Below are 144,179 nucleotides of genomic sequence, written 5' to 3' on the forward strand. Positions count from 1 at the left end.
GAACGTCCAACATCTACCAGCCTTCCATTTTCTGAAGTTGCTCGGTCTCATGGCATCCTGCATTTTCGTGGTGCCAGAGGCCCATCTCAGCATGAGATCCTTTCAGTGGGCGCTCAAATCCCAATGATCACAATTCTCACGCAGGATGATGGGCCTTCTTCAGATCCTGAACAAGGACGCACAGGTTCTCCTGTGGTGGGCTTGCAAAGAGAATGTGCTGAAGAGAGAGCCTTTTTGGCAACCATGGCCTGAGATTACAGTAGCTATGGATGCATCCCTCACAAGTTGGGGGGCTCATGTGAACAATCCGACAATCAGTGGTCGTTGGCCTCCATCGGAGTCCAAACCACACATCAACCTTTTGGAGCTGAGGGCAATCAGACACTGATGGCCTTTCTGCCCTCTGCGTGGGGGAGGATTGTCCTGGTAATGATGGACAACTCAGTGGCCATGTATTACCTCAACAACAGAGGAGATGTAGTGTCACTACCACTGTCCAGAGAGGCAATGCAGCTCTGGTTTTGGGCACTGCAAGAATGAATCTCTCTAACAGCCGTTCACCTAGCCAGAGAGAACACGGTAGGGGATGCTCTGAGCAGGCAGAGCACAGTTTCCCACTAGTGGGAGTTAGCTCAGGAAGTCCTTCCAGAGATCTCTGCCCTCTGGGGAACCCCTCAAGTGGATCTATTTGTGTCCAGTGTCAACAGGAAATGTGACCTGTTTTGCTCCAGGGAATTTACTCAGAGAGAAGCTTTGGGGATGCCTTTGTGGTGGAATGGAAATCTCCATTTCTGTACGCGTTCCCCCGGTCCCTGTCATTCCTCATGTCATCAGGAGGTTGAGGAAGTTCAGGAAAATCATGATCCTGATTTCTCCAGATTGGGCCAGGAGGACGTGTTACCCAGGCTTTCTAGACATGTCCCTCTGCTCTCCGATTTGTCTTCCTCAAAGAGCAGTCCTGCTCACTCAGGAGGTAGGTCACATTCTTAACCCAGAACCTTCATGCCTGGTTTCTGAGAGGTTAAGATACAGAGATTGAGACCTCCCGGAAGATGTAATAAAGGGGTTGCTTTCGGCCAGAAGGACAGCAACTAAAGCTCTGTACTGCTGCCGCTGAAACATGTTTTTCAGCTGGTGCAGAGATAAAGACATTTAACCTTTTTCTTGTGATACACCTTCGGTGTTATCCTTTTTACTGTATTTAGCCCATCAAGGGCTGCAGGTTTCTACTGCAAGGCATGTCTGGCGGCGTTACCCATCTTTAAGCGCTTGCTGGAACAGGGTACATATTTTAAAGTTCCTATTGTCATTCAGTTCTTGAAGGGACTAACAAACATGTTCCCTCCTGTTCCATTTATTGTCCCAGGCTGGAATCTTAATCTGGTTTTAAAATTCCTGATGGGAGCTCCTTTTGAACCTCTCGATACATGTCCTTTTAGGATATTGACTCTTAAGACTCTTTTTGACAACAATCACTTCAGCCCGCAGAGTAAGCGAGCTTCAGGCCTTATCTAGCAAACCTCCTTTTATGACCACCTACAAGGAAAAGGTGGTGTTGAGGATTCGCCCCTTTTTTCTGCCTAAGGTGGTTTCTGAATTTCACCTGGTGCTTATTATCCACCTTCACACCCTTCTAAGGAATAGAGGCTACAGCGCTTGTATCCCAAAAGGGCATTTGCATTTCTACATCAACAGGTTTGCTACCATCAGACAGGATGGCCAGCTCTTTGCCGGGTGTACTGGTCACAGGATAGGAAAGGCTGTTCCCAAACAGATCATATCCGATTGGATTATCTTATCATATGTATCACTGAATGCTCCAATTTAGTGGGCAAGGACATCCCTACTGGTTTGAGGGCGGATTCCACGAGAGGAGTGGCTGCTTCTTCGGCTCTTCAAAGGGGCAGTACCAGTGCGGGACATTTATAGTGCTGCAACTTGGTTTTCACTTCCTTCCTTTACCAAGCATTACTACCTAGATTCAGTAGCGGGTCAGAAGGCAAAGTTTAGGAAGGCTGTCCTACACAGCATAAATCAAAACAAATTCTCCTTTCCCACCTCCATTTTACATACTGCTATGGAAGTCTGTAGAGGAGCAGCCAAATGCCTCTGCAGGATGCCCCGCCCCCCTACTGCTTGTATGCTGGAAGCCTGAAATTGTGCCATGTTTGACACCAGCAGTTGTAACTATTCTGCGGAAAATCTTTGAGAAAATGTATCCACTAAGAAAACTGCATCAAAAGGATCCCAGAAGGGATGATAATCTCTTGGAGGAGATCCCATAAGGAATATCAAAATAAGAGAAAGAGAAGTTGGTGATGTCACAAGAAGAAAGCGTGACACACTGAGAAGAGTGGCTGACAAAGAGAGTGTATGGATTTTATAGAAAATGATGACAGAGTAAAGAATCGAGTACACTTTCATATACACGAAATGAAGATTTCACGTGTGAAGAGCACTGAAGAAAATTCAAGCCGTTTTATAACTGTACAGATGCAGCAATGCAAGTAGACTTAGTAATCATAGAAGCTAGCTATAAGTAGTAAATAGACTGCAGGCGGTGCCACCATCAAATAGAAGCTGGACATCGATGTCACAATTCTAAGAAGTTCAAGTCCATGAAGAAGGCAGAAGCTGTGTTGCAGCAGACAAGTAGCTGAGACCGTGGAGGGATCGAGAGAGGCTGTCTGGCCAAGTGTCAAGACTGGGAGATGCCAAAGACTGGTTATCTATCCATGAAGAACAGTGAGCATGAGACGTTGAATCATTTGTTGTTAAGGTGCAAAGAAGGTTATTATTTCAAGCCAATTAATTGCTGCAAAAGAGGCCAAATTGCAGTCTCCTGTCACGTGAGCCGAGGATGGAAATAGAATTTGGGCATGCAGTCCAGAACCAAGATAGCGTGTGCTCACACTCCCTTATAGTCCCAGAGACAAGAATACATTGCAAGGCCAAGTTCAAATACAATCTTTATAGCAGAAGGCATGGGTGATGAAAGATGGTGGGCTAATTGAGTGGGAAGGTACAGTCAAGTCCACCACCTGACACCTCGGGTATGAGCTTATGTGCTGCTAGAGAATCGAATGTTCCAGAAGGGCACGAGTATGCCAGCCAATTGTAGAAGGCCATATAATGAAGGGCCTTATAGTTTGATAGCCAATGGTGTGCAGTGTAGCTAATAACTGATTAAGCTGACTTGCAGTAGGGGTAGGAATGAGTTGTCCACCTGACTGTATAGACCCAATCACTATTCTATCCCTTATATAGAAAGTATACTTAGATGTTCCCCTTGACACAACCACAATCCCCCATAGGTTTTCGCTTATTTGCCGCTTAGTATGAAGTCATGTATGACAAATTTTCATTATAAAAGTGTTATTTTTTATTAAATGCTTTGAGAGATATGATGTGCGATGTCCGTTGATGTCCTTTGTAACTCCCTGTTTTAGACAATTGATAATAAAACAGTACTAAACTTTGCCATCTTCTTGAGTAGGTTTGATTATTTGGTGTAAAGAGTTACTCTGCATCCAACCTACTGCATGACGTGTTACCTATTTAAGGGCCATAAGCTCAAGTCTATCAAAGATGAGGAATACTTTGAGGGATACAATCCATTAGAAGAATAAATTACTTACCCCCGGTAATGTTCTCTCTGATGAATGTTCCACCCATGTATTTGTAGAGGAGCAGCTATGTGCCTCTGCAGGAGATCCTGCCCACCTACCTCCCGTGTATTGGAGACATGAAATTGTGCCATGCATAATACCCGCCATAACACCAATACCGCAGAGAGTATTTGAAAGAAGATACCCATTGAGACATCCCTACCAAATGTACCTTCGATGTGATGATACCTAACAGGAGGAAAAACCTGAAGGATTGTGAAAAGAAGCTAGCCAATGAATTAATGACATCATATGAAGTGCGGATGATGTCCCAAGATGCTAGCTAAAGATGATGTATAGATCATGAACAACCTAATGTCAAGGTAAATAATTGAGTGAGTTTTCCCGTTATAGAAAAGGAATATTACATGTGCAGGAAGTACTACAGAAAACCAACCGTTCAATAAAATGTACAGTTGCTGAAACGCAAGGTAGATTAAGTCATCATAGAAGCTGGCTATGAGTAGTGAATAGAAAGCAGGCTAAGCCGCCATTGTATGGAAACTGGACATTGGTATCACACATTTAGTCGGCCAGAAACCAGGAAGCTGGAATAGAAAACTGTGTTGCAGCAAGAATAATTGGCTTGTGAAGGTGAAGGGCAAGGTTCAAGAAGCAAGCTCAGCTATATGTTCCAAAGGAGAAATAGTATGCAGAGGATGAACCTTTTTGCATTAAGCTGCAAGGTAGAACACAAAGGATACCAAACTTTAATTCACTTATTGCATTTAGAAGCTGCAAAATGTACCAAATCATGGTCTCCCGTCACATGAGTCAAGGGTGGAAATAGGCCTTGAACTTGAAGTCCCAGAAATGATAGCGAGTGCCCTTATTCCCGGGCATTCCCAAAGACAAGGATATTCTGCAAGGCTAAGTAAAAGACAATGTCTTGGCAGAAGGCATGGGTGATGAGAGATGTTGGGCTAATTGGGTGGTGAGGTAGCTTCATGACCTACCTCCCTGTACCTGGGTCTTGGCTTACGTGCTGCTAAGTGAACCGAATGTTCCAGACATGGCACAAGCGTGCCAACCAATTATATTAGTCTGTATAACAAAGGACCTTATAGTTTGAAGACCAATGAGAAACTGTGTATCTAATGTTTCCAAAATGACATTTTTTTAGAGATAGGCATAAGTTGTCCATCTCATAACGGGCAGCCAATAACAATCCTAGCTCCTAAAGAAGAGTATACTTAGAAGTTTCCCTTAACCAATCCCAGCGCTCAATAGGTTTTTCATTATTGCCACGTAGTATGATGTCACTCTGATGCATTATTGTTATAAAAAAGTATGTTAATTGCAGAGATCATTGAGAGACTGAGCGTATGTCTGTTGCAGCCTCCCTGTTTTAGATAATTGTTAATAAAATAGTACTTTGCCATCTTCCTGAGTTGGTTCCATTATCTGGATTCAGAATTGCTCTAGTGTGACCCCATCCATTAAATATGCACGTTCCTAAAGGGCGATGAGCTCATACTCCTCATCGCCCTCACAACCTATCTATCCTTGAGCGAATTTAACATTTATTTGCAAACTTCCTCTCTTTCAACGTTTTGGTTGCTGATAACTTTTGATACGGCTGTGCATAGAGAGGGAGGAAAACAGAACTGAGGCAATGGGTGTGGTACGTGCTACTTATACCAGTGACGACATCATAGTCGGGAGCTCGAGGGAAGTCACAGAGAGACATCAAGTCAACGATGCACTGTGCCGTCTGCTGAGAAAGGTTTTCGAAGCTGCAAGCAGGATATTAGAGAATATCAAAGAGGAGGAATGCGTGGGAGGAGAATCCATCAGAAAGAACATAAGAACATTACCAGGGCTAAGTAATGTGTTCTTTTCTTCCTTTCAGTCATTAAGTCCAAGCTACAATGGCCCTGCTGATTTCCAAATGCGAAATTGCACAGAGTATTTATCTGGCCCTAAGTGCTTACCTTATAACATATAGCTACATCATTCACAAAACTCTTACATTTGAAGCATAGGGAGCATATTTCACCACCCTGCACTCAGTTCATTGGTTGCTTGTCCAGCGTAGGATTTAATTCCAAGCCCTGTGTTAGCGTAAGCAGGGTCATGACCCCACCTTCACTAATGGATGTAGGCCCATCCCTATGAAAGGGGCTGTTTTTAGTCTTTAGTCCAATTTTTGCTGCTCGTCACAGAAATATCTTTCCCTAGTCAATATGCCTACCTGTGCTTCTATATGGCTTGAAGATGAATCACTGCTTTTATTGAAATTATAATGCTAACATACAGAATGCCGAACACCTTCAGTGCCCTATGGCGCCTCCCCCTTGAGTGACCCTGATATCAGCGATGCTGCTTTTTGAACCCCAGTGGGGGTCAATGTACTTGGTATGCAGTTTAGAGAAAACATGTCTATAGCATTAGGCTGCTCGCTCCTTGTCACACATATGGTTGTCTCATCTTCAACAATATGTAAAAACATCCTACGACCATTAATACAGAGTTTGGCTCTTTGTTGCGCCAAGTTCGGCCCAATAGAGACTGTACTGGGAAAGAACATGGGTTGCAGTGACTAGGTTGCCACCGACACATAGTATAGTTAAAATAGTCCAAGATGTCCGCCATGGTCGTTGGAGCCTGGAAAGAGGAGCTCTTGAAGCCATGCCCCTTGATTGTGTAGTCTTGGAGCTACAGGTGTTGTGCTCGGCTGGCTGATATCGATTGTCAGCAAGCTGCAACAAGACCACATGCAAGTCGTATGGTGCTGAACAGATGCAGGTAAGCTTTGGGTGACCACCGGTTGCATCAGCGTTATGGCGGCAATGTGCCCGAGCATATATTCCTTGCCATAACTGACCGAGGTTATAATGTGGGTTTCGGGCTAATGGATATCCAGCCCATGAGTATACTCTCTCTTTACAGACACAGGGAATCCACCATCCTCATACACGATGAAGCAAAGATTGATTCTGCTTGCCGAAAACTGCCAGCCACCCGCCTCGGAATACTTATGATCAGAAGGTCGAGGTATGTGCATTCTCCTGTATTATAAATGTTACATTTTTCCTCAAAATTGACACATGATGTTGTAGTACCTCCAGAGTTGCTGGACAACGAGATGATGTGATGACTAGGTCGTAGTACACATAACAAAGGGGAGGCTTCACATTCCACTTCCCACTCCCCATCATTGCCAACAAATTAATATGTCAATCGCAGTGTTGTGCGAATAAGACACAAATATTAGGTTCTATGAAAACAATCACAACTGCATCTTTGTTTACATGCCTTTGGTGACTATGCACAACAGCAGGGGTTGACAGATTGTTTTCCCCTTTTGTCTCCCTACAGGGGAGGGAGGTGGTCGCCTCTTCCGCAAGTGAGGACTGCTTACAGAGTTAGACCGCATTTTAAATAGATTGGTCCTGAAGAAGATGACATCAGTTCCAACAGTCATCGAAACCAGTTGATCTTTTCCGAACATGATATCCATCATGATCATGAGGATATCTGAAAAATTGTGTTAGGAGACATCCATTATTTAGAGGCTCACTCTGTGTGAGCGTTTTTTTATGCTATCCCACATGTTTGGTGTTTTAGGATCCAGGAGTGACTATTGATGTTCCTTGTGCTTGCCTTGCTGCCCAGTTGATTAATAAAGTTTGATGAAATTCCCCTCGGCAGCATGCATCTCATGAACAGACATCAGACAGGGTCAACTAAGTAGGCTTGTCTCTGATCACCCCTTGTTTGTGAATTTTTTATTTTGTACAGCTCATCGAGTCTGCTAACTGGTGACGAGTGGCAGCCTTCTCTCTCTATCCCTATTAGATAGGCGGTGCACCACCGGCCATCTAGGGAGAGGCATCTCTGACAAGGCCAGGGTGTGCGTTCTTTATCTGCTGTTTTTTTATCTGACTCATCTTCTTAGCTGCTAATTTATTATTTGTAGCACCGCCTCCAGATTATTTCCTCCACTCGCCCTGTTTGAGTGTGATAGGCGACAAATGAGTTGGGTATGGGTTTCTCTGCCTCTGGGGTTCATTTGACATGGGGTCTGATGGCATTTAAATATGCTTTCTTTGGAGGGAGAGTGGAGGATATTATAAAACAGCTGAATGGTCGCAGGCTTCAAAATTAATAGCATCATAAACCTATCCAACATGCTTCAAATAATGCATTGCAAGAGCTTTAAACTTGTGCAATATGAAGCCTCTCTGGACTTGCCATAGAAGGCCTCATCTCCTTCAGATGCAAGGAGCTGGCTGATCCTTCTGCAGTCTCCACCTCTCCTGTTCCCTCCCAGGCCCACTGTACAGCCATGGCTTCTCACTTCACTATTAAAACGCAGGCCATCCTGTCCTCGCTCTCCACTTCCTCTCCCTCTACTGCTCTCGCCCCCCCTACGGCCGCCTCTCACTCTCCTCCTCCTTTCTCCTCTTTCTCTCTGATAACACCTGATGATGTTTCTAGATATGTCGATCAATGAAAGTGTTATCCAAACAGGTTCTCCCCTGCTCCTCCAGAACCATCAAGGACCACATTAGCACCCTCACTCCACCCTTGGCCGATTTCTGCAATCACTCTTTTGTCACTGGCGCTTTCCCCTCTTGCCTCAAGCACTCCCTTGTGCACCCCTTCCTTAAAATGCCTTCTGCCAATCCTACCTGTCTGGCTAACTATCACCAAATCTCTACCACTCCTTTCGTAGGGAAATTTCTGGAAAAGCTGGCTATTTCCCAGCTTACTCTCCACACTGGAACTGTTGGTTGTCTCCATGACCACCAGTCTGGCTTCAGAGGAGTCAGCAGCCTGAAAACTGCTCTCCTGAACACCACCGAAGATCTGCTCTCCACTCTCGACACCGCTTCTGTCCTCAGCCTCCTTGACCTTTCCACTGCTTTTGACACAGTCAATCACACCATCCTGATCAACTGACTCTGAAAACCTGGGCATCACAGATCAGGCCCTGGAGTGGTTGACCTCTTTCCTCCTGGACTGAACCTCCCAGGTCCAACGTGGGTCCTTTCCACCACCTCTCTCTCCAGATGTGGTGTTCCCCAGGGCTCCAACCACTCCCCATGGCTCTTCAATCTCTATGTGGCCCCTCTGGCCCACCTAATCTCCACCTTCTGTTCTAACTGTCAGTGTTATGCAGATGACACGCAGCTCACTTTCCGGCTCCTACAGCCTCCTCTCCTTGCTCGCACATTCCAGACTGTCTATCTGAAAATCCAGATTGGTGCACCCTCAACGGTCTCTGCCTTAATGCCACTAAGACAGACATCCTTCTCATCAGGATCTCTGCTCCCGCTTTCCCTCTCTCATTCTGGCCGCCCTCCATGGGCCCTCTTTCTTCGCCTTCCTGTGAGGCAAAAAAACCTCACATCACAGACCTTTCCAAGAAGGCCAACTACAAGCTGCATCTCCTCAGAGGTTCTCTTTCTTTTCTCAATTTCCCCCAGAAGCTCATTGTCTCCAGAGCCCAGGTTCTCTCTAGATTGGACTACTGTAACAGCCCCTTTCTCAATCAGCCTTCCTCTACTCGCCGCCCTCTGCAGCTAATCCAGAATAGGACTGCAAGAATTATCCTTGTCCTCAAGCCCAGGGACCTTATCTCTCCAGCCTTGAAATCTCTCCACTGGCTCCCGGTGGCTACAGGATCAAGTTCAAGACCCTCTGCATTGTAGACAAGGCTTTCTGGGGCCAGAGACCGCAGTACATTTAACACTCTCTTCCTAAATACCTTCCTTCTCAAGCCCTTCACTCTGCTGCCTCCAACTCTCTGAGAGGCAGATGCTTCTCCAGACAGGGATTAGGGGGTGGATCACTTTCCTCTGAAAGTGCCTCCCTCTGGAGCAGCCTCCCTGCCCCTCACAAACTTGAGCCGGACCACCAGAAGTTCCGGAAGCAGCTCAAAACCTTCCTTTTCTCCTCTGCTTTCTCTCCCTCCCTGCCCTGCTGACCTACCTGTCTGCTGCACCGACTGGTTACTGGGTTACCCTAAAAGACTCACTGGGTACCTGGCTCCTCTTGACCGGTCTCCCCCGCACTGCCTCCGGGCCTGGCACACACTAGGGGCTGTCACTGTAACCTCTACAGTACACTGCCTCCTTGAATTTACCCAGGGCTGAGCTGTCCTGGAGGCACTTTCTCAGAGCAATGCTGCCATGATTGTACTCTCCCCTCCCTCCTTGCACTTCTCTGTCCCCTTCCCCTGCACTTTGCATAACAGCACTTGCACGATCTGTATGACACAAGGCCGAGTAAGATTGTTTGTCTTGTCCATCCTCCGTACCCTTGCTTGTCTTGTCGCGCCTAGAAACACGTGTGTACAGGCGCGTTTTATGACTTATCATATCATATCATGGGAGGAGGCTTAAATTATTTTAAAGACACGGATGCAAGCATTATGCATCCTAATCACCCTTGTCTTGTTTGTTTTGTAGTGCTTGTCTGGGGATCGGAGGTACAGAATCCAGATTGTGACAGAATGACTACTGCTCCCAAGAGGACAGGCATGATTAGTGGCTAAACCGTCTGAGACCCACACTACTAATAAATGAGCAGTGACTTCAATCATAAAGGTGGAGTGTGCACAGTCCGAAAGATGTACCTCTATTTATAGCATCGGCTGAGGCAGGTTATATATATATATATATATATATATATATATATATATATATATATTATTTCTTTTAATTAAAATTATATAGTTTCATTACAAAACTTTTCATTTGTGCTTCATCATACATTAATTACATTGATAGAACGAACTGTCATTTATACATTTATCCTAGATTCTTTAAAAAACAAAAAAAGAGATAAATAAAACAGAGGAAATGGGGCATTTCAAATCCGGTGACCACTCATAATCCAGGAGCACTTCCAACAGTATTTATATTCATATAGGCAGATGGCTAAAGATTTGGCAAGCCTGGCAGTTTATTGATTTCCAGTTATATTGTTCCAAAAATTAATAATGGTAATTATCAGATTTTTGTTTATTCCTGCCAAAAGCTGGGCCCATCGATCATGTGGTTCTCTGGAAAGCCCCAGATTTGTGATCCTTTCTCTAAAAAGATTTCTTGTTTCTATTAGATTTGAACATTCCATAACAATATTGAATAATGTTTCAACTGTGTCTTCTTGTTCGCAGAAGTGACAAAATTCCATGGTTTTGGGCAATTGTCTTGCGTTTGTAAGGACTTCAGGCTTGGGTAAAAGGTTGAGACGAAATCTGAGAAAGCGATCTCTGATGTTTCAATCTTGAAACAGAGATAAGTATGCCGGGAGTTGATTGATTGGTCTGATGTCTAATTCACAACTGATATTCAATTTATACTTGTTCTTGAGGGTGAGTGTGTTTATCCAATCATTCTGCAGCAATCTTTTTTTGCTGTTTGTGGACGATTGACAAGGGTCTCCAGAGTTATATCATTGTCTCTCATAATTTGCTCTATAGCAACTTTCCACAAATTAAGCACTGTTTCTGCTGTCGACCTCTCTCTGTTCCGAAGGATGTCAAGAGCTGGGATTTCTTCGGTATTGGCAATTTTCCTATACAAATCAATTTTTTTCCAGATGACTATGGATTTCAGAGATTGAGTAACTCATGCCGGATTCTTACGAGGGGGAATGAGTTAGGCAGCCTTAGAATTTTCCTCCAGAATATCCCTTATCGATAATAATCAGTGTTTCGCTCCCATAAGTGAGGATGGTACTCACCTTTTGCCGGTAAAAGGTTAAGATGGGTTTCATGGAGTATTTCCCATATTTGAAGTGAATTATAGATCTATGCCGGGCTAGGGACGCTGTCTTGGTTTGTAGCTGTGTCATCCAATCTTTCTCAATCTCAGAGTGGTTTAGGAGGATTCCCAGATAGTTGAATGTTTTTTGCCATTGTAGTTTTATGTTGTTCATGTGAAATGATGTATTTTTTAATTTGTTTTGTCTAATGGTTGTCAAAGACATGATTTTAGTTATGTTAACGTTAATTTCTAGATCATTATGTTTCATGTATTTCTCCATCTGGATAAGGTTCTTTGTAAGCCAGTGGGAGTTTGGTGCAGAATCACAATGTCATCTGTATAGAGTAAGTATGGAACAGGAATAGCATTGAGTTTTGGTGGATTAGCTGTTAGGAAACGATGATCTTCTGGAATATCTGAAGTGTATAATTTGAAGTGTTGCTGCTAAGGGGCAGCCCTGCTTCAGCCCGTTGGTGGAGGCAATCGACAAGGAGAGTGTACCATCATGAGAGAGCCTGATTCTGATGGTTGTGTTGCTGTAAAGTTGTTTTAGGGGCTCATGGATATCTGAAGGGCAATTCCATGCTCTCATGTTTTGCCATTGTTTTTGTCTATTTACCAAGTCAAAGGCTGAATGCAGGTCGATAAATGCAGCATAAATGGGACGTTTCTTGAGAAGAGCTTCATGTTTGAGAATATTTAGTATAAACAGGTTGACGTTGGTTGCTGTGTTTTTAGTGAAGCCGGTATATCGAATGTCGAATCGCCTATCATCTTTGATCTATTTGATGAGGTATTTTAAGAGTAAGGTAGCAAATGTTTTACCAATTGAATCCAGTAATGCGATCGGGCGATAATTCAAAGGAATGGTTCAGTCGCCTTTTTTATGTTTGGGTATCAAAGTGGCTGTCCTCCATGACTTGGGAATTTGTTTGCACTCTTCTATGTTGGCAAATAGGTGTGAACATAGAGTATCCCATTCAACGGGATTCCGTTTGATTATGGCATTACACTGGCCGTCAGGCCCAGGGGCTCTTGAAGCATTTAATTGCCTTATTAAAGGCAGAATGGAGTCTTGGTCCCATTTAACTGGCCATTTGGTTTCAGGTTTAGGTGGAGACTGAGACTTGATAGTAGTTGATTTTCTTGTATATATGGCTGCAAAGTGGGTAAACCAGGTCTTCCGGAATAACCTGAGTCATTTTTTGTTGTTGCACCTTCTGCGAATTTAGCAGATTCCATAAATCTCTTGTGTTATGTGATTTCAGCATGTTTAGGACAGATTCAGCATCCTTTTGGAGGAGCAATGCTTTGGCATTCTTAACCCAGTTTCTGTAACTTTGTTTAGCCTTTTTAATCAGTTTTGGGCCGTTGGGTAATTTCGCTTTTTTAAGGCGGGTAAATTCTTTCCATGTTTCTCCTTTTTTCTCAATCAAGGGGAGATTATAGGCATGAGATTATATTTTTAGGGAGGGTTGTGAACTGATAACGGCAGCAACCCAAACACTTCAAGTACAATGCTCCAAAATAAAAGAATGTCCAATCAAGGCTCCATAAATATATAGACATTTAATTAAACAATAGAATGCAATCAAACTAATTAGAAAACTCTAGAAAAACCCACCCTGTAACACTGGCGTAAAAGGGGCCCCTGCAGCCCCCGTGGTGTGGGGGGCCCTGCTAGCACATGTCCTGGGACGGGGCCCCCTGGAGAAAAAAATAAATAAAAATATTTAAAAAAATAAAAATAAAAAGATTTTCTTTTCTTTTTCAATTTACTCTGCATTCATAAAGAAATGATTTCTGTAATAGAAATCATTTCTTTATGAAGGCATTGTCTGCAAAAAGAAACGTTCTTTTTGAAGTCTGAGGGCTCTGCCCCCCCATGGCATGGAAGACCCTAGGCTGGAGGCCTCCATTTCATGGGGTGGGCGGAGCCCTATGACTTAAAAAAGAAATAGTTTATTTTTTAACTCAATCTGCCTTCCCAAAGAAATTATTGCCGTTATGGTTCGGTCCTTAACGGAAATAATTTCTTTATGAAGTCAGAGTGACTTCAAAAAGAAACAATGGGCCTCATTACGGGTTTGCCGGTAACCGTGCCTGTGCTATCGCTAGGTTGCCGCCAGACCCCTAATGATTTACCGGTGCCTGACTTCCCGGGAATACGGGGGGATTACAAGCCTGGCAGTCCGGGAAGTCAGGCGCCGGCAAATGGTAAGTCCCCATTTCCATTGCACTCTATGGGAATGGGGTCCACAGAAGCACCAGCACCGTTAATAATGGTGCCGGTGCTTCTGTGAAAACTCTGCAGATGGGTGCCGTTCTATCCGGGCAGGTCTGGTCTGACCTGCTGGGCGGGATGGCAACCGCCTGCAGCGCTGTAATATGCCGGTCCGGAAACAACGGTGCCGGTAGGCTTACTGGGACCATTGTTTCCAGACCGGCATAGTTGTAATGAGGCCCAATTTTTGGGCAAGTATTAGGGCTCCCCTCAACCCCATGTGTGTGTACGTGTGTGTGGTGAAAGGGTGCACACTTTAATGTACGGGTGGCTGCCTGGGTGTGCCTGTATGGTAAAAGGTTGCACACTTAAATGTATAGGTGGCTGCCTGTGTGAGCATATGGTGAAAGGGTGCACACATAAATGTATGGGTGGGTGCCTGCTAGTGTGTGCCTCTATGGTGAAAGGGTGCACACTTAAATGTACAGGTGGCTGCCTGGGTGTGCCTGTATGGTGAAAGGGTGCACACTTAAATGTATGGATGGCTGCTTGGGTGTCCCTGTATGGTGAAAGAATGCACACTTAAATGTATGGATGGCTGGGTGTGCGTGTGTGTATATGGTGAATGGTGTGTGTGCTTGCATTCAGGGGCGCAACAAATCTACATTTCGGGGGGCTAACCCTTCAAATGATGGGGAGGCGCTAACTTCATGGGTGGTGAGGGAGTCGCACACATGTTTGTTTGGGGCATTTCATTTCTTTACGCATTTTAATGAGACTATTCTAGTGCAGCTTCAATGTTACAAGCAGTTAACTCTCTATTTAAGGTTGAAAGCACCCATGTATGGACTGCTGTGAGAATGAGTGGTCCCCTGCTGCCTCTCTACCCTTCCAATCACTCCCCTGGCATGCAAGTATTAAACCCACATCACAATTTCAATTGCCTAAAAAATGTGGCATTTGAATGCAGGTACTAACAGTGAAATGCTTTATATTAGTAATTGCTGGGCTCTTGTTAACAGCAAAACCCAGGTGCCATTTAACATCTGTGTCTTGTTCTGTCTGGCAACTGCCGTGAAGGTCGTCCAGGTTGAGTCAACATGGCCCAAAATTTCAGGGGGATGGGGGAGGGAGTGCTGAATCCAAGTCAACCCAACGGTGTTGCACCAATACTTGTGTTTAATGCCTTGATTACTCATTACTCCTAGCCCTATTCTTCCTTGTCCCAGTGTGTATGAGACAGTACTTGTGTATGAGGTAGAGTGCCTTATACACAAGTACTGGGATGGGGTAGAGGTAAATGGAGGCAATGCCTGACTTAGCTAACTGTAATCATCATTACTCCTAGTCCCACTTTTCCTCATCCCAGTACTTACCTATGTGGCAAAGAGCCTCATACGTAAGCTCTGGGACAAGGAAGAGGGACGTGGAGGTAATTCTGGGCCCAGGAGCTGAGTTTGGAGGTTGGGGTAGGGTTGACAGAGAGAGAGGATGTGTTGTGGGGCAGGATTGTGCAACAATTATAAAGCCTGTCCACGTCCAACCTAAGCAGGCATGATATGTGATATTAGTGATTTCTCAGTTTGGTATGAATTTTTTTTTAACTGGGCATTTCTGATAAAGCAGTCCTGCTAAGTGAATTACCTGGCTAGACTGCCATTTGGGTGCTGCCAGTCTAGCCGCTTCTTACTGCGACTTTGTATATTTTTCTGGACATCTGTGATCAAATGATATGATATAAGTCATTTATAACGCGCCTGTACACAAGTGTTTCTAGGCGCAACAAGACAAGGGCGGGAAAATAAAGGGAGGACAAGACAAACAATCTTACTAGGCCTTGTGTCATTCTGATCATGCAAGTGCAAGAACAAGAAGTGCAAGGGGAATGCGAGGGGGGAAGTGCAAGGGAGAGGAGAGGGGAAAACAGGGCAACAATGCTCTGAGTAAGTGCAGCCAGGGCAGCGCGGCTCTGGGTAGTGCAAGGAGAACAAGGGACTCTAGGGTTACAGTTACAGCCCCTAAGTGCGTGGTAGGCCCAGAGGCAGTGCAAGGGTGACTGATCAAGAAAGAGTCTGGACTCAGTGAGACTCTGAGGGTAGCCAAGCAACCAGTCGTTACAGCAGATAGGTAGGTCAGGTAGGCCAGCAGGGGAGTGAGAGAGAGAAAGCAGAAGAGAAGAGGAAAGGTTTGAGCTGCTTCCGGAACTTCAGGTGGTTCGGCTCAAGTTTGAGAGGGGCAGGGAGGCTATTCCAGAGGGAGGTGCCTGCAGAGGAGAGAGATCTACCACCCACTCTCTGCCTGGAAAAGGGTTTAACCCTTACAGAGTTGTAGGTAGCAGGGGAAAGGGCTTGATAAGGAAGATATTTTGGAAGAGAGCATTGGATGTAGTGTGGGCCCCAGGTCCAGAAAGCCTTGTGGACAATGCAAAGGGTCTTGAACTTGATCCTTGCAGCAACTGGGAGCCAGTGGAGAGATTTCAGGGCTGGAGAGATACGATCCCTGGGCTTAAGGCCAAGGATACGTCTCACAGTCCTGTTCTGGATTAGTTGCAGAGGGTGGAGAGTAGAGGAAGGCATATTGATAAAGAGGCTGTTGCAGTAGTCCAGCCTAGAGAGAACCAAGGCTCTGGAGACAGTGAGCTTCTGGGGGAAAGTGAGAAAGAGAATATTACCTTTGAGGAGGAGCAGCTAGTAGTGGGACTTCCTGGCGACTTCGGAGATGTGAGGAGAGAAAGAGAGAGTGGAGTCAAAGATGACACCAAGGTTGTTTGCCTTACAGATGTCGAAGGAAGATGGCCCAAGGCGGGCGGCCAGAGTGAGGGAGGGAAATCAGGGGCAGGAGTCCAAATGAGAAGGATCTCCATTTTACTGACATTAAGGCAGAGATTGTTGGAGGCGCACCAATCCTGAATCGCGGATAGACAGTCAGGAATGAGCGAGAGAGGAGAGCAGTCTGAGGTGAGCCTGAAGGAAAGCAGAGTGTAATCCGCATAACACTGAAAGTTAGAGGCGAAGGTAGAGATCAGGTGGGCCAAAGGGGCCAAGTAAAGGTTGAAAAACCAGAGTGAGAGGATGGAGCAGAGAGAAAAGGACCAAGTTGGACCTGGGAGGGGCTGTCCAAGAGGAAGGAGGTCAGCCACTCAAGGGCCTGATCCGTGATGCCCAGGTTCTCATGGAGTCGATTCATCAGGATTGATCAGGATGGCATGGTTGACCATGTCGAAAGCAGAGGAAAGATCAAGGAGGATGTTCAGGAGAGCAGTTTCCATGACCCTGGCAGCTCTGAAGCCAGACTGAAGGTCATGGATCCCAACCAACAGATTCTGTGTGGAGAGTAAGCTGGGAGATGGCCAGCTTTTCCAACAGTTTGCCCAGGAAAGGGGTCATGGAGATTGGGTGATAGTTTGCAGGGCAGATAGGATCAGCAGACAGCTTATTGAGGAGTGGATGCATAAGGGAGTGCTTAAAGGGAGAGGGGAACATGCCAGTGGTGAAAGTGTGATTACAGAAATCGGCCAAGGCTGGAGCGAGGGTGTGTGCATTAAAACACATATTTATATCGTTCTGCTAGTGCAGTGTGCGGAATATCCCTTCAGCAGCACGTTTGTGGGTATTGCGCAAGCGTGATAATCTATGCCAGCCCAGAGGGTGGCGCAACCAGTGATTTGTTGCTGAGTTGGGGGGGCCCCCTCAGCATGGCTCGCAGGGGGGCCCCCACATTTTGTGTTACGCCACTGCCCTCTAAACTAATACACAGAGAATGCAGACTTTTGAGGAAGGGCAGCCTGGGTAAATGAGCAGGGGTTTCAAAGCAATCAGATTGTCCAACAATGTCAATGTTCAACGTTCTTGGAATAAAATGGTAGAGAAGGGGAGATTAAAAGTCACTTTGGTCCCAAAAATGGTCCAGGAGGACAGGGCCATATAACGATTTGGAAGGTATCCCTACTGGGATACCACCCAACTTTATTTGTGTTAGTGCCCACCCATCCAGCGGTATTACCACCGAAACAAGGGTTGGACGCTAAACGTTACTGGACCCAATGGGGAATTTTCTGTGCAATTACCGTGCGGTAATACCACCAGCGGTAATTTCACTGACACATGATAGTTTGACGTGCTTCCTCTAATGTTGTATGAAGACGTGCAGGGCCGAGCAGACAGGAGACGGGTAAGTGCTGTCAGGGGACAGTGTGTGGGATGGGAGGGGGCAGGGTGTGTGAAAGGTGATAGCAGAGCGGGAAAGCGGGTCAGGGGGGAACCCCCAAAGGTAGAGAGGAGGAGGGGGAGTAGGAGAGAGCAGCCTTGCAGAGGGTGGTTTTCGGCAGACGGCCCTCTACAACATTGCTGTTTTGTGAGCACCCTTTACTCATAAATCTCATCACAATGCCTAGATTACACAATTATTTGAACTTAGATCAGAAAACAGAGAGTTAAAATGCTGTCTCTGCCTGCAGAGACTTGGTGTTCCAGAAGCTTCCAGGGATGCACTTTGAACCTGTTCTGTGCCACTGCAGAGCTGGCGCCGCAGATGTCAGGAGACTGGTTTCAGAACAGCACATGTGCACACAATCATTTTGACATTTGAGCATTTATGAAAATGCGGTCTGTTTATCAGACCTCCCTTTCAGAAACTGAATTACCTGCATCAATTTATGTTAACAAAAATAAAAAGCCAAGGCTTTCACGCGCTCGTCAGATGGCATTCTGTCACACAAATGAACATCTTTTCAAAGCAGCGTATCTTGTCTTCCAGTTTGTTAGCAGGCTGCATTGCCTGTCTGGTATGCACTTCGCATGTTATTGCTAATGGTTTGAGGGTGCTGCAAGCTTAATGAGGCCTACTGTATAAGGGGACTTATCTTTCTGTGGTGAACAGTAAGAAGACAAAGTAACATATGTGTAGTGATGGGGCCACACCCATTGGTAATGGTGGGATCAAGACACTACTTGGGTTAACATTTATTTTAGGATGTTGACGGCACCTCAATCAAGATGGATGCGAAATCCCAGGCACTATTATTTGATGGTTGCCAGAAATGTCTGCTGGCCTCTGACTAGGTGCAGCCAAGATTTCTTCTCCCCTCTTTGGGGCTGTGCTTACCAGCGTTTGTATTTGCCCAGGCACACCCTTTCCCTCGCCCGCCGCTGCCGCCCTCATTCCTCAACGCATGCTGAAGCGGGCGAGAATGCCCTTTGGCTCCCTCCTGCACCCCGGTCCCTGGCTTCCGTCTGTGGATGGCCAAGTTCATAAAGTTGCACGCGGCTTCCTTTCCTTAGAAATCCCTCGGCGCTGTTTGGTCCCCATAGCAACGCTGAGCCGCGTGGATGCCGCATGTTCTGGTTTGCTTTTTTGTGCCATAAAGTTGGTGTACTGCTTTCTGGATATGTCTGCCACTCGCCAAAGCTTAAAGCCTTATCACCATTGGGAGGGGGGGGGGGTAAACACCAGCCAATAGATGACCCACAGCCCGCCACAATGGCCCTTGCGAAGTCTGCTTTTCCAAGGACCTCATGTCCAGTTTTCTCGCACCTGCCGTCACTAATCTAAGTGAAAACCTGCTTTTCTTTAGAATCCTACATAAATGAGAAATTGTAAAGAAACTCCAACCATCATATTACTTATGCTGTTGAAGACTCGCTTGGGAAAGGGTGCCCCTGTCGCCTGGAACAGCTGTGGCGCTTACTCGCCATTCCCTTTTGCCCCTGCTTTTCTGGTAATTACATGTATAACAGACATATTGACAGGGATGGCTGAAGATTGTCGGCACTTGGGGGGTGGGTCCATGTCAAAATGTTTGTGCCCCCTGCTTCCTATAACTAGGACATCCAGTATGAGGAACCTCTGGGTGCATAGATTATAATAGATAAAGGAATTCAGGGAAGAGGTTAATGGCTACATATCATGTATTTCTCTGTGTTAGCTAGCTGAGCAATCTCATTTATTTTGTATTTATTTATTTAAAGGCAGGCTCGGACTGGTCTATAGGGCAATATGCCCATGGGCGAACCAAAAAAGCAAAATGCTGGTGTGGGCCAGTTTTTTTTGGTCAAAGTGGGCCACTTTTTTTGGCCAATGTGGCCCAGTTTGATGGGTTACTTCACTATGCGGCTCGTTGTTTTGACCAGTGTTGCTAAATAATATTCTTTAAAATGCACAATTTGCATCACATTTTATTAAAAATCTCCCCCTTGGGTACTATTCTAACAGTGTCACAAAACGAATGAATAGCCATTTGCAACTGAGGGCCACTTTTTTTATTGGTGCCCAGTACAAATTTATGTCCGACCCTGTTTACAGGAGGAGCAATGCTCTTTTGATCACAAAATAATGTACAATACTTAAGAATTCAGATTAGACGGGAAGCAGTGACCTTCTTAAAATGGGGGAGTTTGAGGGACATTTTGACCAGTTTGTGGAGGGATGTGAACGGCGTAGTCACAGAGGACAATACATAAGTGGACATATATAGATTAAGGACAACCAACATTGGCCATTTTTAAATGCAGGTAGGCAGTACAGCCAGCTGTGCTCGGGATGTGACCATGATGGATGAAGTGCTAGAGTGGAGGCAGAGAAAGTGTGGGACAGAGGTAGGTTAGAAGCGAGAGAAACATGTTAGTTAGCAGGCAGATGAGAGGTAGGTTAAGAGGGTGACTCAGAGGCAAGGAGGTAAGCTTTTAGTTTGGTTTTGAACAAATCCGTGCAGACTGTTCCTCGGATGTCTGGGGGGAAGAGAATTTCATGCAAGTGGAGCAAGAAGAGAGAAAGAGCGGAAGCGAGAGGAAGCACATGGAGGGCGAGGAGCTACGAGGGTAGTCGAGGAGACAGAGCAGAGATTACGATAAGGCTTGTAGAGTTAGATAGACGAGGATAGATACAGTGGTGCCTTAGCGTGGATAGATTTGTGAACCAGGAGAAGAAATATAAATCTGACTATGTTTTGCATCATCAGACATCCATCCTTGTACGATATGAGGAAGTAGGTGTGAAGTGAGGGAGTTAAAAGAGAGTTCTGGAAGTGAAGTTAATAATATTGTCGAGAGGACAGAACGAATAGTTGGGTAGACTCAGGGTTTTAAGTGGGCTGTAGCCTGCCGGGGCTGGGCTCCGGCAGGCTCCGAAATTTCGTTTTGAGGCGGGGCCCTGCCAGGGCCCACTAATCTCCCCTTGAAGCCCCGGCCAGTACACAAAAAGGCTTTTTTTTTTACAGCCTGAAGCTCTCGCTCGTGTGTGAGTGCTTCAGGCTTCAGAAAAAATGCCTTTCAGCCATAATGGTGGCGCCGCACCTATGAGGCATCCCTTTAAGCAAGAGATGCCCGTGGGCCGGCGCCACCATTATGGAGAAAACATGAGACCGCTGGAAGCAGAGGCCTTGCTCTCTAAATACTGAAGCTCCCGCGGATTTGCAGGAGTTTCAGTCTTTAGGAAAAAGGCCTCTGCTTCCAGCGTCCTCACCCTTTCAGCCTCAATGGTGATGCTGTACCTCCCAAGCTGGCGAGGGGCAGCGCCTCCATTAAGGCTGAATAGGTGAGGCGCTATCCCCTGCCAGGCAAGCCTATAGTAAATAAATGCCGAGATCAGCACCCTCTCCCCAAAGGGGAGAGGGTGCTGATCTCTACAAAAGGCTGCCTGGCAGGGGTGCCAATAGCCAATTGAGCCGAGGCTCATCAAGGGGGCGTGGCCTAATGGGCCATCGGGACCCCTGCCGTTAGGCCACACCCAATTGATGAGCACCGGCTCATTTTGTAGTGCCACTTAAGGCACTGGGTAGACCATAATGCTGTTACAATAGCCCAGTTTAGAGAAGACAAGAGTGGTTAAGAGATGGTTGGTGGTGTTGAAAGGAAGTAGGTGCCTGATTTTCCTAATATTTAGGAGGTTGAGGGGAGCTGCTGTTCCAGTTTTGGAGAAGAAATTAGAGAAAGTGTGAGAAGGTTCATAGATGGCACTGAGGTTTCTAGAGTAGGGGAGAGTGCCAGGTAGGAACTGGATTGGCAGAGGAAAAGATGCGAGAGAGCTTAATATCAGAGAGTGCAAAGCCATCCAAAGTTTATTGCAGAGAGACAGTTGGAAATGTTGATAGATCAGATGAGAGTTTAGGAAAAGAGAAGAAGATTTGGGTGTCGTCCGCAAAGAGTTGGTACGAGAACTCAAAGGAAGAGATAAGTGCCCAAGAGCAGAGGTGTAGAGTGTAAAGTATTTCTTTTCAAATCCTTCACTTACCCTGACGCAATATCCTTCTTAATCATTTACAGACCTCCCGGCCCCCTCTCTTCCTTCAATGAAGACCTAGACCATCTTCTCGCTCTCATTTCTCCCTCCCCTACTCCTCTCTCCATCCTCAGCGATTGTCATCTCCCTCTCTCCACCTCATCGCATTCTTCCCCTCTTCTCTCTTTACTTGATTCCTACCTCCTCTCTCCCCTTCCTACCCCCCCCACCCACTCCTCTGGTTCCACTCTCGGTCTCATCTTTCTCTCATCTCACTCTTCCTCCCCGTTTCGTCCCTTCCCAACTATCTCTCCGTCCACGCCTTACTCTCCTTCTCCCTTACTCCTCCCCCCTCCTCATCGTCCCCCCTCTCCCTCATCCCCACTTCTTTCGTCGTGATCTGCGCACTTCAACCCTTCTCTCTTCCTCGACTCCTGTTCTTCCTCCCTTCCCCCTCTCCCTGACTTCTCACCCCTCTCGCCCGATGACGCCCTTTCCTCACTCTCTGCCTCCATATCCTCCAGTCTTGACCTACTCTATCCTCTTACTTCCTTCTCACCCTCTCACAAACCTTCCCAACCTTGGCTCTCCTCTCACCTTCTGTCCATCCGTTGCCTCCTCCGTCGCCTCGAACGACGCTGGCTCAAATCCTCTTCTCTGACAAACCAATCCTCTTACTACTCATATCACTCTCTCTATGACTCCTGCCTCAAATCTGCCAAGCGCTCCTACTACTCTAACCTTCTCCACTCACAAGCTTCTCACCCCCGCCGTATCCTCCAAACCCTCTCTCGCCTTCTTTGCCCTCCCACTTCTGACCCTTCCATGAACTCTCTCCTCTCTCCCTCTGATTTCACCAACTTTTTCTCATCCAAAATTCTCTTTCTTTGCCAAAACATCCTCTCCTCTCCTTCTTTCTCCCCTCCTCCTCTTCCACCACTGCTAACATGTCCACCTTCTTTCCTATCACCCCAGCCTGTGTCTCCCATCTGCTGTCCAAAATTCATACTACCGCTGCCCCCTCTGATCCCATCCCAACCTCCCTCATCCCCAAAGTCTACCCTCTCCTCATCCCCTACCTAACCACTTTCTTTAACACCTGTCTCTCCTCTGCCACCTTTCCTTCAGCTTTCAAACACACCACCATCATCCCTATCCTGAAGAAACCTTCTGCTAGACCTCTTCTTACCTCCAACTTCAGACCAATATCCCTTCTCCCCTTCATCTCAAAGCTCCTCAAGCGCTTAGCCTACTCTCAACTCTCTGCTTTCACCTCCTCTCACTCCCTCCTCCCCTCCTCTTAGTCTGGTTTCCGCCCTAAACACTCCACTGAGACTGCTCTCACTTATGCACTTAACTCTCTCCTCACCACTCGCCACACTAAGCAATCCTCAATTCTCATCCTCCTTGACCTTTCTGCAGCCTTTGACACCGTAGATCACCCCTTACTTCTTAGCACTCTGTCCTCCTTTGGCTTCAAAGGCTCTGTCCTCTCCTGGATCTCCTCTTAACTCTCCAACCAATCCTTTACTGTCTCCTGGGGTGGCCGCACCTCCTCCAACTTCCCCCGGAACTATGACGTTCCCCAGGGATCTGTACTCAGACCTTTCCTCTTCTCTCTCTATACCGCCCTTCTCGCTCCCACCATCTCTTCTTTCGGCATCTCCCACAACTTCTACGTGGATGATACCCAACTCTTTCTCTCCTTTTCCTCCTCCTCTGACCTCCTCCACACTCTCTCTTCCTGCCTTACGGCCATAAAAAACTGGTTGTCATCACACTTTCTTCCCTCAATACTGACAGGACTGAAGTTCTTTTCTTCCCTCCTAACACTCTCTCACCTTCCTGTTCTCCTTTCATCCACTTCCCCCTTCCAATCTCCCAGTCTCGACCAATGCCCGCAACCTTGGCCTCCATATTGACTCCTCTCTCTCCTTCTCCACCCACATCTCTCTAACCTTTCATGCCTATCGGCACCACCTCTTCAACATCTGCAAGATCCGCCCCTCCCTCACCTTTCACGCTTCTAATCTCCTCCTTTATCACCTCCCGTCTCTTCTACTGCTCCTCTCTTCTCTTTGGACACCCTATCTCTCACCTCACTCCCCTAAAATCCATCTACCACTCCTCTATCCATACTCTATGGGGGTCATTACGAGGTAGGCGGTAAGGGGTTAACGGCGCCGGTAAAGGTGCCGGAGCCGTCAACCTCTTACTGCCTCATTACGAGTTCTGCTCGCGGGCCCCGCTAAGGACGCCTGGTAAAACCAGGCGTCCCTACAGGCGTCCTTAGCGGGTACCGCGAGCAGACCAGGGTGCTAACAACGGGCCCGTTGTTAGCCCCCACCCCATTCCCATTGAGCCCTATGGGGGCTCAAATCGGAATGGGGATGGGTTCCTTGAATGAGGATTTACTGGGCCCTCCACGGTTGGAATGGGCCAGTAATTCCTCATTCAAGGAACCCGGACCCGATACCCGGTAAGGGGGTAGTCATGCCGCTAATAGCGGCATGGTTACCTCCTCCCTCGTAATGACCCCCTATGTCTTCTAGGCCCCCAAGACTCTATTTCTACCTCACTCTTTCAACTCGGCTGGCTCCCATTCCTCTCACAATTGAAATTTCAATTCCTCTGCCTTGTCTACAAATCTCTCCATGACCTTGCCCCCCTATCTTTCCTCCCTCCTCTCATTCTACTCTCCCTGCCGCTCTCTCCACTCAGCTGACCTATACCTTCTCACTGTACCAGCAGCCCCTTGTGCCTACTCACGCTTCCGCTCCTTCCAACTCTTGGCCCCCCTCCACTGGAACTCCCTACCTCTCACTATCCGCTCCACCCCCACCTACCCATCTTTCAGCTCCTCCCGGAAAGCCCTTCATCTCCACTCCCCCCTAACTCTCCTTCCCTACCTCTCCCCCTCTTAACCCCTGCCCCCCTTCCCTTCCCTCCTTCCCCCTCCTCCCGATGACCTCATATTGGATGCTGTAACCACCTTAGGGTGTTAAAATCACCTGTGCACTCCCCCCCCTACTTTTGAGTAAATTGTTCTATATACTGTACCACTGGTTTGTTTCAGGTTTGTATATATGCTTCTTTCATTATGTACCTGTTGTTATTCTGTAAAGCACTTTGGAGTAAAGCGCTATATAAACTCAATAAACATAAACATAAAGAGGAGCGGACACAAGACAGAGCCTTGTGGAACGGCAACAGTTAGAGGAGTGAGTTGAGAGGTCTTGTTGCTCCAGAAGACAGATAATTGGTGAGGCGCAAGGTAGGAATCCCTCCAGGTAGGGGCTCAATTGCTAATCCCAAGAAGAAAGAGAGTATTAAGAAGAGCAGAGTGATCAACGGTGTCAAAGGAGGCGGACAGGTCAAAGAAAATTGGGATAGAGTATAGGTTGGAGTGCCTAGCAGAGCCAATTTCGTTTGACACATTCATGAGAGCAGTTTGTGGGCAGTGACAGGAGTAGAAACCTTCTTGTAGAGTGTCTCAGAGGTTGTGGATATCTACGAAATTGAAAAGACGGTTGAACACAACCCTTTCGAGCACTTTATAGTAGTGCAGAAGGAGAGAAACAGGGCAAAAGTTAGCCGGCAGGTTCGGCTCAGCACCTTGCTTTTTTAGGAGATGGGTGACTGTGGCTGTTTGAAAAGAGAGAGAAAGCAAGCAGAGTCGAAGGACAGGTTGAAGAGTTCAGTGAGGTGAGAGGCCACTAAAGGGGCAATAGGCAGGACTAGCTGAGGAGCGAGAGGGTCTGATGGGGCACAAGAGGGGTTACCCTTCATCAGTAGAGAGGGCACTTTGTCAGTATTAATGTGACTAAAGTGGCAGATAGAGGCAGAGGATGGTGGTAGAGTAGGCAGAGTGTAGAATGTAAGAGGAGGGAGAGTGAGGAAGGTCATGAAAGTGGCTGTGAGAGTGGAGTTGATAGTCATAGACTTAGGAGGAGTGAGGAGTGAGTTTAGGGTGTACTCTAGATGGCGAGTGAGAGTGGAGTCAGTGGAGTGAGAGTCAATGGGAGCTAGGTAGAATTACCTTTTCACTCTATCAAGAGTGGACTTGAGAGTGTTCAGGGTAGAGAGGTAGAGTTTCAGGTCCTCATGAGAGTGGGTACACCTCCATTTGCGCAGCAGCTTACACATATCTGTATGGAGAAAGCGATTGAATGGGGAGACCCATGGTTGAGGATGCTGAGACATAGGGGGGAAAGTAAGCAGTGGGAAGTGAGAGGAGAATGAGTCGTATAGTTGGGATTGGAAGCTGCAGAAGGCAGTGTTGGTGGAAGAGGCATTGGGAGTGAAGGAGGAGAGTGAGAACTGTAGGTCAGAAAGAAAGATGGAATGACAGAAGGATTACATTTCCTTTTAGTAATAGGTGAATTAAGTGGTGAGGAAAGGTCAGAGGGTGGAAAGGAGATGGTGGTGGAAACAACTGAGTGATCAGATATGGATGGTTTGACAGTAGTATTAGTGGCTGAGAGAGAGGTGGAGATGAATAATAGATCCATAGATGTACCCCCTGTGTGGGTAGGTAGGTTATGGATAAAGTGGAGAGTGTGGTCACTAAGAAAAGACTGAAGTTCAGAATTCTGAGAAGTGGTTGGAGAGCAAAGGTTAAAGTAACCTAAGAGAATGAGGTGATGTTTAGTTGAAAGAGAATCGAGGAGTTGCCCAATATCATCAAATAATTGTCCAGTGGCACAAGGAGCACGATAGATGGAGATGATGTGAACAGAGTGAGGCAGAGCAATAGTGGAGATGGTGAATTCAAAAGAGGTAGGAGAGGACGTGGCATTGGAGATTTGTGAGGCATTGAGACGGGAAGAGATTAGGTGTCCGACGCCTCCACCTCTGCCAGTCAGTCGAGGAGTTGAATGAAGGATAGTGATTGCAAGGGGTGAGGAGTTTGGTGTCAGGACAGCAGGGTCCCCTGCAGTGGCGTAACACAAGCTCTGGGGGCCCCCCTGCAAGCCATGCTGAGGGCCCCCCCCCAACTCGGCAACAAATCACGAGTCGCGCCACACTCTGGCCCGCCCTAGATTACCACGCTTGCGCAATACGCACAAACGTGTTGCTGAAGGGGTATGCCACACACTGCACTAGGAGAAAGATATAAATATGTGTTTTAATGCAATATACAGCATACTTTCTGAGAAAAATTGATTAAAAAGCCAGTGTTTGCTATTGTTGTGTAGGGTAATAGCAATCCAAAACATGCAAGTCACCAACAGTGTACATGAACATTAATGCTTTGATATTAAAAATGCCATGCCACAATAAAAACATGTCCAACTGGCTGCACAATGTAGACCAGTGTAGACACATAATAACATTACAGTAACATTTAGACATACCTAGACTGGTTGCACAAAAATGCCAGTCGAAGCAATAAGACTCATCAAGAACACAGCACACATTCAAGCCTGCGTCTCTACGGCCTCTAACAACACAGCCAAACTCTTTAAAATCTGTAAAGAACTGGCCAATCCTGTTGCGGTTTCTACCTCTCCTGTTCCCTCAACAGGCCCTCTGTACGGCTTTGGCCTCTCGCTTCTCCGCTAAAGCTCAGGACATCCTGTCCACCATCTCCTCTTCCTCTCCCTCTTCCTCTCTCTGCCCCCTTTGGCCATCTCTCCCTCTCCTCCTCCTTTCTCCTCTTTCTCTCTACACCTGACAAGGTTTCTAGACAAGTCCCATCCATGAAAGTGTCATCGAAACAGGTGCTCGCCTGCTCCTCCAGAACCATCAAGGACCACATTGACACGATCCAGCCTTGTCCGATTTCTGTAATCATTCTTTTGGCACTGGAACTTCCCCTCTCCCAAATTCTTGGAAAAGCTGGCCAACTGCCAGCTTACACTCCACACTGAATCTGTTGGTTGTCTCCATGACCATCAGTCTGGCTTAAGAGCTGCCAGAGGCACGGAAACTGCTCTCCTGAACACCTGTGAAGATCTGATCTCTAACCTTGATTCCAGCATTCCTTCTGTCCTCATCATCCTGAAACTTTCCTCTGCTTTCGACACGGTCAACCATGCCATCCTGATCAATTGACTTCGTGAGAACCTGGGTATCATGGTTCAGGCCCTGGAGTGGCTGACCTCCTTCCTCTTGGACCGCCCCTTCCAGGTCCAACTTTGTCCCGTTCACTCCGCCACCTCTCTCTACCTGTGGCGTTCTCCAGGGCTCTATCCTCTCACCCTGGTTTTTCAACCTCTACTTGGCTCCTTTGACCCACCTGATCTCGACCTTCTCCTCTAACTTACAGTGTTGTGCAGATGACACTCCGCTTTCCTTCAGGCTCCCCTCAGCCTACTCTCCTCTCTCGCTCATTACTGGTGTCATCTTCAACTTCACTCTCTCTTTCTCTCCTCACATCTCGGACATCACCAAGAAATCCCACTACCAGCTGCACCTCCTCAAAGGGACTCTTCCATTTCTCACTTTCCCCCAGAAGCTCACTGTCTCCAGGGCTCTGGTTCTCTCTAGGCTGGACTACTGCAACAGCCACTTTCTCAATCTGCCTTCCTCTACTCTGCACCCTCTGCAACTAATCCAGAACAGGACTGCGAGACTAGAAATCTCTCCACTGGCTCTCGGTGGCTGCAAGGATCAAGTTCAAGACCCGTTTCATTGTCCACAGGCTTTCTGGGGCTGGTATCTGCACTACATCCAACGCTATCTTCCAAAATACCTTCCTTCTCTAGCCCTAAGGGTTAGATACTTCTCTAGGCAGAGAGTGGGGGAGTAGATTCTTCTCCCCTGCAGGCGCCTCCCTCTGAAATGGCCTCCTAGACCCTCCCAAACTTGAGCCAGACCACCTGAAGTTCCGGAAGCAGCTCAAAACATTCCTCTTCTCCTCTGCTTTCTGTCTCTCCCTCCCCTGCTGACCTACCTGTCCGCTGTAGCAACTGGTTGCTTGGCTACCCTCTGTCTCATTGAGTCCAGGTTCTTTCTTGATCAGTCGCCCTTGCACTGCCTCCAGGCCTACCACGCAGTTAGGGGCTGTAACTGTAACCCTAGAGTCCCTTGTTCTCCTTGCACTACCCAGAGCCGCGCTGCCCTGGCAGCACTTACTCAGTGCATTGCTGCCCTGTTTTCCCCTCCCCTCTCCCTTGCACTCCCCCTCCCTTTCCCCTTGCACTTCTCGTTCTCGATCTGAATGACACAAGGCTTAGTAAGATCATTTGTCTTGTCCTCCCGCAGTTTTCCTTCTCTTGTCTTGTCGTGACTAAAAACACTTGTGTACAGGTGCGTTATATATGACTTATCATATCATAACATATAATTTTATCACAGATGCCCAGAACAATATACAGTGCCACAGTAAGAAACTGCTAGACTGGCAGAACCCAAATGCCAGTCTAGCCAGGTAATTACACCTAGCAGGACTGCTTTATCAGAAATGCCCAGTTAAAAAAGTCATACCAAACTTAGGAATGACTAGACTGGCTGCACCAAAATGCCTCTCTAGCCACTAATACCACATATCATGCCTGCTTAGCATGGACATGGACCATTTTTTTTTATTGTTTGTGGTTTTACAACCTTTACAAATATTCTTTTAAGTCGTACACAAAAGCCAATATATCATATAATATAAAAATTCAAGAACACAGAACTATAAGTTAAACATCAATGCCGCGAGAACAAAAGACATATATTTAACAATCTTTACAAAAACAATGTGTCATCAATATGGCACCCTTAAAATTCCATCAATACAAACATTTCAAACGTATAAAATCGACATAACATTTCATATTTCATTAAGTCAAATAGCTTTACTAAAAACCAATAAGAATAGACAAAAGGATCAGAATGGTACTTCTTCTTACCGAATTTGATATAGAACAATTCTAAGAATACCAAACCGGACAGATGCTAGCATACCGGTTAAATTGATCACAACACTCATTTATAAAGCGATATCTTACTCTAAACATGGACAGTCTTCATCAGATAAAATTAGTAACTTTTCGGACAATTTTCGTTCAAGAATTAGTAAAAAATGTGTTAAACAGAGGATAAGGCTTTGATTCATTCCCACCATACATCTTTGCCAAAGAGACTCTCTGCTTATACTAGATTCCGTATAGAGCTGTTCACCAAATATATGTATCCTGGTGGGTTCAAAATGAGAGCAGTAGACTGTAAGATGTTTAAGCGTTTCAATGGTCATGTTACAGAATATACATTGACCATTATTTGATTTGTTGTTATACTGCTTCCATGACATCAGTTTCTCATTAGTAGGTAACTGGTTCAAACGAAATCTCAAATAAGTCTTCCTCGCCTGATCACAAGGAAAGATGACCTGGTACTTAGGTCGATAGCCCCACTGCATCGTAAATTTAGCATATTCGTGAAAAGATTGATACTCATTAATTTTCTCAATCAACAGGCACCAATGATATCTGCAATATTTAAGTTTGCAAGAAGGCAAGCCCAGTACCAAATCATCTTGAGTGATCATGGCGCCAGATAGCAGCTCTTCCATCTTGTTCCTAAACCTTAAAAAGGGAGGATATCCTTTCTCAATCATAATTGCAAGTTCTTCATATAAGGAATCCTTAGGGGGAGCCAACATTTTCCTATAGTGTATAAGTAGTCGCCAATGCCACTTCACCGATAACGGCAATAAGCCCAGTTCATGACAGACAATGACATTCGGGGTGGAATATGCCAGGCCCAGTACACTTTTCAACATTTTACCCTGGATCACATCAAGAATTTGTTCCACTTCATATAGACATATGTCTAGGGCATACAATAGAGTTGGTTCAATCTTTTGTAAGTAAAATTTCATTATAGGGATCATTGAATATTTTCCCAGTCGATGATAAATCATTTTCATCTGCACCGTCAACGTTTTCGCTTTGTTAGACAAAAACGTCTTCCACCCCTCACTGGAATATGAGCTTGCTAAATGGTAACCTAAATAACGGATAGCAGAAGACCTAGGAATAGCAATACCATTCAGACACCATGAGAATTTAATAGATTTTGTCCGACCTTCAATGAACGTAACTATGAACGAATTTTTAGGGTTAATTTCAAGATTGTGATTACTGGCAAAAGAATGAAACAAGGCCTGTTTAGTCTGTAGTCCAAAAGGGGTCCTATCAAAAAATAATAGATCGTCGGCAAAGCTCAACCAATTGAGCACAATTGCGCCCAATTTGACAGGAAAAATGATGGCATCCTTCCATTGCTCGTCCAAGTCTAATAGATATAAATTAAATAGGACCGCAGCAAGATTGCAGCCCTGTTTTAAACCGATTTCAATGGGAATAATATCGGTAAATGCCCCATTTTTAGTCAAACGAATTTGATAGGTGGTTTGTTTATGAAGGGCAGCAATGATTGAAGCGAGCTGAACCGGAAAGCCGTATTTAAGCAATTTTGTCCATAGTAATTCTCTGATTACTGAATCGAATGCAGCAGTAAGATCCAGGGCCGCCATATATACCGGCCCTGCCTTAGACGATCTGGACTGCTGGTGTACATGGGCGATAGTAGTTGCATTGAGTTGGCAGCCCATATAACGGCGAAATCCAATCTGATATTTCGATAAGAGCTTGGACTTTTTAATATGCTGGTTGATATGCTGGAGTACCATACTAGTAAAATTTTTCGCTGAAGCGTCCATCAGCGATATCGGCCTATAGTTCGCCGGTTCATTCATTGGTCCCTTTTTATAAATTGGGATGATATTAGCCGTGCACCAGGAATTAGGAATATAGCCCAGGGAATAAATGGCGTCAAATTTTATTTTGAGGATTCCTGCCCACAGTTCTGGGTTGAGTTTAATCAGGCAAGGAGGAATGCCATCGGGCACCAGCGCTCGAGACCCTTTAGATTTCCTAATAACCGTTTGTGTATCTTCAATCGTCCAAGGACAACCACACACGGTAGGTCTAAATATTAAACTGTCCCCATACACACCACAAGCGATTGGCTTGGCAAGTTTATCTTTAATATGCACCGTCCATGCAGCCGCAGAGATTGACGATTCTCCGACCGACTCAGCGTTACCAAGCAAAGTACGCATAGTGGCCCACACCTGTCTGGTTTTATTCTTTAGTAGTAGAGCAATTAAATGCTGATTATCCCTATTAAGTAGCTCATGCCTCATCAATTTTAATTGTCTTTTATATGACATAGTAATGTGAGCTTTACTCTCATGAAATTCAATAATAGAAAGATTGAGAAAGCCAAGTTGTCTAAGCGATTGGCGTTTCTCTTTCCTTAGTTCAACAACTTTCATATTGAACTGATGTCGATGCGAGATCGTATGAATCGTGGGCTTAGATTTCATCATAATTGTCATATGTAGTGCAACTCTTATGGAGTTCTGAATCTCAGCCATAACACATGAGATTTCACTAGATATATAACTCATAATAATCGAGGAATCATTTTGAATCTTAGTGCTAACTTCGTTACACCTTCTGGAGGTCCACTTAACCGATGCTCCAACTCAATCAAATTCAATATCAGCTAACATAGGAACGAACCCAAAATTAGTAATATTCAATCTAAGCTTGGACATGGACCATTACACAACCCTACACCCCCCACACACATCTCTTCTCCCTGCCATCCACTACCCCAACCTCCATAATCAGCTCATTGGCCCAGAATTACCTACACGTCCCTCTTCCTTGTCCCAGTGCTTACTTATGAGGCTCCTTGCCTCACTGGTACGTACTGGAGGAAGAGTGGGACTAGGAGTAATGAAGATTACAGGTAGCTAAGTCAGGCATTACCTTCATGTACCTCTACCTTATTCCAGTACTTGTGTATGAGGCATAGTGCCTCATACACAAGTACCTCATACACAAGTACTGGGATGAGGAAGAATAGGGTTAGGTGTAAAGAAGATTACCAATAATTAATCAAGGCATTAAACACAAGTAGTGGTGCAACACCATTGAGCTGACTGGGCTTCAGCACTCCCCCCTCACGCCCCCACTGAAATTGTGGGCTATGTTGACTTGACCTGGCTGACCTTCAGAGCAGTTGCCGGACAGAAAAGGACACAGATGTTAAACAGCACCTGGGTTTTGCCATTAACAAGGGCCCAGCCCAGCAATTACTAATGTACATCATTTCACTGTTATTACCTGCATTCAAATTCCACATTTTTTAAGCTATTGAAATTGTGATGTGGGTTTAGTACTTGCATGCCAGGGGAGTGATTGGAAGGGTAGAGCGGAAACAGGAGACCAGTCATTCTCACAGCAGCCCATAAGTGGCTGCTTTCATACCTGTGGGAGAGAGTTAACTGCTTGTAACATTGAAGCTGCACTAGAATAGTCTCATTAAAATGCGTAAAGAAGTTAGATGCCCCCACACAAATAAGTTTGCTCCTCCCCACCACACGTGAAGTTAGCACCTCTCCCAACATTGAAAAGTTAGCCCCCCTGAAATGTAGGTTTTGTTGTGCCCCTGAACACAAGCACACACACCATTAACCATATATACACACGCCCACCCAGCCATCCATATATTTAAGTGTGCACCCTTTCACCATACAGGCACACCCAGGCAGCCACCCGTACATTTAAGTGTGCAACCTTTCACCACACAGGCACACACACCCAGGCACCTACCCATACATTTAAGTGTCCACCCTTTCACCATACACTCACACAGGCTGTCACCTATAGATTTAAATGTGGACATTTTCACCATACAGGCACACACAGGCAGCCACCCAAACATTTAAGTGTGCATACTTTCACCGTACACGCACACCCAGCCACCCATACATTTGTGTGCACCCTTTCACCATACCCTCACACAGACAGTCACCTATACACTTAAGTGTGGATATTTTCACCATACAGGCACACCCAGGCAGCCACCCATACATTTCAGTGTGCATCCTTTCACCATACACTCACACACGCACACATCATGGGTTGAGGGGAGCCATATTAGGACCCTGGCGGCGATGGTATGAATGGTGCCGGTAAGGCACTGGCACCGTTCATACCGTCCCGCCGCATTACGCGTTCTGCTCGCGGGTTCCTGACAGCTCGCCAGGTTTTACCTGGCGGGCTGTGCGGCACCGGCAAGCATAACTTGTAATTGCGCCGGCACCGTTATCAACGGTGCCGGCGCAACCATGCTCCCCACCCCCATTCTGCCCTATTGGGCAGAATGTGGATCAGGAGCCCGACAATACCGCCACCCGCGAATGGGCAATTACCGGCCCATTCATCTTGTAATGGGCCGGTTATTGCCCAATCACGGGAGGTGGTGCCGGTAGTGAGCATGGCGGTAGCCGTGCCTGCCATACAGGCACGGCTACCGCCATGCTCGTAATGAGGCCCATTTCTTTTTGAAGTCACTCCTATACCCTATACAGGGTGTTCTCCACATGCTCTAAGGCGAGCCCCTACCCCAACTACAATGCCTTGAGAAAGACTTCGGTTGAAACGCGCGTCGGCTGTTCTTTTGTTTTATGGTTCACCTACCTGGTACATTGTACCCCAAATGTTATGTTGCACTCTCAACAATAAATATCAATGCACAACCAATACTGAGGACTGAAATGTGTCACAAGTGATAATACTGGAGTACCAATCCTCCTGCCAGCGCCACCAACAAACAAGGTTTTTGTCAACCCACCCACTTGAATGAAGGATAGTTTGGAGTTATGTAAGGCCACCAAAGTGGCAGTGTCAGATGGAGGAATCCAAGTTTAAGTGATAGAAAGAAGGTCCTGGGGGAGGAGAGCTGGAGTGAAAGTAGTCAGTGATAAAGGAAGTGTTGTTGCATAGAGATTGAGCGTTCCAGAGTGCGGTGTTCATTACAGGATAGGCAGCCAGCATTGGAGCTGAAACACGAAATGTCACAAGATAAACTGTTAAGATCTTTGTCAGCAAGATGCGAATGTAATCGAAACCTGAGTAAAATGCAGTGCATTTTTTAGAACACTGCGAAAGGCCGAAGAGAAGTAATGGCCTGAGGGCGCCAGCAAATGCACCCTTTAAAATGGTTGCTGCAAAGGGCACATTTAATGTGTTGAATTAAAACAGTGTTTTGCTTTGTGATAAGACTGCCAACAGCGTGGCAGCTGTTCGCCTCCCCCACCCTCTTCTTAAGCTCAAGACACATTTCAAATGGAAAAATGGAAAGGTCCTGGTGCCGGCCCTGCTGATGGCCAAGAGTTCACACAAGGCCGTATAGTGGTATGGTCAGATTATTCTATTATTTTCCTGATTTGTTCTAAATAATGAAGCATCGACGAAGCACGACCTGTTCCAGACAAATAAGAGTACTAACTTCACTTCAGAAGCTCTAATGCAGTGGAGCAAATGGCGCAGCGCCTTTCGGAGACAAGAGAAACGAAAAGAACAGCGCTTCAAAGGACAGCGTGTACAGACGCAGCCGAACTTGGGCAGCTCATCACTGGATGAGCCGTGGAACAGGACACACACATTGGCAGTGAGTCAGCTCATGAGATAAGCTTCTGCTTCAGCCTGAGATCATCCCAGTCGGCGACGGTTGGTGGTGCTACCGGCAACGGGGTATCACGCGGGCTCAGGCAGCCAAACAAATCTTCCAGACTTGTCACGCAGGCTGGGCTGCATACCGGACCACGGGAGCCCCCGTGCCCAACGGTGTTAGGTAAACATTTAAATTAGCTCCTGCTTCTAATTTGCTTAGCATTAGAGCAACTTTATAATTAGAGGGCGCTCCTGACCGGCAAGCAAAACAAAGCGCGCGTTTTTCAAGCAGATCGTCTCAGTCTGCGCAGCCCAAGGGTGGTCCTTTGGCGGGGGCTTTGATCCTGCCAGCTCGATTCCTGTGAGGAGTTTGGAAACGTCGACATCAGGCTATGTTTGGCGCTTTTCATATTAGGTTATGCTGAAATTAGAAAACACTGCAGAGGGTCCGGATGTGACCTCACTGACATCTGCGTGAAGGTCTCAAACGACCTCGGCTGAGATCCAGGCTTTGCGTAAGGTGTGAAGCCTCCATTTTAGCATCCTTTTCCTAATGCGATCCAGGCTTACCTCACAGCACACTTCTGGGTCATGGCAGTGCAGCGCGCGCTGAACATGGGCTGCATTGCCGGGAAAACTAGGCAATATTAAACAGCCTTGTACTTTATCAGACTAAAACCTGCTATGTCCCATTTGAAAATAGACCAGTTAATACTTCTCCGTTTGCAGAATACAAATTACACCCCTCCACCACCCTCTAGATTTCTGTGGGCTTTCCGCTGACAGATAACCAAAACAAAATGGCCACCTGAAATCTGAAGTACAGCAAAAGCTTTTTTTATAGGGATCTCTATGTACCTAGTTGCTCGCATAAGGTTACCAGATGACCCCATGTTATCCTGGACACCATGTCCCAGTCTTGGGCTTTCGTTCCTCAACCAACTGCATTCTAGGAGTTAACATCTTGGGTCACTTCAATTGAAGATAATAGATTTAAGGAAAACTAAAGTAAAAGCAAAGACCCGGACAGGGATAGTGAGTCATTGTGACCTGAAATCAACTTTTCAGGCAGCTTTCCCGCGTGCATAAGGTGGCCTGGTGACATATGCTCCTGGGAAACCTTCATTGAGAGGTGTGACACTGGGAAGACAGGATATTAACAAGCTAATTTTGCAGCAACGTTTTCTATGATATAGCCTAGCTGCCACCTGGTACCATGTTATTGCATGTCATTGGGCAAGACCACGAGTTGGGCAGGGTCCCGATAATAAATACACCGGGATACCGCCCAACGCTTTAAGCATCACCGCGTGCAGGATCCTGAGTTACTATGGTGCTATTAATCCCCATTTATTTGGAGTCCATGGGACTCTGTGGTGCTTAGCAGTAATAGCGTTGGCGGTAATGGTGCCGAAAATGGGCGGATCCATGAGTTTGAGAATTTGTACCAACATTTCTTTGGGTGGTTTATTTGCTCTTTATTTAAAAAAAGGAATAACATATGCATTTACCGTGATATTAATAACTCCAAAAACATCTTTATTTCACTATTCTTTTTATTAGCAGCTGTCTCCTAAAAAATGTCAAGCATATCAGAATGTAGGAAACCAATCAGACATGGAATGTGAAGCCTGACACTGCATGCTATCCACCAGTGCTCAGTAATCTGGTGCAGAGCATAAAACAGTTGCAGCACTTGCATGTTGTCGAGGGGATCAAAGGAAGTTCACCTGAAAAAGCCAGATTGCCAGAGCTATCAGGCAGTCTCAGTGGCTGATAGTACAGATATCCTCATTGCTGTAGTGTTTGCACTTAACTACACCGCTGACATGGCAGACATACATAAAGGACAGTTTTTCATCAAATATTAGCAACTTCCCAGGATGCCTCTGTAAAAGCATTTGCATTGCAGCATTTATTTGACCTACTTTTTAGGATAGCAGGCAGCTTCCTGTGGAAAAATAATGTTAATAATTTGTGTGTATTACTTCAAAATGCCTATCAACGTTACTCTTTTTCCCAATGTAACTTGGGCACCGTACATTAAAGAGGCACATTTTCTTTTTACGCTGGAAGGAAACACATTGGTTTCCCGCTCCGGATGGAAATGTGCATCTTTTGCCTTTTGGTTAGATTGTGCGTCTGCATCTGCATCCAGGATTTCAACACAGGTAGTTAATTTGTTTCTTTTGGGGCTGCATGTACCAAAACAATCACAGGAGTATTGAAATCAGTGTGCTATACAGTTTTAAAAGAAATCAGCACATACTATGTTCTGCTTTGTCAAAAAATAAAATCCACTGCCTGTTTAGCATATACCCAATTTATACAAATTGCTCACATGCCAGGTCACAGAATTCGGTCAACAAAAAGTAAGCAAAGCCTACATTTTTGACTACCCTTAAAAGTTTTCATATCAAAATAATTGGTAAGATTGAAAAAATGAACATGTGGAAACCATGTGATCAAGTTATATGCAAAGAAAAGTGTAAATCACAAGGCTAACCTAGCATTCACTTTTATAGAGATGACTTGAAACGGGCATGAATCATATAACAATCCAACCATACAATATACAAATCCTTATATGAACATTTTGAGCAAAGAGAGTATGGTTGTAGCCAGGGTGACTTATTCATAATCGGTGGTGACCTGCCAAGCATCTGCCCTTTATGAAGAAGGCAGTATCACAGAGAACAGCTCCCAGGATCACTGCTTCTCCTTCCAGGAATAATGCAAGTTGTTCTGGTGCATGAGCACTGGGCCATGCCTGGTTTGCACGTACAGCTCTCTCAGACATATTAGAATTTTCCATGTGTTAGAGAATTACTTTTAAATTGTATGGTGTTTTGCCCAATTTTCTGCAAAAAAACGCCCAAAAACCTCAACTTTTCAACCCAGTATTGACCAGAGGATGGTCCTAGGCTGGAAATCTCAAAGTTCTTGGGCAGCTTAGGAGCATAGGGATCAATGGGAAAATCTTTTCCTATGGTGTTCTAAATACCTAGACAGCCTCCAGCTGAGTTCTAAAAGCAACTACATAGAGACTTAAGGAAGGCAAAGATCTCCTGGCAGACAGCCAAACTCTACTTGGGGGTCAGATGCCTGGGGAAACCAGCCCTTCCTAGAGCACTACCCAGAGTAGTCCAATGGCCAACAATATGCCCTCAAAGTGGTTGGAAGTCTAGAAATCCTGAGGGAATTGCTACCTGGGTAGAGCAGTCCCTTCCTGGAAGACCCTGCCATTCAGATTCTAGGCATTAGGTTTCAGGGTGCAAAGAATCTGGAACAAGAGAGGCAGCCAAGAGATAGGTGATGAAAACAGATGGGCCACCATCTCTGGCGAGTGTTCGAACCTGAGACACATTAATGAAACACGGAATTGATTTCTTTTTTTTTTTATTCATGGATTGGTTTATTACAAACCTTTCATAAAATTAAAATTACATCCATCCAATTCATTACAAAATAACTCCTTTTACTATTTAAAAGATTAGGACAACCTCCATACATTTCAAAGCCGCAAACATCATCGATGGATTTTCCCCAATTAAAAACACATCCCACCATTCATCCGTTGTCAATGTTTTAAACCGGGTACCAAAATCAGACAAATATTTCACGCAATGGGGTCAGCCTTGTACATTCTACCAACAAATGCTTTAATTATTCAATTACATCTTTCACCTTACAATACCTACGCATCGGGCCCATTTCATCACCTTGTCTTCTATTGTTGAGCACCTCTTTTGATGGCAAAATGTTCAGCCTCAATCTCATGAATAGGTCACGATATTTGGGACTTGGCAATTTCGAGATGCAGACTGGAACTTGATAAATGACTCTAGTTTCCAATTCCAATTTGAGGACAGTTTTATATGAGAGTCTTTTGGCCTGTGCCCATATCCAGTCTAGCCTCATAATCTGGATCTTTACCTTTCCTGGGTTTACCAACAAGATGTCACATGTTAGATCCAAGCTACTAAGCCCCTCTAGACAATCTTGTTTCCATTTATCAACAAGGCCATCTCTACTCCTGGTACCTCTGTTCTTCAAAATCTCCCAGGGCGGAATGATCTCCATCTCTGTGCAATTCATTTCCCAAATGGAAAGATCTATATCTGGTGGAAACCAATACAGCGATTTAATAGCTGCACTCCAGATATCCACTCCCTAGAATGCAATCGGGCTCGGGAAATAGCCTTTAACGGTACTGCCATCACCCTGCTGATCCTGGGTGATCACTGGGTTTTGCTCTTTGCACACATGACCCCTTGCTGTAGTTCCATGTACGGGGGCCATCACCACTTGAAAGCACCATTGAGAGACATTAGATACTCAGGAAAGAAACACGAGCTGAGAGGCTGCAGCCTTCTTAGTTGTCTAAAAAGCAGAACGTTAAGGGAAGCCAGCGGAGTGCAACAGAGATCAATGCGCACACACAATAATAGGATCCCACTATCCTTGCATGGTAGCAAAATACCCAAAGAGATATCCTCAACAGTGAACGCAAGGGCAGCACCACTTACAGGGGTGGAAAAAGCCAACTACAAAAATACCCACAATACAGTCTAGCAGCTGCTGGGGACACGTGGGTGCTAATAGAGATACAGAGAGCAAACATTCTATTATCCACTACAATACAGAGCCAATGCCAATACAACACGAATCAACAGAATGAATCAAGTTGCCAGATTGCTTAAGCCGCAATAGCCACGTCTGAAGTGAGGCAGGGTTTTTATAAGCTTGTCTTCGTGGCACACCAATACCCGCCAGTTAAACCTCTGGGCTTTTTTTATTTGCAGTCCTATTTCCCTTGCCCTGCTGGATCATTATTCATCATGCCAGAATATCTGCAAATGGTGTGTGTGCATGTTGTAGAGTAGTGATGGCACCCTGGGAGTCAGTGCGGCGCGTCACAAGCACAAACCCCAGTTCGAAACAGGGCATTTGATCTGCTTGATAGGACCATGCGCTGCCACAGCAGATCAGCAACAGAATCCACTTGGAAAGCGTCCTGTCTTTGCAGCTGTGATGTATAATATTTGCATTTTGGCTTGTTTACTAAAACACAAAGGCGCTCGTTTAAATTAGCATGTAAAAAAGGTCTGGAGCGCAAATTACTGGAAAAGACAGGGACTCTGCCTTCAAATTCCTTTCCATACCATTTTGATGTAATGGGCCTCATTATAAGTTTGCCGGTCTGGTAACAACGGCACCAGTAAGCTACCGGTACCATTGTGACCAGACCGGCAAACTATGAATTCTGCTCGCAGGTGCCTTCCCGCCCCCCAGGTCTGACCTGGCGGGCACACCGGTACCCGAGAGCAGAGCATGTCGGATGCACCGGCACCATTCACGAATGGTGCCAGTGCATCTCACCTCCCCATTCCCATTGAGCCCTATGGGGCTCAAATGGAAATGCAGAGCATTTTTTCCAGCACCCACGATTGGGCAATTACCGGGTCTGGCAAGGCCATAATGACCTGGTAATAGCCCATTCGTGGGCACCGGAAAAAAAATTATACTGGCGTCAGCTGTGCCAGTTTTACCAGCATGGCTACCACCAGTATCGTAATGAGGCCCAATGTCCGCAGTTTAGGGATAGAGCGTAAAGTGTGCTTCGCCCCTGAACTGCACTACGTGCTGAAATTATGACTGCAGATCTGCCCACCCTCAGTCTTCCTGCAGACGGAGTAGCTTGAATCCCTATGGATTCGCCAGCCTTTTACACCTGTAAAAAGCAGGTGGAATCCACATGGCTTCATTGTAGTGTCAGTGGTACTAGCATACTTGATCGAAAAACATTTGACCTTTTCGATTTGACCACATTTTTTGATCGTTTTTTCGGTCAAATCAAATTAAATAAATATAATGGGAGGGGTAAGGGAATAGGTTAAGGTGGGGAAAGGGGGGTTTGCGGGGGTCTCCCCCCGCATTTTTGACCAACAAAATGACCCAAAAAAATTAGGTTGAATTGTAAAAGGTCCGATATTTTTGACCAAGTAGACCTAAACAGTGCCAGCTGCCATACACGGCTATGGCGGCAAGCATTGTTGAGTGTTTTCTGCAATGGGTATAAAAAACATGGCAACCTGGCCTGCAGCCCGCTGGATTCCTTTGCCTTTTTAGCACCCAGAGAGGACACAGGCATGAGGAGTCCTACCTTCAGCAGTCCTATCACAATGCCCGTTAAGATCTTCACAGCTTTCAAGACCTTCGAGAAAACCCCGTCCAGGGGTTTGCTTACATAGGAGCCATGGTACAAAACCCACTTTCATTTAAAAGTGCCAATAGTTTCTTCCAGCTGCCCTGTCTATAAAACATGGTTGTTTATGACCTAGAAAATTAAGGAGAAGGACTTTACCCTCTAGGTTTTTGGGCGTTGTTTCAATGTGCCCAGGTTCACAATGACAACTAGCACAAACAGCTGCTGAGCCAAAGACTGCGCTCATATTCTTAAATATTTGGTATGAAAGGACATGCCGAGGTGCTCTGAGACGACTGTGTTGCGAATAGAGGGGAAATTGAAAAGTTTGCTTATTCTTCAAATGTGACAAATTTGCATTTGTGACATAAAACCCCTCCACCCGAATGTTATTATTAAAGGGGTTCCATTTGTAAAAACTGTTGGAATAATTATTTCCATTGCACAAGAGTCCATTTTGGAGTCCATTCACTTATTTTGATATGATATGATATGATATGGCATTTATAATGCGCCTATACACAAGTGTTTCAAGGCGCGACGAGGCAAGCGGGGGGAAACAAAAGGGGGACAGACAACGAGCCTACTAGGCAGGTGTCATTCAGATCGCGCAAGTGCATGGGGAAGGGGGGAAAGGAAAAGTGCGAGGGGGAAGGGAGAGGGAAAAGTGCAGTACATGGGAAAGTGGAATAAATAAGATAAATAACGGCCAGCTGGTGGCAAGTGCAAGGAAGTGCAGGCATAAGTGCTGGTAGGGGGACTGAAAGGGTACAGAAAACAGTCCCCGGTGCAGGGGTTCCCAGGGGGCAGTCCAGGTGGGCAATTCACACCCTTTATCTCCAGTTTGGCTGCCTGAAGGCCCCTCAGGTCTTTTCTTTAGGTACACCAGCGTTCATGTTGTTTGTTTTGAAACAGAAAGTTCCTCCGTCCTGTAAATTCACCTAGCATAAAGCACTGTACAAGCAACAGCGTTTGCCATAGCCTCATGATAACCTGATAGAAGGATGGTAGACTGTCACTGCTTACAGAAGGACAGATATCTGTCCCTTCTCTCCTTACCTTCACTGTTTGTCACTCATCCACCTCAGCCTTTCCCACAGTCCAATGACCAGAGCCTGCTTAGGCAGGCCAGGCTATATTTTCTCACTATAGATCACTATGTATCACCATACTTTGAGAGCCTACCCACAAGTAGGCATCACCCTGTCTCACTGTGAACTAAAATAAGCTTGAACATGACATTACATGGAACTGTTAATAATAACCTTTTTGACGTCAGGGTGCCAGGCTTTTTCTATGTCACCATACTAGTTTGACCATTCCATTTCTTTATCTTCTGTTACCAACAACATTCACCATTATACAAAATCTCTCCTTGAATAACCGGGTCTTGGCTCAGACATGGCATTCACAGAATTAGGAGTCTGGAGTTTGACCTGAAGTGCACTGTGTAGTGATGCCCGGGCAAAAAAGCCAACATACTTCTAGAGTTGCCCAAACACACTCGCAAGCCCCTCATGCATCCAACATTATACATTGCATTCTAACTTACAAATCTTCACATCTGCTTTGGAAAAACAACCTCATTTTCATAACCCTTCAGGGATTCACAGGAATCCACACTCCACCTTCTATCTTTTCTGCTCCTCGTTTCATTGTGAAGAATCCCCTGCATGGCTGCAGCCTCACTCTGATATTGAAGACCTGGGACCACGTCAAAACCTGGAGAGTTGTGACAGTTGGTAGGGATTGGGGGGACAGGGAGAATTTCATTTTGGACTGTGTGAGAAAAGTTTGGGCGTTGTGGGAGACAGCCAAGTAGACCTCTGTATGAAATGAGAAGGGATTCTGGCCACTTCCCCAACCAATGTCGACAGACATCCGACACGCACCTTGCCCTGCCCTCAATGGGCACATTTCCCAGCAGGCCACTGAGCGTAGCACCTGAGCATGTTAGAGTGAGGTTTGAGGCATCTCTCAAGACTGCTAATCAACATACTAAGGAAGGTGAAATGGGTGACAGTGGTCCTCAAATTATTAAGCCGCACTTCAACTGAACCTTAAATTATTTCCTCGCATAAGGCTTGGCAATTAATCGAAATGCCTGAGTTTCCACACCCCTCTTTCCTTCATCTGCCACCTCCTCTCTAAGAACTACTACCTCAGGGCTCTAGAGATATTCTGGAATACGATTCCCACAATTCCTCACCATTGACTTGCTGGCTAGGCCTGTGCTACCACCTTAGACTACACATACAAATGGCCAGCATAAGCCTAGCCGCTAGCATATCAAAACTGAGAAACGAGTAAGCCCTCCTCTTTAACCCTGTTGCATTCTCCCACATCAGCCACTAATCAGACACAAAGTGCTGCAGTCTATAAGATCTTGTGCACTTACCTATGGATAACATCCTCCCATAGAAAGCACATTGGCACTCAGGAACCAGGTACTTCCGACCCATCAACCCCACAGATTTCACATCGGCTTCCCCGCTGTCCCACTAATGAATCCCTGCTCCCTTTTTCTAACAGAGTCAAGTGCAGCGAGGCCACCAATAGTTGCAGACAGTATACAAGACGACATATCCACCTCCTCGCTTTTTCAGGACTATGGTCCACCTAGCAGAACTGACATGCACCCAGGCTAGCACAACACATTCTTCTGCCACTGTATACTTTCCTTCATATGTTTGTAGCATCTATTTCCTGCTTTGGCACCCTCTTATCTTCTCCATTTCTTTCCTCTTGCAATATGGATAGCTCTGGCGAGGGTACAGTTTGTCACTCCAAGTAGAAACCTAGGTGCTATATTGGTAATTCAATGCAGTATAAAAACATGTTTAACATAGCATGCTCAATAATTGTCTGTTCTTGAGTGGGTATTTTGGTGGGGTTTCATTTGGCTAGAAACAGGGCACATGTCCTAAGAAAATAAGTTGGGGACAAATTAGCACACAAAATTTGAAACAGTGGGGCGCAATTAGACCAAAACCTTGGGTGGAGGGGGGGCTATACTTCACATCGTGGAGGAGGTGCTACCTTCAGAGATTTTGTATTGGTGGGGAAAACGTACTTGCTTGGATCACCCTTCAATTAATGTTTCTGGGCGTGAGTGTCAAAATAGAGGCAAATGTTGCAAAGTAAATCACATTGGGGCAGTGACTTCAGCCAAAACATGATAGGATATAAAGATTAAATGACAATTTTTATTTTGTTCCTGTCAGCAAGGGAATGCTGTGGTTGTGACGCAGTGCACTGCTGGCTTTGTCAGTTGCTAGGTTAAGCTGCAGGTTCAGCTGCACTGTACCATCATTCTATGCAAATCAGAGTGGCGCTATGGTAGGATTGCTTTGAGGTGTCCCTGAAAAGTCAGAGGGGAGACTCAGATCACTGATTACAATGTGTGGTCCGTGAATTTGCTTTCCTTGTTTCTTCCCCTGTTTTTGACTTTGTGCTCTGAAAACGAGTGCCACAGACCATGAAGATGCCCACTGTCCTCTCATACTTCACTGTGGAAGCGGGCGAGCTGATAAGTACCTATGTATTGCCCTGCTTGCTATTTAATTCCACTAAAGACTGCAACGTAGTGAAAAGGATTGTTGGGGTGTCTTTTGATGTTCTAAGTCTCTTCTCAATGAACATTTAGCATGGTCTTCTTCATTGCGGTGTCCTGTTATGTCTGAGGAGGTTACACCCAGGATGATGTATGGGTGTCTTTTATACAGCACTAGCCTAGTTCGGAAGCAATGGAGTGTTCTAGAAAGGGGATGACACCAGGGGTTTCTAACAGTCTGCAGGGGTAGCAGAGGAGCTGGAAGGGCTGAGGGTAGCAGGGAAGAGGGGAACTCCAGAGGGGCGGAACAGGGTTGATTGGAACGATCAGTATTTGACGAGATTGTCTATGAAGAGTAGGGTCTTCCAGTCGTTCCAGGAGTATAGGATGGAAGGGGCAGTCTTATTTGTGTTGGTAACTTGTTCCAGAGACATGGGTGCATAGCAAGAAAAGGAAGGTTTCCTGTTTTCCCCCTTGCAGTTCTTTGTTTCAGGCGTGGCGATGCAGCTTCTGGCGGTGCACTTTCCCCCAGAGATGGCGAGTTTCTCGGCCAAGTAGAGTGATGTTTTGGTCTTGGCTGCTTTGTGGATCAGGCAGGCAATCTTGAACGTTCTGAGTGCTTGAGGGGGTAGCTAGTGCAGCACCTTGATAATGGCGGTGATGTGGTCACATTTGCTTAGTCCTGTGATGAGGCGTGCTGCAGCATGCTGGGTGGCTTTTAGGGAGGCCAATGTGGCATCTGGTACGCCTACGAGTAGAGCATTGCCACCATTGAGGTGGAACATGAACAGGGCTTGGACAACAGTCCTGGAACTCTGGTCAGGGATGAAAGGCTTGACTTTGCCCAGGAGTGCAAGCTTAAAGCATGCTGCGTGGGTCTTCTGGTCGATGTGTGTTTTAAATTAAACATAGTCCATAGTAAGGATGGGACATTTTGCTCTGGGTGAGAGTGGAGGCAGGAATCTGCCAAGCTTCATGTAGGTCAGACAACTCTGACCTGGGGCAGGCTTAGTAGGATTTCCTAGGAAAACAAATGTGGTCTTTGTAGGGTTGAGCTTCAGGTAGGTGATCGCCATCCAGGTTTGGATGAGGCAAAGTAAGTGCTTGAGTCGTTGGATGTCACACATCATGAGGTTTTGTTTGCTGATGAGCAATTCACTAGTAATACAAGGTTTTAATATAAATGTTCATGTCAGGTGTCTCCCACTTCTAGGTGCTCTAATGAGGCGATATGCCTCGAGGCGGCAGGCTAACCCTTTGCTCTGGCTCTTAACCTGGGCAGCGGTGCCATTACTGATTGGGTCCGCCCGCCGCCGAGGGACATATTGCCATTAGCACCTGTCTGTATTTCCCTACACGGGTGCTAAAAGAAATGTACCTTTGCTGCACTTTGCTGCTTGTTGCTGCGCAGTGCTGTCCCAAAAAGTCATCAACATTGAAAACAGACTTTGGCCGCGCAGCAAAGGTACATTTCTTTTTTTTTTACTAAACAAAAAAATACACTGCTACAAAGGTGCTAAAATATGAGGGGAAGGGGAGTGGGGAAGGAAAGAGTGAGCTGGCTACCTACCTAGGCTGCTCAGAACACGGACTTGTACCATACAATACAGCCCACGTTCTGAGAATCCTGACTGGAGAGTGCTCCCTTTCAGGATGCTAATAATCGATGTGATCCCTACTCAATTTAATGTCACTCTCTGTAGAATGAAGCGCTGAGTCAGCACTGCCACGATTTGCCTTTGCCACTGCAGGGTGTAACCATATATCTTAAGGGATACCTTAAATCACTGCATTTTTTCGCTAGATTGGCGTACATTTGCAACCATGTTAAGACTTGAGCACATGTAAAATACTGTCAGTGTCGCTGCTTTTGTAATGCAGAACAGGCCACAAAGCTTTGGCTTCAATCCATATAACAAAACGGTTTGTTTGCATTGGATAAAAATTAACCGGCCCCCAAATGTGTAATTCAGGTTCTTAGTTAGAACCATTGGGGGCCTGTCCTTAACATGAATAGCTCAGGGGTTGGGAACACAGGTCACGAACCTGCAGGGAGGAAGGACACAATTAGAAGGAGGCCAGCCTTAGCCAGTACTCCACACTGCAAAGGATAACATGTGCGTTGGTGATTGCCAAATATTGTGTGTATTTCCACGGTTTGCTCAGTCCTGCGCAAAGCTGCTGCTACTGGGGTTGGGGGATTTGGGGAGCAACAGGTTCAGCAATACGTTTGCTCGTTAATGCTTTTAAGTGCCATTCAAAATGATTATTTTATCACCTATTTGGCTGTTTTGTAGAAAACTGCATGTTGTCTTGTGCCATGTTCAAAGTGCTTGCCCCCCATTTCAAGAAGTGTCTAAGAGGAATACTGGAGGGTGGTCTTGGCCTGGCCTACTACAGGACAAAAGCTAAGCAACATAGCCTATTATAGCATTGAATAACATATGCGTGGCAGCTTCACAAAGAAACTATCACAGCATAGTGTGGCATAGCACTGCCAAGTAAGCCTACCATATGTTACATATACGTACTATGGGGGGGTATACACTGTGGTGGGAGATGTACATTGAGAAGGGAAATGTACAGAAAGGAGGGTGTGAACACTGAGGGTGTGTTATACACAAGAAGGGACCTACAGACTGAGGAGGAACATAAGGATGAACATTTAAGCCACGGATTGGCACATGCACCAAAGAATGACATATATTTAGAGAATAGTGACATGTATACTTGTGAAGAACACATACACTCAGGGGAGAGGCATCCACTTAGCGTTCCATTACGCACAGAATATAGATTACCCCTGCTTTCTGCGCAGGGAGTATTAATTCTATTAAAGACTAGGAGGCGAGCATTATGCTTCATCTTCATTTATTACTACTCTGCAGCAGTTCAACAAAACACTATAAAAAACCGTGAAAAAGCGTAAACCTTGCTTTCCTCTTTTTCCTTCTTTTTTTTTTTTTTTAAACTACAATGTCCATGAGTCTCTGTAGTCCATGCCCTTTCCACCAGTCATAACCCACTTCCTGTGCTCGGGCTCCTCCTCTGCTTTTACTCGCTCTGAAACTGCACAAGTCCATTAACTGATCCTCGCCAACGGAGCGAAGGTTCTTCTGAACTTTAAAACTCCGCAGCCGGTGTCCTCCCGGTCTGCTACTCTCAGCTGCATCACGGCCATCAGTTATTCTTCTGATCTTCCCCTATGAAACAGAAATAGAAAGTCTTAGGGTGGTGCGTCTGTAGTGTACTTCACTCATATAATGCAACGACATTTAGTACAGTACAATACTTCGGGAGGGAATTTAATGCTCGCCTCCTAGTCTTTAATAGAATTAATACTCCCTGCGCAGAAAGCAGGGGTAATCTATATTCTATGACAAGACTGGAGGCGAGCATTATGCTTGTTCAAAGCTGCCCAACACTGTAGTAGCCAGACCCTCTGTTGGCTTAAAGTAAAATTCTCTAAAGGTACGGTCGTTTGACCAGTCTGCTGTTAGCATTATTACATTCAAGGGCACTCCCGCTCTCGCTGCTGACGATGCCATCGCACCTCTCACTGAATGCGCTCCATACATGTCCACATTCACACCCGCTGTCTGCATGATCTCCTTTACCCATCTAGCTATAGTAGCTGATGTTACAGCGTGATAGGGTTTCCTGCGCGCTATTAGCAACTGGGTAACATGCGCTGCTCTATTCTCTGCTGTTCTACTCTCGTATTCTTTAATACACCGTGCAACGCACCACTTCGAATTGCCCGGAAAATACGGATAATGCACTGTGGAGGTACCTGTCTTGGTTCTCCTAGCTATCGAGAACGTGACTCCTTCCGGTCCGAAAGCTCGTCTGTTAATCTCCAGAGCTTTAACGTCTGACACCCGTTTGCATGAGATTAGACATAATAACATAGCTAGCTTACCGGATAGTTGTTTACGGGTAAGGTATTTATCCGTCGGCCAATCCGATAATAGTCTTAATACTGTCGTCACATCCCATGTTGAATTATATCTGGGCACTGGTGGCACTCTGAACTTTGCTCCTCTAACGAGCCTGACTACCGCGGGGTGTTCTCCTGCTGGCCCTCCTTCTATTGGAATGTGTCCCGCTGATATAGCTGATCTGTACACCCCTATCGTACGAAAAGCTTTCCCGTCCTGCAGTAAGTTCGCTAAGAAATTTACAATTACCACTACAGGTGCTGAAACGGGATGAACACCTCTGTCCTTGCACCAGCTTGTCCATTTTGCCCAAGCTGCGTCATAGCTCCTCCTAGTGGAGGGAGCCCAGGATTCTGTGATAAGCTGAGCTGCCTGCTCCGAAATTCCTGGCAGGGCCCAACGTCTCCTGATATCCTGCACGCGACTAAGGGGAGTGTCCCTCTCACTCTCAGAGGATGACACAACCCAGCTGGGTCCGTGATCAATCACTCTCCTTCGGGAAGCACTCTGGGTAAGTCTGCTAGTAGCTCCATTAGCGTTGGAAACCACACTTGTGACTTCCACAACGGTGCGACCAACACCAGTTCCGCTCTCTCCCTCCGACACTTCGCTAGAACTCTGTTCAGCATTGCGAAGGGGGGAAAAGCGTAATGCGGTCCTCCTGTCCACTCTTGCAGGAACGCATCCGTTCCCTGCGCTTCCGGGTCTAGCCTCCAGCTGTAATATAGGCTCGTCTGTGCATTGAGCCGGGACGCGAATAGATCTACCTTCAGTGGACCCCATCTCCTGTCCAGCCTCTGAAACACGACTGGGTCCAGCTTCCAATCGCTGGAGTCTACCAGGTACCGCGAGTTCCAGTCCGCTATTATGTTCTGCTCGCCTGGCAGGTATTCCGCTATCACTGACGTCTCTGACCGCAGGCAGAAATGCCAGAAGTCCTTTGCTAGTTCCGCTAGCATCTTGGATCTCGTACCGCCTAGGTGATTTATGTATCGTACTGCAGAGATGTTGTCCATCTTCAGCAGCACACAAGATTTCACTCTTCCTCTTGTGAATGCCTTGATCGCGAACGATCCTGCCAGTAGCTCCAGGCAGTTTATATGTAGCTGGAGCTCCTCTTCGCTCCATTTGCCCCCGGTCTGTAGGGTCCCACATCTGGCCCCCCAGCCCTTCCGGCTGGCGTCCGATTCTATTACCAGATCTGGTTTGTCTCCGAATATGGCTCGCCCATTCCAGGCGTCCATATTCTTCAACCACCACTCTAGTTCGGTAATGGAGTCCTGATCTAGGGGTACTTTCTGGTGATACTTCAGACCCTGTTGTAGGTGTCTTATCTTTAATCTCTGTAGCGCTCGGTAGTGCAGAGGCCCTGGAAATATGGCCTGAATGGATGCTGCTAATAGCCCCACTACTCTCGCTAGCGTCCTGATAGATATCTGCTTCTTCTCCAGACACAATCTGATCTCCCTTTTTATGTCCTTCATTTTCCGAGCTGGCAGCTCCAGGGTCGCTTTCTTCGTGTCTAGTACGAACCCTAAGAAATCTAGCCTCTGAGCTGGTACGGTATCTGACTTCTCTGTATTCACTAGGAATCCTAGAGATAGTAGGAGGTCTTGTACCCATCTTGTTTGATATACTAGCACTTCTCGGTCCTCTGCTAGGAGCAGAAGGTCGTCCAGATAAATTATCAGTCTGACGCCTTTCTCCCTGATCGCTGCCGCTACTGGTTTCATCAGCTTCGTAAACGCCCAGGGCGCCGAGGCCAGCCCGAACGGCATCGTCTTGAAATGCCAAAACTGTCCGTGCCATCGGAAAGCTAGGAATGGTCTGTACTCCTCGAGCACGGGTACTGTGAGGTACGCGTCCTTTAGATCTAGGCGTGTCAGCCAGTCTGCCTCCCTTGGGGAGTCCCTGAGCTGATGTATGCCCTCCATCTTGAAGTGGCGATATATGATCCAGCCGTTCAGCTCTTTGAGATTGATAACTGGGCGTACCTTCTCCTTCCTGTGTACTAGGAACATATTGCTGACAAACTTGGGTGGCGTTTCGCATCTCTCTATCGCTCGCTTGCGCAGTAATTGCTCTATCTCGCTGTCTAAAAGCGCCTGTTCCGCTAGCGTTAGCCTCTGGCTCCGCGGCCTGTCCTTTTGCACTGGCATTTCTATGAAATCTAACCTCATACCTCTGACGGTTTGCAGTATCCAGGAATCGCTGGAAAGCTTGCGCCAATTCTCTAAAAACATGCGCGTCCTCCCCCCTACCGGAGGATACTGAATCGCTCTCACCTGGTGTAAACCCTTGACCTCGTCCTGATCCTCTGGACCTGCGGCCTCTTGGGAATCTCCCTCTGGATGGGAAGAATGTATCCTGGCTCTTGTTCTCCCAGTATTGAGCTCTGGGGTTTTGAGGCCTTCTTCCGCCTTGGGTGCGACCGGCCGCACGGCCTCTGTAGCGTCCGGTCCCTCCAAAAACTCTATTCGGGAATATCTTGCGAATCGATGCTTGGGCTTTCTCGAGTGAAGCGTATGTCCCTACGAATCGGCCCATCTCCTTACCGAAGGTCTCCCCGAACAGGAGGCCCTGGGCCCCTTCTCCTGCCTCATACGATGAGAGGTCGCTGAGCTTAGAATCAATCTTGAGCAGGAGGCCTTTCCTTCTCTCCGAAGCGATGGCGCAGTTCGCGTTCCCCAGAAGGCAGACTGCTCTCTGCGCCCATCCTGCGAGAGCTTCGGGGTCAACTTCTTCTCCCGTGTCCCTTGCCCTCTCCGCCAGATCCATGATTTTAGCGAGAGGGCCTGCTAAGTCCAGAACTTTCTCCTGGCAGCTTTTCCAGGACCTATCGATACCCTTGCGCGGGTCTTTATTTGTTTTCGATACGAAAGTCAGCATCTTCGGGTCGAGCTCAGGGGCCTCCGCTACTTTTCCAGGGAGATCTGGGCGCGGGCATTCCGCTCGCAGTCGCTGCCTCACCTCCTTGTCGAGAGGCTTGCGCAGCCTAGCTGCCATGTATTGTGCTACTCGGGGGGATGGTTGCCACTCCGTGGATTTCGGGTTCCGTATGCTATCGGGGTCAAACATACCCTCTTGCGGCTCGAGGAGGTGCTTCTCTTTACGAAGTCTTTTGCCCCCGCTGGGCTTGGCCCAGTCCTCCTGCTCGATCTCCTCGTCCTCTAGCGAGGCTTGGAATTCATCCTTCTCGTCTTCCGAGTCAGGGTCTTCTCCTGTATTGTCCTCCCCAGGAGTGGGGGTCATGAGGTGTGGCACTGTCTGGCGTTGCAGATAAGCTTCTTTCAGCTTCGCGAACGCGTCAGGCACCTCCGGGGCCTTATCATCTGCCCCTTCCAAAGAGCCCCGGGGGTCATCAGAGGCTTTCCTCTTGAGGGCTAGCTTACTCCCCTTACGTCCCTCTATCGCGGGATCCGTGGGCGTGCGTCTCCAGTCTTCGGTGCTGCTGCTAGGCTGTGAAAGCATAGCCTCCAACGTCTCCAGCCTCTCCTGTAGGGGTCTGACGCCCTCTGCCACTGCATCAATGAGGGAGCTTCCTAGCACTTTTTTGAAGCTGGCCGCGAGGTCCTGGGACTGCTCCTCCTCGCTCCACTCAAATTCTGACATTCTCGTGCTTGTGCCTAAAATACCTGAGTCAGGTGTCTTAGCACGCCCACAGCTCCTCTTGATGATTCGGGGTTCGTAAAGTCGTCTTTACTCTTGCGCTCCCCCTTTTTTTTTTTTTTTTTTCAGTGGCTGCACCTAGACGTGATCACTCGTGGCTCCGAGAAGCCTTCACTTCTGCTGCGCCAATCCTCTGCTACTTGGCAGTGTAAGAGCTCCGTCGGTTTCTACCTTCTGCAGCTCCCAATCCGTGACTTTATCGTCACTCAATGTGCTTCATAGGAAACACGGCGCTTGCGGTCGCTATAACCGCTGAATCCGAGACAACAGTCGCACGACTGAAAATCATCAGAACGAATGTACCCGAGAGTACTGTAGTCGGTGATCTCTGTAGACAGTGGCGCCTTGGAGCGACCTGTCGGCACGTGCGCGTATGCGCCTAACTCCTCCCACACGAGGGTGGGGGCTTCTTGCGGAGCATTCCGGCCGCGCAACGAACTTCGCGGGAGCCGGCCCGCCTCCGCGGAGATGGGGCCTGCTCTCGGATGTCGGCGCGGCCTATGCTGCGTCGTTCGCGAGGCTGACTAAAACCCCAAGCGTGCCGAAATTGCGACACGGGGCCGCCCGCCTCGCGAATAAGCTCCTGCCTGAAATACCCCTTGGGCTACTCCCACGAAAATCTATGACAACGCGCTTTTACGCGAAATACACTATGAAACCATTATATTGACTAAAATACAAAAATAGTTTTTCTCCATTTTTTTTTTTTTTTTTTTTGCACGCTCTCTCGGCGCTCCTTCTCTTACACACTCATACCGCGTCTCAAGAATTCATAAATATTAATCTCCCACTCAAACCTCGTCAATACATTCACTGACATGCGGAGAGGGAAGAAATTGTACTTATCTGCTTGAAGAGCAGTAAAAGAAGAGGAGGAGCCCGAGCACAGGAAGTGGGTTATGACTGGTGGAAAGGGCATGGACTACAGAGACTCATGGACATTGTAGTTTAAAAAAAAAAAAAAAAGAAGGAAAAAGAGGAAAGCAAGGTTTACGCTTTTTCACGGTTTTTTATAGTGTTTTGTTGAACTGCTGAAGAGTAGTAATAAATGAAGATGAAGCATAATGCTCGCCTCCAGTCTTGTCATAGAATTGTTAAATACATACAAGGGCCACCTTTACCCGGATGGGGACAGGTGCATGTTCTAAACCGCAGAGCATTTGATGTTCCTGTGGCTTGACAACTCTGTTGAAATGCTCCTAGTTAGAAGGCAGCCATCTGTCGCCAGCAGCAACGGGTGAAACGTTTTCAGACAAAGTGGAGCGAATTTTTGCAGAAATACTTGCTCCTTCAGAGGACAACAACCCCATACTTTAAGTACATCGAGGAAATGTCTGTAGGAGGGGAGCAGTCAGTCAGGGGGTTTACCTGTGGAAGCTTGCCTGGCTGCAGAGGCACGAGCTACAAGTTTCGAGCTATTGGCAGAAGCAGCCGGGAGGACAGCGACATGGCGAGTCCGAGTAAAGGTTAATGGGATATTGCAGCACATTGGACCAGGGTGCACAGGCAGACACGACTGAAGACAATTAGCTTGACAAGGGCACGAGTCGGACTTCTGCCTGTCATCCTCCCAGGCTGGCAAACAGGTGCCAGCGGCGGCCATCTCATGCAGAAACCATGCGACGCCCGTCGCCTTTTCCCGGCGTGCACTCTTTCCTGGAGCACGCTGGCTGCGTGCCACGCTCGATAAGAGCGTCTTGAAAAGAACAGCTGTGCCGCTAGGCGGACAATACTCTCCAAGTCGGATCTGAACATGCTGAAATGTGCTACCGACTAACAAAAGCTTCTAAGGATAAGAGTTATTGCGCATTATTTATGCTCAAAGGTGTTCCATAAAGTATCTGCAAAGGCCGTTCACAGACAGGGAAGGCGGGCGTCCAGACTGCACTTTAGGCTGAGCACCACAGTAGGTAGGGCTACAAACAGTACAATGCCGGGCAGTGACATGATAATAATGGCACGAACGTATAGGCATTTGTAACTCTTGCAAATGTAAAGAAACTGGGCCGGGTAAAAAAGGCCCAGAGCAGTGTTGCCAACTCCTCAGTAAGAAAAGTAGCTATTGGCTGTCCAAAAAGTAGCTAGAAGTAGCTAAATGACGTAATCGCCTAATTTGCATAATTGGGCAGGTGCATGATGGGTGATTGAAAATCAGAGAGGCAAACATTTGTGAATTTCACTTTAAAAAATCACCCTTCTACGAACGCACCAGTATGTCTGAAAACATGTAGAATGTACTAGGTGTGACTCCAGGTGGCTTAATGTTGCCTGTCCTGGTGTATAGAGCCCCAGATAATTCATTACTTTTCCGGATCGAGCCGTATACTGAATTATGTATTGATATTTTATCATAGTAGAGTTTACTTCTGGAATAAAAAGTTTGACATTTATTTATGTTTTGCTTTTTCATTTTTGCAACACAGTTGTTCAAACATGTTTGACTGCAGCCTTGTGGGTTTATTCTGACAAAATGCACAAATGGAGCTTTCTAAAATACACATCTGACCGCACACGATGGAAAGATGTTCAAATCTGTTAAATATTGTTAATGCAAGTGAATATTGAATTCACATTCTAAATTCACAGGGGAAAAACCGCAGAGCCGAAAGGCAACGTTTGCCAGTGCCCTGCATCAGCAGCCTGATCAGTGCAGCACTCCACGAAATGGAGGCTGAGCCTGACAGGCTGCGGGATGGGGGCACGCTTTTCTATTGCATACACTGGTGACCCCACAGCTGTCAAGTCAAGAGTTACGTCCGCATTAGGTCAGTTGCTAGTGAGAAATCTAGCTACTTTTTTTTCATTGGTTTGGAAACCAATAGAAAAAAGTGTAATTCCCAAACCAATAGAAGAAAGTAGCTAGATTTCTCGCTAGCGGCTTTTTTAGCAGAAAGTCGCTAGGGGGGTGCACTTTCTCACTAAATATAGCGAGAAAGTCGCCAAGTTGGCGACACTGGCCCAGAGTTAGGGTGACCAGATTTTCAAAATAAAAACCCAGGACAGGCCACCGACATAGAAGTAGGACTACAATTTCGCAGGTCACTGACACAAAAGTAGGACTACATATCGTAGCACTGATAAAGACAAAAGAGGGACTACAAACATAGCACTTTTGACAGTGAAGTTTGGGGGCAGCCACAGCAGATCAAATGCTGGATTAATGTACGCATACCTGTGAAACCACTATGTGGCACGGTTTTCTGTTTTTAGAGTGAATTCTTGGGGATCCACCTGTACAGGTAGAGCACTGCAGTGGACTGGGGTTATTGTCAACCAAACAATATTTCGCTGTGAGATTAAAGCAAGCATTTTCACAATTGTACACACTTTATGAAGATTGCTGTCCCTCTTGCATCATAGAATGGCACAAAAGTAATGCACCCCACATGCGTATGGCAAACCTTATTGTGGAATTATTTCACCCGAAAAGGTTTTTGGTGATGAAAAGAACTATGCCTTTATTGCAAAGAATGAAAACAGTTAAGATTGAAAACAGTGAAGATAAAAAGCAAGAGAATTGCTGTACACGTTTTATTACTATTCTGAGTACTTTGCTGATGAATGAATTCTTTGTAGCACCAATTTGTCTTTCTGTAGCCTGCTATGGAACTCGGAGCAGCTCAGGCTGAAATTAACCCTAGTAACCAATATGGATTTCAAAGTCTCAATGTCCATTCGGTTTCGTTCATCGGTCCATGTATTGTTCATAATTGAAAAGATTCTTTCCACTGGCGCATTTGTGCCGGGCAAGCACAAGACAAACTGGAACATCATGCTCAAGTTTTTCATTGTTATGTTCTGCTGTGAAAAATAGGTGAAAACCTCCACCCACCGTTCATCTGCAGACTTTTTTTGCTTGTTCCACTGGGCCAGCCTGCCTGCTAATGGCTGTAGGGGTTTTTTCCTGTGAGAAAAAGTATGACTTCAGGGCTGGGTACAGTTGGAGCACCCTGTCAAGAGCTGGCAATAGGGACAGCCAGCGTGTTTCACTGGTGCCAAGAAGGCTCTGGTAGGCTATCTCCACAAATTCACAAAATTCCTTTAACTGTTCTGTTCTAACAGTATAGATGTGGAAGTATTTATACACTTTCAATATGAAGGATTCTATATCCAAGGGGAGCCCATCAGCAGCAGTTTGCACTGCATTATGCACAATGTGTGCTGCACACCCCACACCAATTAGTTTATTTTCAGGGATTGCCTCCTTCAACTTCCAAAAAACATTGTTTTTCCCTGCTCTTGCCGGTGTCCTCCCGGTCTGCTACTCTCAGCTGCATCACGGCCATCAGTTATTCTTCTGATCTTCCCCTATGAAACAGAAATAGAAAGTCTTAGGGTGGTGCGTCTGTAGTGTACTTCACTCATATAATGCAACGACATTTAGTACAGTACAATACTTCGGGAGGGAATTTAATGCTCGCCTCCTAGTCTTTAATAGAATTAATACTCCCTGCGCAGAAAGCAGGGGTAATCTATATTCTATGACAAGACTGGAGGCGAGCATTATGCTTGTTCAAAGCTGCCCAACACTGTAGTAGCCAGACCCTCTGTTGGCTTAAAGTAAAATTCTCTAAAGGTACGGTCGTTTGACCAGTCTGCTGTTAGCATTATTACATTCAAGGGCACTCCCGCTCTCGCTGCTGACGATGCCATCGCACCTCTCACTGAATGCGCTCCATACATGTCCACATTCACACCCGCTGTCTGCATGATCTCCTTTACCCATCTAGCTATAGTAGCTGATGTTACAGCGTGATAGGGTTTCCTGCGCGCTATTAGCAACTGGGTAACATGCGCTGCTCTATTCTCTGCTGTTCTACTCTCGTATTCTTTAATACACCGTGCAACGCACCACTTCGAATTGCCCGGAAAATACGGATAATGCACTGTGGAGGTACCTGTCTTGGTTCTCCTAGCTATCGAGAACGTGACTCCTTCCGGTCCGAAAGCTCGTCTGTTAATCTCCAGAGCTTTAACGTCTGACACCCGTTTGCATGAGATTAGACATAATAACATAGCTAGCTTACCGGATAGTTGTTTACGGGTAAGGTATTTATCCGTCGGCCAATCCGATAATAGTCTTAATACTGTCGTCACATCCCATGTTGAATTATATCTGGGCACTGGTGGCACTCTGAACTTTGCTCCTCTAACGAGCCTGACTACCGCGGGGTGTTCTCCTGCTGGCCCTCCTTCTATTGGAATGTGTCCCGCTGATATAGCTGATCTGTACACCCCTATCGTACGAAAAGCTTTCCCGTCCTGCAGTAAGTTCGCTAAGAAATTTACAATTACCACTACAGGTGCTGAAACGGGATGAACACCTCTGTCCTTGCACCAGCTTGTCCATTTTGCCCAAGCTGCGTCATAGCTCCTCCTAGTGGAGGGAGCCCAGGATTCTGTGATAAGCTGAGCTGCCTGCTCCGAAATTCCTGGCAGGGCCCAACGTCTCCTGATATCCTGCACGCGACTAAGGGGAGTGTCCCTCTCACTCTCAGAGGATGACACAACCCAGCTGGGTCCGTGATCAATCACTCTCCTTCGGGAAGCACTCTGGGTAAGTCTGCTAGTAGCTCCATTAGCGTTGGAAACCACACTTGTGACTTCCACAACGGTGCGACCAACACCAGTTCCGCTCTCTCCCTCCGACACTTCGCTAGAACTCTGTTCAGCATTGCGAAGGGGGGAAAAGCGTAATGCGGTCCTCCTGTCCACTCTTGCAGGAACGCATCCGTTCCCTGCGCTTCCGGGTCTAGCCTCCAGCTGTAATATAGGCTCGTCTGTGCATTGAGCCGGGACGCGAATAGATCTACCTTCAGTGGACCCCATCTCCTATCCAGCCTCTGAAACACGACTGGGTCCAGCTTCCAATCGCTGGAGTCTACCAGGTACCGCGAGTTCCAGTCCGCTATTATGTTCTGCTCGCCTGGCAGGTATTCCGCTATCAGTGACGTCTCTGACCGCAGGCAGAAATGCCAGAAGTCCTTTGCTAGTTCCGCTAGCATCTTGGATCTCGTACCGCCTAGGTGATTTATGTATCGTACTGCAGAGATGTTGTCCATCTTCAGCAGCACACAAGATTTCACTCTTCCTCTTGTGAATGCCTTGATCGCGAACGATCCTGCCAGTAGCTCCAGGCAGTTTATATGTAGCTGGAGCTCCTCTTCGCTCCATTTGCCCCCGGTCTGTAGGGTCCCACATCTGGCCCCCCAGCCCTTCCGGCTGGCGTCCGATTCTATTACCAGATCTGGTTTGTCTCCGAATATGGCTCGCCCATTCCAGGCGTCCATATTCTTCAACCACCACTCTAGTTCGGTAATGGAGTCCTGATCTAGGGGTACTTTCTGGTGATACTTCAGACCCTGTTGTAGGTGTCTTATCTTTAATCTCTGTAGCGCTCGGTAGTGCAGAGGCCCTGGAAATATGGCCTGAATGGATGCTGCTAATAGCCCCACTACTCTCGCTAGCGTCCTGATAGATATCTGCTTCTTCTCCAGACACAATCTGATCTCCCTTTTTATGTCCTTCATTTTCCGAGCTGGCAGCTCCAGGGTCGCTTTCTTCGTGTCTAGTACGAACCCTAAGAAATCTAGCCTCTGAGCTGGTACGGTATCTGACTTCTCTGTATTCACTAGGAATCCTAGAGATAGTAGGAGGTCTTGTACCCATCTTGTTTGATATACTAGCACTTCTCGGTCCTCTGCTAGGAGCAGAAGGTCGTCCAGATAAATTATCAGTCTGACGCCTTTCTCCCTGATCGCTGCCGCTACTGGTTTCATCAGCTTCGTAAACGCCCAGGGCGCCGAGGCCAGCCCGAACGGCATCGTCTTGAAATGCCAAAACTGTCCGTGCCATCGGAAAGCTAGGAATGGTCTGTACTCCTCGAGCACGGGTACTGTGAGGTACGCGTCCTTTAGATCTAGGCGTGTCAGCCAGTCTGCCTCCCTTAGGGAGTCCCTGAGCTGATGTATGCCCTCCATCTTGAAGTGGCGATATATGATCCAGCCGTTCAGCTCTTTGAGATTGATAACTGGGCGTACCTTCTCCTTCCTGTGTACTAGGAACATATTGCTGACAAACTTGGGTGGCGTTTCGCATCTCTCTATCGCTCGCTTGCGCAGTAATTGCTCTATCTCGCTGTCTAAAAGCGCCTGTTCCGCTAGCGTTAGCCTCTGGCTCCGCGGCCTGTCCTTTTGCACTGGCATTTCTATGAAATCTAACCTCATACCTCTGACGGTTTGCAGTATCCAGGAATCGCTGGAAAGCTTGCGCCAATTCTCTAAAAACATGCGCGTCCTCCCCCCTACCGGAGGATACTGAATCGCTCTCACCTGGTGTAAACCCTTGACCTCGTCCTGATCCTCTGGACCTGCGGCCTCTTGGGAATCTCCCTCTGGATGGGAAGAATGTATCCTGGCTCTTGTTCTCCCAGTATTGAGCTCTGGGGTTTTGAGGCCTTCTTCCGCCTTGGGTGCGACCGGCCGCACGGCCTCTGTAGCGTCCGGTCCCTCCAAAAACTCTATTCGGGAATATCTTGCGAATCGATGCTTGGGCTTTCTCGAGTGAAGCGTATGTCCCTACGAATCGGCCCATCTCCTTACCGAAGGTCTCCCCGAACAGGAGGCCCTGGGCCCCTTCTCCTGCCTCATACGATGAGAGGTCGCTGAGCTTAGAATCAATCTTGAGCAGGAGGCCTTTCCTTCTCTCCGAAGCGATGGCGCAGTTCGCGTTCCCCAGAAGGCAGACTGCTCTCTGCGCCCATCCTGCGAGAGCTTCGGGGTCAACTTCTTCTCCCGTGTCCCTTGCCCTCTCCGCCAGATCCATGATTTTAGCGAGAGGGCCTGCTAAGTCCAGAACTTTCTCCTGGCAGCTTTTCCAGGACCTATCGATACCCTTGCGCGGGTCTTTATTTGTTTTCGATACGAAAGTCAGCATCTTCGGGTCGAGCTCAGGGGCCTCCGCTACTTTTCCAGGGAGATCTGGGCGCGGGCATTCCGCTCGCAGTCGCTGCCTCACCTCCTTGTCGAGAGGCTTGCGCAGCCTAGCTGCCATGTATTGTGCTACTCGGGGGGATGGTTGCCACTCCGTGGATTTCGGGTTCCGTATGCTATCGGGGTCAAACATACCCTCTTGCGGCTCGAGGAGGTGCTTCTCTTTACGAAGTCTTTTGCCCCCGCTGGGCTTGGCCCAGTCCTCCTGCTCGATCTCCTCGTCCTCTAGCGAGGCTTGGAATTCATCCTTCTCGTCTTCCGAGTCAGGGTCTTCTCCTGTATTGTCCTCCCCAGGAGTGGGGGTCATGAGGTGTGGCACTGTCTGGCGTTGCAGATAAGCTTCTTTCAGCTTCGCGAACGCGTCAGGCACCTCCGGGGCCTTATCATCTGCCCCTTCCAAAGAGCCCCGGGGGTCATCAGAGGCTTTCCTCTTGAGGGCTAGCTTACTCCCCTTACGTCCCTCTATCGCGGGATCCGTGGGCGTGCGTCTCCAGTCTTCGGTGCTGCTGCTAGGCTGTGAAAGCATAGCCTCCAACGTCTCCAGCCTCTCCTGTAGGGGTCTGACGCCCTCTGCCACTGCATCAATGAGGGAGCTTCCTAGCACTTTTTTGAAGCTGGCCGCGAGGTCCTGGGACTGCTCCTCCTCGCTCCACTCAAATTCTGACATTCTCGTGCTTGTGCCTAAAATACCTGAGTCAGGTGTCTTAGCACGCCCACAGCTCCTCTTGATGATTCGGGGTTCGTAAAGTCGTCTTTACTCTTGCGCTCCCCCTTTTTTTTTTTTTTTTTTCAGTGGCTGCACCTAGACGTGATCACTCGTGGCTCCGAGAAGCCTTCACTTCTGCTGCGCCAATCCTCTGCTACTTGGCAGTGTAAGAGCTCCGTCGGTTTCTACCTTCTGCAGCTCCCAATCCGTGACTTTATCGTCACTCAATGTGCTTCATAGGAAACACGGCGCTTGCGGTCGCTATAACCGCTGAATCCGAGACAACAGTCGCACGACTGAAAATCATCAGAACGAATGTACCCGAGAGTACTGTAGTCGGTGATCTCTGTAGACAGTGGCGCCTTGGAGCGACCTGTCGGCACGTGCGCGTATGCGCCTAACTCCTCCCACACGAGGGTGGGGGCTTCTTGCGGAGCATTCCGGCCGCGCAACGAACTTCGCGGGAGCCGGCCCGCCTCCGCGGAGATGGGGCCTGCTCTCGGATGTCGGCGCGGCCTATGCTGCGTCGTTCGCGAGGCTGACTAAAACCCCAAGCGTGCCGAAATTGCGACACGGGGCCGCCCGCCTCGCGAATAAGCTCCTGCCTGAAATACCCCTTGGGCTACTCCCACGAAAATCTATGACAACGCGCTTTTACGCGAAATACACTATGAAACCATTATATTGACTAAAATACAAAAATAGTTTTTCTCCATTTTTTTTTTTTTTTTTTTGCACGCTCTCTCGGCGCTCCTTCTCTTACACACTCATACCGCGTCTCAAGAATTCATAAATATTAATCTCCCACTCAAACCTCGTCAATACATTCACTGACATGCGGAGAGGGAAGAAATTGTACTTATCTGCTTGAAGAGCAGTAAAAGAAGAGGAGGAGCCCGAGCACAGGAAGTGGGTTATGACTGGTGGAAAGGGCATGGACTACAGAGACTCATGGACATTGTAGTTTAAAAAAAAAAAAAAAGAAGGAAAAAGAGGAAAGCAAGGTTTACGCTTTTTCACGGTTTTTTATAGTGTTTTGTTGAACTGCTGAAGAGTAGTAATAAATGAAGATTAAGCATAATGCTCGCCTCCAGTCTTGTCATAGAATTGTTAAATACATACAAGGGCCACCTTTACCCGGATGGGGACAGGTGCATGTTCTAAACCGCAGAGCATTTGATGTTCCTGTGGCTTGACAACTCTGTTGAAATGCTCCTAGTTAGAAGGCAGCCATCTGTCGCCAGCAGCAACGGGTGAAACGTTTTCAGACAAAGTGGAGCGAATTTTTGCAGAAATACTTGCTCCTTCAGAGGACAACAACCCCATACTTTAAGTACATCGAGGAAATGTCTGTAGGAGGGGAGCAGTCAGTCAGGGGGTTTACCTGTGGAAGCTTGCCTGGCTGCAGAGGCACGAGCTACAAGTGTCGAGCTATTGGCAGAAGCAGCCGGGAGGACAGCGACATGGCGAGTCCGAGTAAAGGTTAATGGGATATTGCAGCACATTGGACCAGGGTGCACAGGCAGACACGACTGAAGACAATTAGCTTGACAAGGGCACGAGTCGGACTTCTGCCTGTCATCCTCCCAGGCTGGCAAACAGGTGCCAGCGGCGGCCATCTCATGCAGAAACCATGCGACGCCCGTCGCCTTTTCCCGGCGTGCACTCTTTCCTGGAGCACGCTGGCTGCGTGCCACGCTCGATAAGAGCGTCTTGAAAAGAACAGCTGTGCCGCTAGGCGGACAATACTCTCCAAGTCGGATCTGAACATGCTGAAATGTGCTACCGACTAACAAAAGCTTCTAAGGATAAGAGTTATTGCGCATTATTTATGCTCAAAGGTGTTCCATAAAGTATCTGCAAAGGCCGTTCACAGACAGGGAAGGCGGGCGTCCAGACTGCACTTTAGGCTGAGCACCACAGTAGGTAGGGCTACAAACAGTACAATGCCGGGCAGTGACATGATAATAATGGCACGAACGTATAGGCATTTGTAACTCTTGCAAATGTAAAGAAACTGGGCCGGGTAAAAAAGGCCCAGAGCAGTGTTGCCAACTCCTCAGTAAGAAAAGTAGCTATTGGCTGTCCAAAAAGTAGCTAGAAGTAGCTAAATGACGTAATCGCCTAATTTGCATAATTGGGCAGGTGCATGATGGGTGATTGAAAATCAGAGAGGCAAACATTTGTGAATTTCACTTTAAAAAATCACCCTTCTACGAACGCACCAGTATGTCTGAAAACATGTAGAATGTACTAGGTGTGACTCCAGGTGGCTTAATGTTGCCTGTCCTGGTGTATAGAGCCCCAGATAATTCATTACTTTTCCGGATCGAGCCGTATACTGAATTATGTATTGATATTTTATCATAGTAGAGTTTACTTCTGGAATAAAAAGTTTGACATTTATTTATGTTTTGCTTTTTCATTTTTGCAACACAGTTGTTCAAACATGTTTGACTGCAGCCTTGTGGGTTTATTCTGACAAAATGCACAAATGGAGCTTTCTAAAATACACATCTGACCGCACACGATGGAAAGATGTTCAAATCTGTTAAATATTGTTAATGCAAGTGAATATTGAATTCACATTCTAAATTCACAGGGGAAAAACCGCAGAGCCGAAAGGCAACGTTTGCCAGTGCCCTGCATCAGCAGCCTGATCAGTGCAGCACTCCACGAAATGGAGGCTGAGCCTGACAGGCTGCGGGATGGGGGCACGCTTTGCTATTGCATACACTGGTGACCCCACAGCTGTCAAGTCAAGAGTTACGTCCGCATTAGGTCAGTTGCTAGTGAGAAATCTAGCTACTTTTTTTTCATTGGTTTGGAAACCAATAGAAAAAAGTGTAATTCCCAAACCAATAGAAGAAAGTAGCTAGATTTCTCGCTAGCGGCTTTTTTAGCAGAAAGTCGCTAGGGGGGTGCACTTTCTCACTAAATATAGCGAGAAAGTCGCCAAGTTGGCGACACTGGCCCAGAGTTAGGGTGACCAGATTTTCAAAATAAAAACCCAGGACAGGCCACCGACATAGAAGTAGGACTACAATTTCGCAGGTCACTGACACAAAAGTAGGACTACATATCGTAGCACTGATAAAGACAAAAGAGGGACTACAAACATAGCACTTTTGACAGTGAAGTTTGGGGGCAGCCACAGCAGATCAAATGCTGGATTAATGTACGCATACCTGTGAAACCACTATGTGGCACGGTTTTCTGTTTTTAGAGTGAATTCTTGGGGATCCACCTGTACAGGTAGAGCACTGCAGTGGACTGGGGTTATTGTCAACCAAACAATATTTCGCTGTGAGATTAAAGCAAGCATTTTCACAATTGTACACACTTTATGAAGATTGCTGTCCCTCTTGCATCATAGAATGGCACAAAAGTAATGCACCCCACATGCGTATGGCAAACCTTATTGTGGAATTATTTCACCCGAAAAGGTTTTTGGTGATGAAAAGAACTATGCCTTTATTGCAAAGAATGAAAACAGTTAAGATTGAAAACAGTGAAGATAAAAAGCAAGAGAATTGCTGTACACGTTTTATTACTATTCTGAGTACTTTGCTGATGAATGAATTCTTTGTAGCACCAATTTGTCTTTCTGTAGCCTGCTATGGAACTCGGAGCAGCTCAGGCTGAAATTAACCCTAGTAACCAATATGGATTTCAAAGTCTCAATGTCCATTCGGTTTCGTTCATCGGTCCATGTATTGTTCATAATTGAAAAGATTCTTTCCACTGGCGCATTTGTGCCGGGCAAGCACAAGACAAACTGGAACATCATGCTCAAGTTTTTCATTGTTATGTTCTGCTGTGAAAAATAGGTGAAAACCTCCACCCACCGTTCATCTGCAGACTTTTTTTGCTTGTTCCACTGGGCCAGCCTGCCTGCTAATGGCTGTAGGGGTTTTTTCCTGTGAGAAAAAGTATGACTTCAGGGCTGGGTACAGTTGGAGCACCCTGTCAAGAGCTGGCAATAGGGACAGCCAGCGTGTTTCACTGGTGCCAAGAAGGCTCTGGTAGGCTATCTCCACAAATTCACAAAATTCCTTTAACTGTTCTGTTCTAACAGTATAGATGTGGAAGTATTTATACACTTTCAATATGAAGGATTCTATATCCAAGGGGAGCCCATCAGCAGCAGTTTGCACTGCATTATGCACAATGTGTGCTGCACACCCCACACCAATTAGTTTATTTTCAGGGATTGCCTCCTTCAACTTCCAAAAAACATTGTTTTTCCCTGCTCTTGCTTTCCCAACAAAGTTTGTGTTTGTGTTATCCGCACAAAAGGCAATTACCTACTGAGGTCTGTGTCCCCAGGAACAGCCTTCCCAAAAAACTGTGTGATATTGCTGCTGCTGGCTGCAGATAACCAAAATGTGTGCTTTTTGGTTTGCACGTGCTCCTTAATATCTCTTTTTCCACCATGGGCAATAGAAAAAGAGCATCTGCAGTGCTTGCAATACACTTCACTGTCACTCCTCGCAACCTTATTCAGGAAAGGGAATGACGTTTGCATCTCCTCAGTGGCGGTACATCTCCTCTTGGGCATCTTTGGTAGCTACCTAGCTAGTGTTTCTAGATAAAGCTTGAAGAAAAAAGTAATGTCAGTCATCGTGATATGGTGAACTACGTCTCACGCAACAACAACAAAAATATTTTGATGACTAAACTACGGTTGTGGTAGTATACCTGGAAAGTCAATAAATCCTCAAATGTGTTTGTGACTTATACAGGTGCAACAAAGGGCACAGCATTGGCATTTACCAAAAAAAAACTAAATGAGAGTAGAGTGGTGCCTGAATTGCAGGAGGGAACTGGGCAAGCATTTACAGGCAAGCATAACGCCTACACAGGCTCTCTTCATATAAACAAAAAATGTTGAGGACAGAAGGCAGGGGGATTGTTCTGTCCCAGAGGCAGGAGCGGCTGAGTTTAGAAATAAAAACCACACCACCATTGAAAACATGTCCTTGCTGGCTGCACAATGCCCCCGTCCCCCATATAACAACACTCAGGTTGTAGTTGCCTCCTAACACCAGTAAAATGTTACATGTCAAGGAAAGCTTGCCTTGTGGGTTGCACAAATGCTCCCCATGTAAGAACATTAATCATGTTGCCTTTGACACCTGTAAACAAATGTCATATGCCCCCCTCTGAGAACACACATGTTGGCTTTACTCTTGATGCAAGCCCAAAATTCCATGCCATAGTACAACCCAGCCAGCCCCATTGTAGTGCCCTCCACGTAATAACACTCAGCACGTTGGCTTGCATAACAATTACATCACAGGAACACACAAGACATATTGTTGGCACCACCAGAGTATTCTAATATACACAACCCATCAAACAGCACAACATGGAAACTGTAACTAAGTTGTGTGCAAGTAACAGCGCTGCAATGGCCAAGGCCTGTCTGTGCGCTGTACAAATGTAAAAATAAATCAGACAAATAAATAAGTAGGGTTGGCAAGTATTCTTAAAGAACATGTACAGAGGAACTGCTCCGCTACCAGATGGATGCAAAATGAGTAACCTGCAAATCACATTTCATTTCCTTACCTGTTGGATATTGCAGGATGATGTGGGTGTGCTGCAGCAGGTATGAGGGTCACAAACGAGTTGGATGCAAGAGGATCGACTGATGTGAAGCTGGTGGCGTGAAGGGACACGCTGCAGGCTGGAGCAGGAAGCAGGTCCACGAGAATAATGCTCTTCGAACGCTCAGGCGATGGAATCCAGACAGCAGTCACGAAGGAAAAGAAAAGGAATGCTGCTAGAAACTCAAAATCCCACTCATGGAAGAAGATAGAATGTCAAGGGTTTTGACCCATGTTGAATTATTAGAGGGGGTAGATGTGGGGATGATCTGTCGCCGCCCATCATTCTATCCCAGAACAAAACTAAATCAATAGACTGAGTGGATGTGGGGATGATGCGCACACCAAAATGGTTGTCTAACCTGCCACCCACCAGTGCCAGCATGATGGACCGGAAGCGCCAGGGGTGAAAGGTGGTGTCAAAGGAAAAATAACAGTGTTGTTAGACCAAAAGCACCTTAAAATCACCTTTGTTTTCCTGAACGCAAACTCAAAGTGCCGATTTCAAACATTGCAGGATATTCAAAAATCTTACTGAACCCCAGCAGACATCTGGCAGAATGAAGTGTTGTGTGCATACAAAATCTGGGAAGATGAGGAGCCCAAAACAATGTTTATAACAAAACTGGCTGAGCTGTGGATGTCAGCAGCTTAAGGGAAATTGGATTTAAAACCACTAAAATCAAAATGTTTAAATTAAATGAGTGACCTACTTTTGAGTGTAACATAGTTTGCAACTGTTGAAATGTCATAGTTTTGAACTTAGAATCAGCATTCTAGCTGCATGTGTGAAAATTGTAAGTTGGATTTGAATGTAGAAAACTGGGAACTAAAGTGACATTTAGCTGAATTCTGCCTGACAACAACCCCCAACAGGAGTTGAACTGGCTCAACAACTCTTCCCAGGCCTGGCTGCATCCTGCTGCCCCCACCAAAAGGAGGTGACACCTCTCTGATTGAATTAGGGGAGTGGTACCTGGGGACTGCAGGAAACTAAACAAAGCCCTGTCCTGGACTCAGGCAAATGTTATATTGGGGGGGGTCGTAAAATGGCTTCCTCTTGGGAGAAACTGGGAGGGGCAGTGCCTGAGGGCAAGCTGAGCTTGGGGGAAGTGGACAAACCAGAAACTCCACCATGTGCTTGGGGGAAACCACACCCCTTTGGGCCAGAGCATAATTTTAAAAAAGATGGATAATTCATAGTACGGACTTGTCAGAATTATATAAGTAATATCATTATTTTTGTGATTTTTCTGTGCACGTTTTAAGAGGTGTTAGGACCCTGTGGTGTATTCTGGGGGGTTGCTAGCGGAAAATAGGGTCTTACTCCAAATGTCTGCATGTTAAAAATATCTGACACTTCATCAATTAATGTCCATACTCCTTGTGCACATTTGTGTAATTTTTAGTAAATGTCCGATATTGGTAAACCGACCAAAAAGCGCAAAATGTTGTCATTTCTGAATCCCAGCTCGCAGGAACATGGGACTTGAACAGAGACCTGTCTTAATTCATCTGTAATATGTACATGTAATGTCAACCACTTGTGTATCTGGGAAATATGTATTTGAATCAAATATAGATTTGTGGGCAAATTGACCAGGGGAGGATCCTCGGACCCATAAACAGACCTCATCATGATGACAATCCATTTCCTTCCCCCAATCATGGGAGAGGGGAGAATTGGGCCAATGACAAGTAGAGAGGGGCAGGCTCAGTTATACCACGCACACACCCACTTTATAAACACATAAAAGCAGAAAGTGCAGGACAGGTGGGGACATTCACTTTCCACTTTCTTGCGGGACGCTTTGCCGGGAGACTTCAGACTTCACATCCAGAGATCCAGACTTCAAATCCATCAATCTCCAGAACCTGTAGCAGAAATTAACTCCAGAATTTGTAGCAGAGAGGCCTGAATCCACAAGCTGAATCCTCTTCAGCAGGCCTCAAAACCAACCAAACTATTCAACAGCCGGGCGAGCTGTTTGAATTTTTTGCCAAGAACTTTTGCAAGAACCTGTAGCAGTATCCAGAAAGCAGTGCTGTATCCAGAACCAGAGAGAACCATAAACCAGACCGTTGTGAGCAGAACCGGTGCTTGACAGACCTAGAGAGCAGAGCTGACCCAGATAGCCTGGACTTCAGAACCACACGCCGGAAGTCCCGTCCAACCTGACCAGACCTTGACGGCTTATTTCAAAAATATAGTGTGAGTACTCACTGTGCCAAAACCAATCTCTTAGTTTAAAATAATCTAATCCAAACTATTTTAGCCTATTAGAACTGCCTCCTAGAATTGTGTCATTCTGTCATCTTTAAAACTGAAAACTGTCATCTGTCATTCTGAGCTTTAAAATTTCAAATCTGAAAAACTACCTTGACTAAATCGGCCGTATCTCCGGAACCGTTTGTGCTAGGAGCTTTAACTGTCATCTTAAAGCTAAGATTCTAGGCTTACCAACGAACCTAGAACCGACTTGCTACTCCTTATAGGGCCTCCGTAATTACGCTCGACGCACGCGATTAAATTTGCCGCGATTTGACATTTTGCACAATTTCAGCCACATGTAAAAATCAGCAGCTCCTTGCTTTCCTTTGCTAAAATTCGTTTTAACCTGCTAGTTACTCATAGAGCATTGCTAAAGTGAGCCTGAACTAATATAGACTAGATATCACCCACCCTGAACCCCCTATAGGGAATTAAAAGACTTTTTAGCATATTTGTCACTTAATTGCAACCACATCAAAGTATCTTGCCTGTGTTAAAACTCATACCTGTTTTCCTCTAAGCTTGCTAGGGGGGAACTGAATTATATTTGATTGCATTCCTGAGAACTGTGTGTCTTCTTTCCATCTCCTTATACTGCATAAAGGGGGGGAGTGAATTGTCAAGGAAAAGTGATTACATTGTCTTTTGTTGAAGCCATATCAAGTTATTTTCTGTACTGCATTTCATTCATCATTGCGTTTCCTTGAACCATATAAAGAATTCTTTCCCACCTCATTCTTCTGTTCCTATTCATAAGTAACCAAGAACTGTGCTACTGTAGGATTACCTCTTGCTGATTACTGCTCATATTCATGTATACTATCCATTATCAATTTATTTATAGAAGTGTGATATATATATATATTGTTTAATTTTTCAAATAAACCTTTTAAATTTGCAAAACAAGCCTACTTCTTGGCTCAATGGGCTCAAGGGCGATTCTAAGAGAGGGGTTTTATACAAGGGTTCATCATCCAGATTATAACTTGCCATAAAAATACATAAATAAGGGCTTCCCTTGGGCATCCCAGACAAGGCACTGACTTAGTGGGATTGCTTGATTGGAGTCACTTACAAGAAGAATGATGCTGCGACAGCCACGGAAGAAAAAGAATGAAGCGTTTGTGGTCGAGGCTTTTATGTGTTGCCAGGGGTCCCATAACTTCCCCCAAACACGTCGCAAGTCGCGCTTCCTGCAACATCACAAGCTGACGTTGCAGGAAGTCTCCAGGTCCTGGAGGGCCTCTATAGGCTGTGTGGCTGTGTTTCCAGCTTGGGCGGGGGCTTGGGCGCAGAGAAAGTAAAAGCATGAGCCTGCACACTGTAGTGCAGGCTCATACTGCAGCGTCGAGCGGTGTCGTCTGAAAATCGGGACACCAGACACCCGCACAGCAAAACCCCGGACGGGGTTTGGAAAAAAAAAAACCCGGGACAGGCGGTGATTTCCCCGACCTGTCCCGGGAAAACCCGGACGTCTGGTCACCCTACCCATAGTGCATAATGGCTTGCAGTGTCAGAACAGGAAGGTGGCATTTGAACCCAAAAATCAATACTTCTGGCGTCTTGTGAAGTCCGTACAGTACAGATCACTTCTGCACATGTTTCTTCTGAGCAAGCAGGGGCATCGACTTCTGGTTTCCCCGGGGGGTGCCGGGCCCCAAAGTAAAAAAAGTCCCATTGAAAGTATAAAAGTATAGAGACTACGCAGATGGTCTCTCCTGGGGGGCAGGAGCCCGAATCGCCCATGTGATTGGCGCCCCTGCTAGCAAGCGAGGGTGGGATTGTTTGATCAAAACTCAGAACCCTAGAATTTCTAGTGGTTCTACCAGGACAAGCTTTATGGTTTTTCTCAAGGCTCGAGAAAAGAGTTTGTACCGGGTTTGACATCGCTTCTAGGGTGCAGAGAAAGGCAGGATAGTCGATGATTTGAGTTTGAAGAGACTGGAGCAGCTCTGGTTTATCAGGGAAGAAAGTTGTAGCTAAAATAGTTTAGGGTATTTAATCAAAAATATGGCCTACATAGGATTCGGGATTTAGGTTAGAACGTTTTGTTTGGGGTGGGGTTGAGGGCACATGATTGATGGATAGCGGTGGGTATAGCATCCGTGGAAACCACAGGCATTGTGTAGGCCTAGGCACTGAGAACATCAGGTGCATATAGTAGGCATAAAAGGCCAAAGCATTGACAACCCCACATGCATTTAGTAGGCATAGGAGAAGGCCAAGCACTAAGAACCACACATGCGTTTTGTAGAAGAAGGCCACAGCACTGAACAGCCCATGTGTATGTTGCAGTCGTAGGAGAAGTCAAACGCACTGAGAACCCCATGTGGATTTAGTAGGCATAGCAGAAGGCCGGGGCATGAGAACCCCATGTGGATTTAGTAGGCATAGCAGAAGGCCGGGGCACTGAGAACCCCATGTGGATTTAGTAGGCATAGCAGAAGGCCGGGGCCCTGAGAACCCCATGTGGATTTAGTAGGCATAGGAGAAGGCCGGGGCACGGAGAACCCCATGTGGATTTAGTAGGCATAGGAGAAGGCCGGGGCACTGAGAACCCTATGTGGATTTAGTAGGCATAGGAGAAGGCCGGGGCACGGAGAACCCCATGTGGATTTAGTAGGCATAGGAGAAGGCCGGGGCACTGAGAACCCTATGTGGATTTAGTAGGCATAGGAGAAGGCCGGGGCACGGAGAACCCCATGTGGATTTAGTAGGCATAGGAGAAGGCCGGGGCACTGAGAACCCCATGTGGATTTAGTAGGCATAGGAGAAGGCCGGGGCACGAAGAACCCCATGTGGATTTAGTAGGCATAGGAGAAGGCCGGGGCACGGACAACCCCTTGTGGATTTAGTAGGCATAGGAGAAGGCCGGGGCACGGAGAACCCCATGTGGATTAGTATGCATGGGACCAGGCAATTCACTGTAAACCCAATGTGTATTTTGAAGGCATACTTGGAGGCCACACCACCGAGAACCTAAATGCATTTAGCAGGCATAGTAGGACAAAGCACAGGGAACCCTCGCTGGTGTAACGGGGGCCCCCACAGCCACTGCGTTGCAGGGGTCCCATGCTGCCCATGCCCAGCCCAGTGGGGGGGACAGTGTGCAGTTGGGGGCCCCCAACAAGGCTTGTATGGGGGACACATTTTGTGTTACGCCACTGGGAACCCTACATGTATTTGGTAGGTGCAGAAGGGCAAAGCACTGAGAACCCCATGTGAATTAAGTAGGCATAGGAGAAAGCCAAGGAACTGAAACCCCAGGTGCATTCAGTAAGTGCAGAAGGGCAAATCCGCTGACAGCCTGGCGTGCATTTAGAAGGCAGATGAAGGCCAAAGCAGTGTTACTGCCCTGCTCATTGAAGGGCAGAGGTGAATTAAATGAACATATCTGAGTCTACTGCAGGACTCAGGCATGGTGGGATATGGGATATGGGCTGTGGGAGGAAAGTATCAGTCGGCATTGGAGACGCTAAGATAGTGTCTGGGGCTCTGCACCGGCCATGCTGGCCAATTGGTGGCAACAGATCCCTTACTCTGCCGGGAATAGTGGCAGCTGCCTCATGTGAATCTGGGGCATCAGGACCAGAGTTAGTTGTGCGTGCAGTGCCTTTGCACTTGCATCAGATAGAACACACATTCTCAATGTGCCTGGATTTAGTCAATGATTTACATTACACAGATAAAGGGCCTAATTCACAGAAGCGTTTTGTAATGGCAAACCCCCATTCGGAAACGCGCTGTGAATAATGGCCAAAGACCTATTTTCATTATTACGCCACTAGGTTTTCGAAGACAAAATCATGACACTAAATTCAAGGGAACTAAACTAAAACGAGCCTATTTCATGTTTTAATCTACAATACAAGATTTAGGTAAACTACAAAACATTGAATACATGAAGGAATCCTTCTGTCACATACCAAACAAGACATACATCTATAGGAGCACACCAATAATGAGGCACCCTCAATAAATCACAATGCAACTACATTAACAATCACGCCATGTTATACTAGTGGTCTCAGGGCACTTGGCTGGGCTGTAGGCTGGCGGATTCTGCCACTGTGTGGGGTATCCAGACCCAAGTTTGCGGAAGAAAAGGAGTAGGAAGACAAGAGGACGGAAAGGTGGATGAAATGCCACAGATGTAGGGATGGGGGTGACATAGAAGGGGAACAAGATTGTTTTGTGATAGCTCGGGTACGTGTGGATACATTCAGGTGGACATAGATCAGGATTGCAGAAAGGATGCTAAGCTCTTATTGTGCCTTACATCACATGAATTGTCTCTGTGAAGAATTAAGAGGTGCAACAGCCAGTTGATAAATACTGGTGCCTGGGTGTGTGATGGGGTTGAGGTGTGTCCAGCAGCCGAGTTAATCCATAGTGGCTTTTTGACACTTTATTACCATTTACATTTTTCTATGTGGTAAACTCCAGTAATTGAAAGGTGCCCAGCCAGGAGGCCAGATGTGGCCCAGTCTAGATTATACTGTGCAAAAGGTGAATTTAGCTGGAGAACAAAGAGTAGCATGGGGTGATGGCTATCTGTGCATGCATTCTAGGTTTTGTTGCAAGCCTGGCACTCAGAAAAAGGGATGACTCGTGTGATACTCTCATAATATATTGTCTGAGAGTGCAGTTGCTTCACAGATCAGGTTTCCTGCTCTGGGACCTACATGTGTTACATGGCTGCACTGCACAAGGCTCTGACACGCGTGCTCCTTGTTTAGCACTTTATGTCACAGTAAAGCCACTTCATAGCACATAAGAGCTGGCAGGGAAAAGTGGATGATGCTGGAGACACATCCAGGTTAGGGCAGCTTTCAGTCTGCAATTTCCCTGCCGAGGATACAGCCATGACAATGCTGGCCAAGTGGTCATAGGGCGCTGACAGGAACTCCGTGAGAATTCCTGGGGTGTTGTGAAGACTGGGCCCTTTCTGAGCTGTGTACTGGACTACTGTCGGAAGGATCTATATATAGCCCCATGCCCTTTTTTAAGCACTTCCCCAAGCTGTATTTTCATGGGAATATTTACAGGCGGAAGTAGGGTAAAGCAGACAACAGCTCAGTTTATGATTGAGTTCGAATCCATGCACCTGTTTGCCCCTCCCCTTTCCCCCTTCTCTCCCCTCTTTCCTCCTTGATGTTATACCTTTTTCCCCATCTTTTGCCTTTTAATACTAACCATTCATCTCTATGGTCAGTATGACAGAGGGCATCAATCCGAAGGCATATGACAGCTCTTCCTGCATTAATTCCATTTCCACACCACACTTAATGCCACCCTTTTTAAACTGATTACTGCAGGCAGGCCATTTTTTTCCAGGTGCATTTAATCCAGTCGTTGACTTCTGACTCACCTCATAGAGGGTTAATCCAGGGTCCAGCACCCAATTTAATTCCCTAAATCTATATGGTTTACTGAAAGTGATCCAGAGTGATGCACCTTAACTGGTAATCTGATCTGATGCGATCCTGCCCCAGTCTCTTAAAAGTTTGCACAGATTGGCCTTACAGGTCATAAGTAGGACCTCTCTCTCTCGCTCTCGCTCTCGCTCTCTCTCTCTGTCTATCGCTCTCTTATGGAGATGTTTTCTTTTCTTACTAAGGAGGCTGAGACAGTCTAATCATGGTCAGAAGTACGACTATGACTTTATAAGGTTTTTCAAAAATATTGTTCAATGAACGGAGGATAGCACAGGGGCAACGATACCACGCAGAGCAACAGAGGTTCGAATCCCGGGTCTGCATGTGGAAACCAAACTCAGGTATGGTATTAGGTGCGTTATAAAAAAAAACAAATAACTAAAATAGAAGGTTGTAAAGCAATGGCAGTAGTTATTATTAGTTCAGAACCTTCTATCTATCCTTTTTTGATTTTAGTGTGTCTCACTATGGGAAAGCGAGTGTCCCCAGCTACGGGTATCTCGTCCGTTGTATGATATTGAATTATGCCGCTCCTTCCTGGTGAGGCTCCCCTAGGCAATGGTTACTTGTGCGGCTGTGCAGAATGAAGGAGGCCTCAATCTTTGAGATGGACACACTCCCATAAATCGCAGGACAGAGGCTAATTTCTATATGACTTCTCTCCTTCTGCTGAAACAAATATGGTATAGAAGGTTGCCAAGAGAAATTCCGGGGCCATGAATAATTCAAAATATTTAAAATTTTGGTTTTAGGAGTTCCTGACCACACAATCTAGTTGTTAGTGTTGTACAATGGTAACAAAGCACATTTTCACATTTGTCAGGGAATACGAACGCTGCCACTAAAAAGGTGCATTATTTAGTATTCTACCTGTCTTCCACACATTAAAATGTATAGTCTGGAGGAGAAATCGATGCACTTTCTGATATCTGGTGGCCACAGGGCCTCCCTTTAAGAGCTCATTTTCAATCGGAGTGCTCAATATGAACATCGGGAACGGTGCACTCTATGTTTAGCAGCTACCTGCCCTATTTTACTGAAGTATAAATGCCGCAAAAAGTACAGTTTAGTGCTGCAACATATCTGCTTTTTCTTGCCGCAACATTTTGAAATTAATGTCACCATATCCTGAGGGGTGCCGGCAGGTCCGTGTGCAGAGACAATTATGGAAAAAGTGGGCCTTGATTTATCCAAGTATGAAGTACAGTAGAGCAAGGCATTTTCCCTGCACAAAACCACTGCCTTTGGGCTTAGGTTAATCTGAGCAGAGGTGAGCAGCCCTGCAGAGTTGAGCTGAGTCTGTCTACAGTTGCACCCATTGGAAGGCAGAGACTCTGCTAAAACCACAGCCCGCAACGGGGAGCGTTCGCGGAGCTGAGCAGAGGTGAGCTGTCCTGTAGAGCTGAGCTGAGTCTGTCTACAGTTGGAAGGTAGAGACTCTGCTAAAACCACAGCCCGAACGCGGAGCTTTCGCGGAGCTGAGCAGAGGTGAGCAGAGCTGCTGAGATGAGTCTGTCTACAGTTGCACCCATTGGAAGGCAGAGACTCTGCTAAAACCACAGCCCGCAACGGGGAGCGTTCGCAGAGCTGAGCAGAGGTGAGCTGTCCTGCAGAGCTGAGTCTGTCTACAGTTGGAAGGTAGAGACTCTGCTAAAACCACAGCCCGAACGCGGAGCTTTCGCGGAGCTGGGCAGAGGTGAGCAGAGCTGCTGAGATGAGTCTGTCTACAGTTGCACCCATTGGAAGACAAAGATTCTGCTAAAACCACAGTCCGCAACGCAGAGCGTTCACGGAGCTGAGCAGATGCGAGCAGTCCTGCAGAGCTGAGCTTAGTCTGTCCACAGCAGCACCCAATGGAAGGCAAAGACTCTGCTAAAACCACAGTCCGCAATGCAGAGCATTCGCAGAGCTGAGCAGAGGTGAGCAGTCCTGCAGAGCTGAGTTGAGTCTGTCTACAGTTGCACCCATTGGAAGGCGAAGACTCTGCTAAAACCACAGCTCTGCAGTCCTGCATTAAGGAGCAGGAACAGGACCATGAGTTTACCGAGGGATATCGTGGAGTCAGATATACGTGAACATGTATTGCGGCATGAAAACATAGGAAGTTGTGAAAAAGAGGAGTCCTCGTTACACTTGAACTCTACGTGCACGAACGTAAGCTTTGAAGATCCAAATATTAGTCCGAGATTAAGAACTTTGTTGGGCAAAAAGGCCTCAGCCCCACAAGACAGGGGTCGGAGCCAGAACACGTTAAAAGAAGTATTGCAGAGAGATAGAAGTCTGCATATGCTACAGCAAACATTACCACAACCATTTAATGTGGAGGTGCGGATTGGGGCAAGCAGAGCATGCTACATAGACAGCCTCCAGGCTCAGACTGTAACATCAGCCCCTAATTGCCCTAACCACCAGCAAACTCTGACAAAGGAGGTGACAGCTATACGAACTCAGGCGAAAGTGGTGGCCAGTAACCAGGAAGGATTGATAAATGGTGTATTAGAGAAACAGATGCCAGCGGGGGCAACCCCATAAGCAGCATGCTGCCCCTGACAGCTGCAAACAAGGCTACAAATAAGGATTTCCATAACGAGGAAGCCATGATGGAACCTAGCGGGTGCATGATAATTAACGGCAACCAAATAGCCATTACTAAACCGAGGGAAAAAGCTAAGCCACGCAGTTTGGAAACCAACCTCTGGGACTGGCAGGGGCCCACTGCTATTACAAAATGGAGTACCCCAGCATGGCATACACTGGACAAAGCGCTCACGCCCAGCTTTGACCAAAAATTTAGTAACCAGAAAAAGCTTTTTACTAAAGGCTCCAAGGACAAAGATGCCCCAACCAAACACCACTCCTCTAGATCGTACACTGAACGTAACACTTGGAGACCAAGAGTTCTGAAACCGCACAAAGATCTGAAAAGTTTACATTTCTTTTATCGTGACTTCAAACAGGATAAAGGTGGACCTTTGTCCCTGCCCACAACAACCAAAGGGGACAAGGGGCCCCTGGCGGATGAAATTTTGGACCAACTTTTACTGGAGACGTCAACATGCAACAACATGTTGCCCGGAGAGGAAGATGGGGGGGGTGGGGAGTGACTACCCTACAAACGCCAAAAACCCATTCACTGCTAATGATTTGCAGGATGTAAATGAAGGGACCTGTGGGCAGATGGGAACAGCACCATCAAATCTGCCATTGATGGATGCCTTTACCCCATAGGAACGATCAAGAGGGTCCTCTATCAAGAAGGAATGAGAACCACACGGAAGAGATAGAGGTAGTCAACATGGCTAAAATGGAATATATCTCAACAACAACACAAACAGATGAAGTGGATTCTTTAAAAGATCAGACGGGAGGCCACCAGGAAACTACGAGAGAACTAGAATTTCTAGCAATTTCAACTCTAACAGAAATTATGAGCCCATTTATGAAGTTATACGAGCAAATGGGTGACCAGTTAAAAGACCTAATGACGGTGCTAGCGATGATCCATTCAAAGATGGTAAATGTTGAGGGATTTGTTACAGGAATCCAAAGCAATCTGGATAATAGTAGAGCATGAATTTCGAACCTTCTTCTTACCATCCTAGATCCAGTCATAAAGGAGAAAGAAGCAAGAAGAATGTCAAGAAGTTTTGATCTAATGAAGTTGTGAACCCTAGAAAAATTGATTAGCAAACCGACTGCATCAACGGTCACGCAAACAGATATGAAGAGATGTGTGGGGCCTGTTGTGGAAAATCTAAAAGATGGGGCCTGCAAAGAGCTGAAAACACGAAATCTTTCGGATCTAACTAAGCAAGTCACACAGACCATGACCGCCTATCTCACATCATCAACCATGACCAAACAGCCATAATAATGATCAACGAGGATGAAGATCTAGCTGTCTGTCAACAATCAGCTGCAGATGATGTAAACACAGAGACTGCTATTAAGATTGCAACGTTATCGATGGGAAATCCCCATAAAAAAATGTGTGAAATTTTTGTTAACTCGAAATCATTTCAAAGCGACCTTACCAGAAAAGACCTTCCAGACGATATCACCAAACAGGTCACAAAAAGCCTCACGAAAAGGAGCATGGATTCTACCTTGAACGTGAAGAAATCTAAAAATCAGACCTCTCTAGGGAAAAACAAAAGCAAAGGGAATAAAGCGTTCATTAGAAATGTCAAGCTCCCAAAACAAGTTACGTGCAATATATCAGGTCCACCGTGGATATGACTTTACTAGAAAGTTCCCACTCTCATCACATTGATCATAGGGAAAACGTCCCAGTAGTACCTCAAGTGGAAGAAATAGAGGAGGTGCCATCAATTGACTTGATGGACCTATCAACTTATACTATGTCGGAGCGTGACCAGGATGGGGGCGAGGGTTTGGGGGACGAAGATGTAAAAAAGGTAGCAGGCGCCCCTGTCTCAAAAGAACATGGCATGATAACCTGTTCTGTGTTTTTTTCCCCACTGTGAGAGTCCGCAGCCATTGCTATTATCACACTGTACTTTTCACAATGGAGGACTATCCATTTGCATATCAGTCTTTGTCCCGCCCACAAGGGCAGTCCAGCACCGAAATGCCAGGCAAACCTCCTTTGAACAAGAGTACCAACAGCAACCCCATACATGTGTTTCAGCCTATTTGGGCTTCATTAGTGAGGTGGAGCTGTGTCTCTCTGAGCACAGTGAGCAGGGGGTCCACATCTGGGATCCCCCAGGATCTTAGGGTGACCAACCACAAGTTACTTACAAAAATGTAAAAAAGGTAGAAGGCACCCCTCTCTCGAAAGAACATGGCATGATAACCTGTTCTGTTGTTTTCCCACTGTGGGAGTCCGCAGCCATCGCTTTTAGCTCACTGTACTTTTCACAAAGGAGGAATATACACTTGCACATCAGTCTTTGTCTCACCCACAACGTACTTAAACAGCCTGAAATTTGATAAATCAAACAGGAACTTTTGTGGGAGCGGGCCAGCGGAAAGAGGTCCCGGTCTGCAACTGCAAAGATCGGTCGCACTACAGAGCAGAGGTACACAACCCCCTAAGAAGATCGAACCCACGAGGAAGCCAGTACTACAGAATCCGGCAGTAAAAATGGCTGGTAGAGGCACAGAGAAGACAAGGACGATCATCCAAAAACTGGACAAAGAGGACGTCCCCAAGAAGTCACTGAGGAAATCTACAGACGGAACCTCTCACAATGGGACGAGAAGGATAACCCATGATGATGCCACGACTCCGTCAAAAGTCCTATACAAATTTGAAGAACCACATACCACATTTAAGAAACATGTGTATGTAATGTCGCCTTAAGAATTGGGAAGCTTATGACGGCACCAGTGGAACAATCAGTACAACAGGAGCCCCTGTCAAACAAGATGGGCGAGAGAAGGGATAGATTAAAAACTGTACGTCAAGCTAAGTTTATCACATGCTTGGCGTTGGAAAGAATGATTTCTCTGGATGACGGCCTAATTCTCAATATAGCCAATGTAATTTGGCTATTTAATCATGTCCCCTGTCTGAGATCCTTAACAACTGATGACTTGGTTACAGTCGACTTCCCAGAGGAACAAAGGACGGACAGAGTTATATCCTTTATCCTGCTTCCCCTCTAATAAAATGTCTGCTAATGGAGGAAACACATTGACTGAGACCCATGGGTTTCGATTTAGTGGAACATGATGTAAAGGTTCCAATGAGCCCTAAAACAACAATTAGAAAACCAGTGCAATTGAATTCAGGGGAGGAGGGCGGAGCAGGAGCCCAAGAAATCCCATTATTCTAGCCGAGACAATGACAAAAGATCTAAAGCATCTTGGGAGTGGGATAGTTGAGGACGCAATGATAAGGAGAAACCAACTAATGAGAAAAAAGGATTGGAGGAAAATTGGAAGTGGTTGGCTGGGCTACTGGCTGAAAATATAAATAAAACATAAAGCCAACGATCCCTCGGGACTAGGCAGTATAAGCTGGCTAGTTGCAACACGAGGGGCTTCTTGCACTTATTTGAACATGAAGATCTCTTTACAGGCATTTACGATGTAATCTATTTATAGGAAACTTGGCTCAGAGAACCACCGATCTTAGAAGATTATACTATTCATTTGTATCCAGCCATAAAAGGTGTAAAAGGAAGCCCCATGTCGGGTTTATTAATAGCCATTAAGAATCAGGTTAAATTTTAGCTGTTTGAGGAGCTTAAACCGAATCCGTATATCTAACTTTTAGCGGGCAGAGTACCAGCGGCACCACATGCAGCAGAGAAGATTGTATGCTTGATGAACTTATATTGGAATCCAAAAATCCTGGCCTTAATCAACTTCCCTGACCTGGTCGTGGATTTGATTGATAAACAGAGAGGGAAATGGGGGGACCCACAATTTGTATTGTGTGCGATCTCAATTCCCAATGCTGTGACAACACGGGACGAGAAGTTGAAGAGGATCTCATGATTACATCAAATTCAAGAAAAAGAGGTCTTTTACAGAAGAACGCCATTAATTCAAGAGATATATTGATCCTTAGTAATACGCACTGAGACATCCCAGGGAAAAGTACGTGGAAAGGAATGGGCAGGGAGCAAGTTATGGATTATATTTGTGTTTCTAGAATCATGGTCATGGAAGTACAGTCACTGTGCATTGAAGAGAAATCCTTGAGCGACCACAATCTCTTGAGTTTAACTTTGATGGCCAGCAACTCGCACATGAATTGTAAATACATGGATGATCTAGACGTGGCCCGTGGTCGAAATAGGCTGAGGATTAGAGTCAACAAAATATCAGGGCTCACTGGTGACTTAAAACAAGTGATAGAGCACCCCAGTCTACGAGGAGGAACTAAAACTATTAATTACACTAAGTTGCTTAAATCCTTTGAAACAACGAAAGGGCCCACAAACAAACCAAATCTCAGGCATCGCCATTCTTTTGATCCAGTAGCTTTTGGAAGAAAGAAAATGTTTTATGGTCACATGCGTATCCTAAAGAAGCATGCAACTCTGCAGACAAAAATTATGATCAATAATTTAAAACAACAATGCCGGAACTGGCGTAAATTGTATAAGAAAAGGCTGATAATTCACAATGCACAATCCATGCTTGCTAACATAAGGTCGAAAAATACATTGGAAATAGGACCAGGATTAATGTGCTGAATGCGCCCCAGGATTTACTGGCAGTAAACCCTATCCCTGCGGCAATATGGGTAACTTACTTCTTCTCTAGGTTCTTTGACCCAGACCTGAGGGCACCATTGGTTGGATTAAGAACAAACAGCAGTTGGGATCAATTGGACATCAATTTACCATCTGTCCAGGAATAATTAAGTAAATTGAACAACACGAGGGCACTCGGACTGAATGGGATGACCAACTTCTTACTGAAGCAAGACCTTACGCAATGGTCACTTTTCCTGATGACGATATTCGAATACATTATAAAATCAAAGTTAATTCCAGTCACATGGAAGAAAGCAGTGATCATCCCAATTTATAAAAAAGGTCCAAGATCTGACCCAACCAACTTTCGGCCGATCGCGTTGTTAGATGTGGCTGGAAAAGTATTTGCCACATTAATATTGAAGCTGCTGTCTAAATGGAACATTGACTCAAACCACAGGGACCTTTGGCAGGCTGGGTTTGGCAAAGGCGTAGGCACTTCACTGAACATCTTTATAATAAACATCTTCAAGGCCCAATGTGAAAGAACTAAAGGATAGAAGATCTACATGGCCTTCATTGATCTTACTCAGGCATTCGACACTGCCAATCGCCCCAAATTGTAGCATAAACTACAGCATTGGAGATGTCCCAACAATGCACTGGAAGCAATTCAAGACCTATATTCAGGAACTAAGATGCAAGTAAGGATAGATAAATCAGACCTGTTGACAAAGGAAATCCAGTTAAACAAAGGCCTTAAACAGGGCTGTCCACTGGCCCCAGAGTTGTTCAACTTATTCATATCAGATATACAAGAGGCTTTCTTAAACATCAGATGTTTCCCACCAAAGATAGAAAGCTCTGCATTAGGTCACCTATTGTAGGCTGATGATGTGGTTCTTCTGGACCAAACGCCAGTAGGCCTTCAGTGGCAATTAGACGCACTACACAAATATGTGGTGAAAAATGGACTTACCATCAACCCACTAAACTCAAGGATATTGTCCTTCGAAACATCAATGGGGCATATCCCAAGGAAATTCAATGGGTGGCACCTCATGGGAACTTAAATACCTGGTAGTATGTCTGAACACAAATAAAAGAGACAGCCCAAGACTGGACCTTCTGCGATCAAAGACAAACATTTGACAAGCCAAGGAAGGCTGCTGATGAAGAAATGTTGTGGCTTTTTGTTGACTCAGCTGATTACATACTACCGGATGAAGCCTCTGCTGATTTTGACGTACGGCGCTCAAACATCGTTCACGTTTGAGGCCGAAAATTGGTCTAGGATTGAAGGGATTTTTTCAAAGCAAGTGCTCCATTTACCAAAGAGTACACCAATCCAGGCCATTCGAATGGAACTGGGCCTGACGGCTATGAAGACTATAGTGACTTGGAAGACACTCTCGCTGTACAGAAAGTGCCTTGATGACACAAGACAGGGGGTTTTGCGGTCTTAAAGGATGCACTTGGAAAAGACAATGATGCAACCTTGTCAGTATGGAAAAAGATTTGTCAAGCAATTTTTTTGTTGATTTAGACGAATCTGACGTCTCACTGGGTGAAAACCCAGACAAAGTAAAAGAAAAAATTGTACACTCAAGATTGGATTGCAACTCAGGAAGAACGCCAACCGCTGAAATTGTATGGGAAACCATTGCAAGAAGCACGAAAGCTGAACACCCTTCCAAAATACCTGGTCTTATTTCCTAATTGGTACTACAGGGATAAATTCTTGAGATTCAGACTGAATCTATTCCCGAGCAGAGAGATACTGAGTCGAAGAAGTAACAGCACATGTGGGGTAGTTTGTAGACTATGCAAAGAAGACGATTCTATAGAATAATTAAAGCACTTGGTATTATTCAGTCCCGCTATGAAGGATACAAGAATAACCTTGATGACGGAGATCACAAAGAAATATGGCTCCAGGTCCATGGAGGAGTGGTGGCACGAACTTTTAGGGGGAATTACATTCCGCTTACTTTGGCAGTGGTGAAATTAATATGGACAGTTTTTGCTAAAATCAGAGAACTGCAAGAGGACCGTAAGTAGTGCTTTCTGGTATAACAAACAGAGCTGGACTGGAATGAATGGAACTTGTTTTAACATAAAAAATGGCGAACAAGATTTTCATTAATGTAGAACCACAAAAAGCCAATAAATACATAAAAAATGTTTTAAAAAATTAGGTTAAACTCTAAAGAGCCATTATTGCATTTCCTGGAGGCTCCGAGCAAACGTGCCAATCACTGGCCTCAGTCAAGGTGGCGTTTGAAAGTGAGCACCCCTCCCCCGGGAAAGGGGCTTAACCCATCGGCTCATTTCGCTAAAGAGCTGCCAGGTGGCCGTGACTTTTGATCAGCACTTCCCCTGAGGTGCACTTGACCAGTGTCCCTCCCAAGGACAGTCTTTGCGACCCTGGGTCAAACCCTTAAACCGTCCTGTCCCCGGATTATCCGCAACACGTTGTTTTTCCCAGTCCAGCTGCAGTGACTGCTGCATGGATGTCGTGTCTATCTGCAGGCGGGTGTCCTTTGGAGGCGGGTAATTGCTCAGCTGCCGGTTTGCCATTACAGTCATTGGAATGCAGGAGCCTGGCTCCCCAGTGTAATCAGGACCCCATTTGGCTGGGCCGATGATGCACACGTTTATGCGCTGCAGCTTCAAAGGCTGTACAGTCGTCTTCATGCTGGAGCTGACATACACATCACAGAGCCCAGTCACTGGAACAGCCGGCCACATCACTGGTCTGCTCTCAAGGATCAGACGGGGACAGGCTGGAGCCATAGTTTGTTTAATGAAAACGTGTTGCTGTACGAGATCGCTTCGACTACTTCCAACCCCATACCATGCCACTTATTTGCTAACATCAGGATACGCATTATACATGGGATTAGTACCCCATCCTACACGTCATAAGTAAATGTCAAGTCACAGAGGAGCTTTGTAACCAAATAGAGGAATGAGGCCAAAGGCCAAGCGCATCTGCAATAGCCTTTTACTGCCATCCAACCCCACCCTCATTTAAAAGTGCCCGTGCTTCCTCCCTGCTTTCCTCTCTTTTGCACCCGGCTATTCACGGCCGTTCGAGGCCTTGAAGAGCATGCACACTTGTGTTATATTGTGCATGGATTCAACACACCAAGGCTCACAACGATACACTGGCATTGTGCAGCCTTAAAGGCCTGACATCCAGTGGTTGAAGTGTATGAAAAGAAGTAGCGGAACTATGTTCCCTGCTAGCTTGCCCCTGCTCTCCAAAAACCCCATCACCACAGCCCCTCCCACGCACAATCCAAACCCCCAAACAGATACACCTGCTATTTAAGGGAATGTGCAGTGCACTGAAGTACAGGTTTAAACTTGTTTCTACACTTTTATTTTAAAACTAAACCATTCCTGAATGGTTTCTTTTTAAAATAAAAGTATAGGAAGAGTAAAAACTTTTAAAAAAACGTACAGGAGCACCGCTCCCAAGCGCTCTGCCCACTTCGCCACTGCCCATATCATCATTTCACACAAAAGGGCGCCAGTCAGTCATTGTATGGAGGAGAACAGAGAACTGGCCTTTCCCTCCCTACCTTCCCCTGTGCCACACATCAGCATGCACAGTCTAAGGAGCAAAGTCTGCATAGGGAGCTCAGGGTCTCTTTTCTCCCTCTAGATGGGTAGATATTACTATACTTTGACAGCCTACAGCCAAGCAAGGCAGCGCCTGTCTCTCTGTGAACTAAAAAAAGAGTCTAGCATTACACGACACAGGACAAACTCTTAATAATTATCTTTTTGACTTCCAAGTGCCCCGCTTTTCTATTTGCCATATTATTTTGGCCAGCCCATTCCCTTACCTCCTTCTACCAACATTACTCACCTGGCACTCTATTCTTGCCTAGGCCACTCTTGGCTTAAGCCTGGCAGTCACAGAATTAACATTGTGGAGTTTGACCTGAGGCACAACATATAAAGATGCCCTGATGCACAAACTACCACACTTCCAGGATGGCCTCAGCACTGCCTGGGGCCACTCATGCATCCTGCATTACATTGTGTTATCACTTAGAAGTGGCCAAATCTGACTTGGAAACACAACCCAATCATCACAGCACTTAAGTGCACAGCCCTGCCCCTCTTTGGCAGAACAATGGTCCACCTAACAGGAATGCCATGCATCCATCCCTCCATTAGTTTCAGCATCTATTTCCCACTTTCACATCCTTTCATCGTCCCTGTGCTCATTATATTTACTCCAGCAGACTGAGGTCTGGATACCAGGGGCCCATACTCCACTCCAGGGACAATCCTGGTGGTGAAATGTAACTGCCTATTAACATGCCATACATGCATGCAAACATAAGTAAAGAACCCCCGTGTGTGTAGCATGGGCTACTGAAGCAGACTTGGTCTGTCTTCTTGCTGACACTAGAGAGTAGTAATATCTGTCAAGTATTGATTAACAGTTTGTAGGAGATGGTTCAACCTGTGCATTTTAAGAGGAATAAAGTGTTCATAATATACAGGCTGTGTTAGACATTTGAGGGGATGCAGAATTGCATTAAGCATCAACCTGGAAATGCCGCTGACATTCACCTGTTTATCACCGGTCAAAACGTAAAATAAACGCAAATCAAACTGCATTGCTCAAGAAATTGAGGACAGCCCTTCCTGCTAACATTTAAACTTTGCATAAAAAGGTTGCTTCATCACAACACCTTAAAGCTGATATATTGTCCGGACTTAATAGCAAGTTCTGTTATCTGAGTCTGTCAATTGTGGATAAAGAGTGTTGAAGCACAGGGAGATGTTTTGAAAGACGTATAGAAATAGAAAATCATATAGATAAGAATATTAAAACCAAGAAAGATGACATTTTGGACTCCAATGTTTTAATGATTAGTTGGGCATCAACTATTAAAGTAGGGTGCAGGCTCCCTCTATTTCTCCTCAGCAAATGTACTTACTCTACTAAAATTCAGATCACTAAACTCTCAGAACATATCAATTACCATATCAACTTATAGGGGTCCAAGGCACACTCCAATTAGGTAAAGACCCCCCCAACTGTATTAATCACGCTAAACGTGTTAGTGTGAAGTTATTCCAATGCAGAGCCTCTCAAATCAATTTAATTCGAATTCTACTATAAACACATCAGTTCAAATACTTTGCCAAAATGTTCTGTCAAAATACACATACAATTGAAATTTCTTAACATACAATTTTCCAAAATGAAATTGCTTAAAACAAAGTTTCTTTTCATTTACACAACTTTCATCAACATAAATTAATCTTTTTTTGGGGTGATAAACAGATAATGTGTAGCAACCCTGGTTGAATGATGTTGTATGTACAGTCTCAGGAGGATAGCTCAGTGGCAACGTGCTCACCTTGGAAGCAAGATGAGATGAAGCAACAAAGGTTCGATCCCCGGGTCCAAGCTTAGAAACCTCTGGGTATTAAGCACATTATAAATAACCTACCATATCATATGTTCTCTTTGAAGCGCTTAGGTGCTATATAAATACACATCATTACCGTTCTTGCTAATTCAATCAATTTAATGTGGTCTCTGACAGATCAAAGCTGTTAGTAGAAATCCTTTCTTCTGATGTCTTCTCATGCTCTACATGTTTTGGATCAATTATCCTTCCTCAGCAGACCCTCTGATCTGTCATCCTGCAAAATAACCAATAACATAAGGCCTTTTTGAGATATTCTTTAGAAGTGTGTTAATTCAATGATCTATAATGATAAAAAGTCACTAACCAGTTCGAAGCTTATCGTGACCTGGGCATTAACAACCTGTGATGCATAATTATGCACTGTTTGATAATTATGTTTCCTTGTTACTCTGGTCTGCAGCAAAGATGGATTATCCTTGGCAAAAATGCACGGATCACACGAGGGCCTACTTCATCCACTCTAAACAAACATAGAATGAATGCAAGTTAAAAAGAATTTAAGGTGACAAATGTTCTGCCATCTCTAAATGTACACAAGAACTCACAGGTTGTTTTGCAACTACTGTGCTTTTTGTGGTAAGAGATTGCCTGCAAGTAAACAGCTCCATCAAAATGTGCAACTAAGTAGCTGCAGGACCCAGAAAAAGAAGAAGATACACCCAACCTTTGTGTGTGCTTTTACTTTGATGACACTTTTGCGTAATCAATAGCAACACACAGCCAATCAATCACTCAATAAATCAATCAATAACTTTATTCAGCCATAAGGCCATGAAAGTGCATCCTTAGACATACAAATAATACTGGACATATAACTATCTGAATACATCTCTCCATATGATAATATGACAAATACCCTCCCAGTTCTCCAATACTCATCCATCGTCCAGCGTGCAGATGTCGTAGTTAATTTCTGTTCCAGCTACCCGGGGGTCCCAAGTCCCGTGTCCATCGGGCCCTAGCCCAGGTCCTATTTCCCAATGACACTCTGTGCCACTCAACACAACATTCAGGGCCCAGGATACAGGAGTATGATCCTTGGTATATCGCATATGGGCACACATTTTGATCATACTGTTAAGGCTTGTGCTATGTCTTGCGTTATTGCCTAATATGCCATTAGCCACTCTCTTGTCCCTGAATTCTATCCACAGGAAATCATAGGGACTTTCCCCCTTGTAATACAGTCTGGTACAGATCACTATGTCTTCTCGGATTACAGATAAGCAGCCACATACTGCACGAAACCAGTGTGTGCATTTTGTTATGAGTGCGTCCCTGGCTTCCAGCTGGTTTGGGGCTAATTTCGGTACCTTGTGCAGGAATACTGTAACCCCCATGCATCCCCCTCACCTTGTTATTTATTGTACTTTGACCGAGTTGTGATCTACAAGCCCTAGAGCTGTCACTATATGGGGCGTAGTTTCCTATTACATGGCCAATCCTGCCAGCTGGCTTCTCTACTGTTGGGTATATGCTGGGCACTCGGTCTGGGCTTATGATTTTAGGCTGTTCGAGCAAGTTCACTACATGACTCCTTAATCTTGGGGTAGGATCACAAGGGCCAGAATGAGGTGGCTCATGGGCACCTTATGAGCCAATTCAACTTTGTGGTCGTTGCTCACTCCAATTTCAGAAATAGATCCTGCCCCTTGCTTACTGCATGACCTTTGTGCCAGGGGAGCAGGATTTCTATTAACTGTCTCCTCAGGTGGGTTGAGAACCCCCAGAGAATCCATCAGTCCAGTTAGGGACCCCCTCCCCCATGGCACCCTTTCTCCATGGGCTTCCTATAGAGCAAAAATCAGCCTCTTCCTGACTGGCAACTTGGACAAAACGAGACTGCATTTACAAACATTGGCCATGGTTTCCCTGTTGTCAACGTGCTCGATGGTGGGCAGGATGAGTGGTTTAGGTGAGATGGGTAAACTGGGGGAATTGAGGCTCGGCAGATCGCTTCTCCCAAAACACGTGTCCGGTTCACTCTTGATTGTGACTGTGCCCAAAGGAGGAATGCTAATGTCGATCACAGCACATGCAATATCCTCCACACCTTCAATGTGTGTTGTATCCTTGTATGCTGCAAGTCTTATAAGGCCTGGATGTGATGACAAACGTTTGGGGTCAAGATGGAGGCCTTATATGGTAAATATCTCATCGAACTTGTTGGCTACCAGGGGACCATTCCTGCCCAGCAGGCCCCCGAATCCGTGCCCGGTTTGATGGTTCTTTGATTGCTGGACTCTTATCTACAAGTGTCGACATAGTCACAGGCACTGAGTTCCCCCTGCCATTCCTGAGCAGGGGGTTTCTTTGGGGGTATCCAAGGTGGCAGAAATGGTGACAGGAGTTACAGAAACTACACAAGTCTTGCTGGCACTCAGGGCCTCAGAAATAGGGAGGACTGGGAAAGTGCCATTTCCACCCTCTGGTCTCCTTGCCCATTGATTGTGTCCGCCTAAGGCCTTCAATCTTTTCAATGACGGCTGTGGTGCTGCTCACGTAGTTGTCCCTTTCCCGCTGCTCTATGCCGCTAGCGGTCAGTCTATTGCAGCTACTGCTACTGACAGTGTGTGGGTAATCCCTTGCCTTGATGTTCTTGATTTTAGACCCACATTCATCATGATTAGAACCAAGGAATTGGTTGATCCACTTTATCAAAAAATAGGCCTTTCCCGTGATTCTTGTGGGGCTGGGAAGTTGCTTCCTTTCAGGGCACATGCCAGCACCTACTGATAAAGGTCCCACCACCCTGGTGCCTTACAGTTAACATTTTGCGCCTTGATGTTACTTGCTTTACTTAATGCAGTAACTGCGGTTTTCTCACCTGGCAAACCTCTTCTCCGTTTGGTGCTCCCCTTGTACATGCTCTGGTCCTATGTTGCTGCTTCCCCCTGTGGCTGCCAAACATGGGACGCCGAACACCCATGCCCTTTCCCCCACGGGCCTCACCCTGCAGGGGAGAACCAGGATATTTCAACAGGGGAGGTCGTGGCCAGCAGTGCAGCTTCCTGGAGAGGCTCCTGTTATGCTGACTGAGGCAGAGGCGGGGCGCCCAACACGCGTGCCCTTTCCCTCCGCGGGTTACAACATAGTATAACATATTGTCTACACATTCCAAATAAGCACTCGCAATAGCATCTATTCCCTATGTATTGGTACACTAAATTAGAAGCTTTATCAAGATGGAGCAGCAAAGGCAATAACGTACCCTATTGTTACAATGTGCCCCTATTGTTTTGTAATAAATATTACTCCACTCTTCCTGTGGACTATTGGTTCTTCTCCAAAATAAGAATGTATCATCTTATTTTTTTTATTTTTTTGCTAAAGTAAGACTGTGTCTTTGGTAGAATGGCAGTGTACCATAAAATCTATCTCCAAGCACGTTCATTCTCGTTCAAATATTTTAACTCGTAGTGATAAAGGCAGTCTTTAAGGCCTGGCGGCATTCCCTCCTAGGCGCCAGAAATACCATCACAGTAATCACCGACCATCGCAACCTACAATACCTCAAGACGACAAAGGCTCAATCATTCTGTCAACTCCGATGAGCTTTATTCTTTATTCTTCGCAGAATATCATTATATAATCACGTACAGACCTGGAGTCCAGAACGGAAAAGCTGACGCCCTATCCCACATGGGTATTGATGAGAATGCATATTCAACCCCAGACCACGTGGCCATTATTCCAGGTGAAAAACTACTAGGATTTACAACAACGTTATCTCTGGACGAACTCCAAAAGGAAATTCGGCTCCTAATGAACACAGAGGCTCTACAAGACTGGACCACTCAAGGTGAACATTACACAACAAAGAACCAACTCCCGTATTTCAGAGGGTGTTTATATCTACCGAATAAGGCACTACAAGAACAAGTCATTTCTGGTTATCATGACCCCCTGATAGAAGGACATCCAGGAATTGCCAAGACCCTAGCCAAGGTAAAAAGTAATTATTGGTGGCCGACCTGGCGAAAGGACATTACGCAGTTTATTCTGTCATGTGGCATTTGTGCACAGAATAAATCCCAGAAACAAAGACCTGCGGGCCTTCTTCAACCCCTAGAAATTCCACCTGCACCTTGGCACACACTCTCCCTCGATTTCATCACATATCTGCCTCCCTGTCAAGGGTTTAACACTATCCTAGTGGTTGTTGACTTATTCTCTAAAATGGCCGATTTCATTCCGCTTAAGGGTCTACCAAACGCATCCAGTCTGGCAAAGGTGTTTTTAGAGAAAATCGCATGATTACATGGTTTCCCCTCCGTCCTGATTTCTGACCGAGGGAGTCAGTTTGTGTCTAACTTCTGGAGGAAGAGTTGTGCAATTGCCCAAATCGATTTTCGTCTGTCCACTAGTCACCATCCCCAAACTGATGGCCAAATGGAGCGGACGAATCAGACACTAGAGCAATATCTACGGTGCATGTTACATCATGTGGAAGAAAGCTGGAAGAATGTGCTGTGGATAGCCGAATATGCCTACAACAACTCGCTACACACCGTACCGGACAGAATCCATTAAATACCGTATATGGAAGGCACCCACGTACTTCCGAATTAGATACCCCCATGGCCTTGGAAATGCCTGTGGTGAAGACTTTACAAACGACCATCACTCAATCCTTCAAAAAGGCAGCAGAACAATTGATCCAAGACAAAGAAAGACAGAAAAGATTCTCTTATCAACACCGAAGAAAAGCCCCAGACTACCAAGTCAGAGATGAAGTCTGGTTGGCGTCTCAGCACGTGCCCATAAGAGGAACTCAAACATTTCGTCCCAGATATCTAGGGCCCTATACCATCAAGGCTATTATAAATCCTGTGGCAGTAAAACTAGCTTTACCACCAAATATGCAGATCCATCCCGTATTCCACATGTCACTCTTAAAATCTGTTCAGCCTGGAACTCGGGTCAAAACATCACCAAATCTGGTACTGGTTAATGGAGAACCCGAATTTAAACTCAAGGACATCCTAGATTCTAAACTCACCAGGTCCGAGTTATATTACTTAGTGGGCTGGAAGGGATACGGCCCTCAGGACAGGACATGGGAGTCTAGCGAGCACGTCCATGTGCCACGCCTGGTAAGACGATTTCATCGGAACCATCCAACCAAACCAGGGCAAGATGGAGGAAATAACTTGAGAGGGGCCTTAAGGGAGAGTGCTGTCACGGTCCATGCCCCTGACCCCCTCAGATATAACAGCCCCCTGGCAGCAGTGGGGCTAAAGCCCTTCACACTGGCCCCAAAGGCCTTAAAACTCCATCGGAAACATACATGGAGTCAGTCGTGGCGCATTTGGCGCCAGGCTCATTATCAGGAATAAAGTAATACCAGTTTTGGACCTTAATCCAACATGGAGGCCTATTACACAGCTCAGTTCTTTAGAACCAAGTCATGCAGTCTAGTGTTTTGGGTGTGGCTGGGCCTGGAACTACTTGGCCTGGAACTACTTTACCTGGCAATTTAAACCACACCCAAACAGCAGAACATGCTTTACGTTATTCTGCACTCCTGCAGCGTAATGCTCACCGTGTCCAGCTCCTGCTCATCTGCTTCTCCGGCGGCCCGATCCTGGAGCCCTAAATCCGGATTCATTAATAACCTGGAAGAACAAGAACAGCATTAGCGAGCAAGAACACTTACCTGTGAAGTAACCGGCCTTGAATCCATCCTGTGCTTCACTTACCTCACCCATCTCTGGAGTTCGCTGCAACCTGCAAAGGTAAAGAAACAAGGACAGCATTAATAACAATTCTTACTTGGGCAAGCAGCGAGTCCTGGCAGCACCCTCCACTTCTTTTACCTCGCCCATCTCCGGGTTTCACTGCAACCTGCAAGGGAGAAGGAACAAGGTCATCATTAACAAAGCACTTACCTGGGCAAGCAGCACTTCGATCGCTCATCACTCCGGAAAATCAACGCAACCTGTACAAAGAAGAGAAGAGAACACAGGTTAGCAATTAACACCAATAAACAGCGCAGCGCTCCGTGCATCAATAACTCACCGTGGTCTTCGCCATCTGTGCGGCAACTCCGAGATCGCAACCATCCCTGTGAAAACAAAAGAGATATTGTTAGGGAACAGCGTAGTAGAGCAAGACAAAGGGAAGATAGAGAAAACAGAGGGAAAGAAAGAGAGAGAATAAAGACGGAAAAAACATAACTCACCTGGAAGACAGTAAGCAGAGTCAGAGTCACAGCCGGTCCGGACCCGACATAAGGGCACACAGACCAGTGAAGCAACTAGGTCCATGGAACGCCTGCACCAACCATGCACCCCTGCACAGAGACGCAGGATGAAGAGTTCAACGCACAAAAGCCAAGGGAGAGGACTTGGACCAGAGGGAGTCGGGAGTCCACCCATCACAGAACCAGTATCTTAACCCTCCATTCTCCTGTTATAGGCGCTACCCAACATCTGGCACATAACCAAGCAGAGAGGGGTCTGGGATAGCGCTTGGACCTCCATCCAGTATCGTGTGGCGCCTCCGTGGATACCAGGTGAGTGTAATAGCTGGAGCTGGAAACCAGGAATGATCAAGTGATTGTTACGCCCTGCCCTGCTTCCGCGCAAACTGATACACACAAACAATTAACTAGCAATGAAGAGAGGCACAAGATAATGAGCGTAGGGGTGCAAGAGACCCGACCTCTAGGCACAATGGAGGGATTAAGTGATGAAAAGAATTCCATGATCACCTTAGAGAACAACATGGCAACAGCTGGAAATGACTGCATCCCAAAGAGTATGAAAAAGATAACTGATTTGCCTACTCTATGTGAACCTATCAGTGGACTGCCGAGTGGAAAATCAGAAACAACTCCCAAACAGGATTCCGAGAAAAGATTGGATCCAGAATTGGATTAGAAACAAATGAATGATAATCTAAGAGGTGGATCCCAACCTGGAAAGAAGTGGGAGTGGACAAGGACTCCCCGTCGAATATGCCCTACTCCCCTCTAACTCAAGTAGAGGTCAACAAAAATGGAATAATTGAAATAACGTAAATGCAGAATACCACAGCCTGGGGAAGTAAGGGAGGGAAACCCTGAAGAGGTGATTAAAGACCATCAGACTTGTTCAGCTCTTACCGGTGGTGTGACAAAGATCAGCTAGTGCCCAGATCACTTAGAATCCAGAGGACCTCGATGATTGGGATGACTCAGAAAAACAAATCTGGAACATGAAAAGATCCAATGAACAAGAAAAAGTCAGGAAAGTTGAAACTGGTTCAGCATAGACTTGGTTCTGGAGGACCAAACAAAAGAGGGAAATGGCTGGACCTCTACTGAGAATTTAAAGATCAACAAGACCCATCTCCAAGTGTCTAGAGACATAATGAAAGTGGACTCTTCAACCCTTGTTGATTCAAGAGAAAAAGCCAAAGTGAGATGCAAAGAACTAAACAGTGGAAATCCCTCAAACTCTGTATTGGCAGAAAACTCATTCAAGATATTACTGCTTTAATTGGAAGGATTGCCAGAGGAAAAATGAAAAAGTCTATCCTTCATAAATGAGAAAATAGCTGCATTAGATGACAATGCATTACAGATGCTGTATAAGAAGACCGAAATAATACGGAGATCTATAAACCACTTTAAAGCCTTCTCGGCTCAAGAACGCTTCCCTGAAGTATACAATCAGAGGAAAATTGATGTCACCCTCAGCAAGCCTGTCCGTAGAGAGAGAATTAATGGAGTACATATAAATGAGAAGCCAGCAGGGAAGGATCTGTCACCACCGAAACAAGGAAAATAAAACAAAAACAAAACTGAGATTGACTTAGCTCATAGAAAGAAAAGGGTTATGGCGGCATTAACAATGACAATGTCCCGATTCCTAAAGCTGTATGTGACCTTAAATACCTCATTACAAGATCTTCAGATGGGAAATGAGAAGACAATTGCTCAATTGCTAAATTTGGAATGCTTCTCAAAGAAAATCGAACAGAGGCTTGATATAGAGGCTGAAATCACCAACACATGGCAAAATCACCTTTGCGATATGGCAAGAAGAGAATCCAATGACAAGTCACAATTAATGGAGGCAATCATAGATGATTGTAAGTGGATGAGACAATGCCACAAAAAAGCTGAAGAAGACCTCCATCTGCAAAACAGACTACGCCGAAAGATATTAGAAACCATCATGAATGGACAAGTATATTTAAACCGAAAATCTGCAAAAGCGACAAGTCCAGGAATGAGAATTGTTTCAAAAGATAAAAGTGATCAACCCATAGTGATTGAGGGGAATGAGGGGTTAGTTCCCAATCCAGTGAAAAAAGGGTCTAAGGAAAAAGTGACGAGGAATGATGAAAACTCGGACAATTTACAGACCAAAGACGCTCAGTCTAAAAGTAATTTTCCCATATTGCAAGATGTAGCGACCTTGGAAACCTCTAAAATAGGAACTAAAAGAAAACCTGAGATAAAGGAAAGCCTCCCTAACACAAAGGAAATGAAGGAAGCACAGAAGAAATCAAAAAACATAAAATCCCCTCCTAAAGGGAAGCTAAATGGATGAAGAGTGTTCTTCAGGAACATAAGATCTTCCCCTAAATTGGAATTAAACCAATGCGCAAAAATGCGGGAAGAGAAATGTTCATAAGAGAAGATCCAGTGTCCCCAAATAGGGCCGAAGAACCCTTAGCGATACGGGATGACACTGAAGACAATGATCCCTATGAGGTTGAATCAGAAGCAGATCTGAGTGACCTAATAGAGGCCACAGAAAAAAACCAGGAGGAGGATGAGTGGGGAGAGCTCGGCTCCGGAGAATAGGAAGACATTGAGGAAAAAGTATGAGACCTGATGGTGAGATCAAAAGCAAATGTGACACCAATAAAGAAAATGAAAAATAACAATAATTCAAACAAAGAAGGAGAAAAAATCAAGGAAAAGCTGAAAGTGAAAAGGATGAGTGAGAGGGAAAACAACCTTGCCAACTTTAGAACATTGGAGGGCAAAAGAAAAAACTGTACAAAAGGCAAAATGGCAATATATAATATGGTGGTTAACAGACCCATAAAGGGTAGCGAAGGAGATTGTAGGGTTAAGGAAACATATGATCGAAAGCACAAGGAATCATATGTCCAACGGGACGTTCGACAATGTAATAAAAGTGACCCCCAAAGAGAAGTGGATGGTTATAAGATCCGCTTAGAGAATATTTCAAATCCTTCTAAAAAGATAATCCTGAATAGAGAAAAAGTTATGAAGCTCCTGAGACAAATCCCAAAAATGAGACATATATCATCTGACGATATCCGAATAGTGGAATTTGTGAATGAGCCTAGGATGGACTCAGTAATTCTGCACCTAACCGCGCCTAAAATTAAAGATATGCTCTTGGAAGTGAGACATGAACTGGTTCATTTTGGATATGTAATGACTGATTATAGTGATTGGAATTCAAACCCGAGCAATACTAACAGAACTATAAAGGGAAATACGATGTCGAAGTTCGTAAGAAAGGAATCTAAGGCGAGACAACTTCATCCTGAAGTAAACAAAAATGAGATGAAGAAATCATTAAACCTGAAAAAACGAGAGAAAGGAGAAGTTAGAAGACAATCAAGATCAACAGAGAGAGAAAGGGAAGGAGAATCCAAGAAGGTGGCCAACAACAAAGATTTAGACAAGCCCAGTGAGCATGAACATCTGGTAAAAACCTCATGTTTCACCATTGACAACTCTAGAAAACAAATACAAGTACTAAATTCAAGAGCTCAATGCAGAGAACAAGTTTAAGATTGGTTGTGGATGGCGGGTGCTCTGGTAGCCAACAAAATGCAACAGAATGAGAAGAAGGACGTTGGAAAGAGACATACCTGTGCATCATGGAACACATTTGGTTTCAAACACCTCTATTCAGGAGAGGATAGTTTCCTCGATCAATATGAAATCCTATGTTTAAGGGTAAGGACAAAACCCTGTGTGAAAATTATGAGGTTTATATCAACCCGGCCAAGATAGGCGTAAAAGGCAGATCGTATGTCAGATTTATAACCTTGGTCAAAATTGATTCTGGATTATTGGAGCCATAAAAACAACTAGAAAACAGGCTATTCAAACTTCTACTAATAAATACATACTGGAGCGAAAATATGCCACAATCACAGTCTTACTTGGCAGATATAATGAAAGAGGTGAACAGATCAATGTTGTTTGAAAAAGATCAGCTAATTATGATCTGCGGCGATTTCAATATTAAACTTCTAACAAAAAGCAGAAAGCCGATAACCGAGGTGGAGCTGAAGGGAAGAGCCCTACGCTGGATAAACTAAATGAAAATTAGGCATCTGAGGATGCTAAATGCCCAAAACATAGGAGATATCCAGGGAGCTGATACCTGGTGCAGGTGCATTAATAAAGCTTGTCTTGATTATTGTTTCATCTTGGCAAAATTATCTCAATGGATCAAATCTTTCGAGGTAAAAAAAACAATAAAAAGTGACCATGATTTACTGAGGATTGAAATGACAAACCCATACAGGAAACATGGGCCCAGATGAAGAACCCAGTTGAAGTCACTTGGAGGCTAAATAGACTACGGATAAAACACAAAGAATTACCAAGACTGGTTAACAAATATGATAGACATGTGCGTGAAAACCCGGAAGATGTGGAATACAGGTGGATGCTAAAGGAATTTCAGATAAAGAAAGGAGTAAATATGAAACCATTAATAGAAAGGAAACATGCCTATGATGTGACTCTAGTCCAAAAAAGGAAAGATTAAAGCGGTGAATTAAAAATGTTGACTAGAACTGAATGTTGGAATAAACAGGAAAAGATCTGGAAATGTAAACAAAGATATAAGAACTGGCGGAAAGCCACTCAAGAGAGTCGAGCCCAACAGGACGCAGAAGAAATGCTAGCTGCGGTTAGTACAAATAACAGCAGAAACCTATGGGATATTATTAATCATGGACATGATTATCAAACAGCTATCAACAGAGCACAGATATCGGAGGAGCGTTGGGTAGAGCACTATACTACTTTATTCAAGAAGAATAATGTGGTGAAGAGTGAAGAGGCATGCAACGATTGGACTGCATGGAATATTGACTTTGACAGGGGAGAATTCCTAAGAATTATTAAAAACATCAGTTCATCGAGGGCGGTCGGTCCTGACGGCATTTCAGACTATGGAGGTCATTACGACCCAGGCGTTAAGGGTTAACGCCGTCGTTAACCCTTAACGCCTGATTCCAATTTTAACGGCTGCTTTTAGCAGGCGTTAAAATCCATGGCGCTAAACCGCCTTGGTGCTAATTACGGCACCGTAATTTACGGTGCCGTAATTAGCGCCTTCCCCACTCCCATTATGCCCTATGGGGCAAAAATGGGAATGGGGAAGGGTAAATGGGAAATGGGGATTTACCACCCCACTCACCTTGGAATGGGGCGGTAAATCCGCCATCCACCATGGTGTAAACATAGTTTACACCATGGTGGTAAAGTTGGTGTACTTACCGCCTGGGTCGTAATGACCTCGAATGTCTTAAAGGAAAATGAGGAAAGTTGGTCTGACCTGATCACCTCATTATTTACACTAATCCTAAGAACTAAGATCTTACCGACATCATGTAAAGAAGCATTACTTGTACCTATTTTTAAAATGGGTGACCAGGGAATCCATTCAATTACCTGCCAATAGCCCTTTTGGAATCGATATGGAAACTATTTGCTACACTATTACCAAGAGACCTAAAAAAATGGGCAATAATGACAGGAATATTAGACCCAAGACAGACGGCCTTCATTGCCGGGGTAGGCACCTTGTTAAATCTTTTTATCCTGAATCTACTTAAACTACGAGTGCTTGCATCAAATACCAAGGTCTATCTTGGATTTATGGACCTGGAAAAAGCGTTCGATACAGACTGCCGCAAACGCTTGTGGATGAAGCTAAAAAAATGGAATTGTCCGAAGGACCTAGTAGAGGCAATACAATGTTTCTATACGAATACTACAATCCAGACCCGCATGACACAAGAATGATCCTTTTAGAGAAAGATACAAACTTTTAAAGGAATAAAACAAGGGTGTGCTCTGGCCCCATATCTGTTTGTCCTCTATTTGGCAGATATGGGTGAATTCCAAAAAAACATCAGAGCATTTCCACCAAAAATGTATGAAGGGGTAATCCCATGGATCCTATATGCGGACGATCTAGTCTTCATAGACCAGACAGAAATTGGTCTGTAAAGACGACTAAACAAAGATTATGACAATGGCGTCAGTTTGAGGGCCAAGAAAAAGGGGAAATCCTTTAGTTGGTCTATCACTGGCCAAAAAATGGAAGAATTGGACTCCTTAATATATTTAGCAACTAGGATAAATATGAATATCAATGAACAGGGACAATACAACCTGATTAGAGAGAAACTCATAAAATTGACTAATCAGGGGAGAGCCATCCAGAATCGTTATGGTAAATTTTGATGATTCCAATTTGGACTGTCTACAAACAAAAGGTGGTGGATCAGAGACACTCTGGAAGATTTGGGGAGTGTGTGAGGCCTATTTTCGTAAAAAGATCCTGAGATTACCCAACTCATTACCAGGATATATGATTAGACATGAACTCCTACTTGAATCATTGTCATCAATTACTATGTGGAAAACAGTCTCCCTTTTTGGAAAATGTATAACAACTACTCCAGCTGTACCTTTTGAGATCCTGAATAACAAGAGAGATCTGAAAGATAGATACTTGAGGCTATGGGGGAATCGTTGCAGTGAATTCCTGAGGGCCAATGATATTGAAGTGGAAACGTTAATAAGCAACACTAGCAAAGTAAAGAAAATCCTACAAAGAAAGGACTGGATGGAAACCTTTCAATTGAGGTCTACCAGTAATTATGGCTTTTCCTTGATTTGGAAAGTAAAGAAATTAAATCAATTGCCGAAATATCTAAAAAGGTTTCCGTCGCCCCACTACCAAGACCTGTTGATGAGATGCAGACTAAACATATTACCGACAAAAGTGGTTCTGTTATTAAGAAAAAAAATTAAGCCCCTGGAGGCATTTTGCCGTTTCTGCGAAAATCAGAAGGAATAGAGACTATAAAGCATTTCATATTAAATTGCCCCGGATTTACATCAAGTAAAACAATGTACTTTGGAGAATATGTGGGGCTATATGAACTGAAGACTGAGGAAGAATGCTGGGAAGGGCTGATGATGGCTGAAAAAATTGGGGCAACGATCGCAGCCTTAAAACTGCTGGAGCTAGTAGTGTTGGGTTACAGGCTGCTTTTAGTAAAAATACTTGGACTCCTGTACTGCCTGCTGAGTGAATGAAGTTGGATTTGTAGTAAAGTGTACATGAAGTAATGTTAAAGGTTTAAATGTGATATAACCAATAAAATCTTTTTTTTTTTTAAATCAAGCTAACTCAAAGACAGACCAGGACTGCAGAGTCAGGAGAAGCTGAAAAAACAGCTTTGTATGAAGAATAAAGATGAGTCTATGGGCCTGGGATCAAAGAAGCTACTTCAAGGAATAATTGCAAGATCCCAAGGGGGGCAAAAGGATAAGCCATGTACCTAAGACATATTTCTCATAGATTAAGCAAAGAGGAAAACATCTGCAAGAGCCAGGTATTGGCCAATTAAAAGTGCAAAAGGCCTATGCAAGGTGGTGTGAGCAAGTATGTAGAGGCTGAGATGAATAATGAAACCTAGCATAATTTAATTAAATAGCAGTAAATAGAAGGTCGAGATGGACAAATTCGTGGTCTCCTAACATGTGATTCAGAATTCGAAAACAAAGGCTGTTCATTAATCTTCAAAAAAAGATAATGGTGTGCCTACACTCCCTTAAAAGTCCCAGAATAAGAGAACAGTATGCAAGGTCAACTACAAAGGAGAAGCCTTGGCCCAGGGCCGAACTGATGAAAGATGATGGATTAATTGGGAAAGTGGGGAGTAGTCTGATGTTACTTTCGGCACCTCGGCCCCTGTTTGCTTATATTCTGATAACAACCCTAAAGTTCAAGGTTGGGAAAGCATGCCAACTAATCAAAGGGTCTATGTAGCAACATGCTTTACAATGTTGCAAAGACCAACCCGCTGACATGTTTCTGCTATAATCAGTATTATACTTATTTAGAGGTAGTTTGAGGTGTGCCTAAAAGATAAGAGACAGCCAATTATGTTATTAACACTTATACTTAATATAGGAACATATGTTCCCTTAGACAATCCCTCCCTTCAATAGGTTTTACAGTTGCCTCATAGAATGATGTCACACCTGACGTACATTAAGGTATAAAACTTTTGTATTATCAAGTTTGAGTGTGCGTGTTTACTACAGCTTGTTGTTGTTTGCCAGATTACACTACATTATTTTATGCTGATAATAAAGTATTACTTTGCCATATTCTTTGAGTCTGTCTGGTTATTTGGGTCCGAGATCGTTATTGGTAATTCCATATAGAACATGAGGGGCTTCAAGGTGCTAGAGCACACCTGCATGTGTCCCAATATTATTGAGTGAACCCTATTCCACGTTGGAAAGATCATGCATACAGCTTTCACTTGTTGGCCATCAATTACTTTTCGACTGGAACACTCCCTTACAGTTTTGTTCACGCACCTTTTGGCACACGTCTGAAATCTGGTCGAAAGCCACTTTCGTGTGCAATGTGCAGCGTTAAAATCCCATTATGTGTAATCTGATGGACACTGTGGAATACTAAGTGTATGCTACTTTCAATCTTTCTCACTCTCTTTTTGGCCACAGTTGTTTTTGAGCTGATAAAAATGGATGCGTTTGGGGCGGTTTGATTCTGTAGGTGAAAAGTGCCTGTTTTCCCTTTTGCTCGTAATCCATAATCCTATGTTGGCCCAAAGGAGAAAGAGATACACAGCCAACCCTCCTTGTACTTCTATGCCTGGCTTACTGGCAAACCAGAGATGGGGAAAGAGTCAGAGGCACTCATTCAAAAATAAATAATAAATAAATAAATCCAATTCTGAAATCACAGCTGAGACTTTTGGGATGTAGAGCAATCCTATACAGGCTGTCGGATCAGAGTGCAGTTTGTTTCTTTTAAGTCCCCCCCCCCCCCTTGATGAAAGCATAGGCAGAAAGGGAAACTGATCATTGCTAGTCCAGCCCCATCAACGAACAGAAACCGTACTCAGGGGCCAATGAACAAACAGGAGACAGAGGAGACCGCTCACTCTCAGGTACAACCTCTGTTCCCTGCATGCAGTCATGAGCAGGTGCTATGGCAGGCCAGCTTTGCTCTACAATCCTTCAGCAAAGGGGCTCTCTATGGACAAAGAGAGAAAAACACAGGGGAGTGAGAAGTTAACTCAGGATGGTAAATGTTGAGGTAAATCATAATGAACCTAGTATTTAAATAATGTGGGTTAGGCTTTCTTTGCAACTGTCACCCTCATGACAAACAATAAGACAATAATGTTTAAGAGTTCATCTATTAGCGAAATATGTCACATTACACTGAACCGATAGGACGAGATCGACTTTTCTATCAGGCAGAGCCCTTTATCGAATTGATACAACAGTTCTATGAAATAGGCCATGTTATGTCAATCCTCTTCCGTTCAGTAATCCCTACGTCAATCTTGGGCATCGCCAAATCTTTGACCCTAAAATTTCCCACGTTGATATGTTGCCCTCTTCCTTTGCGCGTGTTCTTCCTTGTTGACAGCGCGCAGAGGTAGACCTCATCAACCGTACCATCGTTTGTTGCGTCAGTAGTAGTGCTCCTATCTCTCCATCTTTGCAGACCATTATAAATACTCTTCATCCTCTCTAATCCAGACGCTCACAGTAATCCTTACGGATCTACCTTTTTGTCTTTATCTCATTTCATTTTGTAAGAAGCATTTCCCTGTCGTCGTCAGACTCCTTTAAGAGGATTTAATTTAAGTTCTTCTTCAAACTGTTGCTAAGGCCACTAGTGTCAATAAAAAGAAGCCTGCATTTGCAGTTCAAATATTTACCATCTAAGCACGCATTCACATCAGATGTGCTTTTATGTATGTGGGTTTGAGTTGCATTGTAAAATCACAAAATAAGTCCCAATTTAAATACCACCGGTTTTCAGCAAGCTTTCTCATTATGAGCTTGGATTATTTACCTTATGCTGAATTTTTTAAATACTTCATATACCATTACTAACAGCTGCAGTCCCACATATAATGATCATCTCGGCCACAGGAGGGAAATGCAACTTTTAAACTTCTCAAAATGCAGACATGGGGTCTTTCAGGATTCGTCGTGCTTTAATACATATTGGGCCTCATTACAAGTTTGCTGGTCCGGTATTAATGGCACCGGTAAGCTACAGGCACCGTTACTACCGGACCGGCAAACTACGAGTTGTGCTCACGGCTGCCTCTGTGCCCTCCAGGTCTGACAGCATGTCGGATGCACCAGCACTATTCACGAAGGGTGCCCGTGCATCTGGCTTCCATATTTCCCGGCACCTGGGAAAGGGTGATTACCGGGTCCGGCAATGCCGTAATGAACCAGTAATTGCCCATTCCTGGGCGCCGGAAAAATTAGCAAGTTTGGCAGCAGACCTAGTGGCGGTAAACTCATAATTGGCAAGCAGCCCTCAGAATACCGCATGAGGTGATTGCAAATACTGCATGTGGTATTCCTGATGTGGATATTATGTAAGACCCAATGAGGCCATTAGTGTGTCCCAAAAGACACGCTTAGCCTCAGCAGCTGGAGGGGACCTGAGATTCTGCACATGGCGCGGTTCTAAAGGGCTGGGATCACTTCTCCCCCATCGAGTGAGCACCGGCTCACGGTGGCGGGCAGGCATTGACTGAATACCAATGCATTGTGCATTATGCTGCACAGGGTGCAGGGCCTTCACTTTGTGATAAGAGAGTGATGTGTTCTGTTTAGGGTGCTTAACAACCACAACTCCACCTAGTTACCATCCCTGGAAATTCACCACCAGTTCAGAGTCACATCAGCAAGGCATTGTGGGTATGCAAATTAGATCAAATGCAAGTCTTTTACTCCAGAAAATTGGCATTGTTTTACAGGGCAGTGTTACTTTACAAATCGCTTAATTGCCCCAAGGCAGACATTTCATGTTACTGCAGACAACTAAATACCTTGTTGAAAGATATTCAATGCATCTAGGGAAAAGACTGCAGATTACACAAGATTACTGCACATTTAACATTGATTTAAACTGAAAGAAAACTGTTGCAAAAACATCAAAAACCTACTTTTCATTACAATCTGATGACAAGAAAATCCCTCTCTTTCCCTGTTACAGCTTCATCTCGGCACAGGAGTACCGTACAGAGCCCCTCCACATGTGTCCCAGATGCCTTGCAATTCCCGTTGGGCTATTTCCACATGAAGCAGCTACCCATTTAAAAACAAAGGCTGACTGCATTGAAACAATGAGGCCATCTGATGAGAATAGATTCGGAAGCCCGCCTTTGCCGCCTTTCATTTGGATAGCTGCCCCTGAAAAGCAGCTTCCGACTGGCGACCCGGGCCCCCTTTAAATTCGGACTTTTAAGGCCATTCTCTGAAAGCCCTGTATTTCCCTGTCATGCCATGGATGCCGCTCCGCTCGCTACAATGCCTGAAGCCGATCCCGAGATCACGATGCATACATGTCCAGGAAATCCTGCTACCATACCGCAAAAAGCGACTACTTTGGAAAGGTAAGAAGAGTCACTTCTCTTCCCAGAAATGCGTATGCTCGCCCATCTTCAGCTGTGCTTCCTCGAACTGTATCTCTCTACCACCACCAACGCGCTTCCTACCCGCTCTGCCAGGGTCATGAATGCGGCGCCTTGTGGCACATGCCCCAGACCAATCCACAAAATTGGTCGATCCTTCAGGCTTCTCTGACCACTCTGACTCTTACCAACAGTATCGCATCACGTGCCCCTAATTCAACTGTTCCTTTGATCCCTACTGACTGCGATGTCCAAGCCCCCCTTATTGAGATTGCACCATGCGACTTCCATTGTCACTGCCCTCAACGCCACAACACTGCACATGTCCATCAGTTAAATGCCACCACAGCCCAAGCCCACAACCGACTACAGCAGCCTACCTATGCCTATCACAAAGCCCTGGTATTCCACCAACACTCCTGCACTATGACACTCCCAGGCCCCACTCCATTACTCCCCACAGCACTTAATAGGCAGGCCACACCCACAGCCATGCACCACTCGATCTCGCTTCGCTCCCACAGCCATCCAGTCCACTCAACCCCTTCTACCAATCTTGATGCGCTGCTAACCTCCCTCTCTGTCCTGTCCTACCTGCCACTTCGCTGCATCACGCGTCTGCTCCCAGTTACACTAGACAAATCTAAACACAGGCGCAATCTGAGCACAAAGCTTGACACATCCAACATTATGCCCAGTACTACCACGCTCTACTCAAATGACTCTTTATGCTATATGATGTCTACCCCAGTACATTTAAGTGCACCCATGATGCCTCACCCCATGATGCCTACCCAACTGATAGAAGCACCCACCCACGCCAAAGGATACAACCTAGATTGGATCCTCATGGCTAACGCGACCATTGAGATCTCATCCATTAATACAGTACATGGTCCGCTCACTTTCTCATCCACTTAAATCTCTCCTTCACCAATCCCCTCATAGACCACATACCTGCGCAGAAGCCCGTATGACAGTGCAACACCCACAAATTGACACAAGAGGCACTGAAGACCACTCTCCTGGCCTCCCTTATCCCATGTCCCCAGTCATCAAACGGTATCCCGCAAGACCTGGCAAACCACTTCCATGCCTGTCTGCTCCTCACCTTGGACCTACATGTCCCATTCAAAACCAAAATAGCTAAACCATACAAACCCAACAGCACCTGGTTCACAGAGGAACTAGTCTTTTTTACAAAGGAACAGAGGGGCACCCTTCTCCAAATTACTACACAACACTCGTCACTGCTGCCCTTGCCTACAACAAAGTTAACACCTACAATGCCAGAATCTTCAATACGGGCTCTAACACCAAAGAGATTTTTCCCTCCAGTGAGAGCTCGAAACCCCCATAAACAGTGCTACCACTACCCGCTCAGACAAGACTTGGTGTACCATCATAGAAGATGCCTTGTCACACAAAAAAGAAAGTCTTTGTACCAAAATCGGCACCAGAAAATACTTGCCTGCTGCCAAAGCCCCCACACATTTCAGAATGTGTTACCCAGTGCCAGAGAAAGAGAGGTCGCCTATAGATAACTGGACATTGACCTGGGAGGGAATTAATAGATCATGCACTTAGTTCTGTGAACGTACACACTAACACACCCCCAAGCACAGTGCTTCAGTCTAACACACTGAAAGACAATCAACATAAAACTCACTCAATCCCTGCTCATTTAAAGGGAATATTAACAGCCTACAGAACACACAAACATGCACTCAATCTACTAATATTCACTCAAGCACCTTGAATACACCAAATAGACAATCAACTGTTGACACAATAAATATCACACACTGAAAGGCACAAACGATTTCTCGCAATAAATCACACACCCAAGCAAAAGACATGTATGCATCCTAGGGCAGACACACATACAAAATCAACAGATTAGAACCTCAGCTCAAACACACATGCATGGTCCCATGAAAACACACACACACACACACACACACACACACACACACATATAGGCTGCCTTCTCTTTACATTAGGTACATTCATGAGAAATATTATGTCATGCTGAGTTGCAACATAAGAGAACATAAAGTGCATACCATTGTAATATATATTTGGAATATTTTCAAGAAAAAGACAAGGGATTGTGTTGTAAATATATGTATATGTATAAGAGTAACTAGATTTTCTGGGGATTATACAAAGAAGAGAGATAAGGATACCTCAAATTCACGGTCACAAGAGAGGTGGCAAGGGCACACACTATAGTTCCATATTGGAGCATTAAGGATTCCTTCTGGCAGAGCCAGGCAGAAGAGCGCATGTTGAACTCCCAGAGGGGGTGATAAAAAAGAGAGAAAGCATACCTCCTCTAAGGCAGTGGAGGAAGACACGCATAAGGGGACAAATAAGATTTATGAAAAAGGTGTGGATAAAATATTCAAAATTTTGGATGAATAAGCGGAAATTGATGATGCCTGTCAAATGTATCAGTTTGGTATATTTGATAAAATAAAGATAAGAATGAAAGGCCAGACAAGTATTGACAGTCAAGATAGACTTATCATCATGTGAGAACGTCTGCCAGTGCGCAAAAGAACATATAAGAGTTAGTAAGAAAGAACATTATTTTATGTATATATAAGTTTATGAAAAATATTGATTAAATGTTATAGGTGAAAAGGGTGTCATTTTTGGAAACACAGGAGGAATGTCTATATGACCTTATTGAGTATAGTGTTACAATTGGAAGGATTATTATGAAAAAAGGCATGTACTAGTGGGTGACTAGAAAGAGAGAAAAGTTAAGTACCAGTGGACACAGAATTGTGTGAATCTCCTTATTCATTCATTATTAAGAGAGTGAGGACCCAGATGAGTACAAGTAAAAGGCAGTAATGGATACAGTAATTCTAAATTGATAGCATGTTTTCCCATGAAAAGGGTAGCAGGTGTAGATAAAGAATAGTATAGATATGCAAGTATGGCCATATCTTACTTAAAAAAAGAAGATACATGAACATAAGAAGGTGGAGCAACCCTTTTATGATTATGCTGATAACAAGTATTGAATATTTATAAATGGTTAATGCATACAAATGTAGAGATAGGCAAACATTGTATGCATATATGCCACACTTGCATGCATTTAATAGGACAAGTATTTATTCCCAGCATCATGGGTCAGTAGATTAGGGTAGGAAGGGCGAGAAAAATGTTAATTATCTCTCAACAGAATAAACTCAGCAAAGAAAGAAGAAACCACAAACCGATACCATCGAAAGAAGGACTATAAACGCACAGAGAAGACCTTTTCTACAGGACAAAAAGCACTAAAAAGCAGGCCTGCCACTGCATGATTTTCCTAATAATAAATTGATGTGCACCCTCGCTTTACTTAAGAAAAAAGGAGTTTGTGTCCTATCTAACAATGGACATAAAGAGATGACACATGACACCAGAAAGGAAATGCCTAAACACCAAAGCCTATTTTGGGGAAGTGCAGTTCATCTTATTAGCTTACCATGACTTTTTGCCTCTATTTGGTTTCTGCAGGAATCAAAGAACAATGTTATCCATGAATGCGGAACGAAGAAAGAAGAGGAGCAGCTAACGAAAAATACACCCTTTTTAAATATGTTTTTGGACTTGTTATGTTGTCTGTTTTGTCTTTCATTATTTGTACTATAAAGAAGGGGACAATTTAACCCCAGTGGTGTGAAAAATAAAAAGCCATATGTAAAAAGCTCCATCAAGAATAGAGGAGATATTTTCTCTTTTTCACTTCAAAGTGATGACATGTGAGTTTTAGCACAGCACTAAGAAGGACAACATGGGGTGTGAGCCTATGAAAAAGGTGGGGCAAGTGAGGGTAAACAAACATATACGTCTGATTTTTGGTCCCACGTCACAGGCACACACAGGTATAGGGATATATGAACATAGGTGACACTAAGGTATGGATGAAAGGGAGAATAAGCAGCCATTCAATTAAATTAAGGAAGAGGAACTGTATTAGCAAGTGTCTTTAGGAGGTAGGTGTGCTTCATAGAGAAATAGGAGCATTGAAGTAGCAATGTTTAGATTTTAGGAGGAAGTACTGATGATAAAATGCACTTAGTATTCAAGAAACTCACTCAGTTTTTAATATTTCAGGTGGCCAGTGGGCACGTGCAAGACAAGTGATTCAAGGCAACCGAGCCTACAAGCAGGGAGAAAGTCCCCCAGTGTTACAAAAAGGGATTTTAAGGGGACCCAGTCAGATGCTCATTTATTGTTTTATTAAAAAAAGGAAACAATTCTCTGTATGAAATCCCCCATCCTTGTGTCCCCCAGAACATCTAATGTCTCCTCAACTGACTATTTTATTCAAATCAGAAGATTGAAGGTTTGAGTATTCTGTGGTCACAAAACAATGTGTCCTAAAACATGACCTATGAAGGGAAGGGAAATAAATGGACCACTGAAAGGTCCATGGACTTGTAATAACAGAAAAACAAAAAACTGAGTGGAAAATGCGCAGATGGAAAACCAATAAAATGGCCACTAAAGAATGGTTATGACTCACCGTCAATACTGAGAGTAGCTGGCAGGAGTGCTGAACAATGAAAACCGGAAGTCTCTGAAGAATTCTTCCTACAATTGTAAAACTCTGCTGTGTAAGACTAACAGAGAGAAAGATCCAATAGTTGGAAGAGGAGGCACACACCAATGGAGCGCCAACTAGATAAACAAAAAAGAAAACTAAATCAAGACCATGGAATACTTAAAGTAAACACACCACAAGATATGGAACGTACACCAACCTGAGCTGTAGTAGTCAGCAGGTGCGAAACAGGTAGGTGGGAATGGATGATAGTGGTCCCCAAGGAATTCAATGACAAATCATCTAAATCAATGAAGTATAAGAAGATCTCTATGAATGTCAAGTGAAACGAGTCTGGATACTAAACATAGAAAATCACAGAAAAAGGTCTTACGAGACGGTGATAATGTTCATCTCTGAAGTCCAAGTTCAAGCAGTTCAAAGCCCTGACCCGACGGCACGAGGAGACCTGACAGTTCCTTGAAACACAATTCCCAGGATCAGAGAACCTACCCCGATGGCACGAGGATGCCTAAGTTGTAGACAGTATTCACAGCAAGCGTCTCTAGTCTCTTTATAGTTCCAGTGAGGAGTTGTGATGATGGAATTCGCCGTTGGGTGAGTGGGTGAGTGGATGTAGATTAGGAGGGTTTACTAATCAATCCGTGTTTTCAGATGGAGTGATAACGTGGAGTACAATGGCAGTATTCGAACGTGAGGAAATGACACTCCTGATGGCAGGATTCGGAATAAGCAAGGTGCAAGCAGCAGCAGGTATAATGACATGCGAAAAAGGCAGTCCGGATAGCAGAAATGGGTCAGAAAACGTGTGGGCAGCAGCAGGTATTGTAACGTTAGTTAAAGGCAGTCCTTGTAGCGGAAATGGGTCAGAAATGTTCAGAAGAACAGATGTGTAACTTACACGGAGCAGACCAAAGACACAGAGCAGATGGGCAAATGCGAGGCAATCTGGGAACAAAGCAGAGGTCTAAACATTGGAATTCACAATAGCAAAAACAAAACATGAAGTCTGTAGCACTTCAATCAGAAGCACCGGGCTACTCACTGGGGGCAGGCTTTATGCATCTATCGTCACGTGTACTGGTATCACATGATGTTCTGACATTGCGTCGTGTTGGGAGTTTCCCTCGTCGCCATGGCAATAGGAAACAGGCCAGTAACGGAGCTCTCTGCTGTAGCGCATTGGACGATGACTACCTGGTTCTTCTGGGAGGTGTAGTAAATCTTGTCTGTGACTTTACAGAGGGTGACATGTTACTGTTAGGATGCTTTTTACCCAGACCCCATGTTTTAACCAGACCCTGTGTGCAAGGGTGATTCCTGCCAAGCTGACGAATGGGAAATAAGGCAGGGACAAAGGTAGCATTGTGGGGTGGGAGAAAAGAGGAAATAAAAAACATGAAATTGTAAATGCATGACCGTATGGAACATGAGCTGGTGGGCCCCCTCAAGGAATACAAATGTCTTTTAACGATATCTCCCAATTCTCGTAGTGGCCAAAATCACTTGCTGTGCATGTAAAATAACATTTAATTGGGTAATAGGGGTAAGAACAAGGTGGAGCAAACAAAGTTACTGGTTGGGGATGCATACATGCATATAAAGACTAAAAGAGGACAATAAATACCACACCTTTGACAAAAAAGGGTACATATACATTTGATTAGGAGAATACAATATGATTAGAGACACTATTGGTTCTTTAAAAATGTCTATCATAATACCTCCCATGTTGAGGTGGAGCATTGTGTTGATGGGGCTGACTGAGACGGGGTGCATAGGTACACTGCATGCACGGGAGGGCAAACACCAGGCATACAGTTAAGTAGTGGTTGAATATTGAGTAGTGGTTGAATATCGGCCAGAGGGGGGAATGTAGAGGAGGTCTTTACCCCCTCTTATGGTAGACAGGTATATATGGTAATTACGGCCAATACTTCACTCTCCTGTCCAACATTCTAGAAGGGGGATTATTGTCTGTTTAGATAAGTTAGGTTGCCCTTATTCAAGGAAAATGTACATTGGAGAAAGGGGTCACTGCACACACTTGTCTGGGATAGGATATAAAAGATTTGCTTACATTACACACAAGCATACATGGCACAGACACTAGGCTAGAATATGTTTAGATATGAAGGATAGTGTATTGGGAGATACTCCATTATGTTATGGAAACTCAGTTTAAATGGCTACAAATCTCATACTCCCACAAAGACTTTGTCAAAAACCGAGAAACACAGACGTGAGGTGTTGTGTGCAGAAATGGGAGTGTATTTGAACAGAAGCCAGTATGAGAACATTCAGCAGTTTAAATGGTACGAATATACAGTTCCGAAACATTGATTGATGTAGAAGGATTCTCTATAAATTTCATTTAGCAGTGGGTTAAAAGGAGCTAAATGCAGGATTACCCAATAGAAAGCTGGATAACTTATCTATGTTCTTGGCGCGCTGTGCTAGGGAGTTTGAAGACTCATGTCATCCCAAACTGCTTCGAACCCAGTTCTCAAAGTTGCAAAATGTTTATTGGAAACTTGGGAAAGTATCTAGATTTGCTAATTGGCATAAGGAGTTGTGTGTTTGAAGCTGCCATTTTCTAATTTGGGAAATAGCAAGTCATCCTAAACAGGACCAATGAGAAATGTATTAAAAGTAAGGTTCAGATATGCATATAAAGAATGTGCAATCCTGTATTAACTATAAAAGGTCTGTCTGCTGACTTCAAATAAAAATTGCTCTGTGCACAGATCCCCTTGTCTGATGAGGCTTTTTGATGTATGGCTGAGCAAAGTCGCCTGGTCACACACGTGACCTTGAATATGTGACACTGCACGAGTCTTGTGGCTCGGCGTTGACCTCACCACACATGTATGTGGTCGCTTCCATTGCAATTGCTACTGGAAGACCATAAAATCAATATACAGAACTGGAAACACCCCTAAATGATTTTAGGGCTAATGCAAAGTAGATGAGACATTAATATATGTCCTTGTTTAGGGTTAATACAGGCACAGATTAATTAAACGAATGTTAAGTACTAAATAAAAATGGGCCTCTAGAATGTGGTCCAACTACAGCATCTAAAGCATAACAGTGGCTGAGTCCTGGTTCAAACAATATAGGGGGTAATTCATAGAATCCAGCGCACAAGTGGCGCACGCAGCTGACTCACAGTGTGCACGTCTGACAGTCTGCGCCAGCCGCGTGCGCTAAAATCCATTTCCACGCACAGCATATTCATGGATTTTAACATCCAAAACCAGCCGTGGCGCAGAATGGTGCAGCGACCCTGCAGCAGCGCCAGTTACGCCTCCAACCCCTCCCCGTGCGCCATGCACAGCGCACAAATCCTGTACATGGCGCACAGGCCATTGGACCAGCATACAGCCCCCCAACCACGAAAACGCCTGTAAAACACCCCGCACACCCCTCCGAATACATGTACACCCCGGCGCGTGGAGTTTCACATGCGATTGGCTCTGTGTGAGCGGGATATGTGTATCACTGGGGTTCGTGGGGAGTTTCACACGCGATGGGCCCTGTGCGAGCGGGGTCCGTGTATTTTGGGGGTGCGTGGGAAGTTTCACACGCGATTGGCCCTGTGCGAGCGGGGTACGTGTATTTTGGGGGTGCGCAGGAAGTTTCACATGCGATTGGCCCTGTGTGAGTGGGGTACGCTTATTACTGGGGTTCGCGTGAAGTTTCACACGCGATTGGCCCTGTGCGAACGGGGTACGTGTATTACTGGGGTTCGCGGGAAGTTTCACACGCGATGGGCCCTGTGCGAGCGGGGTACGTGTATTACTGGGGTTTGTGGGAAGGTTCACATGCGATTGGCCCTGTGCAAGTGGTGTACGTGTATTACTGGGGTTCGTGGGGAGTTTCACACGCGATTGGCCCTGTGCGAGCGGGGTACGTGTATTTCGGGCTGCGTGTGAAGTTTCACACGCGATTTCGCTGTTAGAGCGGGGTACGTGTATTTTCGGGGGTGCGCGTGATGTTTCACACGCGATTTTGCTGTCAGAGTGGGGTACATGTATTTCGGGGGTGCGTGTAAAGTTTCAAACGCGATTTTGCTGTCAGAGCGGGGTACGTGTATTTCGGGGGTGCGCGTGAAGTTTCACACGCGATTTCACTGTCAGAGCAGGGTACGTGTATCCAGTGGGGTGCGCGGGGAGTCCCACACGAGAATTGGCAGTGTGGGTCCTCCCAGGTGTCCCCTCTACCGCCTCCACGGCCCCTGCAGGCAGCCCACACCACAGGGGACTACCCTGCACCCTTGGTCATGTCCCGCAGGCAGCTCATCCACCATGGGCATGCCCCCCAGCCAAGCCACATGTCACCTTGCAATATGATCACCAACTCATGTCCCCCTTCACCCCCACCCCCCAGCAGTGAGGGGCACCTGCCAGCAGGCCCCCACTCATGTCCCCCAGCACCCCCACACCACAGCAGTGAGGGGCACCTGCCAGCAGGCCCCCACTCATGTTCCACTCATGTCCCCCTGCACCCCCACCCCCCAGCAGTGAGGGGCACCTGCCAGCAGGCCCCCACTCATGTCCCCCAGCACCCCCACGCCCCAGCAGTGAGGGGCACCTGCCAGCAGGTCCCCACTCATGTCCCCCTTCACCCCCACCCCCCAGCAGTGAGGGGCACCTGCCAGCAGGCCCCCACTCATGTCCCACTCATGTCCCCCTGCAACCCCACCCCCCAGCAGTGATGGGTGCCTGCCAGCAGGCCCCAACTCATGTCCCCCAGCACCCCCACACCCCTGCAGTGAGGGGCACCTGCCAGCAGGCCCCCACTCATGTCCCCCTGCACCCCCACCCCCAGCAGTGAGGGGCACCTGCCAGCAGGCCCCACTCATGTTCCACTCATGTCCCCCTGCACCCTCACCCCCCAGCAGTGAGGGGCACCTGCCAGCAGGCCCCCACTCATGTCCCACTCATGTCTCCCTGCACCCCCACCCCCCAGCAGTGAGGGGCACCTGTCAGCAGGCCCCCATTCATGTCCACCAGCACCCCCACCCCCCAGCAGTGAGGGGCACCTGCCAGCAGTCCCCCACTCATGACCCACTCATGTCCCCCTGCACTCCCACCCCCCAGCAGTGAGGGGCACCTGCCAGCAGGCCCCCACTCATGTCCCCCAGCACCCCCACCCCCCAGCAGTGAGGGGCACCTGCCAGCAGGCCCCCACTCATGTCCCACTCATGTCCCCCTGCCCCCCCAACCCCAGCAGTGAGGGGCTCCTGCCAGCAGGCCCCCACTCATGTCTCACTCATGGCCCCCTGCACCCCCACCCCCCAGCAGTGAGGGGCACCTGCCAGCAGGCCCCCACTCATGTCCCCCCCTACATGACATAAAGATGCACAATCATGGCCCACTTCTACACCAAAATACCACAGCACATCACCCCATTCTTAAGACGCAATGATTTCCCAATCCACCCCACACTGACATTCCTATCTCAAGACACAAACCAAAAGTCAACTATGTACATCAACACATGTCCGTCACACACACACACTGGTTGGCATTGATTGTGTAAACCCACATTTTCACATGCATGAACCCAATGAGCGAATCCCACACATGGAAGTAAAATATCAAAATGTATTATGTACAAAAATAAAGCAATGAAATGAAAGCATAACAAAATAGCAAACATCAAATGAAAAGCATGTGCAAAAGATGAGTAAATGAAAAGTATAACCAATCCAAAGAAATCCGAAAGAAAAATAGTCCAAACTCTCCCTCCACCAACGCAAATCCAAAGGAAACGTAAAAAGAAAAATCCATTAATCCATGGTGAAAACAAAGGAAAAAGTTCAAAATAATCCATTGTCCAACTATGTACAATCCATTGTCAAGGGTCCATGAGCCCAACGAAAGAAATGAAACCTACCTAAGAAACTACCTAAGAAAAAAACTATATACAAATGTGTGGGGCATAGTCCATTCACCCCAAATCAAAGGAAAAGGAAAAGGAAACCTAACTCTAAAAACTATTTACAATGGCAGCGGGCTAGTCCGACGGCTCACTTCACGATTTCCCGGGCCAGGGCATCATCGAACTCTTGCTCGATGTCCCGGAGGCGGTCCTCTTCCATGGCCCCGAGGGTTGCAGGGACGATGACATGTGGACCTCTAACTCCCTGCGAATTGCCTTGAGGCACTCGGCCCGCCTCAGAGCCCTCCGCATGGAGTTCTCCGCCCTGACCATTGTGAGCCGTGCCTCTTCCGCCCACCGCCGCTCCACACCTATGGCCTGGCCCAACCGCTGCCACACGGAAGACACTTCCAATCCTGGGTCCTCCTGCCCTCTGGCCGATGCCTGCCCCTCCGATGTTAAAGGCCCCGAGCCATCATGGCTCCCACCTTGTTGCTGCTGCTGCTGTGCCTCTGCCTGTGCCCTGGCTCTTGCTGCCTGCACGTCCTCCTCCGGCTGGGGTGCAGTTGTTGAGGCGGCCACCCCTGCTGGACGTCTGACTCCCACAGAGAAATGGAGGGAATTATCACGTAAGCAGTAAGGAGAGGGACTAAGAACTAGACTAAAAGAATGAATGGTGACCTAAACCTAAGCCAACATTCTTATTTATGACCATAAATAAGAATGTTGGCTTAGGTTTAGGTCACCATTCAGCATTGGTAGTTTGTTGTCCAGTTTCATTTAGTATTTTCTTCTGTTTATTCTGTTTAAAAGTTTGAAGAAAAACTTATATTTGGGTTCTTGTTTGTTTTTTCAATTACTGTTTTTTCAACTATTAACTTTCTAACTATCAAACAAATGCATTTATATGTTTGTTACATTGCTTTATGTCCAGTTGTTCATGTATTATTTACATACCTATTTCTTTGCTAAATAAATATTTTCTACTGTTTTTCAAATATGAGACTACCCTGATTGCTTTCAGAGTCTGCTACAGCCTAAATATTTGAGTGATACCCCTGTGGTACACCCTGACAAATAACTTGTTACTTGAACTAATTAGTAATTGAATCTATAGCAGTACAGACCCCATTGTTTTAGTCTAGGACGTCCGACTCCCGACTGTGGCAGGGATGTATCCTCCACCAGCCTGACCTCAGGGTCAGAGGCAGCTCCACAGGGTACCCTGGTGATACATGGGTGGGAAGATGGCATGGAGGACGACTGGCGCATAGGGGGTTCAGGTGAGGAGGGGGTCGGAACAAGGTCCAGCAAACGGCGGAATCCGGCCCTGGTGACCCATCCCAGTAGGTCAACGCGGTCAACGAGGCATTCGAGATGACGTGCAGTGTCCTCACGAAAACACTGCAGGTCACCTCGCATTCCCCCCCCCCGTTGACGCAACGCCATCCAACTCAGGACAGGCTCAACCCGGTCCCTGATAGCCACGTCCGCAGGGAGAGGAAGGCCAGTTGTTGTAAGCGGATCCCCTCCCTGAAAACAGGTCTGGACATAGGCATCCCTGCTGGTGCGGGATGATGCAGTCACAGGATCGGGGACAGGATTACCTACAGGCACCTCTGCGGCGGCCTGTGCTGCCTCCTGTCCCTGCCCCTGCACTGCACCACTAGCACCAGTGGAATCCCCACCTCCAACCTGGATGACTCTGTGCCATCTTCCTCCGTCGGACCCTGTGGGATCTCAGCTGCCCCTTCTGCTGCCGAGGAGTCCAACTCCGATCTCTGCCTCTTGGACCTACCCTCGGCATCTGCGGCCTGGGACGCGGCACCGGACTCCTCACTCCCTGACGAGATGACAACCTGGGAGGGGAGCCAGGCCTTGCGTCTCCGGCTCACGGTGCGATCCCTGCCGCCTTGCTCCACAGCACCCTCTCCGCCCTCTTCATCAGTTGACGCTGCAGACAGGGAGAGATAGGACACAGGTATCAGGGCACTGTACAATGGACTGATACACACATGACAGTTGCACATGAGTGGCAGTGTCAAACTTCAGGCATCACAATCCCCAACACACATGTCATTTCAACTCACACACATGAGCAATTCCACAGCAATATCGCACCAGGCAGCACCATCCATACACATACAACAGCATGAGCAGCCAAAGGTGAGCCTGACATCACATGAAACACGGGGAGTGCACAAGACATGCACACACACCACCACACTTACATGCATGCATACATCTCCACCAACTGTCGCAGTGATGAGATCGCCATCCATGTCACGTCTACATATCAGTGTCACATGCATCCATGTTGCATCACAGTTGCACACTTGTCAAATATACACACATGCACATGTACACAGTGCAGATACATGCAGCTGGAACCAACATCCATGTGTGATACCACAACCATGCCAACGTACATACACAGTAATTCAAACGTGTGCTCCCACATCTGCATTTGGCCTGCATGCTTACCCACACATACACCATCCATGTGTCTCACACATGAGAGGACTCGCATGTGTCAGCCTCACGCTCCTGTACATACACATCCATACATGGCCCTACAAAAACAAATGTGCAACCTGCACACTACTGACACACCACGACACGCACAGCGTCCAATCAATATGCATGTACACTTACCGCTCAACTCCAGACGGGTCTGCCTCTCAAGGACCTGGTCGTGGAGCGCTGGGCATATGCGTTCCAGGACCCTCATTTGGTGGTCGGACAGGTGGCCCCGGCGCCCCTTGGCATCCGCTGCCTTCAAGAGGCCCCGGGCCTTGTTGAGGGACCTGGACCTGAAGTCCTCTCAGCGCTTCTTGACATGTTTGATGTCGCGGACTGCCACCCCCTCCTCGTTGATGGCAGTCACGATGTCTATCCAGATCCTCGTCCGTCCTTCATAGTCGGCGCGTGAACTTCCAAAGAGGGCATCATACTGCCCCAGGACCTGCTCCACCAGGACACCAACTTCCCTGGCACTGAAGCTGGTGGCCCTCTGCCTCTCGGGCTGGGGGTTGCCAGTGGTGCCAGATGGTGGTGTGCCCGACATGGCAACCCCAGAGGCAGGTGTGGGTGGGTAACTGGGTCCTGGGGCTGGGCTGTGGAGCGATGGTATCCCAGTCGGGAGTCTTCAGTTCCAGCAGGGGTGGTCACAGCAACTGCACCCCTGCAGATGGCTGATGTGATGTACAGGCAGAAAATAGCAGGGCACGTGGACAGCAGGCAGGCAGGCAGCAGCAGATGGCAGGTGGGAGCGTGCTCGGGGCTCTGGGGGGGCAGTAATTTGGCCTTCTGGGAAGGAGCGTGGTCTTCCGTGTGTTGTTGCGTGGCCAGCTTGATATGGAGTGATTTGGCATGTGAAAAAATTGCACGTCTGCGTGTAATTCGAGGAAAGGCCCTTAGCGCGTAAGCACATCTGTGACGTTACGCGCGTGGGCGTTTCCCTCGTGACGGCATAGTGGTTCAGCGCGCGTGAAAAAACTGCACGTCCGCGTGTGAATGCGTGTAATCCGAGGAAAGGGCCTTTGCGTAAGTGACGTGACGCGCGTGGGCATTTCCCTCAGCACGGGTTAAAGGTGAGCGGGGCCAGCAGTTCACTGTACGTGCCTTTCGTGGAGACCGACGTGTGTTGCTGCTTCGTGTTGTTTCACGCGCCATCACAACTTCACAGCGGATCGAGGACGTATCTCTTCTTTTGACAGGGGTATTGGCTACGCATGTTTTTCATTATCACGCTAGTCAGACGGTGAGTCGCGCACGCTATTTTTCCCACTGCGGGTGCCCCTGTGTATCACACCGGTTTTTGAGGTCATAGTAGCCTGCGTGTCCCACGCGTACGCGTTTTTCGTGTTACTGGATGCCACAGCGTACTGCGGGAGGTTGATTCCACGCACGTAGGCTGCAGTGTTGCATGCACGGTTTTACTGCAGTTTTGGGGTGCCTGAGCGTTGCGTGACCCGTCACTACATCACCGGGGTCACATACAGCCTTGCAGGTGCAGGGGGGCTGTTAACATCTTGCATCCCACCCCCTTCACCCCAATTGCCCAGGACAATTGTGGTGTACACCTCCCATTGGCACTCCTCCATTTGTGCCGGCACTACTCCATCTGTGCCATGGTTGGGAGGCCACCAAAGGCGAGGGGCGCCTCAGCTGGGTGTCCTCCTCATGGCAGGCGTGGTCAGGAACGTGGCCAGGGTGACCAGGGAGTAGGGGGACTCCAGGGTGTCTAGGGTGGCTGCAGAGGGGGAAGAGGCAGGGGTGCGCCACTTGAGCATGATGTTGTGCCATGTGTCGGTGCAGTTATGCCACCACCCCCTGTGGTTCTGGGAGATGCAGCTTCTGCATCTGGCACTGGCGCCCGTGTGACCCAGCAGTCTGTTTCATCGACTGCCACGGGCTCAAGGGTATTGGTAGCTGCAGGTGCAGCTGTGGACACCACCACCCAGGCTCAGGGTCTGCCAGCGCAGGCTGCGTTGGCACTTGAAGAGCCCTTGGAAGATTTCCAACAGGCCAGGAGGGAAACCGTAGGTGCACGCAGGGCTGCCCTGACCAAGACACGTGTCCCTGGGGCAGTAATGTTATCTGCTGACCCGAACAGCCGGGTGTTGGCAAGTGCAGGGGCAGATGCAGCCAACAACACCCCGGTTGTGAGTCTGCCAACCAGGACAGTCGCGGTCAATGACCCTGCCACAGCGGATGTTGCTGCGCAGGGTCCATTAGAGGGCACCCAGCTGCCACTGATGCAAGTCAGGCCTTTGGTCGTCCCTTCACCTGCCACTCCCTTGGCTCAATTCACCGGTGCTACTGGCCATAGTGATCAGGGCAGCATTTGCCAGCCAGGGTCTGCGCCACAATCCAAGAGGAGGAAGGTTGCACCTGCAGCACGGGCTGGGACCCCACACACAGCCACAACCTCCAGCACGTCGAGGAAGAAGCCTTTCTGCAACCAGGCACTGGACTACCTCGTCGACTACGTGCTGGGCCACAGCCGTGACATGCTAGTGGGTCCTAATTGTCAGACTAGGGCTGCCCACCGTGATACCCACTGGAAGCAAGTTGCGGAACATGTGAGTGCATTCGGCCATGAGGTGCGCATGGCGCAAGAGTGCAAAAAGCGTTGGAATTACCTCAAACGCAGCGCTAAGGCTAAGCGTGCCTCAAATTACAACTTGACTCTGGTGACTGGCAGTGGGCCTGCAACTGAGGAGGAAGACCTCACTCTGCATGATTCACTCATTGCGGAGTTCATACCATCTGAATCGGTCGAAGGAGTGGGAGAGATGCCAGACTTTGATGCCCAGTCCAGTGAGTGTTGCTGCGTGTTTGTTGTGGACATGTGTGTTTTACTTGTGTGATGTGTTGTGCATGACTGCCACTACATGTCATGTGTACATGGTTCTGATGTGCAAGTAATGCAATGCTTCCCTGATGCATGTCTGCTCTGCTGGATGGTGGACATGTAGAGTGGACGGCGACTGTCCGCATCATCACTATTGCACCCTACTCACATGCTGGTCACCAGGATGCCCCTCAAGTCCATGTTCCAGCTCATTGGCACTTCTGCATGTAGCGTGGGGTGACCTTCTTCTCAGCCCAGAGACTATGTCATAGCATGACTGAAGTGCATGTGTCCTCTGCCTGCATGCGGGTACTCCATGTAGGCATGCTCCCTTGCCCCTCCACCCCCCCTCTGCACCCCAATTCCACCTTAACACTGGTATGCTTCAATTCTGCCGTTGAGTACTTCCCTGTTCATGCGTCCTGTGTACATGCTAACTTCCAGCAGCCAATCTGCCAGACATATGCTGTGTGGTACATCCTTTGTACTTGATGAAGGGTGTCTCACTTGGACTGTGCAGAAGTCAGATGCCCTGCAGGGACATGAGTGCCCATTCATGCTCCATGTGTATTTCACTCATGCCCCTATGTGTCCTTGACTGGATGATCATTATAGTAGGAGTCCAGGGGGACCTACATTGCATGGCATTTCATCAGCCTTCCCATTTCCACTGTGGCTCAGTCCTGCGTCGCACACATGTTTAGGGTGTGACAGTCTGTGTGGGTCACAGACCTCAGCCTGTTTAATGGCCAATGACACTGTCCAACTGGTGTAGTGTCTTCTTCACACGTGGGTGTACTCCGGAGGTTTCATCATGTGTCCTGCTTACTGTCCCATCATCATTTGCTGTGTTGTCACTTGACTCACATGATGCAGTTGATGCTAGTCTACACTGTCTGTCAATACACAGGTCTATGGTCAGCCTTTTGATACCATGCTAGGCATCCCTGCATTTGCACCTGGGGGGAGGGGTGGTTTGCTTGTAGCCATGGTAGCCATTGAATGCACATTGCACGTGATGGCTGAAGTTGACCTTGAACTGCCTTCACATTTTCAGATACACATCATGAAGTACTTGTACATGTAGACAGTGAGTAACGTACAAAATTGCTGCACTGCATCGACCCACTTCTGTGCAAAATGACACCATTCTTCATGCCTAATCACATAAGCAGTGTCAAGTTGACCCAGCATGCATGGCAGGTTCTCTTTTGTGTGTGACATGTCTGCTTGATGTGTTTGTTGTCTGTGTGTGTGTGTGTGTGTTTGTGTGTGTGTGTGTTGTGTGCTTCTAACATGTGTAGTGACCTTTTTTCTCTCTACTTTTCAGATGATGACGCAATGGAGCCAGAGGATGGTGTTGTCATGCCAGGCACAGGGTTGTCATCACTACAGCAACCCGGCACAAGTGGGGATCGTGGGGTGGTAGGCCACGAAAACCCACATGTGCTACAGTCCATCTTGTCTCTGGGTGGCAATGAGTCCAGCCCTGATGACCACTCTGATGTCCATGTCGAGTTGGATGAGCATCAGGTCCATATGTCAGGGGTGAGTGATTCTGATGTGGGCACGCCCCTGTCCGCGACACCTGCACTGAGGTGTCAAACAGTCTTGGAACCTCTGCCTGTGGTGGATCGGGACGCAGGGTCACCCTCCACACCAGTCACTGATGTGCCTGGGCCATCACGTCGACGGGGGCATGTAGTCGTGCAGCCGCGGGCGGTGCCAACACAACGAGAACACCAAGTCCTTGGGTCCCGCAGGGGTCAAGCCCAGCAACACGGTCGCCGCGCGCAACTGCTGTATACTGAGTGGGAGCAAGACATGACTGCCAATTCTGAACGCCAGGGGGCAGCAATGCAGAACATCGCTGTGAGCATGGAGCGTGTGGCCCAATTCATGCACCCCCCTGCTGGCCAGGTCCTTCTCCAGCAGTAGGCGGCACAGTCCATGTCCCGCTCGCTCAGGCTGGGCATGGCGGCCTCAGACAGGGCACGCCAGGCTGAGATGGTGTCTTTGCATCGAGCAATTACTGCTCACGCAGAGGCACACATGGAGGCCCTGAGGGAGGAGCATGCTTCCCTCAGATCCACTCTGGGTGTCCTTATGATGTCCCAGAGGGAGCGGGCAGAGGAGAGGTTTGCACAGCTTGAGCGTACCATCTCGGCTGAGCTACGTGCTTGCCGGGAGGTGCAACAGTTGTCCAGCCAGGCCTTGCAGGAGGAACTCCGTGTTACACGTGTTACCTTGCAAGAGGAAGCATACGTATCACGTGAGGTCCTGCATGCAGACCTACGTGTGATCGCCGCACAGAACCAGGCTCACCCGTCCGGCAGACTTGCTGCCGACGAGGGGCAAGCTGCTGCTACGCGTGGTCAGGCTCCTGTGCCACGTCCTCCTTTCCACGGAGAGCCAGACTCGGATGACAATCTATCTCCCACATAGGTCGGGTTGTATGTGGCCATTTTATATTTTTATTTTAGTTTAGTTAGTTAAGTTTCTATTTGATAGTTAGTTTAATTAGGTAATGTAGGTTTTTCATAGTTAGTGTAATTAGTTAATATAGTTCAAAATTGCTTGTCTATTGTGCTTTCATGTGACGGTGTGGTGCTTTGTGGCTTTTGAAAGCATCCACTGTCTGTTCCAGCTGGGCCCTTCAAGCTTGTCTTGTGCATGTGTTTGCAGCTTGGGGTCCTTGACTCACGTATGCCACTCCTGCTTCCCTTATCCATGGGCTCGCAAGGATGGTTCGGTGTAACATCCTATTACACAAGGGCTTTGGACTGTCATATCTGTGGCATGTCTGCTGCTGTCGAACTTGTGTTAACACCCCTAGTGGGGATGATAGGGGTGTTATTGACCACTGCTCTTCTTTCGCTAGATGGGGGGTTTCATGATTCATGTGTACATTAATTGCTATGCATTGTGTAGTATGTTTCTTATCTTTACTATACATGTGCTTGTTGCAATTCATGCCGTAGATAGTGTGTTCCACACTTTGCCTGTGAAAGACGGGCTGATGGTGTGATTTCTGATGTACGTCTCTGACATGGTCCAGTCATGAAATGCCTGAAGAGACACACACAGATGAATTTAAAGCATTAATCATGTGTTTCATGCCCTTTCTGCAGGGGGATGAGCCTCCAGACCACCTTTGCCAGCAGACATGGGCCATTGGACATCTGCAAGGTGGACACGTTTGGTGGTGCCAACATGCGCATGTGTGCACAAGCAGAGGCACAGGGATTGCACTCATACATCCGAAAGCAGCTGACGTGTTTCAAGGGACTCCAGGCAAGGTGAGCAGCACAGGGGGGCCACAACACCGCAAACCTTCCACCTGGCCAGTTGCACATGCATGCTTATTAGCAGCACTGACGGTGAGCTTGGACAAATATTGGTGTTGAAGCGCACAATACAGCTGAAATGTGTTGGTGGACTAATGGCTAGTTGATGTGAAAGTTGTCTGGGGCACCTGCAGGGGCAGTGCCACATACCCTACGGTCCACCATGGTCCATTGAGCCACTTGTATTAGCCATGTAGCGTTGCGAGACATGGAAAGAAGCAGATCACAGGGACAGACAGCAAGGGACAGACTTGTGTGCAGTGCATTTCATTTCCATGTCGAATTTGACACATGCACTACCTACTTTATTTCGGTCATGGTGGAACACGACTTGTTCTGAAGTAATACCTTGCTATATGCGTCTGGATGCTTACCCAGGGAACATTGCATGTTGTGTAAATCGTGACACATTGGTCTTCATTTGCCACGCACCCACCGGCGCCTGACTTACTGCATTGACTGTGTATGAACCATCACAGGGGTAATGTTACGTATGGGTACGAAGCATCCACACCAGAGTAGTTTGTTAGTTTGGGGCATATATGGTGGTGTGTTTGTGTGTTATGGGCACGCACAGATTAGTAATTGTGGCTCTCTTTGCAGCATTGAACTGCTCCTGTTACCGGACCTGAGAGTGCGCAGGCAGGAGGCCAGCACTCACCCCACAGATACGTTTCTCTTTGTCTTCCATTTGAGTGATTTGTTGCTATGTGCATGATGATCAAGTTTGGTGTACTTGTGTATGTGTTAATGTGAGTAGTACAGTTTTGTGCATTTCCTACTTTCCCGTGTCAATCCTACTCCCCTCTCCTGCCCCACATTCCGGTTATCCAGTATAGCAATGCCTATCCCGACTGCATATCCCTGACTCTCCTTCCCCACCAGGGTCTCAGAGGCCTGTGTGAGTTTGACCTTGCAGGCACCCAGACCACGGTGCGGGTGGTTGGTTCGTGCCACTCCTGCGCCTGTACACGGGAGCTGTGACAGTACACATCAGTTTGTGGTGCATCATTCTGTGTTATGTACCACACATGGTACACAACCTGTTGTGACATTGTTTTACTGTGCTACCTTGGTTGTTACGTCATTGTGGTAGTACTTGGGCTATGTGACGTACTGCTACTTCAAGTCATCTACTGGAGGCTATTCTGGTTTGTTTTGCTGCCTGCAGGCTTTTTGCTTGGCTTCTGTGTTGACCTGCTTTGAGTTCTCTTTGGTGTGGTATTTTTGCAAGTCAAGGTGGCCTATGAGGGTGCTGGATGCTTTTTGCACACAAGGTGGAAGATGGTGACAAAGGGGAAGGGTGATCCTGTGGCCCGGTGAAAATCAAGGATGAAGGCTACATAACCCAGGTGCAGTTGTTCAGTGGGTCATGGTGATTTGTGAGGGAGGGGGGGGGGGGTGTTTTGTTGTTGACAGTTGCCTTGCCCTACAGTGTGATGCACACCCTGACATTGTAATTGCAGTATCCTATGTACATGATGTATTCTGCTGATCAATGCCTGTTCATGTGTTGTGTTTACCTTTCAGGTGTGAGGGAATAGTTGTGGCTTGACATGCTGGGGTGTACACATGGTGAATGTTCACATGTGATGTGTAGAGGAAACTGATGGTCACTTGATTGCACATGCATATATTGAGTGCATGTCCCTACTGACCCACACACTCGCACTATGATCCACTACATGTACAACCACCCTTCCATGTCCACATGTACACTCTGCCTTCTGGTGCCCACTGTGTCCCTGCAGCACATGATCTATGACCAATTGTGGATCCTGTACATGCGTAATTTGCTTTTTGATGTAGTTTGTCGCTTAGATGTGATGCTCAGGGTGTGTGTCACACACAATGGCTATTCACTATACTGTGCGCTGAGCAGTGTGTTGCAGGAGGTGGTCACAGCAAACAGAAGCTGCAGTGTTGAGTTTGCAATGCACAATGTGCATGTAGACAGGCATTCACTGTTATGTTACAACTACAACTGTTGGAATGCATTTGGGTATGACTTCTTTTGGGTGGGAGGTTGTTGGTCAGTCATTTCATCTGATTCCATGTCAGGCATCATTGTGTGATGCCACTTTACATTTTTCACATGTCAATGTGTACCTTATTGGTACTGTGTTGGTGTATAGCTATTGCTTGCCATGTCATGTTGTGGTTTGGGAGGGTTTGGGTGACATAGCAGTGATAGTCATGGCCTGTTTTGCAGGTCTGTGTGATTCACACCTTGCATGTGTGCCTTTTGGTCACACAGGATTGCTTATGTTTAAGTAGCTAGGGATGCACACAATGTGGCACTTCCATAGCAACATTCTCAGGGTGATAAGGTTGTGACAGTTGACTGTCTCTTTGTCATCATCGATTGTTACCTGGTATGTTCCAGGCCTGTGTGCACTCCGCAGGGGTGGGAGGTTAGGTGAAAAATGTGGCCACAAGCTGGGTCCGGGTTTCCTCGCCACATGCCCTGTCCCCTCCCATGGGCAGCACCTGTGCCTGTGGTTGGGGATGTGGGGGCACCACCATGTCCACCGGTACGCCCTGCCGTGTTGCAACATTGTGCTGGACACATGCTGCCACAATGATCCTGCACACTACTGGGGGTGCATAGAGTAGCTGCCCGCCAGAGCGGTCAAGGGAGCGGAAGCGTGACTTGAGCACTCCGAATGTGCGCTCCACTATGGCCCTGGTTGCAATATGGGCAGCGTTGTATCTTACCTGGGGTGGTGTGGTGGGTTTCCGGATTGGCGTCATCATGTGGTTGCTCAGAGGGTAGGCACTGTCCCCTGGAGAGGTGATGATGGTTGTGATTATTGGGGTTTGTGTATTTGTGTGTGTGTGTGTGAGACATGCATGCATGTGCACAGGCATTTGTACTCACCTAGGAGCCATGTGTCGCCATGCTGCCCAGCTTCCAGGGCCTGGCTCAGGGCGGACAGTCTGTATATGAAACTGTCATGGGTGGAGCCAGGGTAGTTTGCATAGACAGAGGTGATGATTCCCTTTGCATCACATACCACCTGTACGTTGATGGAATGCCAGTGCTTGCGGTTTCGGTAGATGTGCTCAGTGGCCCTAGGTGGACGTAGGGCCACATGGGTGCAATCTATGGCACCAAGCACGTTGGGGAAGTGTGCCACCCTGTAAAAGTCCTGGACAATGGCCTGCCTTTCTGCGGGTGTTCTGGGCATGTATATGTGCCTGCGGACTGAGGGGCACGCTGTATTGATTGCCAAGACCTGGTGTAGGCAGCGTGACTGTGTGGCCTGTGAGACCCCCCCCGCACTATGGCAGTAGTCCGCTCAAATGACCCAGTGGCCATAAAATGCAGGACATTGAGCACCTTTTCCAAGGGGCTCAATGCTTGGGAGCAGAGGGTGGGGGATGTAAGGTCATCTTCCCACTCCCTTACCAGGTCTAGGATGATACGAGGTGGAAACCTATACCTGCCGTAGACCTGGTCGTCAGGCATCCCAAAAAGGCTTGTCCGGGGTGAAAAAATGCGTGCCCTGGATATTCTCCTCCTCCTGAGGTGTCCCACGATCAGTGCTGCAACAAATGGGGCATTCATTGTAGCGGTATATATGTGTTTGTTGTTTGCGCGCACTTTTATACTGTGCGCGGGGACGCTTCCGCCTGCCTTCCTGTGGCGGACGCGTTGACGCCTATGCGCGTCTTTTGCCGTGTGCAGGTTTCCCGTATTCGAATCCATGAATACGGGTTGTTCGCGTGCGTGTGGGCATTCCGTGTAGTTCCCTGCAGTACTTCCCCAGTTACGCCTTCTTTTTCACGCGTTATTCCCCATTCCGCGTGTTACGCCCACTGTTACGCCCACTTTTGTTGTGTGCGCCGCGCTATGTGTGCTTTTGCTGTGCGCGTAGCGCACCCCGTTTGATGACGTGTGCGCCCGCGTGCACCACGCACGGATTTGGCGCACAACCAGTGGTATACACGCGCAGTGCCTTCCTTGAATCGCACGCGTGCGTGTGCGCTTGCTTTCTCACGCTTGCGCCACCTTGTGCCTGCTTGCGCTGGGATTTCCGGCGCACGTTTGTTCCATGAATCGGCCCCATAGTCTATTCATAAAGACAAATGCAGCTTCCCACTTGTGTTCAAACCAAGAGGTATCGTTCAATAGAAACATCATATTACGGGGGTTAGAATTGCCTGAAAATGAATTCATCACACAGAATGAATAATTCAAAAAGAATAATCATTATTCCAATTTTTAATCACTCAGATATGTTCCCAGAGCCTGAATTTTCCACTTTTTCATAGCGCTCCCTATGTACAGCTTGCCACATTGGAAAATTAGCCAATAGATGACATAATCTAACGTACAATTAATAATGTCTTGGATAGAGTAGTTCCAGGATATACTTGGAATGTTAAATACCTTGGCATTCTCCAAGGCATGTTTATTCAGCGCTAGTGATCATGTACCTAATATTCCTGGCATGTCTGAAACGTGCTGGTTCTATTCCCCAGCTTTTTTCTAAGAAACGTATCATCCTTCAGGAACTGCCATTGTTTACAAAGTATACTTTCAATCACATTACTTGCCTCCCATAAAATCTGTCATGCATATAGTTAGCTGATTTGACCCTCATGTATCTGTTCAGGAATTTAAAGAATGTGAAAGATTTCCATTTGCAAGGGTGTGAAAGTCCCGGATTTTTATTAATGATAAAATGTTGGTAATTCTGTTTCTGAAAGGGAGGTCTGCTGATCAGATCCCCCAGCATAAGCTCCATGCCAAAAGGATAGTGCATCCATAAACCTTTGCTGAACCAGTCTCCTGACATCTGCAGCCTCTGCTCTTCAGTGGCAGAGGGCAGTTTCAATGGTCACATGTTCATTCCTGATAGCTGCTGTAACCCAAAGTCACTGCAGACGAATGTGACATTTTAATTTGTGCACGTCTGAACAAAAATATCATAATTGTTGCCTTGTCAGTCTAGTGGCAGCATGATCTCTGAGAATAAGCCATAACTGATTATGGTATTGTGACAGATAAGATCACATAATTCCTAAAGCCAACTCAATTTTATCGAGTGCATGGATGGCTGCCTGCAACATGGCCACCTGACCTCTGAGCTCCGCACCCCATCCCTGCACTTACTGTATGCCCCACAGGTGCCAACGCAGAATGTACTTCCAAGAAAAAGCAATTGATGACAGAAAGTGGCCTAGTCCCTATAGGATGGGTGAAGGAAGATGGGCGGCAGTGACAATGTTAGATGCAGATGAAGCCCCGGGTATAGCCTCACCACGTGACAGCAGGGTGAGCCATATCTTACCAGCAGCTAAGCCGAACTGCTGGGGAGGGCCATATCCTCAATGGAGCAGCAGTGGCTGGGTGTGCGGACCACAGAACACAGCAGATTCTGCACACATGAGCTCTGCACCAGAGAAGGAGTGCACTGGTGCTGGGAATGACAAAGTTGAGGGCAAGAGCTTAGGTCCTTCTTCTCTCTCGCTAGCAGCCTGCTGTGATTCCACACCAGTGTCCATCTTGAAACAGGGTGGCATTCACTGAATGAAATGGAACAACAGTCCCTATAATACTTCATTGAATCGCCTGCTCTAATTTTAAAAACCGGAGGACCCTCAATTATCTCAAGAGAGCTGGAGTGGCCAATCTCTTCACACATCAACCATTTCCTGCCAGTCTGGCAACCTGGGGGGTATTCCCTCAAGGAAAGCCCTTAGTTTCAGCAGAAATAAGTACCCAGAGTTACAAGTACCACCAGGCAACTCTCCACCTGCAAAGGCAATGCAGGTTCTACAAGGAGATTTAAGCATGATTATGGCCGAATTATCCTCCATACAAAAAATGTGTCCTCAGTAGACAGACGCACCCAGGAGGTCCAGGATGAAATGAAATGTATCCAGAAAGACATGGACACATTTATAGGGAATTTGGAACATGCAGAGGAGAGGATATAATTCATGGATACGTGCAGCCTGCAACCACCCTCGCCTAACTGCATTCTGCTGTAGACAGTCTGAATCCTACAAAGTCTGCCTTCCCCCTATTCTGTCTATACCACTCGCAGCTGTGCCCCCGTGTCTCCTTTCTCCAGCATTACCCCCTCAATGAAAGCTTTCTCCAGTTATGCAAGTGTAATCTACCACCAAAAGTGTTGCAAATGTATTTCTTATTAAGTTACACAGCTTGACATTTTGAACAGAAATTACTTACAAAGTAGACAATAACAGAAAGTAGAGTCAATGCTGGGATAAGGTGCCTTTACACACATGCATTGTAGTATTCAATGATATATACCGGGTGGTGAAGGGGTAGGAACAAGGACTTAAAACAGTGACAAGACTAGCAGACATTACACATTTAAATATTGAAGGCATGAGCCAGGGATTTCCCAGTAATTACTGGTATGTATGTGAAAAGGATGTTATTCCAGATATGTGTGAATTGAGATCCTTCTTCCTCAATGCTCTGACTGTGTCCTCCACCCATGTCTTCTGAGTGAGCTTCCTCTGGCGCTACCCTCTGTGTGAGCTTCCTTCTGCCTCTGCACATCTTCTTCCAGCAGTGCTCTTTCTGTGAGCATCCACCAGAGGTATCCTTTGTATGAGCTCCCTCCATCAGTGTACGTTGTGTGAGCTCCCTACAGCAGTGCCCTCTGTGTTAGCTCCCTCCAGCAGTGCCCTCTGTGTCAGCTCCCTCCAGCACTGCCCTTTGTGTGAGCTCCCCCCAGAAGTGCACTTTGTGTGATCTTCTTCTAGCAGCGCCCTCTGTGTGAGCTCCCTCCAGCAGTGCACTTTGTGTGAGATCTCTTCAGCAGTGCCCTCTGTGTCAGCTCCCTCCAGCAGTGCCTTTTTTGTCAGCTCCCTCCTGCAGTGCACTTTATGTGATCTTCCTCCAACAGTGCCCTCTGTGTGAGCTCCCTCCAGCAGTGCCCTCTGTGTGAGCTCCCTCCAGCAGTGCCATCTGTGTCAGCTCCCTCCAGCAGTACCCTCTGTGTGGGCTCCCTCCAGGAGTGCACTTTGTGTGAGCTGCCTCCAGCAGTGCCCTCTGTGTCAGCTCCCTACAGCAGTGCCCTTTGATGTGAGCTCCCTCCAGAAGTGCACTTTGTGTGATCTTCCTCTAGCAGCGCCCTCTGTGTGAGCTCCCTCCAGCAGTGCCCTCTGTCAGCTCCCTCCAGCAGTGCCCTTTGATGTGAGCTCCCTCCAGAAGTGCACTTTGTGTGATCTTCCTCTAGCAGCGCCCTCTGTGTGAGCTCCCTCCAACAGTGCACTTTGTGTGAGATCCCTTCAGCAGTGCCCTCTGTGTCAGCTCCCTCCAGCAGTGCCTTTTTTGTCAGCTCCCTCCAGCAGTGCACTTTATGTGATCTTCCTCCAACAGTGCCCTCTGTGTGAGCTCCCTCCAGCAGTGCCATCTGTGTCAGCTCCCTCCAGCAGTACCCTCTGTGTGGGCTCCCTCCAGGAGTGCACTTTGTGTGAGCTCCCTCCAGCAGTGCCCTCTGTGTCAGCTCCCTCCAGCAGTGCTCTTTGTGTGAGCTCCCTCCAGAAGTGCACTTTGTGTGAGCTCCCTCTAGCAGTGCCCTTTGTGTCAGATCCCTCCAGAAGTGCACTTTGTGTGAGCTATCTCCAGTAGCACCATCTGTGTGATCTCCCTCAAGCAGTGTCCTCTGTGTGAGCTCCGTCCAGCAGTACACGTTGTGTGAGCTCCCTCCAGCAGTGCCCACTGTGTGAGCCCCCTCCATCAGTGCCCTCTGGGGGAGCTCCCTCCAGGAGTGCCCTTTGTGTTAGCTCCCTCCAGCACTGCACTTTGTGTTAGCTCCCTCTAGCAGTGCCTTCTGTGTGAGAACCCTCCAGCAGTGCACTTTGTGTGAGCTCCCTCTATCAGTGCCCTTTGTGTCAGTTCCCTCCAGAAGTGCACTTTGTGTGAGCTATCTCCAGCAGCGCCCTCTGTGTGATCTCCCTACAGCAGTGTCCTTTGTGTGAGCTCCCTGAAGCAGTGCACGTTGTGTGATCTCCCTCCAGCAGTGCTTTCTGTGTGAGAACCCTCCAGCAGTGCACTTTGTGTAAGCTCCCTCCAGCAGTGCCCACTGTGTGAGCTCCCTCCATCAGTAACCTCTGGGTGAGCTCTCTCCAGCAGTGCCCTCTGAGTGATCTCCCTCCAGCAGTGCACTTTGTGTTAGCCTTCTGCTGCAGCACCTTGTAGTTGGGTTCAAATTAGATTGCTCCAGTGTGAGTTTTCTCTGTTAGAGAACCTGGTGTGAAAATCCTCCAGTAGTGCCTTTAGAGTGTGCTTCTTCTAACAGGGTCTACTGTACAGGCTTTATCTCAAGACCACGTTAGGCTAATCCCTTCATTATATTGGCCACCTCATTGTTGAATGTTCCTTCATTACCAGATCTGATACTTTATTGGCGACCTCCTCCCAATTAATAGTATTTTATGACACTTTCGGGCACGCCTCTATGTTTTGTATCCCAGTTAAAGTACTGCTTGGTTCTACATCAATACACCATTTTAACTTAGACTCTGGGCCCCCTACAGAGAGAACATGGAATTTACATAGCAACCTGGTATCACACTGTGTCAAGTTCCCCATTACCACTCCGTTGGATAAATCGTTACCACCCACAAAACATACGCTTTGAATCACAAGAAAGCGCCTCGAGGCGATTAATTTTGCAGAGCACACTTAATCGGCTCAATCGGATCAACATCAATTCATGTTGATCTATGCAGGCTCTACCTTGCCTCTGCAATTGCATGCCTTCTATAAGGGTAGAGCTGGGAAAAACCCTCACACAAAGGCCCCCTCACACACACAAAGATGTCTGCAAATGAATTGGGCCCTGGCAAAGTAAATTAAATCAAAGCAAGCAAGCATGGGTAAATGGGATATTAACACATGTCTTCGGAAGAAGACTTGGATATGGAAAAAAGAGTGAACACATCCAAAAGTACAAAAGAGAACAAAAATACAAAAACTGTCCATGACCGATTCTTGTGCATTATGACAAATTAATCCTCTTTGCGGGGAGCACCCAATTTGCGTGAGCAGAAACGACAATACGAATGGGTCAATGGCAAATAAATCCCACACTCCCTGCACCCAGAATGGGCTGAAAAAGTGTATGTTGTGAATGATAGCTCAGCAAGCTACCTGCCTGTTGTCCACAAGGTTGAAGCCCAGCAGAGCTGACTTAGCACTTCATCATTCCATGGTACATAAATTGAATACCACTGAATTGGCTAATAAGGAAACCTATTATTATAGAGCTTAGCAGTGGTGATAATGTGTAATGAAGCACTACAAAACATTATGTAGTTATCGTTGCATGCTGTCCCTGTGGTACCAAGCTGTCAACTTGAGCATGCGTACAAGGCAACACATAAGGAAGTATTTCCGCAATAATTACTTTGGAGGTTATTCATTTTATTGTGAATCGGGTTTCCTGGAATTTGATTTCTTGAGGTAAAAGGCATCCATGCGTAGATTTGTTTTTGATGAGCGTACATTTAATGATGCCAGGTTTTATTTTTTATATCGTTTACTTTGGCTCTTTTGCCTCTCTCTGATTCACAGAAAGGCTGATTGTTTGTTTACTGACGAGAAGACATGTTAGTGGTAACTCCTCTTGGCAATCATCGTTCCAAAATTACTTGAGGCATCTTCGGGTAATTGGGAATTCGCTATGTGTCCCACAAGCACTAGATTAGCGACAATAATAGCATTTCAACTAGACAAGATGTTTTACATGCATTTAACTCATGTATGGCCTTCCTGTCGCTCAACTGTTTGTCACAGAGTGAGTTGTCAGCGGACGTGCTGTTCCAAGCCAAGTGTTGAGTAGTGACAGTGGTGGGTTGCCCGTTGGGGTGAAAAGTGGGGTAAAAAGTGGGCCCCCTTTAAATAGGTGAGCATGTTCCACCTGGCCTGTTGTTGCTAACAAAGTCCCGCTCCTTCCTGCCTCCTTGAGAGCCGGAGAGCAGCAGCAACTTCCTCAACAACACAAGTCCAACTATTGGTTAGTTCCCGTAACCATTCTACGTGTTTTCAAAAATACCTTTTTAAAGAATTTATCGGGGTGAGTACCCACACCCTCACCCCCACTTACACATATAAATATACACGTATATATACGTATATACAAGTATATGCAAAACTTTTTTTTTTTTACAAAAGAGTTAAGGTTAAACCAACCAAACGTATAAAGTCTACAAACATTAGAAATAACATTAAGGGAACAACATAAAAATAGATTATCAATATATTTATACAAATATTATATTAAAATCAATTATCATGGTAACCTTAACTCAACCTCTTTTTGTTTTTTAACATTTAGTTTGTGTTGTAAAATGTTTTACAGTGAAGGTGATTTAATTTGTTTTATGAATATTAGTTTGTGTATGCTAAACAGGTGAAACCATTTGAATGGATGTATGTTTTTAATGTATATTACATGTGTTACTAATTACATTTTGTATTATATAGTAAATATTTTTGTTGAAATTAGATGTTTGTGTATTTGTTTATGTGAAGTATGACTCTTGTAATTGAAATGTTGATCATTTAGTACATTTTGCAAGTTGTGTGTAACAATTTTATTTGTTGAAATTAATGTTACTAGTGTTTATTTTTTATTTTGTTTTGTGTATATTTGATTTTTATGTTCACTATATGTTGTAGTATATGTTGTTTATAGTTAGCTATATTATATATTTTCAATTTTAAAATGTAATTTGTTTATTATTCATAATGCAAATTATAAAATGTAAATGTGTATGTATATGGTGTGTGTTAATTGTATGTTAAAGTTACTTTTTGATTTCAAATATGAGCTCTGAGTATTTTTTATTTTATTTTTTTGTTTTTTTTATTGGTTTATACAAACCTTTAAAATACATCCAATTTGTCAGAACCCAATAGCCAATACAAAGCAAGACAAGACAAAACAAAACAAGACATAGGCATGAGATAAAGATCCGTCCTTTTGACAGGGATCAAGCCTTTGGTACCAAAGGAGCCTTATCGGGGAGTGCCCAATGTGCTTCATCTGATGGTTAAGCAATGTTAAGCACTACCCTAAAGTCCTTATACTTTGGCATCAGATAACTCAAGGCTCCTTTCAATCTCATGCAAAAACAGGGTCAACACCCTTGTCAGTTTTGTATTGGAGCCCATAAACATCAAATGCCACCATTCTTCAGCATTCCTCAGTGAGTATTTATTTAACATTTGGCCAAAGTGTTTAGTTCTTAGGGATCTAAGGAAAGGGCAGAATAGGACAAGATGTTTAAGTGTTTCATTGCAGGCTTTACAAAACCTGCATACAGTATCTGACTTGTCCTTTCCAGCCCAATTCTTTGTTCGTTCTTTTGTTCTAAACAGATTTAGACGAAATCTCATAAAAGTGGCCCTCCTCCTGTTGTCTGGGAATAAGACCACGTAATTTAGCAGTTTGTTGAGCGCTCTTGCTTCACTAGGGGCGTCTCTCATTATTTTCGAAGACCTTCGGTCTATACTGGTTTGGATCCAGTCTAATTCCCAGATCTTTTTCTTTACCAAAAGCGGATTGTCCTGCAGCATTTTGGTGTTGGTCTCATACATGGTCAGGAGCTCTTCACATTTTTTAGACCATATGGCTAACAGACAGTCTGGGTTCGCGTTTCCAGGTTTGCTCAATATTTTAAATTGTGGAGCGGCGTCTGGCAGCGTGACTTTCCTAAATAGAGCCAGGGCGTTCCACGCGATCCGAGCCTCAATAGATATCAAGCCTAACTCATAACGTAAGCACACTGTTGAAGTGCTATTTGGTAGATGTAAAGTTTTCACCCAGAAAATGTGTTCTAGGGTTGACCAGAGTTCCGCTGGACACCCAAAAGCATTTTCGGCTCTGTATATGAGAGATGGGACAACCTTCTCCTGATAAAAGGTTATCACTGGCTTAAGCGAGAACTTCCCATATCTTTTGTTTAGGATCAGGGCTTGAGAAGCAAAGTTTCGGCATTTTGTTTTCACAGTCTCCATCCAGGGGCTATCGTTTAAGTTTGTGTTAATTTGCATGCCGAGATATCTTGTACTTTCCACCGTGGTTAATTTTTCTTTTCCTAGATGCCAACTAAATTTGTTGTTTTTCCGATGGCGGCCCATTTGCAGGTTTTGCAGCGTCAGAATTTCACTTTTTGTGTTATTGATATACAGACCGTTGTTTTCCACATAGCGTTCCACTGCATTCATTTTACGCTGGAGGCCGATTGGAGTGGTGTCTAACAAGATTAAATCGTCAGCGTACAGCATCCAGCTCAGGGCAGAGCCATGTATTTTGGGGGAAAAAGATCGAGGCTCATCAATTGCGACACCAATGTCCGAGAGAAACAGATTAAATATAATTGCTGCCAGAGGGCAGCCCTGTTTAACTCCACAAAAGGTGTTGATTTCCTCTGTAAGAGATCCACGTTGGTCAAGGCGCACTCTGATGGTAGTTGCAGTGTGGATTTCTTTAATGGCGGCTAATAAGCTCTCCGGACAGCCCCAGTTGGTCATCTTGGTCCACAGAAGTTCTCGGTCGATGGAATCGAAAGCATGGGAAAAGTCTATCAGGGCTAAGTAGACGTTTTTGCCAGATCTAATTGCTTCCATCTTTAGCAAATTTATTAGCAAAAGGTTTAGGCCGCAGCCGACCCCTTTTACAAAGCCCGTCTGTCGTACGTCAAAATGGTTGCTATCAGTAATCCATTGTGACAATTTCTGTTGGAGCATTGTTGCATACACTTTGCCTAGTACGTCCAAAAGAGCTATTGGTCGGTAGTTTTTGGGCTTGAGGTGGTTTCCTTTTTTGAAGATGGGGACTATTATTTCAGACTTCCAAGAATTTGGAGTTTCACATCTTCGGCAGATTCGGGCGAATAGCTCTTCACAAAACTCTGCCCATTGCTCTGGACTTTGCTTTATAGTAAAGTTAGTGAGACCGTCCGGCCCTGGAGCCCTTGAGGCGCTAACATTCTTAATAATTTGAAGTAAATCAGCTTTGGGGAATGTGAGGTCCCATTTTGTTAGATTTGATGTCGTCGGGGACCACCATTTACCTTTTTTGCTGTACAGATTTTCGAAATGTGAGGTCCACCCTGCTTCTGAAACCATGTTTGTCATCAGTGCACTTTGAGGAGTGCCTTCGTTGTTAATTAAACTCCAAAATTCAGACGAGTTTTTGTTTCTCATCTTTTGCACCATCAATTCAGCATCGTTTTGGAGCATTAGAGCCTTATGAGATCGAATCCAGTTTTTATATTTCTGTTTTGCAGCATGTTTTCCTTGCAAAAAATTTGTGGGGTCTCTGAATTTTATGTGTCTGATAGTTGCGCGAAGTTCCCTCTTACTCCTCATAACCTCAACATCAAATTTGTGTTTGTTTGCAAATCCAGGGTTTCTCGATCCATGTTTTGTTTCTACAAACAATTTAAGAAGGTGGACATATTCCACTCCAAGGTCAGTGTTAATAAATGTCTCTGAGATTTTAGCGACTTCGTCAGGGTGGAGTGACAGCCTCACTCGGTTAGGCTCAACCAGGATCCGGTGATTCCAGCATTTGTCAGATGGTTGTTTTGCGACTCGCAAGGTTAGAATTATCATCTCATGATCGCTTTGAGTCATCTGCTTTACTACAAAAGACAGAGTTGATTGTTGAATCTTTTCTGAGACGAAAAAGTAATCCAAGATAGATTTTTGTGCGAGTCGTCTCCATGTTGGTTTGGCAGGTATATCGCCGGCGGTGTTTCCGTTAAGCATTGCCAGGTCTCTGGCTTCCATTTCCACCATCCATTTCGCGGCCAAGTTATTCGATGCATTAAGGACTTCGTTGTTTTTCCGTCTTATGTCCATGCAGTTGATGTTCAAGTCTCTGCATATAATTATGTTGTGTGACTCATTTTTGAGCATTAGGTCGTCAATTATTGATGAGACTTGATCTATAAAAGAAATTGTGCCGGCCTGAATATGGTTCCAATATAGATTCAATAGATGGAAATGGATCACATTGTCCGGTTTAGGCCCTGCCGAAACTAATGTTGTTACTTGAATAGGAAAAAAGAGGTTTGTTGCTCCCGGCTATCTTGCTTGGAGTTTGTGAAATAAGTTTGACACTTTGGTTAGTACGAATTAATTCGTTTATTGTTGGTGTTTTTCTTGGGTGATTCTTTCAAATACATGTGTTTTTGAGAAACACTATTTGGAACTTGACAAGCAAGTGTAGGTCAGCCGACACGTGTTTCGACCCTACGGTCGTTCTCAAGGCCAATAACGGTTGCTGTGTGCCCTCAGTGGGGTTCTGTAGTATTAAACTGTCCTTAAGGCAGTCCTGGCTCCTGTTGGGCCCTGTATGCTCTGTCTGGCGTCCCAGGCGGTGCTTTGCTGCCCGTGTCCGATGTAGGTGCTGATGTCGAGGGTGTTTGTGGGTCCAACTTCGCAGGGTTGTGTGAGCTCTTACTACTTTCCAGACACTAGCAAAATTCGTTTGTTCGGATACGTCATCGGTCGGTTTTTCTACACCGAGGACAGGGGCCTCCAGCAAGGATTTTGCGATGTCAGGTGTTGGGCCCTGGTTGCACCAGTTAGCAGGTGCTGACTCAGTCAAACTCCCCATAGAGCTGGTTGATTTGTTTGGGACCAAGCAGTCAGCGTTTTGTGCTGTTGTTTTTAGGACTTCTGTTGGCTCGCCAGAGAGCTTTGTAGTTCCCAAAGCTTCTATAATGATTTGCGGCCTCCGAGCTCCAGTGTCCTTATGAAGTTTGCTGACCGGTATGGGGACAGGGAGGTCAGTGAACAATTGCCCATTGTAGTTTTTTTGGTGGCCTTGGGGCTCCAATCTCGCTTGTTGGTTCGCATCCTGATGTAAGACCTGTTGATGTTTTAGCATGCTTAGTGCTTCTTTAGCGCTCTCAGCCAGTAGTTTTCTGTCCAATTTGTTGTTTTCTTTCTGATCTGTTAGTGTTTGCAAGGCCGAGGTTGTTTTGGCTTTTATAGTCTCGTTTTCCCTTTTCTCAGCATTCAAATCTTTTTCGATGTTAATTAGTTTTGAGTTCATAAGCGCCACTAACGTTGACAGGTCCTTCACATTATCGTTCAGTTGCTCATAGAGCTTTAGAAAGGGGGCAATCGAAATTCCAGTAGATGACATTAATACTGATTGAAGTTCTTTTATGCAAATCGCGTCGTGCCTAACGTTTGAGCAGCAATCTTTTTTATGTAGTTGAGCTTTAGATCTTCTGACTTTTGGATAATCACGTTCTATGAGTGAAGAGACAGAAGAGCGGGTCTCAGATGAAGACAAGCTGGAAGGGGAAGAGTCGCTTGCCACACCATTTTGTGCATTCATGTGTTTTACACTTCTAGAGTTAGTTGGTTGCATTTGCAGAGTGTCCTGCCTTTGAGGAGCCCGCGTTTGAGAGCAGGATAAAGTGGGTGAGGCCGGACACACGGATTTTTCTTGGTGAGGCGGTGTGTTATTCAGAGTGAGCATCGAATTTTGGTATAAGGGGGTCCTGTCTTCCCCTAATTGTGCCTCGTGAATGGGCACTGAGGGTGTCCACTGTTTTTCTCGACCAGCAGGGGGGCTGACTCTTCCAGATGCGAAGTTGCGGGCTCTCTTTATTTGTGAAATTCCCTGTAAGATTTTGTTTACCACTTCAAGTGAGTCTCTCCTATTGTTCGTGGGTGCCGGAGAGGCGCATCCTTCATGTGGTGTGCTTAAGGGATGTGAGAGCGTGGCCGGGGGGTGAAATACCTCCTCTTCCATTTCGCAGTTTTTCTCGGCATTGCCAGGCTCTAAGTCAATTTGGGCACAGACTTTCGAAACTGCTTTAGAGGGCGCACAGTGTGTGGGGCACATTCGTGACTCAGACGTCTCTGACCGATTTAGGTCCAGTCCACCCTCGATTTTATCAGTATTTCCACAGTTTTTCACTGTGTGGGCACGCCAAGCTAATACCATTAGTTTAGGCAACGTAGCTGTGGGAAGGTGTCCGGCGTGGTGCAATATAGAGGGTGGTGAGTAAAATGTGTTCAAACTCGTACAGGGAGCACAGGGAGTGGGCACAGCTTCCCGTTCTGTGTCGCACACATCCGACATAGGTGCGAGCACACGGGATTCCGCTCCAGACTTTACCTCCCACTCAGCGTCCGCTGTCGGGCCAGACACGGACTCCTCCGAGGCAGAGGCAGGGGCAGAGGCAGGCGAACACCAACGGGGAGCAACCCCGTCCACGTCCACAGACCCGGCCACAGGACCGCACTCGTCCAGAGCGACCCCGACAACCCCTCGAGCTGAGCCACATGGCCCAAAGTAAGCGGGGTACGGCGGTCCCGGGTTTTCTGCCGTGTTTTCAGCCGTGAAGCAGTCAACGTGACCGCCGGCCTCCTTCCCCGCAAACCCCCCCTCCTTCCCCAGTCACGGTAACAACACTCGGAGTGAGGGGTCTTTGGTACCCTCCACAGGATTGCGTAGTGGAGAGCAAGGGAGAGGGGTGGGCGGGGTACCAGGCGGTGAAAAGTGCCTTGGGTGTGGGTGGACAAGCGAAGGCGTGTCTGCAGATGAAGGCTTGGAAACCAGTGTTGAAATTAGAGGCGGAAGGGCGTTTTTCTTCGCCGTTCGGTTCTTAAAGCACGGCTGAATCGGCTGAATCGAATGCAGGCCTACATCTGCATGAGCTCCAATGAGACACTCAGGGAAGTCTTTTGCAGGTTTCATGACAGTGTTGTTAGAGACAGTTAGTTTAGTACTTACACGAGATGTGGCCAATACTTCAGTGAAGTTGTGAACAGCCACGGAATTCCAGCGCCGCCGCTGCAGTCTGGTGTGGGGCGGGAGGGCAGACGGTTGATGTCAGCTTTCCCACGGTGGTTGGACAAAGTTTCTTCCATCGATGATGAACTACCTGCCCCTCACCCTCACCTACACACCAGAACACCAAAACACACTGCGCACACAGCGCGCTCCACGTGTGTTGGGGGTTTTAAACTACTTCCTCCTGGAAGCAGTAGCAGTAATGGTAAACAGACTCCACAAACTCCAGGTAACAGGTAAGGCAGCAGAAGAAAGAGCCTGGGCAGTCTCAGGCTCACCAAAACACACTGCGCACACCCTGAGTATTTGATTTTTTTAATACCAGTGTTGTATATGAATGATATATATATATATATATATATACCTACGTGATCAAGCGGTGTGTTACTGCGAAACGCGTCATTTTTGTTTGTTTTCCTTATCATGCTGACTGATATTTATTAAAAAGCATTTTTCAGTCTGGTAAAGCATTGGTGTGCTTGTCTTCCTTCACGTGGAGAGTTATTCAGACGTCCTCCACTGTTCCAAGGAGTGCATTCCGTTTACTTTTTGCCTGCCTCATTGCAGACCAGAAACAGAGGGTCTTTTTTTGAATATATAAATATATTATATAATATATATATATATATATATATATATATATATATATATATATATATATATATTTATTTGTTTTATTTATTTGACATTTGTAGAGCACACCAAACCCAAGGGTAGCTGGGAGCTAGTTACATTTAGGACATGAAACAGGTCAAACGGTCAGATCAGATTATTACAAATGAGTCTGCTTGCTGGTTACAGAGACGTCAAATATAGACCGACAGTATTATCGCATACATACATGAAGAGCTAACATAGATATATATATACATTCTTAATTATATAGTATATTTGTATTCTAAAAATATTCTATGGTTTGTTTTATGATGTACTAGTGTATGTTGAATTCATTTTTTAATACTTTTACATTTAAAAATGTGATTTGTTCGTATGCATATAGTTTTGTTTATTATATAATAATATTTGATGCTTTTAGGTTTCTGGGTGAGTTAAGGTTGCCATGATATTTGATTGTAATATAATATTTGTATAGATACATTGATAATATATGTTTATGTTGTTACTTTAATGTTATCATTTCTAATGTTTGTAGATGCTACGTTTTTGTTGGTTTAAACTTAAATCTTGTGTAATATATTGTTTTGCAAATAACTCCCTTTATGTTTTTACCTTTCTGTAATTGTTTATAAAATGGTTTAAAGTAAGTTTTAATTTTGTAAATTATGTTAATAATTTATCTAATTGAACTATATTAATGTTGGTTGTAATTTATTTTTATGTAGCTGTGTAAAATCTAAATTATTAATATTTGTGCTAATGAAAATTACATTGTTTTGATGGCCTCCACATCGCCCCTTACAGCTGCCCCTTACCTCCAACTTTAGGAATCACTTTTGATAAAGGGTTTTAAAAAAACACATTTTACATTTGAAAATTCCAATTAGATTTCATTGATGTAGCTTTTTGAAAAACGTGTGTTGTTGCCATAATGTTATAATTTCTAATGTTTGTAGACGTTAAGTTTTTGTTGGTTTAACGTAAAATCTTTTGTAATATATTGTTTTGTAAATAATTCCGACTATGTTGTTACTGTTTCTGTAATTATTCATAAAATGGTTTAAAATACTTTTTCATTTGGAAAATTATGGTTATAATTTATTTATTTGAAATATATTAATGTTGGCTGTGATTTATCCACGTATGGATCATGGTGCTGCGGGTGTACCACACTAACAGCTCCCTGCCCCCCGAAGCTCTGCAGGCTCCAGCCCTCCTTCACAGCATGTGGTTGCCAATGAAAGAATGGGAGGTGTCGCAGTTTATTAGGCCATCACACTCAACTCAGGGAGTTCCTTTCCGCCCAGGCAAGGTGGTGTGCGCCCAAAGCGCTTTTTCAGATTCACTTTGGTGAGGCCTCCAACCCGTCTCGCACCCAGCCAAACAAATACCCTGTGTCTCATCAATGGACTTGGAACCAGGCCGATGTATAGTAAGAATATTTATTTATTTATTTAAGGTTTGACAAAGAGGACTAGCAGCCAATATCAGCCACCAATGCTGTGGCAACACCCAATATCACAATTCCAAATTCCTGTCTGTTATTAAAACACAGGTAACATTTTGAAACATGCACTCACAACTTACAACAAATTTACTTTCAATTTAACCAATAGAAAACATTCACAATACAATGGAAAAATTGCTTTAGAATACACATTCAAAGGACAGGCAGTGGTTTGGGATTCTAGTTTGGGAGGCAAGGGAATCAATGGGAACTTTCGTTTTTAGGCTTTCATTTGAAAGGCACAGTTGGGAAAACTGACTCAAATGGGGAAATTGATTTTCAACTTTGATTTAAAAGGCAAGGTTGGGAAAAGGAACTCAAAGGGAAATCGTTTTTCAACACAGATTCAAATGAGAAGCAGTGCTTGGTAATTCTGGCTTGGGATACAAGAGAAAACATGGTAAATTTTGTTTTGGAACACACATACAAATGAGATGTAAGGCTTTGTACTTCTGACTTTGGAATCACTGGGAATAAATGAGAAGTTGTGTTGTGTACCCTCTACATTCACTTGAAAGTTAGTGTTTAGGATTACTTATTTTGAAATTATGGACACCCCTCTTCGGGACAGGAGTCAGGGGTTTCAGAAGGACAGTCACCCATGTCTTTATGGTCTATACTGGCTCTAACACACTGGGCATGAACTTTCTTGGTTTTGAATTCTAACAACACTCATCCCGTGATTTCCTATATGGGAATTAATTGATTTAACTTCAATTCAAGCAATAAGGATGTACACCGCTACCCCCTCCCCACAATTTAATGGTAAGGATTAAGGTGGGCTGTTCCCAACACAATGCAATTTTAATGCATAGGGTGTTGTTCTATAGTGGAATTAATTTGAATTGGATTCAATAAAATTTGCCAAGGGCCTACCCAGTTTCACCCACCTACCCACTAATGGAAAGGGATAAGTCATGTAGCTCCACACACAATTGAATGCTTTTGGATTAGTCTACTTACATGGGAGGCTTTGGTCAGGGAAAACAGCAGGACTCCTCTGAATA

The 144,179-nt window shown here is 46.1% G+C and overlaps 1 long non-coding RNA gene across 1 annotated transcript; it reads left to right on the forward strand.

Moving 5' to 3' along the window:
* The first annotated feature begins 35,336 nt into the window (after positions 1-35,336).
* On the forward strand, positions 35,337-112,352 carry LOC138510170 (uncharacterized). Its single transcript, XR_011280336.1, has 3 exons — positions 35,337-35,474; positions 104,636-105,035; positions 108,576-112,352. It is a non-coding gene; the product is annotated as an uncharacterized lncRNA (long non-coding RNA).
* The last annotated feature ends 31,827 nt before the right edge of the window (positions 112,353-144,179 follow it).

The sequence above is a fragment of the Ambystoma mexicanum genome, chromosome 6p (genome assembly GCF_040938575.1).
Source record: "Ambystoma mexicanum isolate Mex_15411 chromosome 6p, UKY_AmexF1_1, whole genome shotgun sequence".
Lineage (NCBI taxonomy): Eukaryota > Metazoa > Chordata > Amphibia > Caudata > Ambystomatidae > Ambystoma > Ambystoma mexicanum.